At 40.3% G+C, this 144179-nt stretch overlaps 4 protein-coding genes across 4 annotated transcripts; 1 reads left to right on the top strand and 3 right to left on the bottom strand.

The window, feature by feature from the left end:
* The first annotated feature begins 1903 nt into the window (after nucleotides 1-1903).
* eno4 (enolase 4) lies at nucleotides 1904-19635 on the top strand. The gene is made up of 13 exons (XM_070841619.1): nucleotides 1904-2071; nucleotides 5561-5689; nucleotides 7464-7648; nucleotides 9098-9240; nucleotides 13088-13257; nucleotides 13358-13474; nucleotides 13729-13797; nucleotides 14375-14539; nucleotides 14701-14826; nucleotides 15710-15884; nucleotides 17611-17672; nucleotides 18884-19001; nucleotides 19526-19635. Exons 1-13 carry the CDS (start codon nucleotides 1904-1906, stop codon nucleotides 19633-19635), a joined length of 1737 nt encoding a protein of 578 aa, XP_070697720.1.
* A 4336-nt stretch (nucleotides 19636-23971) lies between these two features.
* shtn1 (shootin 1) lies at nucleotides 23972-52688 on the bottom strand. The gene is made up of 16 exons (XM_070840991.1): nucleotides 52572-52688; nucleotides 49592-49644; nucleotides 49003-49063; nucleotides 41429-41523; nucleotides 35358-35526; nucleotides 32358-32455; nucleotides 31420-31501; nucleotides 31155-31249; nucleotides 30876-31022; nucleotides 29061-29214; nucleotides 28834-28954; nucleotides 28038-28120; nucleotides 26018-26133; nucleotides 24801-24851; nucleotides 24290-24410; nucleotides 23972-24042 (listed from the first exon to the last, which is right to left on the bottom strand). The coding sequence occupies exons 1-15, from the start codon at nucleotides 52624-52626 to the stop codon at nucleotides 24306-24308; spliced, it is 1485 nt and encodes a 494-aa protein (XP_070697092.1). The 5' UTR covers nucleotides 52627-52688; the 3' UTR covers nucleotides 23972-24042; nucleotides 24290-24305.
* A 1476-nt stretch (nucleotides 52689-54164) lies between these two features.
* atp6v1ba (ATPase, H+ transporting, lysosomal, V1 subunit B, member a) lies at nucleotides 54165-88039 on the bottom strand. The gene is made up of 14 exons (XM_070841085.1): nucleotides 87831-88039; nucleotides 73413-73468; nucleotides 73053-73151; nucleotides 72106-72199; nucleotides 71393-71470; nucleotides 70507-70646; nucleotides 66388-66489; nucleotides 64502-64599; nucleotides 64119-64242; nucleotides 61138-61288; nucleotides 60403-60485; nucleotides 58080-58184; nucleotides 57816-57945; nucleotides 54165-55340 (listed from the first exon to the last, which is right to left on the bottom strand). Exons 1-14 carry the CDS (start codon nucleotides 87937-87939, stop codon nucleotides 55198-55200), a joined length of 1512 nt encoding a protein of 503 aa, XP_070697186.1. The 5' UTR covers nucleotides 87940-88039; the 3' UTR covers nucleotides 54165-55197.
* A 7914-nt stretch (nucleotides 88040-95953) lies between these two features.
* Nucleotides 95954-101696, bottom strand: vax1 (ventral anterior homeobox 1). The gene is made up of 3 exons (XM_070841507.1): nucleotides 101483-101696; nucleotides 99634-99821; nucleotides 95954-96496 (listed from the first exon to the last, which is right to left on the bottom strand). Exons 1-3 carry the CDS (start codon nucleotides 101694-101696, stop codon nucleotides 95954-95956), a joined length of 945 nt encoding a protein of 314 aa, XP_070697608.1.
* Between the last annotated feature and the right edge of the window lie 42483 nt (nucleotides 101697-144179).

Below are 144179 nucleotides of genomic sequence, written 5' to 3'. Positions count from 1 at the left end.
CAAACGTGGCACAGTTTAAAAGAAAAGCTCGTTGATATTTTTACCCGAATGAAAAGATGGAAACTGAAAGAAAAACTGTGGAAAAGATTTCAAGCGAATTTCACCTATTCAGAATGAAACGTGCAGAAGCCTGAGACAATAAAAGCCCATGTGCTCTGCCGCTGGACCGGAGGCCCCCGCTGGGTGTGGGTGTCACAGGCCGTCCGGGGGAGGAATCACCTGTGCTGCAAATAATCTAAGGATAAATCCGATGGTTTTGGTCACACTCTCACAATTCTGTTTTCAATGGCGTGAAAACCATCTACTATTATTATTATTATTATTATTATCATCATTATCACTGCTATTATTATTATTACTACTACTACTACTATTATTATTATTATCATTATCACTGCTATTATTATTACTACTACTATTATTATTTATAAAATAACAATAATAATAATAACAGCAATAATAATAATAACAAAAATGATAATAATAATAATAACAACAACAACAACAACAATAATAATAATAATAATAATAATAATAACAATAACAATAACAATAACAATAATACTACTAATAATAATACTATCCTGGTGTCAGAAGAGGGAAATGACTGTCCTCCTGTGATCGCGTGCCCCTCTCCCGCCGGCCCGCTTGGCCTTGTGGGTATCAGACAGCCTGCGCGTGCTTCTGGGCGCTCGTTCCTGGACGATCGATACATTTTGATTGCCAATACTTGTGTTGTTATTTTCTGCTAAATGTGAGCATCGCCTATAGAAGTTTTTTGGGATGAGGAGGCTGCGGTATTTGAACGCATCACCACGGAACAGTAAAGACGTTCAGTCCTGTGAGTTCCTAGAAGAGGTGAAGCCCCCCTCCCCTCAGTCTGTTCTAGTGCTGAGCAGTGATTACTAAAACAGAACTCTGTATCACACTAGGCATTGTTTTCACCGTAAATATCCCTTATTAGCTACGTGATTCAGTATTCTTAAATGGATCAATGGTTTTGATTGTATGTCTAAAGATAATCACACTTCTTGTTTATTTCAGTGAACTTTGTAAAGCACCGTGAGACAACTCTGTTGTGATATTGGGCTATACAAAATAAACTGAACTGAATTGAATAATGACATCACCCCAAAAGGAAGAAAGAGAGCAGGTTGAGAAAATCCCACATGCCATCCCATAACCAGGCATTTTCACTGACTCTCTGTTCCTAAAGTCTTGTTTCAAGGATGAGGACAGACTTTTAGAAGCACAGGTGGACACACACACACACACACACACACACACACACACACACACACGGTCTATTTTTAGAAGCAGCACACAAAGAAAAGCCCTGATTCACTCCTGGTCATGTCCACTTATTCAGCTGTGTTTCATCAGACATCTGTTGTAGCACGTGGCCTTTCAGAGCATGCCAAAAATATATCAGTTGGGATTTGGGATCTGCTCTAAATTCCAACGCTTGTGGACAAGACACATAATCCATGTGTGTGTGTCTGTGTGTGTGTGTCTGCTGTCAGCAGCTTCCATCACTCTGGACCTTCAAATAGTTCTACTGGGTGGAGGGAGGTCCGCTGAAGAAGGTGTCTCCTCATCATTTCACATACTGACGTGAGTGTGTGTGTGTGTGTGTGTGTGTGTGTGTGTGTGTTCCACTGCATACAGCCAGTGGTTTCAGTCTTCTCACACACAAACAGTTTGTTATAAACCCTGGTTATTCTTCCCTGTTTTACTGTAGCCCTTTCCTTTCAGGGCCAATAGATGAATACAGTTCACTTTATTGATGATGTCCGGGACACAGACAGAAGCCGAACGTCACTCTGATTTCCCGGGCACCCGCTGTCACTTGAACGGGCCGTTTCCAGGTAACCGACAACACAAAGACCGACAGCAGGACAACATGTCGGACCGAGGGTTTATCAGCCGGCTGTCTAAAGAGGAGCGGGACCTCCACGACGAGAAACTTGCAGCTGCAGAGTTCTGCCGAGTGAGAGGAGTAGCGGAGGAGCTGGAGAGAGCTGTGGGGGGGCTGCTGCTGCGGCAGCCGGAGGACGTCTACGGCCACCTGGTAGGACGGAGGCTGCTGCTGGAGCACCCTGCTGCTGTAGCACCCTCCTATAGCACCCTCCTACTGTAGCACCCTGCTGCTGTAGCACCCTCCTATAGCACCCTCCTACTGTAGCACCCTGCTGCTGTAGCACCCTCCTTTAGCACCCTCCTACTGTAGCACCCTGCTGCTGTAGCACCCTCCTATAGCACCCTGCTGCTGTAGCAGCCTCATATAGCACCCTGCTACTATAGCACCCTCCTACTGTAGCACCCTGCTATAGCACCCTCCTACTGTAGAAACGTCCGACTGTAGCACCCTCCTACTGTAGCACCCTGCTACTGTAGCAGCCTCCTACTGTAGCACCCTCCTATAGCACCCTCCTACTGTAGCACCCTCCTACTGTAGCATCCTCCTACTGTAGCACCCTCCTCCTATAGCACCCTGCTATAGCACCCTCCTACTGTAGCAACCTCCGACTGTAGCACCCTGCTACTGTAGCAGCCTCCTACTGTAGCACCCTCCTATAGCACCTTCCTACTGTAGCAGCCTCCTACTGTAACACCCTCCTAATGTAGCACCCTGCTACTGTAGCACCCTCCTACTGTTGCACCCTCCTATAGCACCCTCCTACTGTAGCACCCTCCTAATGTAGCACCCTGCTACTGTAGCACCCTCCGACTATAGCAGCCTCCTATACCACCTTGCTACTGTAGCACCCTTCTATAGCACCCTCCTACTGTAGCACCCTCCTATACCACCTTGCTACTGTAGCAGCCTCCTACTGTAGCACCCTCCTATACCACCCTCCTACTGTAGCACCCTCCTATAGCACCCTGCTACTGTAGCACCCTGCTACTGTAGCACCCTCCTATAGCACCCTGCTACTGTAGCACCCTCCTACTGTAGCACCCTCCTATAGCACCCTGCTACTGTAGCACCCTCCTACTGTAGCAGCCTCCTACTGTAGCACCCTCCTATAGCACCCTGCTACTGTAGCACCCTGCTACTGTAGCACCCTCCGACTATAGCAGCCTCCTATACCACCTTGCTACTGTAGCACCCTTCTATACCACCCTCCTACTGTAGCACCCTCCTATAGCACCCTGCTACTGTAGCACCCTGCTACTGTAGCACCCTCCTACTGTAACACCCTCCCTCTGTAGCACCCTCCTACTGTAGCACCCTGCTATAGCACCCTCCTACTGTAGCACCTTCCTACTGTAGCACCCTGCTATAGCACCCTCCTACTGTAGCACCCTGCTATAGCACCCTCCTACTGTAGCAGCCTGCTATAGCACCCTCCTACTGTAGCAGCCTGCTATAGCACCCTCCTACTGTAGCACCCTGCTATAGCACCCTCCTACTGTAGCACCCTGCTATAGCACCCTTACTTAGTGATTGCAGATTCAGATTAATAATACAAAATAAAACCAGTCAAATATGATGTCACAAGGCTTTAATTGGTCCAAAGGGGGAAATCACAAGCTACAGCAGGGTGTAAAGTAATAAATGATATTAAATAAATTCACATTAGCTTCACATTGACCAGCACTGGGAGCAGTTTGCCAGGAAGTGGTAAACCTAAATATCCTCTGCTCATGTTATTTCTTCCACATGTAGCTGTAGAGAAGGAGCCTGCTATAGCACCCTCCTACTGTAGCACCCTCCTATAGCACCTTCCTACTGTAGCAGCCTCCTACTGTAACACCCTCCTAATGTAGCACCCTGCTACTGTAGCACCCTCCTACTGTTGCACCCTCCTATAGCACCCTCCTACTGTAGCACCCTCCTAATGTAGCACCCTGCTACTGTAGCACCCTCCGACTATAGCAGCCTCCTATACCACCTTGCTACTGTAGCACCCTTCTATAGCACCCTCCTACTGTAGCACCCTCCTATACCACCTTGCTACTGTAGCAGCCTCCTACTGTAGCACCCTCCTATACCACCCTCCTACTGTAGCACCCTCCTATAGCACCCTGCTACTGTAGCACCCTGCTACTGTAGCACCCTCCTATAGCACCCTGCTACTGTAGCACCCTCCTACTGTAGCACCCTCCTATAGCACCCTGCTACTGTAGCACCCTCCTACTGTAGCAGCCTCCTACTGTAGCACCCTCCTATAGCACCCTGCTACTGTAGCACCCTGCTACTGTAGCACCCTCCGACTATAGCAGCCTCCTATACCACCTTGCTACTGTAGCACCCTTCTATACCACCCTCCTACTGTAGCACCCTCCTATAGCACCCTGCTACTGTAGCACCCTGCTACTGTAGCACCCTCCTACTGTAACACCCTCCCTCTGTAGCACCCTCCTACTGTAGCACCCTGCTATAGCACCCTCCTACTGTAGCACCTTCCTACTGTAGCACCCTGCTATAGCACCCTCCTACTGTAGCACCCTGCTATAGCACCCTCCTACTGTAGCAGCCTGCTATAGCACCCTCCTACTGTAGCACCCTGCTATAGCACCCTCCTACTGTAGCACCCTGCTATAGCACCCTTACTTAGTGATTGCAGATTCAGATTAATAATACAAAATAAAACCAGTCAAATATGATGTCACAAGGCTTTAATTGGTCCAAAGGGGGAAATCACAAGCTACAGCAGGGTGTAAAGTAATAAATGATATTAAATAAATTCACATTAGCTTCACATTGACCAGCACTGGGAGCAGTTTGCCAGGAAGTGGTAAACCTAAATATCCTCTGCTCATGTTATTTCTTCCACATGTAGCTGTAGAGAAGGAGCTGGCCTCACACAAACTTCAGTCATGACTCTTAATGCAGTAAAGTTCTGACAAACACCTCGAAGTTTGCTTGAATGTTTTTCAAGGGACATTGTGACTGTTGTCTAGGCTTCTGTTTTCACCCTGTAACACTGAATGAAGTGGCAGCCAGGCATTACAAAACATATACAAACATAACAAACATTTGGTTAATCACCATGTACATAATCCAACATACATTTCAATTTCAATCATGTGGCCCATTTTGTGTGAAAGAGTTTTAAAAAAGCTTTTATGGCTAAGGACAAGAGGAAATGAGAGGCAACATTTGGGTGTGTGTGGGTGTGGTTACTTACAGAGGACCAAGATGTCTTATCCTTCAAAATGAATGAATCATATTAGTTTCAGATTAAGGTTTTAGTTGTGGCTTGTGTGTGTGTGTGTGTGTGTGTGTGTGTGTGTGTGTGTGTATTAACATTTTTGGTGAATGAAGAGTTGAAGAGGGAAGTTTTGGTATGTTGTCCCTGAATGTAACAGTGTAAAATATTTGAGTTAAATATGCTTATATTTATAACATAAATGTTTTTATGTGTAGCAATTTCAAAAACACCTCCATGCCTTAGAGACACATTACTTTGCAAATGGCTAGTGTTTACTAATCAAGGGCATGAGTTCTGAAAGCAGCCTGAAAAGATGTCCCTTTCCAGGCTGTCACAACTGACAGTTTCACACAGCTCCCACTGACATCATTTTGTTCAACTATTAACTATCCCTTTAGGCAAATCACTTTACAAACCTTTCTGCACCGCCGAGGATCAGCAGACTGAAGGGAAGAGAGGTTTATGATGCAAGAGGACAACTATCCATTGAGACAGAGGTCTTGTGCATCGTCTGCAACAAGGAAAAGGTCAAACTCACCATTCACATCAACACTAGTCCAATAGACTGTTAAAGAGTTCTATATTGTTTATACTGTCCTGTATTCTTTTCCTACTGTTGTAGTTTATTTCTACTTTACTTCCTCACTGTACAGAGAGTCGAGCTTCACCGAGTCAAATTCCTTGTTTGTCTGTTCAAACTTGGCCAATAAAAGTTGATTTGATTTGATTTGGATTTGAAGTGATGAACTGTTGAGGTTATAGCTTTGGATAAATTGCTTGGACTGTGGCTAGCAATTGCTCTTGTGTCACATTCTAGATATTCAGTTCAGAGTTTGCATTGAACAAATAAAGGTTGAACAAAGGAGATGTGATTCATTAGTGATGTGCTAATGGTTTTAAATGACAGCTGGAGGCAAGAAGCAGGCAAAGAAGGTGGCGATCAGAAAACAGACCGTGACCATTAACACTTGCCATTTCAATTTTTACAGTATCACAAAAGCCAGAACAATGAGCTGTGACACCACGAACCGTGGTCATAGTGAGGGTGCTGATGGCACTCAGGTCGGGCCAAGCTAATAGGCATGCATCATTGCTTTTAATTAACAGTATTACTAAGTGGTATAACGACGTCGGGAAAAGGCCACTTCCTCAGTGCCAAAGAGAGATAATAAGAATTAGGATTACCTCATCTGTATTTCACATGCAGTGTATAGTGTATTAGAATAGAAATAAATAATGCTTAACAAATACAGTTCAAATAACAAAATAGATATGGCATAGATATGATGTAGGAGAAAGCTAAAATAATATATTTTTAGGTGACGTGTATCTAAACAAAGATAAAGAGTACGTTTGCCTGATATTCTCCAGCAGGTTGTCCCAGAGTCTTTCACTGCACAGACCTGGTCCCCTCTCATCTTCAGCCCCAAACTGGGGACCACTAACAAAGACCCGCCAGAGAATCCCTAATGTACCTTAAAACTTAACTTAGAACTTGAAACTTAAACCTTAAAACTTTCTTCTTTTGGGTTTTGTGAGTAGTTTTGCTGCAGCATTTTAAACCACTTGAAGCTTGGATAGATCGTAGTGACAGAATTGCAGCATGGATCAGTTTTGGTTTGTAGATGAAAGTGTTAACATTTTTGGAAACAAGAATCACAGCGGAAATCACAAGAGGAATAAAAGGAAGCTTGTTATCAAGGATGATTAAGTTTTATGTTGGAAACTAAGGAATTTTACTGTTAGGAAACTGGAGAATGTAAAGATTTGATGAGAACTTTGATGAATGTGTGTGAGTTTATTTAAAGGAAGCTTTATGTTCTGTGGTAACAGGGAGTTACACACAGAGCTCAAATGCAGTTAATCCTTGTCAACCCAAACACACAAGAGGTGCTGTAATCATTTTCAACACAGAATCAAGTGTTTGTTTTTCACCACCCCGTGCCGTAGGATCATGGAGGGGCCCGATGTCTGTCTGAAGCATTAACAGTGAAGTGTAGTGGTCTGTGAGAGGAATGGGTGGGGAGCGAAGGATGTTGTGGATGAGGAGAGAGATTGCAGATATGAACTCATGTCCTCCCCCCTCCAATCACACAGATGGAGGTGACTGTATCAGTAGTGCAGCAGCTGAAGTTATTCGGCTCATCAAAGCTCCACGTTTATTGTGCTAGAATATATGAAAAGATGTTATTTGTAATATGCTTCACTCCAAACATGCAGCTTGTATAGTATTTGTGTGGAGGTGGGGAGGATCCAGAGAACAACTGTAACTATCTGTGGTTTCCCTCTCTCGGTGTTCAGAGCATGTCCTCAGCTGCCGTCTCCAGCCACTTCGGCCCTAAAGAGACTTCACTGGACTGGAAAGCTAAGAGTCACAAGAGGGCTGACCATGTGATGACTGCTGTCCAGTGGATCAATACATCTCTGAACAACGTGCTGAAAGGCCAAAACCCCTGTGACCAATCAGAAGTTGACCATATACTCAGGTATTGTTGACACATAAGAGGGTTTTATGTCTGCAGGGGCACTGAAATGACCAAACCTTTGAGACCCTTGAGAGTCCACATACTCAACAGATCAAATGGAAATGTTTGTGCTGTTTTTCATCATCAATGATTATTGTACATTTCATATTCTTCCACACTTTAATGTAACATCATTTATTATCTAGGGCAGTATGTAAGTTTCCCTACATTCTGTTGTGTTGGTCAACTTGCTTTCAAAAGCCATTAGCCCTTAATATAGTATGGTGTCTTTTGTTGTAAATGCTGCTAGAGAAATGTTTTATCCTTAAAAGAATACATTCTGGAAGTAACCTTTATTTAGCTGTTTGCAGGGCTGCCTACTAATGACACACTGCACTGAAATCCACTGAACTGTGCAATAGATTCATGAAGCACTCACTGTAGCAACTCATATTAATCATATTAATCTAGAATCTAACATTTTAGATTAGAAACTATAAGGTCCATAAGCAGACATGGAAAAATAGTGCCATGTTTTTTGCATTTGATCTCCAATGAGGTCACATGTAGTTTGCTGTGTGTTTACTTCCTGGAATGAGGCCACGCAGGGGTTAATGCTTTGAGCTTGGTTACCTATAGTCACAGCCTATCATATCATCATGATGCATTTGGCATTACGTCTCATCCACTAGAAAAGCTTAGTGAGTCACTATGCATGATTTGGCTTGGCTTGTTGTGGGCAATGCTGTATTTATATTGCTCTGCCTGTCTTGTCATGGATTCAAATTTGGAACTATAAGCTGTGGAAATATTTCAGGAATCAGTATATCACCACTTACAGTAGTTGTAGTCCATTAGTTTAGAGTGCTTTATTAATCTCAATGGAAAACTGCAGTTTTAGTCCAGCAGACAGTATACTGTGTATGCCTATACAGGTTGCCTCCTTAAGTAGAAGTGAGGGGTACTAAACTGACACCTACATTAAGTCGACAGCAATCTCCTCTAGGTTACAAAAGTGCAGATATGCATATTAATGCCTCTAGTTATAAATAGGACTCTGTCTCTGTTGCCTTTACATGAAAGAGTTTAGACTTTCCTTAAGACTCCATACATTTTATATGTAAATATGTATATCTACACTGTTTATTGACTGCAAGTCTGAATAGAATGAAGTGAGACTCCACAGGAAAAAGGAATGGGACAGGGAAAAAGGTGCAGGCAGACAGGTTACAGGATGTGGGGTGCAGGTGCAGATGAGAGCAAAGCACGAAGTAACGCTGGCAGTCTGGCACTGAGTAGGAAAAAGGGGCTGGTATATGTACTGGCAGGGCTGAATATTTTGGAGCTCAGTTCCTTCTCACACACATTCTTTTGGTGTCTTCTTTCATTATTTCTTATTTGTTAAACATCAGTCTCTTGTAGACCTTGTTGTGTTTGTGACCCAAAACGCTCGGTTCTGTAACTGTGCAGCAATTTCTTCATGGCCCGCTACCTGGAGGGGAAAGACATCTGGGACAAGGAGAAAGAAGAGAGGAGTTCACCAGGAGAACCTGAGGTGGTGCTTCCTTCTCCACCACTTGCACACACTAAAGACAAGAAGAGTGCTGATAAAGGTACTGTCAAAGTAGTATCACAATCTCTCCAGTTATAACATCTTGCACCAGCATACAATGAACCTAAAAAAGCTTGTGTGTTTTTCCGAAAAAGGGATCCTAGAGCTCTCTAGTGGAGAAAATGAATTATGTGTTACATAATTATTACATAAAGTTGGATTTTGTTTTCTACCCATGCTAAATACATACTACATGTTCATAGCCTTAAACTCATGAGAACTAAGTTAAGTTTGAGCATGAATAGTGACAGAGATTTAAGAGTATTTTGCCTCAATACTGATGGCTTGAGTTGAAATGATGAATAGATAGATTGAATCCTAACAGATAGATTCAAGACAAGTCATTTTCAATAAATTCCGCTGAAAACATGAAAATAGCTCTCAGTACATCAGTTCACACCTCACTAGATCTCATTTTCCCACTCAATGTGCACATAAACATGTTGGCTCCATCACTTGTATGAACATTTTATTAAAAAAATGTTAAATTAATCTATTTAGCAGCAATGTCTCCTTTAAATCTCTCCTTGTTTTTTACATTATTATCTTGTCTTTAATATCACAATCTACTGTAAATGATATCCATAGCGTTAACTACTCTGATGGAGCGCAGAGCAAAGTTTTGGCGATCAGGCATATGGAGAATGGAGGTGCTGGGTCTCAGATCCATGGAAAAGACACATTTAGGATTTAAAATGAATTTGTCACGCTTGCTGATTGACATGACTGATTGATGGCGGACATCTCACTCCACCAGAAGCATCTCTAAATGCACAGTAGGTGGCATATTCTAGAGATTATTTATACAACATCTCAGTTCTAATAGTAAGTTAGTTTAGATTGTCTTAACATTGGCTTGCACAGAGGATGTCAGTTGCGTAGGCAGTCCTTAATTGTGATCCAGGACACACACGCATTCACACTGCAAAGAGAATGTGGCGTTAAGGGGCCCAGACTACCTGTGAATGTGGTCTGAGCAATCAGATCTCAATGTGTCTTGGGTTCACACCCGTACTTAGAGCTGTCCCCTTGTGATTGAATCAGAAAGGGTGCATGTAACGCAGGTCTGAACAGGGCCTTATTCCTCTGGGCCATAGCACTGGTGTAGTTCCTCTCAGTGATCTTGAGAATGTGCAGTGATGCTGACATGAAGCTACTCTCCAGAGACTGAAAATGCTTCAGAACAGCCACATTCTTCAATTTTGTTACGGCCTCCCCACAAACAAATCGAACAAGGCTATCTAGGGGCAGGAGGCAGCAACATATAAGAAATAGGACACCAATACAGGTAGTTGTCTATTTACCCACAAGCTTTATTTTAGAACAAATCCCAAACAAACCAAAAGTGAAACAAAAGGGACTGGAGACCCCGGCCAAAAGAAACAAAAGAAGGGAAACGCTGGGCCAACCCTACAGCGGATCGTCGCTCCTGACGTCTCCCCCTAAACTATTAAAGACAAAAACTAGAATAAACAAAAGACGGATAACGTGGCTACCGGCGGTCTCCAACCCAAACTAACAAAACAAACTAAAATAACAAAACCCCAGCCCCTAAACGGGCATGGAAATGAACAGGCTTGGGGGAAAGAAAAAACCAGAACGGAGGAAGGAAAAACCTCCTCTCTACCTGCACCAAGTGTTGTCAGCCGTGTGCCATGTGTTCTGCCTCTCCTCCTCCTCTCCCTCCCTCTTATCCCCTCCTCCTCTCTACCTGAGTGGTGATTTACCTCAGGTGCGCAGCAGGCAGAGGAAGGAGGGAGACAGAGCTGACAAAGAGAGGGAGAGAGAGAGAGAGAGAGAGAGAGAGAGAGAGAGAGCCAGCAGCAAACTGCTGCACATAACAAATTTGAAGACACATATCATCCAATACTGCAGAGTGGCTCTGTTATGTGTTTTTACTAACATTTGGACACCTGTGTAGTTCTATGGCATAGAAGAATAAACTCCATTAGGAAGACAATACTTAACTTACTTTTGGTTTTGGTCCCTTCATGGGATCTGTTAATGATAACATTAGATAGCAAATAGCATTAGATTTATCCTTTAAGATGTAAAATCAAAGAAACTGCTGCTGTTACAAAGTATGTTTTGCATGACCCTGCCAACAAAGTAATGATATGTCTTCAAAACATTGAGAGTGAGATATGATTTACATACATATGCATGACCGCGACAGGTGCAAAGAGCCGCTATTTTTAAATCACTGTTCATTAGGCAGTTTTCCCTTCATTATTAGACAACTTTCCTCTCATTATTTGGCAGAATTCCTCTCATTATGCACTGTAAGTGAAAAGTATGGCTTTCTGATTCAGTGTCTTATGTTCAGTTTTATGCACTGCCTTTAGAGAATCAAGGCCCTTCTATAAAAGGAGACCCTTGAAATTATATCAACACATGTTGATTTCTTTTCAGGTTGTTTTTTTACATCAGTCTCTCTCTCTCTCTCTCTGTAGTCGTTTTTAAGGTTACCTATCTTTACCAAACTGTATTAATACTACGGGTGGTGCAGTGGTGAGCACTGTTACCTCCAGTCCCCCACGGCCCTTAAAGGATAAGCAGGTATAGTTAGGGGATGGACAGATCTTCACTAGTGATTCTTCAAGTGCAGTTCACAGGCCATTAGCAGCTGTCACAAACATTTTGTGCTGCCCCTGAACATAACTTGAAATACATGCATTATGTTTTAATCATTCGTGGTCCACTTCAATATTTTCGACTGCGTTATAATATGCCTCTCTGCTACTTAGTCAAACTGTGCCCCCCTAAGTGTCAGGTTTGGAATAAGAAATAGAAAGTTACTGGTTGCATGGCAACTTGTGGCACCTTGTGAGTTTTGTGGGAATTACGTTCTGTCATCAGTGCTAGTGCTGTTAGCTAGAGCTCCAATAACTGCCAAAAGTGAAAATCTCTCTCTGTATCTCACTTTATCTCTTCTGCTGGGTAAACATTCTGGCTTCTTAATGTTTAATAAAGGAATGATTGCTTTTGGATTTCATTTTAAGTGTGCATTTTTCTTGTGTGGCCCTCAATTATATGCTGGCTCCTTTAATTGGCACTCAGTCATCAAAACTTTGAGAACTCGTATAAGATACAATTCACTCCCACATTTTGATTAATTTGTGCACACCATATAATTTAGAGGGAGCCAGCATAACAGACCAGTTCCTCCTGAAATACAGTCTGTTCTCAGTGGCAGCTGTCACGCAGATTTCCCACACACCAGACCGGCAGGGTGCAGCTTCAAGCTTGTGTGTAATAAGCTTTGCAGAAGCTTCTGTTCAGGTCTTTTGAGCTGAGCCCTGCCCAAATAAATCAATGTATTAAAACATGGCATCCATTTATATTTTTCTCTCTATGGTCACTCTGGGGCTCCATACCTGAAAGCCTAAAATGTGCACCCAGACTCCTTTAGTTATATCAACTGAAGGCTAAATTCTTATTCCTCTTCTTTTTTCCATTTGTGTTGATGACCTCCCCTTAGATGACCTTAGTTTTGAATGTTGTGTTCAGCTTTATGCGGATGACATGATATTATACATATCTAAAACTAATTTATTAGAAATCTGATTTTTATACACTATAACAGTAGCTCACAGGTAATATATGACTTTTTGGTACTTCTACTACTTAAATCATTAAAGCGGCATTCTATAGCACTGAAAGAGAGAGGGCTTAGCCTTAAGAGAACAGGTATACAATGATGTACTGAACAGTGCATTGCAGTAACACTGCAGATGATGAGCCAGCCTGCTTCAGAAGCACCGGGGAGTGGGCAGTAAACAAAATGTTGCTGTACATCTTAAAGTGTTATCCCTAGTAAAGAATTTCCACTTAAAATTACATCACAGGCAAAAAGAGCAACGTGACAGAGAAGCCATTTCCTCGAGCAGAGCCACCAGAACCAGTTCTGCCTGGGAGCTTGGCCATTGGCTCTGTGTCTCTGGCTGTGGCCAAAACTGGGGCACAAGTCCAGGATATGCCTCTCTACAAATACATAGCAGCTCTGAAGAACAGAGAGGTTAGTCTACACAAGCACAAATACATATTATTCATACAAAACTACACTGGCAGCAGCATCTAATGAAGTCTTAACCAATTTTGTTCAGGCTTCAACACAGTTTCACACTCCTGTCTCCTTGGTAACTTTGCTGAGCTGTGGGAAGAATTCTCCTGGAAAACTTAGTTTACTGGAGGAGGTCATCCTGATCCCCAAAGCGGGACAACGAGTCAAACAAGTACTTACTGCTATTCAATGACATCTCTGTGGAGTTGTTACATGTTCTGTCTGTCTTAAGCCCACTTCTTCTCACAACTGGCTGTTGGTATAGAACTGTTCACTGTATAAAGTTAGTGTTCTTTGTGGAAGTTCCTTTGCTTCCTTTGTCGTTGTTATGATGTGATATTTTATTGGTAAGGCACCTCAGTTCTTCTATATTCATTTTCACTATAGCATTTATTAAATGCACTGAACTGTGAACTTCTTCAACAGATCATCACAATGACCCTTGAGTTACAGAAGGAGATGATGAGAATAATAAACACTTCAACAAAAGCCGGGGTGAGGGACATCGCTATTTATTCACTGTAAGAATAGGAACTGAGTTCACACAGGCTTTATGGGAACACAGAATGTAAATGGTGGAGGCAGGATTCGAGGCATTTTCTGTTACTCAGCTTTCCTAAAAGATACATACAAAATAGTGAGATCTATTCGTTTTTCATGGCTAATCTTCAAATGAATTCAGGCATGTATGCCTGGAGGTATGTCAAATGATTATTAAAGCATTCAGCACTTCTCCTATTTACCTTTTCCTTCGTGCAGCATTTGTACTGCATGCACACAATTATCTCCTACATTGTTCAATGACCCCTAGCACTTACATTCATAACACGAACAGTAGAGAGGGTGAGTGGAACACACTCGTCTTCTAATAATCTTGCAATGACAGTTGTCTCATTCAAACCTATGAATAAATGCTTATTGTCATTCACATGCAGCTTCAGCTAAGCTACTTAGACACATCCAAAGATAAGAAATGTGAAGAACATTCTAGGTGAATGTATTTATTACAGTTGGATATAAAAGCACAAATCATAGATGTTGGTGACAAGATCAACTGTGTCTTTGCCCCAAGGCCACCCAGGCAATTCTGTGTGACAGTGGAGCGCCAGCTGTGAGCTACGAGCGACCTGAGCAGCCTCTGGATCTGATCACTGAAGCCTGCACTAACTTTGGAATGACACTAGGAACAGAGATCCATTTAGCAGTAAACTTTGCTGCCCCTGAGCTAATGGACTATGTAAGTTGTAATCACTGGATTTCTGTGAGTCAGGGTGTTGGGAGTCCTTGCATAGAAGTCCTTGGCTAAATGAATACTACATGCATACAGCTGAAGAGGTCAGTTCACATATAAATACAGTGTAGTGAATTGAATTTGTTTTCTTCTTCTCTTCCTCCAAGTCTAAAGGGAAGTATGAAATTGCAACAGGGATTTTTAAGTCTCCAGATGAATTGGTGGATATTTACCAAACCCTCATCAGCAAATACCCAGCAGTGGTGGCCTTAATCGATCCATTTAGAAGAGAGGTAAGTTCAAAACATTAGCATTCTTTCATTAATATGTCTTAGAAGTTATTAATCCTAACAGTGGTAGGATCACTGTAGAATATCTGACTGTAGTGAAAGTGTGTTAAGATATTCTAAACTTGTGCTGGTCATAGACCAGGATCTGCTAATGGTCTACAGCAGGGGGGCCCACACTGTTTCGGCTCACGAGCTACTTTTAAAATGACCTACCTACATTAAAAATGCTAAACATATATTTATTTCTATTTATACTGAGTATACTTTTTATATACAATAGATGTTGGCGGACACTGCATAACTGAGACTAATGTAACCCTTGGTGTTACACATACAAACTGACAGCAGGAATGCACATAGGTGACAAACAGTGATGGAACCATCAATATTGCACACAAGTGACGCGATCTACCCACACTACCTCCGCGACCAACCGGTAGATGGCGATCAACGTATTGGGCCCCCCTGGTCTACAGGGACAGAACCTTGAAGACAATGATGTCTGTCTGGCTACAGGGTTGTAGTACCCCATAATTAAAACTTAAAACTTCCAATGCTGTAGTTACAGATGTTGGCTTTCCAATCCTCCTTGATATAACATATACCCCTGGATTCCTGTAAACTCCTTGTATTTAACACTCCATCTGACCGCCTCATTTGTGTCGCCAACAGCTCGGCCTCTACTAGAAATGTGCAGCTTGCATCAAACTTGAATACATTATCAATTCATTAGAAGCAGGGCTCCAGTGGTTACTTGGTTTCGCTGATAGCTCCTTTGTGTGCACTCTCATTACTGTGTGTTTGTGAGTCTGACAGTTTGTATGTCTGTTCATTTGTTCTTCACTCAAGCGTGTATCTCTGTTCTTGTCTATGTGTGCGCTGCAAGGACATAGACCAGTGGGAGAAGTTGAGCTCTATGATTGGAGACTCGTGCTCGCTACTCTCTGACATCACCTACAAGCCGAATGCCCCACCCCTTCCAGGAGTCAGAGGTCACATCTTAAAACACATGAATGAGACAACAGTTAGTGATCTGATCCGCATTACATCAGAGCAACAAGGTAACAGATCCACTGAGGTGAGGTGGAGAAAATGAAATGGAATTATTGATGTTTGGATGCACACTAATATTCCATTATTATTTCAAATATGGGTCATATAAACAGCATCAGAATTAGGTCTTATTCTGAATGTAGCATTTTCTGATGTAGATGTGTGAATATGCCAATATCGTTCTGGTTTTAAGAGCATATTTTGCATTTAGACTTCACTTCAATCTCCATGTTACAGCTGAAACTTTCCCACCGGTGGAAAACTTTCAAAATTGTGTTTTGATGCAAAGAAGCAAAATGACATTAGCCGTTTCACTGTTCCATATTTTGATGTGCTAAAGGACATGTTAGGAGAATAGGCTCAATATTTAGTGCTTGTAAACATAATCACTGCCAAGTGGGAAAGACAACTGAACTACCGTCGAAGTCACGGCAGGAGTAAAACAGAGATACAGAATTCTTTGACTCTGTGACTCATATTTACTGTTTTAAGCTTTCAGTTTGACTTCTACTTGCAGTAGTGGCGTCCAGCATGGAAGTCCTTTTTTATTTTCCATACTGTACAATTCCATTCCTATATTCCTGTATGACCAGCTAGTTAGTCCATATAAACAAATGTAGCACTCGTTCTATCTTTGCAGAGACCACTGCCTCCTAGTAATGTAACTCCCTCCACCTCCCCAGCCTCCTCCCCAAGTCACAACAAGACTCATGTGCATTTAGCACTTATTTGAATTCAGTATGCCTGCTGTGTGGACTGCCAGTGGCAGGCCAGGTTACACTTGTTTAGAGTTGTTCTAGGAGCAGTTGCAGTACTTTCTTGTATTTTTAAGACCTTGATGACGGCATCTTGACTGAAATGCAGTTGTTGAGGCAATGGTAACCTGCTGCATTACGGTATAATCACCCTCATGTATTCTACACAATCATGCTCATGGCTTTATGAATGGATGATGTCATCCTGCACTTTGTCTGGCTGACACTTCCATTTCTTGTGAACAAGAAAATGCAGAATTCAAGTTCTTTCACAATATTGTTAAATACTTTCACTCATGACACAGCAGAGGTCACCAGCTGGAGCATGGACTGTTTCATTCACAGGTCAGAGACACACATGTCAAGGAACTGACCACAGCAAATGGTTGTACAGTTAGATTTGGCAGAAAAGCCTCCGGGCAGAAAGGAGAATAATCCCACCTTAATAAAGTCACATGAGCAGTAGATCTTCATTAGAAAAACTTCCCATGGAAATTGTTTGACTGTAAATGCAAGTGGGCTGAAGAACTCGTAGCTGGACTGTGCTGTACTCCCAGCACACTAATTAAATCACCAATACCAAAGCTGAGAAGGAGAAGGATGGGGTGGTGGATGGAGCTGCAGCTGCCAACAGACTTGGCATGAAGGTATCAGCCGAGTAACAGTGAGAGTGCATGCAGGTCTGCGTGAATATGATTGGACATTAGTTGTCAGCTAGTTGACAAACAGCCAACTGTGACACCAGAATGAAGCAGCTGATTCATGCTGACCAGTGACTACATTGCCTAAACTAACACTATTCAGGATTCAAGAGATTCCATTAAACAGGTATAACAGAGAAAAATTCTTGGGTTTCTTAGGTTATTAGTATCAACATCCCACTCCTTTTTCCTTTGCTCAGTGATGCCTCTGTGGTGGATCAATGCTACCAATGCTAATTATGTATGTGTGGGTGTGTGTGTCTTCACGGACCCCTCAGGTTCAGTGTTCATGGGAACAACGTGCAGTGAGCCCTGCAGCGATGACTCTTTGTCAGATATAGTAAGTCTCACTTTATTTTTGTGACAACTGAAAGCTCCTTTAAGTGTAGATCCTAAGAAATGTTCAGGGTCCTCTGAGCCTCTAATCGATATTTTTATGGTAACAATGCATTAAATTAAATGTGAAAACTGTGAAAATGTGAAGTTGTTTATCAAAACATGGCTATTGATTCATTCTGTAGATTCAAGGTTATAATTTTCTTCTTTAAACATCTTCAGTTAGAACTAAGTAGCTCTGACCTTTTGCAGTTCTCCCTCACCTCAGACAGGTGGCAAAAAGCTGTTTTGCTGCCCGACTTCTGCATACAACTTTTGATGAAACACTTGTCATCGGTAGATGGTTGCCATGGCGTTCAGACAAGCATCTCTCAAGCATGACTTTATAGTGTAGAAATTGTTTTTGTGCTCATTATTTTCTTTCTTTTTTTACTAGGCCAAAGGATAGAGACTGCAGCAGACTGATGTCACTGCACATGCTCAGACACACTGTTTTTCTATCTATCATCATTTCTATCTAATATATCAGCCACATTCATATATGTGGCAACAACAGCTTAAGTGCACAGAGCAATAGGCTCCAGTATATCAGACCTGTAAGACCTGTAAGATAAATGAACAGTTGTTTTTGGTGTCTTCGGGGGGATTACCTGTAATATCAAAAGATAAGATGTTTAACTTTCATCCTATGGAACAACACAACTAAATATAACATGGGGTCACTGATAGAGACACTGACATGAAATACATGAATTCTGCACAATTTTGATAAATAATAATTCATCCAAATTGCCAAAAAATCAATTCCTTAATGTGAATATTTGATGATTTTACTAAGTCTTACTTCTATGATATTAAACCCTACTATATATTGATCATCAAGAAATACCAATATGTCAAGTTGGCTTTTGGCAAAGTGTGATGGCCATTTGTCACTATTAGCTGTAATATACAACACGTATAATGAAAGTAATCATTAGGTGAAGCCCTGGTCACCAGCGATGTCAATTCCGACGTACCTATAAAACCATGGCGCCCACTGTGTGTGAGGAACTTTACCTACAGTAAATCTCCTGAGATGTGATTGAGAATAACTTCTACCGACCTGTTTCATCATACGACTAAACACAACAGCAGACCGGTCAGCTCACAAACAATGTCCCCCCCAGTGGCATCACACTCTCTGCCTCACAGTCTGCTTCTCTCCTCCTTCAGGCTGTGGGTCTGGGCCTGGACTATATCAAACTGGGAGGTCTGAGCGGCGCTGAGAGGATGACTAAATACAACCGACTGATTTCTATAGAAGAAGAACTGGCCCAACAGGGAATCCTGGGTAGGATTTTTTTATACTCCTCTTTTGGCTGTCTTTTTTTTAAATTTTGGACTGGACTGAGAAAAAGGAGGCCAGACAAAGCCAGAGAGAGGATGTAGTAACGCCTGGGCTTGAGAACACATCTTTCTCTGTCTCTCCGTGTGTTGGATGTGAAAGGAAACCGTGTGTGAGGAATCATACAAATGTGTATTTGTGTGTGTGAGAGGAAGAATGAAAACCCCTCCCTGTTAATTGGCTGCCTAATTACACACAGGGACACACACTTTCCCATCCATCACTTCCACAAAGCAGACAGGGACACCGGAGTGTTAATGAGAGAGGAGCACATGTCTGTGTGTAATCAATTCCTGTCATAAAAAGGTTATTTAACATGTTTATTGGCATTAAATGTCTGTGTTGATGCTACATGCTGAAAGGCTTAATGCTTCAGCTGCTGCAGCAGGAACATCGTTTCACTCCAGTTATCTGAGGCATCTGTGGACCAGCTTTTATCCATTCACTTCATTTCATTATTTCGTCCACAGTCTCCAAGGAGAAGCACCCCCCTCTTATGTTCATTGCAAAGCCACAGGAGCAGTCCACCACCGCAGAGAGCTCACAACTCCCAGCTCCTGTTTCCACCGAGGAAATCTGACCAGTCTGTGTCGGTGCTGCAACGTTCTATCTGACTTTCAGAATGCAGTTCTGCTGGTGGGATTTAAATAAAAGACTGTGTTGAAAAGTCAATATTCCCCAATTAAGAGAGAGGATCCATTAAGCGGGTAAACATGACCTTCAGTGAAACAGCTTGTGAAACTACGGTGGAAACAGAAGAGATCCACTGGCGGAGGTCATCATTTCATGAGACCGCTGCTATTTGAATAGTGTTTTTATGAATGTCTGTATCTTTTATTTATGCCCTTTTTTGCCCAAAAGACAAATATTTAGTTTCTTATAGTTTCAAATTTGTATTCTCGTCAAGGTAGAAACACACAGAAAACAGTAACACACTTGTATGTATTAAACACTTCATTTGCATTGTAGCAACATGCCAGCCCGCTAACTTTTGTCCTCTGAAACAGCATCTATATCCGTGATTCCTCACATTTTTGATTTGCTGCCATTCAAACAAAGCTTCATTTACTCACCACTCCTTCTCACAGTTTGCATGTGTCGACAGGCTGCTACCAGTTCAACCAAAGACTGATGCTTCCTTTTTTAAATTAGTTTATCTATTGAAGAGCAGAAGATAGGAAAAAATGCATAATGCAAAAAAATGAATGACATTATTTTAATATTCAGCTCTAAAAGGCAGCTCACCCATCACATTCACCGCTGTTTCACAGTTCACCACTGTGAAACAAATGAAGGACGAGTTAATACAAAAATGTGTCGGAGTCAAATGGATAAAAATCAAATGAAATATAAACAGGTATTTGGTGTTCAGTGCGTTGTGTTGAGTCCATTTGGCCAGTGGAAGCTCCACACTTCAACAAAACGGGATAAAAAAAAAGGCGAAGAAGCTGTAGGTGAATAAATGCCAAAACATACACACACAGAGCCAGATCATTGTTGTCCCACAAAGCCTGCCACCGGTCTGTTGGGACACGTGAGGAAAAGGCCCCTTCATAACTGGTCAGCACCCTGGCTGACCCCTCTTACGCCTCCTCAGTTCCTGCAGCAAGTGATTCTGCTAGTGTGTAAGGAGGGGAGGGGGGAGGGGAGGGGGTCCTGGAGGAGCATCCGCCTGGCCTGCAGCTCAGAAAAAGGCTGCTTGTATACAGTGGGATATGGAGGAACTTCACAAGTGCTTTGTATAACAGCCACATACAGCTGCTTCAATGGGCCTGTCAAGTGAGTTATCCCTTATTCACAGCTCCTTTCTGTTCCACAGACAGAATCAAGACATGCTTAACTCTTGCTGGAATGAAAATTCAGACTGAAGATGTTGATAGAAGGTCTAAAACTGTTAGACACACACACACATCTATGTCTTTTCTCTCTTGTATGCAAGTTCACTTTACTCATCACGGTTTACATGAAGGTCTATTTTTAGATTTTTATTTTTGGGAAATACAATTGCTTCACTTTCCATAAAAGGCAAATGACAAATAAATGACCCATTAAATTGTTCTGCTAATTGTCCCAGTTTCATTTTCTTTGGTTTCTTGGTTTGCAGGCAGCTTACACCGAGTGCTGCTGCAAATGTTGGGGAGTGAAGACAACCTCCAATCAATGAAACAAGCTGACACAAACTGGGCCGGACACAACTGAGACTCCCCTGCAAGCAATTACTGTGTTTGGGAAAATAAATGAAATGACTAACAAAATAGGTCAAATTAAGTGTTTCTCAGACACACTGAAAGGACCTCCCTAATTGCTGGTCCCTGAAGGGACAGAGATACAAAAACAACAAAACATTAGATTACACTGGCCGGTGACGCGGGGACAGACGGAGAGCTGAGAATGGGCTGCGGACGACAGGCAGAGGGAGGAAAAGGACACAGTATGGTTTGTGTAATTGCATGTTTTGCCTCGATCAGCGGTGTGTGTACTGTCCATCAATCAACATCAGCGAAATCGGCAGCTGAAGCAGACGGTGGAGGAAGCAATTGAGCTTTGTTTGCGCTGAGGGAAGGAAGACAGAGACAACAGATCCAAAGGACACTCGTGTCACTCCTCCTCTGAATCAAAGACTATATTGTGTGTTGGCAGGACGGCCTCAACTGGAAGAAGCTCATTAGAAATGGAGGATATGAGGAGGCAGAGACATAAATCAATACAAAGGCCTCTTCTTTTTTCATTTTGCTCCCACTCAGGCAGTTCAACCGCTCACTGACACTTGATCTGCCAAGATGTCTGAGATAATTCGCTAATCTTTATGCTTCTTTTGTCATGAGAAGGTGGAAGAGGAAAGCTAAACATGCTCTCTGCACAGCTGCTTAGTTTAAGGAATCTGTTTCTACAGGTTTATGCTGTGAAATAAAATTAGAGTGTGACTTCCTCTGTGACTTTTGGTTCAGTGAATTGAGGAATGAATGAGCGTGTGGAGGATGGAGTGGAGTCTTTGGAGACTTTAAGCCACAATGACATTTCCTCTACACTCTGTTAGGGGGGATTGGGAGCTGGAAATTGCACCTCAGAGCTAAATGAAGCCTAAGCTTTAATTAACAGCGGTGCACAATAGGTGTCCGACATCACCCACAGTTCACAGCTCTCGTGTTTCAATCCCTCACTCAAGGAAGTGTCTGGGAAATTTGGGCAGGTGTCGAGGGAAAATAAAACAACACGCGAGCAGCCCACCATTGTGGTGAAGTCATCAGCACGGCCATTGTGTTTTTCAAAGGCCACAGGCTGATCCTCTGCTCCATACCTGACTAACACCACCTCTGATGGAGGCTTAAAGAGAGAATCCACCCTAAGACGCTTTAACACTGTAACAAAAAAGCCAGTGGCAGAGATCTTTGCATTTCTGGACTCATTGAAATACTTGGATCTTTGGCTTTGATCATTTTATCATTTTGATTCATTTTATTACAATTAAATACAAAACGTAGAGACTTCTCAGCCAATGGTAGCCTCAGTAGACCAAAATGCAGTGTAGCTATGAGCAAAATCATTTTAACAAACTCAAATAGAGTAAATTGTAAATTCTAAGTATATTAGATATGACTGAAATCCATAATTACAGATCAACTGATGTCCTAGAAATGACATTGCTAAACAGTACTACTCATCTTTTTCTCCAAATGTCATTTAGGGGAACATAATTGCTGCCTGGATTTTGTTCCAACCGAGGTGCCGTAAAGTGCTGCGTTTGTGTAGAACACAGTCATAGGCAGTGGGTCTGGGTCAATGGTGGATCTGCAAAGTGCAGGAGTCCATAAAAGCCCTGTGGTTAAGCCAGAGAAAGATCCTGGATTCAATTAAATGTCAATAAAACTATCCTGTCTTGTACTTCAACACACTGTTGACATTGTTTATATTCAGACCACAGTCGCTTTTTAATCTTAACCAAAACCTTTGGTTAAGATTAACCAAGATTAGAGTTGCCTAAACGGAAAGATGTCATGCTTCGGTAGGTACAAGTGCATTATGTAGGAAAACAAATGAAATTCATTGACAGTGGACATTTTGGGACGTGGCAGATAAACAGATAAGTAGAACACAAACATAATTTCTAGGACACAATGTTGTGGATTCCTGATTCTCACAGAAAAATGACCAAACACAAAAAGCCTGTGTGGAAAGTGTGGAAGTTTTACCAAGACGACTTTCACCAGCCACTCAGAGTGCAACATATACTTTACACTGCAAGTGTTGCTGGATATCTTCAGGCTTTTTTCCTTCTTCGAGCATCTTGGAAATAGGAGAGGTGGTGCCAAATATGAGAGCTTCTTACTGTGCTGAACACACTGTGTCAGCCAATCAAATAAAGTGAAGACAAAGTCAGCCACAGTGGCATATGAGAGGCTACAAGGTTAACTGTGGTCTAGTCAGAACAATTCAGAGACAGAGACCCCATCCCACTGCTCTTCTCAGCAGAAATATTCACTGGAAGAGCTGTAGGAACCCTAAAAATGTGTCCAGTGGATAAAAACAATTGTTCAAAAGTTTGGAACCACCTGTTGATGTTTTCCATAATAACAAAGTTTCCCTTTGTTCCCCAACAATCCAGGCACCAAATGCATCATTTACATTTGAAATAGATTTGTTCGTCCTCTCAGACTGGACAGAATCAAGCTTTCGTAGTAACTCATCCAATCTTTTGAATGGTATTGGAGTATATTATGGTTCTGTTGTGTAAATCACGGACACACCTGTGCTCTTAGTCCACATAATAACACATCACCCACAGCCTGCACCACTTCTGATCTGCTCCCTTTTCTAATGTGCAAATCCACTGACTTACTGACTCCTCATAAGACAAATGATTATCTAAATGCATCATGTAATCACACAGTGAAATGACATGCTAGACACTGATTCTGCATCATGTCCAGTCTCCAGTGTACAGGTGGATAGTCAGCCTGGGTGGCAAAGGACAGGATGGGATGGAGACCTGCACAAAGACACAAACAGGCTTCAGTGTGAGCTGTGTTTTGCAGAGCTGCTTGTATTCACTGTCACAGAACAGCACCTTTTCTACAGATAAACAATGATAACATCAACACATCAAACCAGAAACTATTGCTAGACTGAAGGACACGACTAGTTATGGTTAGTGGATAAGCGACGTGAAGATTATGTTGAGTCTGTCTTCAGAGAGACCTTGGGGGGAAGATTGAAGTGAAGAAGATCAAACTTACCGGCACTGTGCTGGGACTACAGCACTTCTCGACGTCTCAGCAGGATCCTCTGGAGCTCCTCGTCGCAGTTTGTTGACGGAGATGCTGCCTTTGGATGGGTGGCGGTCCTGTTGAAATTTTCCTGGACAGTTTCAACAAGAATGAACACATGAAACCATTAGAGCTCGAAATGAGTAGATCTTGTTAAACCTGTGTTATCAATGCGGCTTTACTGACTTTAACTGGAGTGGATGCATGATGAACAGTGTATGTGCTCATTTCATCTGCTATGTTTGACTAGTCATTGACTTTAGCTCCTTAATTGTTGCAATAGTACTTTGTCTTTGGGAAAATATCTGACTATATTCCCAACCTTTGCTGGGTTTTATTGTTTTTTAACATGAAATTCTGGTGTGGGCACATCCGTGTACAGTGTAGAAAACAAAGTCTCTCTTCCTGTGTAAACACACTCAAAGTTCAACCAGCAAAATATGGCTTGTAAGGACATTTGATTGTTTTAAAGTCCCATTACCACGATTCCTTTAAGTTCCTGATAGGCGGAATTAGAGGGCAGCCTCTCCATCTGATAAAAGGAAAATAGGAAGGAAAAGATGGGTTTGGTAAATAAACACCAGGCTGACACATTATACTTATTTTTCCTCATTCAGCACTTAGAGGCTAAACTGCACCTCTTACCACAAAGAGGAGACACTGTGGGCAAGCACGAGGACGTATGCTTTCTACAAGAAGCAAACGTGTAAACACACAATCATTTTCCCCATCCTCATCATTTATAATTACCTCGTAGAGCAGGTCCTAATGCTATCTAATTTGGCAGCGTTGTTGAGGAGGAGCGACGCACAGACTAAAAGATGTCTTGGCCATATGTCATATTTTATCAAAACAAGCAGCTCCTAGATTATCCCACACACAGATGGATTTAAGAGCACTGAACAATACACATTCAACAATGTACAAAAAGCTCATTCAGCACCAGACCACTGGACATCTGCAGTCGCGGCTTTAGTTTGTTTTTCCCACCAAAGACGACAACACTTTTCTGTCACATTCACAGCAAAAAACGCACACATGCACTTCCTGTAATGACTTTTCATGTCCTCTCTCCGTCATCAGTGTTTATTTTGAGATGTCTCTGCAGTTAAAACTGGACTTTTCTAACTTTCTGCAGGTGGCACTCTTTTCTTTGTTTGTCTGACAAACAGATGTGTGCTCTGTCTTGTACAAACAAACAGTGAACGTACCACAAATGACTTCCTGTGTGCCAGGTGGGTTTACAACATAAACGCCTGTAGTTTCTCAGCAGACCAAGTGTGAGTTGTCCCTTTGACTGCCATCTCATCTACTGATATCAAGATCCTCATCACAGCTTAGCACAAGTTTACGTCCCAAATTTCCATTAACCGCCAAGACCCATCAGCTCAACTCCAGCTGCTGGCAGAAATCTCACTCCATTGTTGTATTAAGCATATTTAGCCAGTGGGTTTTTACAACCAATTCCAGTTCTGTGTGCATGAAATAATCATCCTGGATTTGAAATTTCCATGAAGGCAGCAGGAGATATGCCATGTCATTAGCAGAACTACACAAAAAGCAGTATGCAGGGTGGAAACAACAAGTGTTGAAGTCCTGCAGCATTTCTACAACATCCCTATAGTGACCTAGTGACACATGACAGCAAAGCTGTTTGCTGACTTGTCACTCAAGCAAGGCAGCCCGAATGAATTCTACCTGTCTCCTGGTCCTGTTGACCTGTCTTGTTGGTGACTGGCTGACAGATCGAAGTTGAACGCCCTTCTTGATCCTCTCCATCATTTCTTCCACTGCACGCTGCCTGATGTCCACCTCTGGTAGTGACAGACACAACAAGCAAGAGACACGAAGATTTCATCACCTACTGGAGGCTTTAGATGTCTGTTTCAACAGACTTGTCATATTTGGCGGCTTCACTGACACTAAGTTGGAGTCTGCCTGGAAAACAGTGCCAAGAACCAAAGTGAGTTTCAATGATTTTGAGAGGTAGGAGGGGGGGTGTAATTCACAGGCCTCATTAGCCCTGTACTTGAAATATAGCTCATTTAGATGGAAAAGCTTAAAAACGATACGGGCCCAGGACCATACCCTGAAGGATTTGTTGGAGAACCTCCAGGTTTTCCCTCTTGATAATGCCATAAATATTGACTGATCCCTTGTACTGTGATGCTGTTTCAGGCAACTTTGGTTATAAATGAGTTTGGAAACAATGAATGATTGTTGCCATGGCCACTGATTTTGTAGTACTCAAACTACACCTGTAGAGTTCAGAGCCTTTGTAGTGTGTGAGGTTACCAACATTATTCTGGAATAAATTTCGGCTCTCTGTGAAAAAACACAAACTGTATTCAGCAATTTTTTTATCCAAAAGTTCTATGAGGATAAGAGAGTTTCACAAAAGATGGGAACAAAAAAATGTAATTCTGCAATAATACAGCCCACTGGCAAAGAAATAGGAATATTTAATTTTCTAACATAGAACATTCAGTAGCACTCACAATGGAACTATTGTCAGTAAGATGTCTTTAAAATGTAACACAAAAACTATTTTGTATTAAAGTAATAGTAAAATATTTTCCTCCAAAGTGCTCAGAAAGAGACTATTATTCAGGTGTCAGAGCCGAAGATCCTTGGGTGGCACCTATTCAGCCCTGTATGTAATTCCAACAAATACCCTGTGTGTAGTGCCCAATTCAGGCCTCCTATATTCAAAAACTATCTAACAAAATGAGGACACAGTACAGCCTGTTCAGTCAACATGGCGGTCCTACCTGCTCTGACAAGTCAAGGCTTCCTTTTTGTTTGCACAAATTGAAGAATTTAACATGTTGACCTAATAGGCCAATGATGGAGATGTGAGTTTTCAATTCCTCGTGCACCACTTGCTACAACATTTGTCCCTCTACACAAAAGTAACTTTGATTTGCAAAGGAAAAAGGCAAAAAGGATAAAATCTGAAAGGCAAAAATAGGACTCAAGACCTCCTACAATGATATGCAGTGTAGGTGAGGAGAATAAAATACAAAATGAACATACATCACACAGAGAAAGAAAGCATACACTGAATGTCTGAATCCTGAGAGAGTATGAGTTACAGGCTTGGACAATAATACAGTATTTCCTTCACTGTCATCACTTGGAATACAAAAGATCATTCACTCAAACACAGTGACACTAAATATTTGCATACTAAAGCAAGTCATTTCAATTACAAAAATATTTTTTGTCATGAACACAGGAACAAGACCTCAGTTCCCCCACTCACCACCTTTGTGTTCACAGTATATGTGATACGATGGTGGAACACTAAAACTACACATTTATCATATGTTGGAAACATCTAATCAGGTTTGCAAAGCTGCACCCTCACCCAGTTGACAAATGTTCCTTCACTGCTCAGGTGTTAAATACTTAAATGCTGCTTTAGTGCTATTTCTTGCTCAATATCACCATCACAGTCAAACTGCTTATTTGCCAAAAATACACTTAATAGAAATTGAGAACTACAGTAAAGCCCTCACAGTTGGTGCTGAATCCTCAACTGTGTATGCTGTAGTAACACCAATGCATTACTTTAGAGCAACAAAGACCTGCATCGGTTTCCACTGTGTGTTGTTCACAGTAATGGATAATCCAAGCAGAAACCCTTCCTGGTATTAGCAGCTTTAATCATGCAGCAACAAATATAATGAAAGCTTTGTGCGTGTTTGGTGTGTACCTGGTGCCGTGGCAGAGTCCTGGACCACCAGTGGGATGTCGGTGCTGACGTCTCTTCTCTTTCGGATCAATGACAGCAGTGAACTGAATGGAGATCAGTTGGTTACATAGGCAGCTGCGTTCACAGTATCCAAAAGGTGCATATCGGTGTTTGATAACCTTAATCAACTGAAGGCGTTCAGGAGCAAATAAAAGTTGAAATCATAATTACACATTTTCTTTTTGTTTTTACATGCACACCAGAAAGTCATCATTTCAGACTTCTATGATCCCAGCAAAAAGATGCAATAAGAACCAGATGGATAAGCAGACTTAACAGCTACCTTCAGAAACAATTCAAATCATTCAATGAGTGGTTGTTTGGCGTACTTAATCAAGATTTTTATCTACATTTCATGTTACTGAGCATCCAAATATTGTTTCCTGCTGTGAAAAAGCAGTCAGATTAGAGATGTTTCAAAAAAGGCATGTATGTACGTTTTCATAGTCTCAATCTGCTGCTCACCACCCAGTGATATTGAGTAGTAGTACTGAGTGTTTATGATAAAGGGACTCGCGATTGAGAGAACGAGGGAGTGACTTTGGGAACAGTCGTAGCCTTTTCTTAGCTCTTCAAATATTTCAGTGTAACAATGTGTCTTACTTAGCCTTTATTTATGTTGTGCATGCAGCGTAAACTCTGTGATTTCCAAGTGAATTAGTTGGGTCTATTAGTTGGTGAGTCTCCAGTTTACACACATATACTCTGTCACAGTCATTTCATGGTTTGATGTAAAGAGCATACAGTGTGATCAAACCTGAGTGGGCTGGAGGCCACAGGGGCTAGGGCTGGAGGAGGTGGAGGTGGTGGGGGAGGTGGAGGTGCTGCAACAGGGGGTGGGTTGGTAGCTGCCTGGAGCTTCTTCTGGAGTTCCTCAACTGGCCAGTGAAGCACATTCAGTTACAGTGCAGAGACGGCAGAAGCACCAGGAGCAAACTATTATAGTCTGAAGACAACAACCCACACGTGTGTGTATGTCTTTACCTGTAAACCGCAGATCCTTGACCTCCACTTCAGCCTTGGAGTATTTGTCATTGTAATCCCTCTTCTCCTCCTCCACGAGCTCTAGTTTGCACCTCAATGCCTTCAGCTCCCTCTGAGTCTCACAGCTCTCCAGCCTGTCCTCCATCTGCTTTATCTGAGAACATACAACCACAACACACACTCAGTGTTACAGGAAGCTGTAAGTACCCGTCTGTTGTTTCATTACACAGTTGTACAATGACAATAAAACCTCTTATGTCTTATGTCTTATACTTATTCCTTAAAATGACTTTTCATTTTTAGTCACTTAAAAAGAGAAAACATGACAAACATTCCCACTTTCCCGCTGAAAAGAGAGCTGCTCTGCAGCACTGTGTTGGCTGTGGTGGCTGCAGCTTCGGCAGGGATGATGTCTGGTAAGTAGCATTGGGTAGATGCCAGTTGACATCCTGTCATCCGCTCCCCAAGCCCAGTTCCTTAACCAGCGTTTTAATTGTTTCTCAAATGAAGGGTATGGCTCGCCTCCACCCCGGCACCAGGAGAGATCAGTGATCCCACTCAGCTCTAATTGTTTTCCATCAGTGCCAGAGAAGGTGGGAGGGAGCTGCAGGCTACGCTGCTGCTGTTAATTATCAATCTGGCAGGTCACAGCCCCTAGGTTTTACTGTCATGACCTGTAATAATTCACCAGGCATTCCTCCCTATGTATTAACCACATAAATAACTCTTGTTTTGGTGCAAATGACAGGTGTTAAGCACATGGATTATATATGTACAGGGGTACTGTGTGTCTAGGAAACACTGAGTGCGTAGGGGTTACATATGTAATAATTTTATTTCCATTTGAATGATTTTAGTGTTTCTAATAAGCTGTGAATGAATAATGGTACCAATGGCTTTGGTTGACTGTTGACTGTTGTTTTTATTTTGTTTGATTTGCAAGCATGTTCTTTCCAGTTGAATGGATTAAAAAGATTCCTTCTCTCACACTGTCATCAGACATATCTGAACTGCAGAATGAATCAGAAATGTTGTGTGATGCAGAGTCTCAGGTTTTCACACTCATTCTGAGTAGTTTCCTCTAACTGCTGTGTTTTCTCTGATTCATTTAAACAGTTGAGAACAACATCAATATATCCAAACCGAGATGACTAAAACTGTGGTGGAGTGGGGGCCACTGTCATCACAGGCTGAAGCCTGCTCTTTTTTCCACTTCCTCTTTTCTTGTGCAAATCTGCACTTTTGACAAAGTTAAGTGGAGAAACAATTGCACATGCTAAAATACACTATCATTATCATCATTAGTATTTTAGTATGTTCTGAACTTCCCAGTTGCTTTACTATCTCAACTTCCTGGATTGTGTCTTTTAAACAGGGAGCTTTATAGCATATATATCTCCTCACAAGACTATTAAAGGCTTATTTTGCACAACATGCCTACCTACATTTTGGTAGCAAACATCTCTGCTCAGTGATAACTTTGCTAACAGTATCAGAGATTGTTTTATATAGACAAAAAGCCAAGTATATATGATTCTGGATGAAGCTGGGAGCTCATTTGGCAGTAACTGCTGAACCAGCCAATGACATTCTGGCCTGTAAAAATCTGTTTGGCTCCTCCAGGGCTTCAAATTTGGGTTTGGGATTTTTCTTTTACATTCTGTGAATGTTTGAGTGATGTAAAAGATATTCATCATTCCCTCATTTGCTCTTAAAGTGTCTCTCATACCCAGTAAGAATCAAAGAATCCCATCTCAATGTGTGATGATACATCCATAAATTAGTCTAGTTTGTGCATGACTTGTATACACAGACCTGGTTCTGATGCTCCAGTCTCTGAGTCTCCAGATCCTGGGTCAGCCTAGAAACCTGGTTAATGGATTCCTGGAGTGCCTGACTGGGCGAGGAGCTCTGCATCAGGATCTGACTCTGTCTCTTAAGCTGCTTTTGTTTGACCACCATCTGAAGAAAGCACCTCAAGGAAAACAGATATGAAAGAGAGACAGGACACATTTGTCAGGGACACAAGAACAGAATGAACCACCAGACACAGAATGAGAGAGGAACCCTCGACGGCTACTGTAGAAAACTCACAGCTCTGGCAACGTTCTCTGCCTCTGTCCTCAGGTCCCTCTCCAGGTTCAAGGAGTCCTGTAAGGCCTCAAATTCCTCCACAGCAAACTGAGAAACTTGACAGAGATTTCCACATTTAGTCATTCATGTCTTTTACCAGTAAAGTACAACATGTAGTCTACGCTTTATCAACAATAAGTTACATATCCTGGTGGCATTACTGGAGACATAAAATGAAGACCACATGAAGAACCCCCTTACACTTCTGTTATACACCCCCCCATACCTCTGTTATATTTCCCCAGGAGCTTCTTTTGCTGCTCTGTCTCAGCAATAAGAACAGTGATGTCGTGTTTCGTTTTCAGCAGCTGCAAAAACAAGAAGGGACTGAGTAGAGAAATAATACAGAGACAGAAATCCAGTTTGTTTTACGTGACTCCTACTTTACTACGATCATTATAATGGGCAAAATAGAGATTACGCACTTACAGTCACTTTTTACAACTAGTGAGCATGATATTTGTCATACTAAGTCCTGAGGGAATTGGACCAAAACAACAGTGATTTCCTGTATCGTAAAAAAAACAGGCTCTGCTCTCATGCAAAGTCTGAATAACACAGTAAAAACCACAGGAAAAACCCATCCAACATGCGAGCTGCTGCTCTATTTTTGTTGTCAGGGTGCGGAGTGCAAGCACAATCAACCATGTCATGTCACATAAAGAGGGCATGGTGGCGAGTCGGGCAGCTACCATGACGCTCCACAAACCAGGAAGAAGAACCCACTGTCATGCGTAAGTGGTGCTCTCCCAATTTAACATACCGACAGTTTGGCAAAATCCAGACCAGCTTCCTCTAGGAGGAAGGAGGAAGCTACATCGATATAGCAAAGAACTATTTCGATGCAACTGAGATAGACAGTGGATACTATTCCTGAAGTGTTTATCTATTTGTTAAGCTACATGAACTGAGACCAACACCATCAGTGAACAGTTGGTGGCAAAAGAGGGCGCCAGACTGGCCAACCTCGTAAGTCAGCAGTGCCACCTGTTCATTGGCTCGATGAATGATCAAGATGCTGATCAATAAAAACTTCAGTGTGGACAGCCTCTCTTCTTCCCACCCTCTATTAGTAGCCTTGCCATTGAAATAGATTTATCATAAGCAAAAAATGCATTCTATATGGTGGCTGAGACAGTACACAACTAAATGTTGTAAACTTACTTCTTCTCTGGTTTCCCTCAGTTGTTCTCTTACTGCTTCAAGATCAGTGACTGCCTGATTCTTTTCCTTCACTGTTAACTCCAACTTACTTTGTAGCTCTGAAACAAATAAAACCAAAGTCACGTGTTAAACTCTGAGTGTATTTGTATTATAGTATTATACATCACGGTGACTATCTGCTGGAACAACCAATGTTAGTGTGACGGGCCTTAATGTAATGTTGAGGAAAACAGACTAGATATATCACAGGCCAAAGTACACTGCATTTGTGTAGTTTTATTATTATGCATATGTATTATTATACAGCGACCGGCTGCTCCACCCACGGTGTGTGAAGGAAAGGTGCTGTTAGACTGTACAGTCAGAACTGTTCATTCAACTGGACTCATTCAAGTCTGTGCAGTACTGTTTTTCTGACTGGTGCAATAAATTTCCCCAATGTGGGACGAGTAAAGGTTTATCTTATCTTATTTTATCTCATCTTATCTTTATTTCTTTGTAACATGTGCAAAACTAAATTCATTGGGTATAAATATACTTTGAAACAAACAAAAAAAAAACAATAGCACCACCAGTGCATTGAGTGTATTGTTATTGTTAAAAGTAATGTCAGTCATCTGCTTCATGTGTTCATGCATAAAATGTAGGAATCTGTGTGCCCAGGAAATCTCAGAAACACTTTTGTCCTGAAATCTTTAAAGTCACACAGAGAATAAATCTGTTAATACAAAGCAGCTCACAGCAGGACCGAGACATTTAGCAGGGTACTTAAGCTGGAAAAGGTCAGTGACACCACAAATTGTTTTGGGGGAGAGATAGAATGGCCTTTGTTAAGTAGGACAAGTATTCTGATGGATAAAACTCTCACATTAAATGAAAATATTAAAAAAATGTCTGAACAGATGAAGAGTGGTGACAATAGCGGGATCTTCTTGTGATGTGCTCAGCTCAGAATTTAAACAACGTTCACAATCAGCTTCTGGATGTAGAGGGAAAGTACCTCATATGCTCCCTAACAGGAAGAGCTTTGACCAGCTGTCCAATGCAATTATGAATTCTCAACATAAACCCACAATCTTTAAGGAAGTCATCTTATTTCTGTGTTCACTCATCTTTACATCCAAGTATGCTGTATCATTTAAAAATGACATGATTATCTCTCCCTTTTAATGCCAACTGCCTTCAACGACATGATGAGAAAAGTTTTATGGAATCCATTATAATAATTACTGGTTTACTAAAGGAACTGCCCGTGACATTTCCCTGGGACAGCTAGATGAGACAGAAAGCAGCTCACTCGTACTATACCTTGGACAGTTAAAGACTCACAAAACATACTGGATCTAGTAACTAGTTACTTTATGCATATGTGTTGCACAGTTTACAAATAAGTAGTTTATGTTTTTTGGCTATCTATATTGCAGATATTCTTATAATATCTATTCTACATGTGTACATTTAGCACGTACAGCGTATACTTTGACTGAAACAATTATTAACTGAGGGCACTGTAATACAGATGATGTGGACAAAGTATTGCACTTCAATCAAAATGACCAAAGAATTAAAGAATGAACAAAAAACCCTGCACTCATAGTCACTGATTAACTTATTTAATAAATCCTTGGGCCTTCATTGGGTAAAATCCTTCAGATTTCATTTAGAAAGGAATTTCACCTGATGAAGATCTAAGGCCTGAAATCTGGATGAGTAAATGTGTACAAGTGATGAAGTTTGTTCAGTTTTTCAGGATCCCTAGTATGGATCACACTTCAAATACATTGAATCCAGCACTTTTTCTAATGTTTCAGCAGGGTGTCTACATGTGACGGCAGGTTGAATTTAAGATTTTTTACTACCACAGCAATTCAATTTAAGGCCAATTGTGCAATCAAATGTGAAAATATAGTCGTACAAAGACGTATGGTGTCAGTTCAAAAAGCAAAATGATAAGAACTGGTTGAAACAAAGAACATTTGTCCAAAAACATGTATCAGTGTAAGAAAATATACTGGTCCTTAACCCCTTACTGCCTGAATTTATTTACATTCATATAAAAAATAAATGATTTGTGTTTTTGCATTCAAGCAGATGCTAAATTAAGTGGAGATTGTTCATTTGAATATAGCATAGCATAGAATAGTACAATATAATAATAGTATAATATAATATATATGTACATACGCATAGAATATATATATATATATATATATATATATATATGTATGTATGTATGCATCTATGTATATATAATGTATACATAGAATATGCATCAACCGGCATTCATGGGATACTGAGGCCACCTCAGCTGCATCAAGACCGGAAGAGGTCTTTACCATGTGACAGAGACTTCTGAACTCAACTCTGAACCGATTTGGCTTCAGATTAAATGTTCAGGCATTTTGCACTTTGGCTGGATTTTACACCAGGCTTACAGCATTCAATAAATATCTAAGACCTTCCCAAACAGATCTTATGACCATTTTATACATTTACAGCCTTTCATCAGTAAGTGAAATGAGTAAATGAATTTAAGACATTTTGAGAACCTGCGGCCGCCCTGTTAAAGATCTTTAGTTAGACCTAACCTGATAAATGTGTCCACTTTGTGACACAGGGTTTCTGTTAGAAGTGTAAATTCAACCCAATGTAGTCACTTCATTAAATTAAAAAGTATACACAGCAGAAGACATTATGCAAACTGTTCTCATAGGCTGAGTCGCGTTCCTCAGACATGTCCTCAAAATCTGTGCAGTGTCCCTTTGGTGCTGTACACCCAAAAGGTACTACACTACCGGTTCTCACTGGTAACACATAGTGACAAAAGGTTGGAATCGAACTGTAAAAAGGCTGTTACCGTCCCAAACCATTGCCATTAAAGGTCGGCGCTTGAACACATGAGAACAATGCCACAAAGAGTTTTGCAGTCTCCGTGTGGCGAGAGCTATGATAGCTCACTAGTAAATATGTGACCTACATCACAAAGGAAACATATTGTACCTGGCATGGTGGTCTGGCAGGAAGGACAGACATGTACAGCATGTACATCTTCGCTGTTTTTCTCCTCCTCCTCTTCATTTTCAAGGTTGATCTCAGTGATGGTCTCTGGGCTGAGGTGGCACAACAACATCATGCTTTTCCTCTTCAGAGAGCGGTTCTGACGGTTCAGCTAAAGTGAGGAGGTGCAGAGGGAAATGTAAAAGGACATACACATCAATGTCAAATTCAATGGCACTCTATGGAAAACTATTTAAAGGTTCTACAAGACACTTTCTATTCCGAAAAATGAATTATCTGTAAAATCAAATGGTTAATTTTTTGCGAATTCTCATGGTATATTATGTCCAGTTAGAGTGTTCAAACTGCACGAAGCCCTTTAGAAACCTTTAACTCTATCGAAATTGTTCAAATGTAAACTTTAAACATGCTAAACTAACTAAGTGGCATTCCCTGTGCAAAGGAGGCAAAACTATGCTGCTGTGCAGATACGATATACGGTCTAGCACAGCTGCTGGGTGAGATCTGAGATTTCTACCTATTCTATATCCTCTTCTACTATTTCATGTCAAGCACTGAGCAAAACCTCATATCTTCGACATCATTAGAACCTAAGCATTGCAGCCCCAACTTCCATGCAAAAACTGTATTAGGAATATATCTTGTTCATATTACACTACTTTTACTATTACATTGCACTCACCACTACCCGGTACATACCTGCACCTGTACAGTTTAACTGTGTATATATTCTTTTTTCTTCTTCTTCTTGTATTATGCACATTGTTTTGTATATTTTTATACTTATTACCTTATTATTTTATTCTATTTAAGACTTATTGTTCTGTACCAAAACACCAAGATGAATTCCTTGTATGTGTAAACCTACTTGGCAATAAATCTGATTCTGGTTCTGAAAAAAGAGACAAAATATACAGTATCATATGGAAAATCTTATGTAGATTCCCATTTAAGTCTCGATTTTTAATAAATAGTATATTGTACAAATAGTATATTCACTGTAAATGTTTAATACACTGTTGCCCATAAAGTTGGAATAATTGTTCAATACCCCCAATTTAGTTAAAGCCTGAATACACAGTTTGCAAGGATTAATTGTGGTTTAAGTTTCACTGTGATATGTTTGGAAGAGTTTGATCAGTAAAGTTGAGAAGATATAAACTTTATCAAGAATAAATCATCACAATCATTTCATGAGAAGAGGTAAAAAACATTTTATTCCAACTTTATGGGCAACAGTGTGTATATTATTTAATTCATTGTATTTTGACTTGAACTTGAGGTTGAACTGATCACCAGGATATGACAGAAGCCTACTTATGTAATGCCTCTAAAATCTTTTGGACAGAACTAAGAAGCAAAGGTGATACAAACCAGTAGGGCTGCAACCAATGATTATTTTCATTATCGATTAATCTGCCAATTATTTTCAAAATTAGTGTCAGATTCCCAGAACTCAAGGTAACGTCTCTAAAATGTCTAAATGTTCAATCAAATGTCTGAAACCCAAAGACATTCAATTTACAATGATATAACAGAGAAAAGCAGGAAATTCTCACATTAAGTAGCTGCAATCAGACATTTCACCTTAAGAAGTAAATCAAAGAATTACTCAAATTTCAAAATTGTTGCCGCCTAGTTTTCTTTTGATCAACTAATCAATTAATTAATGAATCGTTTCAGCTCTACAAACACGTGGTAACACTAAACTTTTCAAAAAGTGGACTCCTTTAAATCTGTGAAAATCATTTCACAAAGTAGCTGCAGCACATTACAATAACACACACGTGTAAATGGTTTTACTTAAGAGGATGAATGCGCTCATATGAGATTGCATAGTGCAGCCACAGAGATGCACAATTTATGGCATGTTTAGCACATATTCCCTAAAAGATTACATGAATCCAACAAAAACTGACAGAGCCTGCATCTTACAGCACCTTCATTTTTCAAATCTGCATAGAGTGACAAGCAGGCTTTATATTAAGCTAGTGGAAAACAGAAAGAAATAAGAAATAAGGTAGCAGAGCAACAGACAGGGCACATAAGATGTTGTTTATTTCCTCTCTTCTTTGGCCCTGCAATCAGTCATAATGGCAGGACACATGCAAACGCAATGATAAGGTGTGAAAAAACAGACATCATTAGAGGGGCACAAGCAGACAAAGAAAAAGGCAGTGAGTATCTCTCCTTTTAAATATAATCACAGTTTTTTGATGTGACGTGTATTTGCATCTTGCATTTCAGTGCATCATGTTTTTCCGCGTGATTATCACTTCTAACACGTATTCTTATTTGGTGTTTTTCTTTGAAATTCTTTATTTTCTACATGAAGCATACATTCTAAACTGCCACAATGGCCAATCCATTTCTAAAAGTTCAATTATCGGGACGGCCATATGTATCAATTAAGGAGACCATCACTAAGTAAAACATGAATGAAGCCTATGGGAGGGAGAGGGATGCCAATTATGCATGTTTCTTGATGTCATCCAAAGGAAGAAAGTGCCTGGAGAGGAGAAAAAAGAAGAGAAATAGAAAAGGCGAGCCATAAAAGAACCATTTATTAATGGCATCCTGGTGGGAGCAGATTGCAGCAATTCCATCTTTTGATGATGCCCTTCAGACTGCATCTTTTCTTCTGAAATGCAATCAACAATACATAACATGGAATCACATTCTTTTGATAATAATCTACAATTCGTGAGAGATGTATGTATAAAATTACATACTAAGATAAATCAAGGCCGACACAGTGTTGGGCTAGCGCTCTCTGGAGGTCATCATTACAAAGTAGCGGCCCCTTCATCTTACCTTTGATCACACATCAACACAAAAACATTAAGCATCAAAACCACATTTTGATTTGACTGGTTGTAAATTGCTAACACCCTCCGGTTGGTTTTTTAAATGTTGAGGAGTTCTTTCTGAGTGGCCTTGGAAATATTTAGCATACAAAATTGCCATCAGTGGGTACAGAGAAATTAATACAGAGTTCAATTTGTCTGTCCTCATCTGGAAACACCTCTTCTTGTATTTTGGGTTTGATTGAAATGTAAGTGATTAAGAAACTGATGTAAAGACAATCAGAGTGTAGGAATTGTGACTTCCACTGTTGCTGAAATGCTACTGATATGTCAGCACTGCACTTATTTCAACTGTATTCTGTTGATAGTACTTATGGATTAATGATTGCTTTTAATCTAAGTGAACAGCTGATGTATGGATACATTCTCAGAAAGGTCTATCAGTCCGTCTGCCCTGTGAGTGCTCATATGCCCTGCTATATTAGCAAGACAGGCAAAGAGAATGTCAAGCTATGTACACTGTTTTATGTCAAGGAAGTAGAGGAGCAAAGCAGCAGCAAGCAGAGAAGACCAAAGACATCAAATATAGCTTGAAAGAGAGTAGTCACTTAGACTGCCACAAAGCAAGCTTTTAGCCAGTATATTATTAAGCACAAATAGATTAATTCCTACTGTCAGACCAAGAGTGGGCTAGTTTATTGCTGCCTCTTAGCGGCCCTGTTCGTTAGACATAGCCTGATACATTATCTTTTCTGTAGCCAATCCTTGCAGAGGAGTAAGTGGCAAAAGAAATGTGACACAAAATAATCTCTCTCCCACATTTCAAGGCAATGACAATTCATCAAATTTGATTGTGTCAACAGTTGCTAAATATTCACCTGCACATTTGCATTCATAGAGTACAGTGACAGTACTACATCAAACTTTTGCTGCACACTTTGTGGGTTTTTTTTAATTATAAGGTCTGTGCTCAGATTCATTCTTGGAATATCTAAACTGAAACATTGGCCACAGAAATCCAATTGGCTACAAATGCAAGGCTGCAAGACTGAGATAGATGCACATCTAATTCATGCCTAGATCACCCCGCCTTTATGTCTTCTGGATTCACTGGGTGTGTCTGAGAGTGAGGCTGGAGATGAGGGCACAAGACGAGGGACATGTAAACATAGTTTTCTGTACGGTTTGGTTGGATAAACTAGATACTGAGGCAGAAACCTTATGCAAGTTTCTTAAATGGATATGTTAAACTGTCATACCCATATTACCTGATCCTCATTCCTCCTTGACAAGAAAATGACCAGACTGGCTGTCTAAAGGCTTTACATTTTTAAGTTTGATTTATCTCCTGTAGTAAATACATGCAATTGAAAATACATATGATGATATCATGATATTGACAGTGATCTTGAGCTTGTTTCCAATACAGGAACAGCATCATGCTGCTAGGCAACATGAGCATGAGGGCTTTTGAACTGCTAAAACTTTGAGAGACAGGGCTTGACTTCTTGAGGCCACCTCCTCTCCAAAAGGGCAAGAGCTTAACAAAGACTTGTGTTGTGGACCAAGACAGGCACTTTTAAACACACTCAGTAGCACTTATATGAAACTTGTATTAAAATAGAGCTTTTGAAGAATTTGTGAAGCTCACATACAGCAGATACAGATACCAATTGCTCCACCACAATACTGCAGGTGTAGACACCCACTCTCAAGGTTATGTGGACGGCGATGTTATAAATATAGGTGCTTAACTGGTCTGGTTGTTTTAAATCACTGTTAGATCAAATTAGTTTATATAGCCTACCCTAAAATACAGTTCATGTCTGCCATGTATGAACTGTTACAATTCTAAACAAAAGCCTTCATCACTGCCATTATATTTTCTTTTCTTTTTCAGAAATGCAGTAGCAGACTCTGCTTTTCTGGCAGGGGTGGGGATGAAGTCTCAGATTGCCTGCAAACCTATGATAGTCATGTTCCAAAGGTATGAAGAAATAATATAGCATTTTCCAGGTGTTGTTTGTGTTCTATTTGGACCCTTTAAAGCTGAGGTAGGCAGTTTATTTTTGGTGTCATTGGGCAAAATTTCCATTATAACCTCTCAGCATATTGTAACTTGTGTGATGTGAGAAAAAACTAGACTTCTGCACCTGCTCTTGGCTGTTTTCAGGCTTTAGAAAATTCAGCCTGTGATGGGAGACTTTAGCCAAAAATGGAGAAAAATCCTGCAGAAAAAGTTGCTATCACAGCATTGGCAACAACATTGGTGGAACAATCAATATTGGTGGCAAGTTTGAGAGGTGAAGAGGACCTTGTGAGGGAGCTGATAACTTCATTTTATATTTTATAATATTACAGCTGCAGCAATGAGTAGTAGGCAATGTCAATAGATGAGTAGTGGATATTGGGAGTGTCTTGAGAGTCAAAACATTAAATTTTTCAAATTCAGAAATCTCAACAGCCAGCCGAATAATCTTTGAATCAGTAGTATTGGCCAACTAACTGAATACCTGACTGTCATTTGTGCCAGTAAAAAACTTACTTGTCACCCCTGTGAAATCAGAATGAAAAACAGACCAAAGGAAAATGGGGGACTGAAGGCCAAGAAACAGTAAAAAAAAGGCAGATAAGTTGACCTTCACCGTAATTCTCCCTCAGCCTTCCAGTGCCCAAAATCTGGTCTAACAAGGTGGACTGTGAGGGCTTTTGTCCAGCAATTGAATGAGAAATGATTACAGTGATAAGCTCAACACCAATGGGCTGCGAAATCACGATGTGCCAGGCTCCCCCACTCTCAATCACAACTCACATTTTAGCAAGGACTCCAAAAACATGTGCTCTGAATCAAAAGAATCCAATGCAATTTTAGACACTAAGATATGGGAACAGCAGCAAAACTGGAGGACCAGAGAGTGCTTTTGATTGCAAAATACAAATTGAATGTGTCAAAGTGAGGGTTACTGGAATACACTGACCAGAAATGAATCTTAAATAGCTGATTTGATGTCGTAGTATGTAAGTAGCTATGTTTATTTCTTTATTTTTTTATTACACTTGTTGTACATCAAGTCTGATTACATTATCACTCTCTTTAATGATTCAATTTCTATGGTTGTGGGCATGCTACTGGACTTGACTTCATCAGGAAACTCAGGCAGCAACATAAAAATAACGCAGATGGTACGACAGACTGTTGGTTAATTGTCTTATTGTTGGCAGTATTTATCTAAAGATGAAGTTTACCTTGATGGCCAGGGCTTCAGCACTTTCTCTACACGTCCTCTCAATCTCCAGGCTTTCCTGTATGGCACTGACCTCTTCAATGACCATTTGAGAGACTAAGAAAAAAGACAAGACAAGGAAAATTGTAAATCGTTTTGCCTCTATTTTATAACTTGGTAAGAAGCATGATGAAACGTTTGATCGTCAATCCAGAGCGGTGGCCCAAGATTTCACTGTGAAATCTATCCATTGATAGAGACCAGACAGAGCCAGACAAAAAAGACCAGACAAAACAATGCTTCACCAGCTGAATCTCTGTCTTGTGGTATTACCCAAGGGCCTATGCTAGGTCTGATGCTGTTTGCATTGTAGAGGCTCCCCCTTGGGCAGATGATGAGTCAGATGATTTCAAAAGTATCTCCAACCACTGTTATGCAGATGATATTCAATTATGCAGTGCGTTTCAGCCTAAAAATGTTGCAAAGCTGTCTATCCAACAAAATTGCCTCATCTCTGTAAAAAATTGGATGGCAGGTAATTTTATACAGCTAAATACTGACAAAACAGAAGTTCTTACTTCTGCTGCAACTTGCGTTGTTATGAAGGTGATAGAAAGTCTTGGTTCTCTACCCTCTTCTGCCAAACCTACCATCTGTAATCTAGACGTTTTTAATGGGCCAGACTTTGAGTCTTGTCAAGCAGTGTTTGGTTTACTCATGTTCCTACCAGCTGAGGAATTGTTAAACTTGACCCATTGTGTGACTTTCTAAGATGGAGATGATTATGTTTATTTCCTCCCATCTTCATTACTGTAACTCCCTCCTCACTTTCTTTAGTAAGTCAAGTGGTCCAAAACGCTTCTGCTGAATTTTTGACTAGTCCTACAAAACATTAATGTCCAATTTTTTTCCATGGCAACAACAGCACATATAGCTGCTGGATGCACATCCAGTAGTTCCTTAAAATGTTTGCCTTTATTTGCTGAAAACACATCTCTTAAATACACTCGTAGGCACTGGAAATGAAGCGTGGGGTTTGGATCAATTTGCCGCTGCAGTTGTTGCAACAGAAGAGAGGGAGGCAGGGGGAGACGCCTGGCTTCATCTCAGTGGCACAGATAATGCTACTGCACTCTAAAAAAGCTCAAGATCCATTTCTTTAGATTTGCTTAAAAAAGCACTTTGTGACATCTGATCTTGAAAGGTGCTATATAAATAAACTTACTTACATGCACATATATACTGTCTACAGTATGAAGAGTATTCAGGCTACATGTCTATACTGTTTCCAAGAAATGCATTTAAATGCTACAAATTTGTATTTATTCATTCATTCATTCATCTATAATAAAATTGCTCCATGGAATATTTTCAGACAACCCTTTTTTCAAGGCATGTGTGCTATGTTTTCGTACCACATAGGAGTCATGGTGAAGGCCTGTCTGTTGCTGCAAACTAAAACTATGATCGTTCCCCAACCTTAACCAAGAGCTTTGAGTTGCAACACAACACAACAATAAAACCTAAACCCTGCTTGAGTTGCCATGAATGGATATTGTGAGAAATACAAATTAAATTTGTCAGGTAACATTTGCAGAGTTCACAATGAACATTTTGCTGCACAGATGTCTGATTTTAAAAAAAAAAAAAAACTTAATCTAGTCTGATTTGAAAAAAACCTTAACCTAGGCAGTATTATATTCCTCGGTATTTTGCTGTTGTAGACTAGAAGTATAGAAACATGAAAGGAGAAGTGCAAGAGAAAGATTTTAAGAAAGACTCACCTTGCAATTTGTGATAGGAAATTGAGTTTTTACCAAAAGTATTAGCTATCTGAACTAATACTTTTGGTTGCTAATGAACAAAACTGCCTTTGTTACAAATATGTGAATTGGAGCATTGGAGTTGATTTGATAAGCTCATAAGTTTCATAAGAACTGTGACTCTTACCAACAGTGTTATTGTCTTTTATGTGTGCACTGTGTATTTTTTTAGTTTAGTTTATTTTTTAATTGAATCTGTGGATAGATCTGCATTGTTATTTGAATTTACCTTCGGTCCCACTTGCTTATTACCTGGTTTACTGTTCAATGCATGCAGTTAAAATTAAGAATGTTGTGATTGATTGCCCACTGAATTATTGGCTGATATTTGTTTGATAGGTGGTCTCTGTAAAGGCCAATCAGCTCTGGTTTGATTTACAGACTGCGCGCAATTTAGTGCCAGGGTCTGCATCGCGGTCAACAGAGGCCTGGTGAGATGATGTTTGTTTGTTGTAAAATCTGAAGATTTCACCGGATAAAACCAGAAATCTAACAAACAAGTAGACAAGAGATGGAGGTCTCACTGAGGTTATATCTGATAAAATCTTCCACTGTTACAGACCAGGACTTTAGATGCTGTCTGCACAGGACAGACGCTAGCATGATTAGTGAGGTATGTTGAGCTTAAATCCATTTTTTTAGTCTTCTTATACTTGGCTAGAACACCGTGTTAACTTATGCTGCACACCTAACCAGCTCCAGGGGAGGTTATGTTAAGAGCTTTGGCTGAAATCTGTTGTAAAAAGTACTGCCCTCTTTTCCATGACCATATTCTCAGCTGAGAGAATACATTATATAGGCAAACTTATTGAGCAATATGCTGTAGTAATGCCACTGAACAAAGTAACGCAATTACAGTAGCACAAACTGTAGCATCTGGTGGTCATGGGAACCTACAGCATTCCGTTGGTGATGCAGAAATTCTGTGATGTTGACGCACTGCTGTGCTTTAGTCATGCAAGTGGATATATTTACTGTATTTCTTGGGTTTGTGGGTACTCCAGGGATATTGCACTTTCATAGAGTCCGGAAACTTGAAACTGGATTTAAAAAGAATAATCAAAAGAGAAGCAGCAGCAGAGGCCAAGATATTCTGAGAAAACCCTAGATCAATACACCTCTAATTCAACTCAGTGACATTTTTCTTACACTGTAACTGCCAACAACAGAAAATCATGCATGTTCATCTAACAATCTGTGCCTTTTACCAAAGAAGCCCTTTAGTCAGTAGCCTTCGTTGATGTGACAATGTTACTGGAATATGAAAGGCAGCATTTCTACTGAATGACTGCATTTGTGTCAATACAAACTTAAAAAGTCAACTCATGGCCATTCAACCTGATCAAAATGCCATCAAGGAAACAATGAACGTGATTAGGATTTTCTAAATGAGTGGGTGCATCCCTGTGACTTCTCATTTCATTGCACAGTTAATTGAGATAAGAGTGCCGTAACACTTGACACTGAAGTATATTCCTCCTCACTATTGTGTCTGCCATCTGAGTAGCCTCAATGGTGAGTGACCTATGTGCATCATTATGATTTGAATTCAAAAGAAGTGAACTAAATGTTGTTACCAATGTATCTTTTATTCAGGTAATATCCCCTACCTTTTTATTCTTGTCAGCCAGGATCAATGTTTGTTGAGTATAAACTGAATACATGCAGGAAACAACTTCTAGCAAAAGGGTATGTGGGCTTTTTGTTGAATGATACACCAGGGTGAACAGTGAGGTTTGTCTTCAGACCTTTCATTCTTGGCTAAACTGGTTTGCATTAGAAAGATACACGTGAAGGACAATGAATTTTTATTTGAGAAGACACTGAAGCCTCTTAAATCCAGAAAATACAATATAGAAACTGTATAGGGGTGGCTGGGTCGTCCCTCAATCACAAGGTCAGGGGGTTCGATCCCCAGCTATGGGTCAACATGTCGAAGTGTCCTTGGGCAAGACACTGAACCCGAACTTGCTCCTGAAGCATGGCTTCAGTGTGTGTGTGAATTGTCTCCTCCTCGTTTCATGACGACTGCGATCATTCCAGAGGACCATGTGATACAGTCATAAGCACCAAAAACTGGTGTTTGTTTGCCAACTGCTGTTTCCAAGGGCAGAATTAACTGTCAAGCTTAAATGTAATGGCTGAATATCATCACCTAAAAGTCTGCTATGGTTGACGTTACTCTCAAAATATACAACAGCTGCATAGACACAAAGGTTCCATGTTCCAAAAAAAATTCTTCTTATTATTGTTGTCATTATTATGAGACCAGTCCAAAATATGAGATATAAATTTGGATAAACCTGCCGGTGCTGACACTAAATTATGTGCATGTCCTCTTTCTACCTCCAAGTTCACTGTGGAGTAAATCAGACACACCAACGTTATCATTATCATTAATCTGGCTCTCTAGCTGCTTAATCCTCCACTAAGTTCATCAGTTAGTTTCTAACTTTATCTGTCTGCTGATGCTCAACAGGTAGCGTACAGCTATCACAGCTTTTCTGCTGAAAATGGCTGCCTGCTGCTGCTGAAAATCAGGTGGATGAAAGCTTACCAGACTACAACAATGAACTAAAAGAAAGGAGGCCTAAAAAGCTAAAAAGCTTCATAAAGTTGAGGTTAATTGCAAAGTTGGTGGTAATTCTCTTTGACTTCATTATGAGTGACACCTTTCACATTACACACCATCATTTGATCCATTGTTGATGTGAAAAACATTGATTAGCGCAGCTTAAATTAAACCTGGGTAGTTGGAAAAATCTGCTAGAATTCCAAATCAAAAACAGTAATTTTGTTTAAGCTGCAATCACACCTCAGTAGAAAAAGAACGCCCCTGAAGAATGCCCCACCACTTATCTAATTAAACATTGTGGTTGAGCAAGGAAGAAATTAAGCATTAGTGCCATTGCTGTGGGCAATTCCTTCCCCCAGTGACACCTAATTAAGAACTTGATGAACACCAGCACCAGGCGATATCCATGTTCCTCCGGCGCCCTCCACATCAGTCACTCAATAGCACTTAGCTGCCTGTTTTCATCCTGGGCCTCTTCTCCGTTCCTCTCTGCCTGTCTCCATAATGCTGTGGCCACACTCAGCAACCTACGAAAGGACGCCTTGAACTAAATGACATGTTAATTATAATTACTGGTAGCCATGGTAAATAAACAGCAGTGGAAGTGTTGAAAGTATATGAGCACGAATCGACGGGGGCTCTGACACGTCAGAATTGGCAGTCTTAATTGTAAGTTTTGGCCTCCCCATCATCATCACTCCATCTTTTTTCTCCCCTCTTTTTTGTGCCTGTCTTTTTTCATCGTGCTCTCAGGAAAGACAGTGATTACCCCTGTGCCGACGTGCTGCATAATGGTATCAGCGCCGCCAACGGAGCAGTGAATTAAATTGTATCTGCAGCCGCTGTGAAGCCTTGATGAGGGGGGCAGATGCCTTTGTGGTGTTATCATTATAACACAATGGTCATGTTGTCATCAACCTTGCCATCGGCAATTGAAAAGGCATGATTGTGTGTTGGGGGCTTTTTCTCCCATCCTCCCACTACCCCCCCACCAATCCTGCCACCCCATCCCCAGCCGTTTCGTTGTGAATAGGAGCAATTTTCTAAGAGCTATGAAATCACGTAATAGGTCCTAATATGCAGCTGCTTGGCACAGTGAGGCAGCCTCTATTAACGAGGAAGTCAAATACAATATGTGTTTTGGCTGGAGAATCGCTGAATACATGAGCACAGACCAGATTTATTCAGATGAAAATCCACACAACTGTCATCGTTACAAAGACAAACTATTTGCTCTATCTTTTGACATGTGGTGCCCTATTTCAAATTCTGTCTTCACTAAAGTGGTCATAGCAAACCATTCAACCTGTAAAGAAAATCATTTTGGAAAATTGAATGGTGGGTGAAAACATTTGAAACACATTTGTAGTGTTTGGAAACAGATTTGTGATAAAAGCTGGAGCAGTGACAGTGCTGTTCCAATGCCATTATCTGTGGCCTGCTTCACATATTAGAACAGCCATTTTCAAAACAACATGAGTACATTACATAAACATAGCACAAGCTCTCTTATCAATGTATATATTGTCACAAATTAGATCATATAGGTCCCCGAAGGCTATTGTGTTGAATTTAACACACCTCCTTGAGAATGTACTGTCTGATCCTACATTTCCTACAGGCAGTCGATCAAAGGGTTATTTACTTCACATGGAAACGTCTGATTGCTTAAAAACACAGCATCTGCTAATTCTGATTGTGCTAAAGAGGGCCAGTTTACATGAAAAGCGGGCATGTGTCTCGCTGAGCTGTATTTAGATCAAATTTGATGTTTGTCATCAACGTTATCTTGACATTTGATCAGAAATTTAAATACAATTTGAAAAATAGTTTAAAAAAATACCAGTAATATAGTAGCAGTATGTGTGTGTTTTATTGCAGAGGAAAACACTACAGTCCAAACTCAGCTGAGTGGTCAGTTTGTCACATAAATGTTATATAAATAATAATATTTGGCACTCAGTGGGTTAAACCTCTGTAGGTGGAAGTAAGAGCAAACTACTGTGTAACCAAGTGATATAAATTATCATCATAAGTCATCTTTAAACCCAACTGTATCTAATGCTACATCGATTTAATGACACTAATAAGTAATAATACAAACTAAGTACTACAGCCCTGTCATAGCGTAGAACATTTAAAGCAACTGTGATGAACCTGTGGTAACTGGAATTCCCTTTACACTACACTACTAAACCAACTGTGTGAGTTTTGCTAAGTGTAAAAGTTATATAAGATGTGTTGTATAAGTGTTGTGCTGCATTATTTTGCATGCATAATTATGTTTATGTAACTTCATTTTGACACTGGTATAATTAGCCATTTATTTATGGTCTTTTCAAGCTGTAACTGGCACTGCTGTGCTGAGTCCAGTGATTTAGTATTACACTTTCATAGCTGGAACACTTGAGACAGGAGCAAAATATTCTGATAAACTTGGATCAGTACTCTCCTAATGCAACTTTGGTACTTCCAGGTATGTTTCCCTCATCTTTCAAATTCCTTGCTGAGTTCTGTAAGTAATGTCAGAGAGCTCAAAAACATGCAACTGTCTTCACAGAGTGAACAGAGCTACATGTGGCTAGTTAACTGATCAAACAGGCCTTTTAAAATGAAATGAATTGAATTCATCAAATAAACCGCTAAATTGTAGTATTTATTTATTTATCATTTCAGGTTTACGGGCACGTTCTACTGAGTTACCTTACTGTCATTTTGTAAAAGGTTTTTAATGTTACGACTGTTATACAAAGACATGCGATGGACAGATAGGGATGAGTCCGTTTGTGGATATGACACTGAAAAAGTTACTCACCATCTATTAGTCAACGCCATGGTCCTCCATGTGTGAAATCATGGCTACTGACTTTTTGATTATCACCGCTATCACTGCTCAATATAGCTACTCTGCTAAAACTACAGCTGTGTGGAACTGTGTGGTCGAGTTGATGTATTGTGAGAACTGGACCCTATTCATCCCTCTCTCTATCCTTGTTTGTCCCATAGACTTTCCACTGAGATGATGTGTCATGGTGCCAACAGAAGAATGAGTGCAGAAGCAGTCTATGTAGAGGATGATTTTTTGTTTGTCAGATGTTCTATATGTTATACACATTCCCGAGGTAAAGCTTGTTTGTAGAATGACAGCATTTCTGCCCTAATTCTAATTTCTTATTAACCCAAAAGAGATAAACTTACCTTGCTGGAACTCATTGAGCTTTGTGACAGCATTGTCTCTCTCCTCCTCCAGCCTCTTGCACTGAAATAAGACAGAACAGCTTTAACAAAGGAGCGCTGCTGTTTAAATCACTTCACTCGTGGACTGTTTTCTGACAGTGCCAGTGCTGCCTAAGCAACAAAAAATCAGAAGGTGTTTGAGCCCACATCTTTCCACAGACCTGGCTCCAGTAAAATATACTTTAAAACAAAACAATAGTCGTATAAACTATTCGACTTTTTATAATTTAACGAATATTTGAAAATTCGAAAATCATGACCTATCCCTAGTACCGAGACAAAGCATCATGGGTATCAATACCCCACTACTACTATTACAAGTTTTGTAATGTTGAGGCATTTGCTGCCTCAGCTGCTCCTTCAGTTAATGCAGCCACTACTACTGCTATTACTGCTGCTTCCACTGCTGCCACTGTCACTGCTGCTGCTGTAGCTAAAAACAATGTGTCCTGTCGAAGATGGTCAAAACAGACCCACATATAAACCTATTGCACATATTGTCAGACATACTGTCTGAATCTGTCTGACCCTGACTGACATGAACACCTACCTCCATGGCTGCTGTCTCGTGCTTCCGCTGCAGGACCTCATACTCCTGTAGGGCTGGAGCAAGCAAAGGGTGCCAGTAAGCCATCTTCACAGTAAAGCGAATGTCAGCCAAAAGCACAGAAGTCACATCATACTATTTCCGAAAAGTAGGAACTTCTCCAGCATGTGATAACTCCTCATTCGGTGACTCGGACAGCTGGTGTCCTGTGTCTCCTGACTTTTATAGCAGGAGACGTTGAACGTAACAATACTCTGATTGTGTGAATGTTTTCCTCGAGTGTAACTACAATAGTAAGGGGAACTATCAACATGATAATAATCTGGCTGGGCAAGGCCAAAGCCAAGATAGTTATATGCAGTGTGTTATGTACAGCCAGCAGCCAAACCCAGAAAAAATATTTGTTTTTGTCAAAGACTTAATTTTTACCTGACAGAGATATAATGAAGGCGTTCCCTGTCTTCTACTATAATAGATGATCTACTGTAAAGGTCCTTTGTCTGCTCTACCAAATATGACCCCTTTAGGTGCAGACATTTCTAAACAGGCATGCTATATTTCCCATGGAACAACATGTGTTAATCAGTAACCAAACTCAGCCTCCACTTGCTCCACATGACATTCAGGAATTGTGGAACAGGAACCCACCTAAGGATGTCCTTTTCTTGCAAGCTCTAAATCAAGGACGTCTTAAAGGAACAGTGTGACATTTTGGGATTACAGTATGTTTGTTAGAAAGCATACAGATGACAGATGAGAATATCGATGTGAAATAAAAATAACTGAAAGCAGGGAGAGATTGACAAACTGTCTGCTTTTGCTTTTTTTTAACCACACTCAAGAAGTGGTTGCTGATAGCAGAGTTATGACAAGAAATATCCCAGTATATATTTATAATTCCTTGTATACAACATTGTCAATATTAGCTCTACGTTGACCAGCTACAACTGTAAAATACTGCAGAGTAACTATAATCCAGGAATATAGTACATAATAATCTTCACAGTAAAAAGCTTTAAACTAATATAACACTGACATGGGTCATTCTTCCTGCATAATGAATACTTATACTTATGAATACTCTGTTCATACTTTTAAATGGTTTTCTGGTTTTATATGGGCCAGAAGATTAGTCAAAATAATTTCCTTTTTTTTTATTATACTAATTCGTGACACTAATTAGACAATTGAGTTTAAAGTTTGTGAAAGGCAAACTAAAATAGGTGCATGCTAACTCATACTAACTCATTTTTCACAGTAACTGTATAGTAGGGTGACCAGTGGGCTTCCACTGAACTTTCAATGGACATCCAGTGTGTCTCACTTGATTTATCACTTCAGTACCAGTACTGTTTACTGTACCGGTACTGTTCACTGTACTGTTCACTATACCGGTGCTGTTTACTACTGTACTGGTACAGTAGTAAACAGCACCGGTAGTAAACTGTACCGGTACAGTAAACAGTACAGTAAACAGTACCGGCACAGTGAACAGTACCGGTACAGTAAACAGCACCGGTACAGTAGTAAACAGTAGGCCTACCGGTAGTAAACAGTACCGGTACAGTAGTAAACAGCACCGGTACAGTAATAAACAGTAGCCTACCGGTAGTAAACAGTACCGGTACTGGTACAGTAAACAGTACCGGTACAGTAGTAAACAGCACCGGTACAGTAATAAACAGTAGCCTACCGGTAGTAAACAGTACCGGTACAGTAGTAAACAGCACCGGTACAGAAAACAGTACCAGTAGCCTACAGTAGTTAACAGTACCGGTAGTAAACAGTACTGGTAGTAAACAGTACAGTAGTAAACAGTACCGGTAGTAAACAGTATTGGTAGTAAACAGTACCGGTACAGTAAACAGTACAGTAAACAGTACCGGTACAGTAGTAAACAGCACCGGTACAATGAACAGTACAGTGAACAGCACCGGTACAGTAGTAAACAGTAGCCTACCGGTAGTAAACAGTACCGGTACAGTAGTAAACAGCACCGGTACAGTAAACAGTACCAGTAGCCTACAGTAGTTAACAGTACCGGTAGTAAACAGTACTGGTAGTAAACAGTACAGTAGTAAACAGTACCGGTAGTAAACAGTACCGGTAGTAAACAGTACTGGTAGTAAACAGTACAGTAGTAAACAGTACCGGTAGTAAACAGTACCGGTAGTAAACAGTACTGGTAGTAAACAGTACAGTAGTAAACAGTACCAGTAGTAAACAGTACCGGTACAGTAAACAGCACAGGTACAGTAGTAAACAGTACCGGTACAGTAAACAGTACAGTAAACAGTACCGGTACAGTAGTAAACAGTACAGTAAACAGTACCGGTACAGTAGTAAACAGCACCGGTACAATGAACAGTACAGTAAACAGTACCGGTACAGTAGTAAACAGCACCGGTACAGTAAAAAGTACCGGTACAGTAGTAAACAGCACCGGTACAGTGAACAGCACCGGTACAGTAAACAGTACAGTAAACAGTACCGGTACAGTAGTAAACAGCACCGGTACAGTGAACAGCACCGGTACAGTAAACAGTACAGTAAACAGTACCGGTACAGTAGTAAACAGCACCGGTACAGTGAACAGCACCGGTACAGTAAACAGTACAGTAAAAAGTACCGGTACAGTAGTAAACAGCACCGGTACAGTGAACAGCACCGGTACAGTAAACAGTACAGTAAACAGTACCGGTACAGTAGTAAACAGCACCGGTACAATGAACAGTACAGTGAACAGCACAGGTACAGTAGTAAACAGCACCGGTACAGTAAACAGTACAGTAAACAGTACCGGTACAGTAGTAAACAGTACCGGTACAGTAAACAGTACAGTAAACAGTACCGGTACAGTAGTAAACAGCACCGGTACAGTGAACAGCACCGGTACAGTAAAACAGCACCGGTTCCGGTATGTTCCCTCGTTCCCGTCCTTCAGTACACGCTAGAAAAGACTTGGGAGCTGAAACGAACTCACCTCGCTGTGACAGCTGTGTAACTACTCTGACTTTGTCCTGCTCCTCTGCGGCCATGGCGGGACGACCTGTAGCTCAACAGGAAGTGACACACCTGTGAGGTGCGCCTCGAGCGCCAGCCACGTGCACAGAGACGGTCAGTCTGCTTCTCTGTGAACAGTCCCCAGAGTCTGTGGTCATTACAGGGGGGGGGGGGCAGCACCAGGCTGAGCCAAGGGTTCTGTCTAGTGTCACGGGTCGGGCGCAAAAGGGAAGAAGAAGAAAGAGATGTGTCTAAAGTCCACACTGCCCCCCCCCGCCCAGAGATAAGAGACCAACAGTCACGCAGGCTGCTGGGGGTGATCTGGTTCAACAGAGGCCCATTGACATGTGAAGTTCTTTAGACTTGTCTTGTATTTGTATTTAATGTTCATAGTGAGACTTTTAACATGTGCTTTGTGTATTTGTCTCGAGGAGCTGCTACTTTGGTTACAACTAATGGGAATTCAAGTAAGGAATAAGAAAGAATAATAAAGCTATTGTAGGGCTGCGCCATAGAGCAAACTTTAGCTACACCTTTATTTTTTATTCCCATTAATATTACACATGCAAAACAATACATACTTCTGTTTGATAAAGGATAGAATGTATGAGGAATGGACATAAAATCAATTATAGCAAAAATATGGACAAAACAGACATCACCTCAGACAAATGTAAACTCAGGAATTTTTACTAAACCAACTAAATTGTTGGTAAAACCATCTTTACTCATTAATATGCACGTGTACTGGTCTGCAGCTTCCTGGAGTGGTGTTGCAGCAGATATCTGTGTGCTTTGAAAATTGTTCTGGCAGGACCTTGTTTAACAAATTGCAACCACTGCAGTGTAAAGGCTACATGTGATGCTGCCTTGAGGTTGTTGTGAATGTCTTTTTTTCTGTTTCTAGGGGTGAGTGGTTCACTTTTATTTTGGAGACAAGGAAACAAGGAAAATACTAAAATAAAGCTTCAAAGGTCTTCTTACGGTCTTTAGAGCTTTCAGCAGCACTCAGCTCCATACACTGAATGAAGACCAGAAGACGTGACTGAAAGGTCTGAAAACTAGGAAGTAGACATTTGAGCTTTTGTTCTTCAAAGTAGAGCTTTGAACACGAGCGGTAATGGTTTCTGTCGACATTTTACTGACTTTAAATGAAGAATCTCTCACCCAGTGTCTGCTGCACTAGTGTCCCGCACTACAAAGAATGAGAATACATTACATAACCATTCATATCAGAGCCTCTCAGCTATTTACTGTAGCTGGGACCACCAACCTGTACAGCAAAATATACAATGAGGTCATTAACCAGTAAGATTGCATTTCCAACATGAATCACCCAGTTATTTGGTGTACGTGGCAATACAGAAAAAAAACTTGTCCAATACGCAGTCAGTCAGATTTAAAGCTCAACTGAATATCTTCACGTGTGTGCCAACCCTAGAACCCTGTAGACATTTTCCACATGCTTAGAAGGGACTGTAAGAGCCCATGTTGTGTCAGAGAGGATCTCATTGAGAAGATGTGTGTTGCTGGTGTACAAGCATTGAATGAAAGAGGGGGCATAGACACAAAGTGACAGCATACTCATAATTTAATTTAGTTATGGACACAAACTCACATCGTTTCACAACAAAGAATTAGTTTCTGCAGAGAGATGGGAATGTTTAATATACTCTGATATACTCATTTTTCGCAGCACAAACAAATACACAAATAATGTAAACATCCACTGTATTCTTTTCAGAGGAGGAAGAGGAGGAGAGGGGGGGGGGTGAGTCAGAGTAATGGGGGCAACAGAAAGTGAACATGTGACTACTTGTGGCCCAAGTTAGTCCATTTAATTGAACTGCTAATGTTGACAGTGATGACATGAGAAAATGTGGGTAATCGCCACCTTGAAAACACTGACATGAAAAAAATACAGTAGTTGTCTGGAGTGGACAAAATAAGAGGAACTCTCAGCTGTACCAGTAGAGTCACATTTAGGATGATCCCTTTAGTGAAGCTGTACGTGTGTGTTGTTCAGCAAATGTTCATTTGCCTTTTAGTTTAGAAAATGACAATCAAGTTGAATCAACATTTGTGAAGGTCTCAATAGCAACCCAATGAAACCTCTTGGTTTCAGTGAGATTAATATTACATAGCATTTATTCTTTTTTAAAAAAGAAGAGGGGGATCCAGCAGTAATACAATAATAATAATAATAATAAGGACTCATCTATTATTTCAAGGATACGTTCCGGTTTTTGCAACCAAGAGTAGACATAACTAGCACAGACACTTTCCATACACAACTTCTGGACACAGCTACGTTACAGAACATCTACAGAAGGGGGGGATTATTGACTTGCTCTCATTCAGGGTAGGGAAGCGGGCGTGGTGTTTGGTGACTTGATTCTTGAGAAGATAAATGAATGAACTGGAGGTAATAAGAACAGCGGAAAAAGAGGAAGTGAGGTTTAGGATGAAGGTGAAGATTCGACAACCTCCGTCACCAAACCCCTTGAAGTGCGGGGCTGTAGGGTGACACAAAAGACAGGAATAAAAGGGAGAGGCGGATGGTGGGTAGATGAGTGGGGCTAGAACAGAGCATCCCTCGATGTGCCTCAGTGGCGGGCGGCGGACTCCCTGGGGTAAAACTCTGCCAGGGTGCTCTGGGGAATCCTTTTGAGCATCTCCTTGGGGAAGATTCGCAGCAGCTGCCAGCCAATATCCAGAGTTTCGTACACTGTCCTGTTGTCATACGGGCCTGGGGGAGACAAAGACGCAGAGTGAGGCTGGTTTGCATCCAAACACAACATCAACCAGCGCTGCCTGATGCACACACATTCTCTACTATAAGTCACATCATCATGAAAGAGATGCTAAGAAACTCAGTGATGAATCTGCTGTAACTGAATTGTGCCCACTTGTTGTGTACACAACATATTGACACATTAGCACATTAAATGATGATGAGAAATGTGTCGTTTTGTGCTCATTTGCACAAGCAGCAACCCCAGAGCACCTGAACTATTCCGGTGAAGTAGGAGCTAGTCACTAACGTGATGTCATCAATTTAAGATTTCATTTTCTTTCCTTTTGTCATGACACGGACATTGTACATTTTATTACATCATATTAAAAATGAAGTATTTGGAGCTTGGCATAACCACCTGATATGTTCTTCCCCATCTTGCAGAAGTGTGACTGGAGTTCCAAAAGGGTTTTCTTGTCAAATATTTATATACTTGTAACTAACACCAAGTGGTCTATGGCTTTCCAGACATGACATTAAAACACATTTCCAAAACTGCCTTATTCCATCCACGTAATATTGCTAAAATCAGGCCCATCTTGTCTATGATGATGAAGTCCTCACATTTGTCACTGGTCCAGAACGCTGCTGCTCGTGTTCTGATGAGAACTAAGAGAAGAGACCATATTTCTCCTGTACTGGCTTCTCTTCATTGGCTTCCAGTAAAATCTAGAATAGAGTTTAAAATCCTTCACCTCACCTACAAGGCTCTTAATGGTCAGGCTCCATCATATCTGAAAGACCTCATAGTACCGTACTACCCCACTAGAGCACTGTGCTCCCAGAATGCAGGCCTACTGGTGGTTCCTAAAGTCCTCTAAAGTAATGATGGAGCCAGAGCTTTCAGCTATCAGGCTCCTCTCCTGTGGAATCTCCTTCCAGTTTGGGTTCGGGGGGCAGACACCCCCTCTACATTTAAGAGTAGACTAAAAACCTTCCTTTTTGATAAAGCCTATAGTTCAGGGCTGGATCAGGCCTTGGACCAGCCCCTAGTTGTGATGCTATAGGCCTAGACTGCCGAGGGACTCCCATGATGCACTGGGCTCCTCTCTCCTCCTCTTCCTCTCCATCCTGATGCTTCATGTCTCTTTAATGTCTGTTACTAACTTGGTATCTTCCCCGGAGCCTTTCTGTGCTTTTCTCATGTCTCAGGTTCCTGTGGATCCTGGTCCTGGTTCTCCTGCTGTGGTTCTCAGGTTCCTGTGGATCCTGGTCCTGGTTCTCCTGCTGTGGTTCTCATGTTCCCATGGATCCTGGTCCTGGTTCTCCTGCTGTGGTTCTCAGGTTCCCGTGGATCCTGGTCCTGGTTCTCCTGCTGTGGTTCTCAGGTTCCCATGGATCCTGGTCCTGGTTCTCCTGCTGTGGTTCTCTGGTTCCCGTGGATCCTGGACCTGGTTCTCCTGCTGTGGTTATCAGGTTCCCGTGGATCCTGGTCCTGGTTCTCCTGCTGTGGTTCTCTGGTTCCTGTGGATCCTGGTCCTGGTTCTCCTGCTGTGGTTCTCTGGTTCCTGTGGATCCTGGTCCTGGTTCTCTGGCTTCATGAATCACTGCTGCTGATCGTCAGCAGCCGACACTTTTTACCGACATTAGTCGTGCTATTATTATTCATATATTATCTATTAACTGGAGGTTTCTGTGCTGAAATTGGATATTATCGAGAGCTGGAGGGGAAAAAATAAAATAAAAGAATATTTCTCTCTCCATTTCCTATTTCATCTTGCTATGACGACTATTCCCCGTGGAATCCATCAGTGTTCAAAAGAGGAAATATAGCTCTGTATGTACCATATCAACCAAGAAGTTTAAACCATCTCAACACTGAACTTGTCACTTTCAAGAAAAGAGATCGAAAGAAATGGTCAGGTATGCAACAAAGAAGGAACCTATACACATCAATATTTTCCAGGGACAAACTCAGATACGCAGTGCAAATGCCACTTCAGCCACCATTTTCAAAGCAATATACAGCAATAGACGAGCAAAGACACACTGAAGAACTGTTCCCACTGTTAGTTTCCTTGTTATTTCAAACCACCACCTACTGGTTTTTCTCTCTATGAGATAATAAGACCTCTGTTTTACTTTGAGGATTAACTAAAACCATGTGTCGCACAATGGCTAGTATCTACAATCAAAGTCAATTAGCCTAGGCATTAACAGTGAATAGGCCTACTTGAGAGAAGTGCAATAAAATGTAATGACTGCAATGCAAACATGTTTTTAGTAAAGTAAGGTCATTTAGACGGTGCAAGAGAACTGCATCATAAACAGGCCTAAGAGCCACTGAGCGTCACTGTAGAGAGCAGATAAAGAGAGGAGACAGCTTCTGTCCTCACTATTATGAATGCTATGGGCATACTATCTCTGTAGGTAATACATGGAAATAAAGTTGACCATGTGTGAACAGTTCCTTTAGCGACGTCTCACCCTGAGCGATGAAGTTCTTCTCAAACTTCTGCAGGAACTCAAGGTAGAGCAGATCATCAGAAGTGAGAGCCTCTTCTCCCACCACAGCCTTCATGGCTTGGACGTCCTTGCCGATGGCATAACAGGCATACTGGAGGCAAGAGGAGACGTTATTAATAAGATAGTTACAGAAGAATTGTATTCAAATATATTTAGTTAATTATCTTTTTTTATTCAGAGGGAAAAACATTGGATCCAGGTAACAAGATGAGGAAGATTGGTTACCAGCTGGTTTGAAACATCAGCATGGTCCTTCCTCGTCATCCCCTCGCCGATGGCTGACTTCATCAGACGGGACAGTGAGGGCAACACATTGATGGGTGGGTAGATCTGAAAGACAAATAGGAGACTGTCTGATGCATGTATTGTTGATGCTAAACTATTTCATTGTAAGTCTGACAGTTAAAACAAACAATGTAATGACAGGAACCATGTTTGTGTAGTGAGATAAGTCCTCCCCGAGCACTGCACTCCATTTTTCACTCTAGTCATTGGTATTTTCATAGAGAAACAACAATGAGAAAAGAACGACTTGGCTAACAAGCTTTATGTTTAATGATTTCAACATTTTCAGTAAGGAAAATATGTAAATTATTTTGTTCCTGCATCCCCAATATTTCTAACAAGACTGGCTGAGGTTAGCACAGTTTAGGCCTATCCTGAGTATAGACATTCATAGATTCAGATTGTTTTATTTTCTTTCTCCAGAGAGAAATATCACATGGAGCATAGGTTCACACAGTGACACAGGTCAAATCAAGTAGGTGGCCGATCTGAATGGGTCAATGTATGTCAGCTGACCTTACTGGTGACATCTAAGAGTAGAGTGGTTAAAATGTGTAGTATGACGAGTACGGCATTAACTGTTGGAGCTGCACCGGTGGCTGTGACACACAGCACATGGAGGAAATTAAGGTAGTTACTGTAGGCTACATCTTCTCAGGCACATCTGAACACACAGATTTTTAGACTTACATTTCCGGGGGCTAGAATTATGTCTGGAGTTAGTTGTGAATAAATGGCAATATATCCACTTAGAAATAATAAAAATGACATTCTTTGTAACCCCAGAACTTCCCCGGGAATCATCAGGTTATTGAGTTGTCTTTAGTATCAAAGTAATCCGGTGATAGTTGCACTTCCATGGTTACACTGCAAGCAGGAGCTGCTCATTGCTAATTTTACGCACTTTTAGCTGTGCTAATTTGAAAAATTGCTAATAAGGCATGAAGTAAAAGAAACAGGTAACCCACTGACTCCATAGAAGCATTATACTTCCTGTTTATATCTCCCAAAGCATTATGGGTACTATAGTTCCAAAACTTGAGCATGATTTACACCAAACTTGAAGCAAGACAAATAATTATAGGAGAAGTGACTTTTGTGCTGTACCATCAATATACTGTTGACAATGTTTGACATCAGTAACCTTGGAATGTATCAACATGGCTCTTTCTCTTTCTGGGACACTGAGAATCTCCTCTATCCATTCATATACAGATATTTACAGTGTGTTGAAAGCCTGTATAGAAACCCTGTTTACATACAGTCTGATTCTTAGTTTTTTCAGTGAACTTTATTGAACTGTGCTGCAGACTGAGGTCTCTTATGTTAAGGGGTAATTCTTGTATCTTTAAACATGCGCCCTAAATGTACATATTTTGGTGTATAAATGACTAATAGATGCAGAAGGATTTTGGAGTTGGTCCAGTGAATCACCTGCCACGAAACAGACTGCAATGGTTGCAACCTAACGTTAATGCTTGAGAGCAATTGCATCCACCAGAGTACGTCCACATGTGCTTGTTATTTCCACTGACAGGCTCATGTTATTATTCTAAGTGTCTGGAAAGGATCCCTACTGAGATAAAGCAGTAAGATCCTTTTGGTTCAGTCTCTTCAAAGCTACCAGACTCCACTGACAAAAACAGTCCTTTTACCTTGCTGAACACAGGGCTTGTTTAAAAGGGTTCAAACTAAACCTATAACCCTAACAAACAAACTAACTGATTGAGGCAGCAGCAAACTATAAATTCCTGTGTTCTGTGAGGTAAAATAATTGTTCTTTATTTAATGGAGTGTGGCGGTTTTGAAGATAGCAATATAACTGCCGTTTCTGGTTAAACAAAAGGGATCTTAATCTAAAACAAAAGGGTCCATCTCTGTAAGGGTCATTTCCATAAGTCATCAGATGCTTAGAATAACAATCTGAATCTGTCAGTGGCAAATACAGGCACTTATTAAACATAGTTGGATCGGACACAGTTCCTCTTAAGGACGACATTACAGCCATTGTATTTCGCGGCTGCTGGCAAACAACTGGACCGATTCTAAAATGCCTGATTTTGAGTACATTGTTTTCCCCTAGTTAAACTACCAAAACCAGAGCTGTAATCACGCCATGCATATATGGTATATGAATGCACACAAAATAGACCAATACAACATGTGGAATTTGGAATCAAAGTTTACACTGGGACCATCGAACCCAAGGATGAGTGCCCCAGGTTGGATGAATGTTGTTTTAAAAGTAATAGCGGATGAATACCTGTCTGTTGTGCAGCTGTCGGTCAACGTAGACCTGACCCTCTGTGATGTATCCAGTCAGATCAGGAATTGGATGGGTGATGTCTATTAGAGGCACAAAAATGGATTTAATCACAACACGTCCAACAAATAATTTCGTATTTGTTCCACACTACTGTACAAATAATGTTAAACATGACATATAATGCCTCAGTTGAGTTTACCTACAACTGAGACACTGTTCAAATGACTCACTGATTTGCAGGAATAATGTCAAACATAAGACAGAAATAGACAGAATTTCTGTTAGCTTCCCATTTTAAAGACCTTTACTCTAAATCAAGAGCCTGAGAGCCCTTGGGAACACCAGCGGTGTTAAGTAAAAGCCAACACAATCACCTCCCTGTGATGCTGTAATGGGGGACTCCTGTTTGACTAGATAAGAGTAGGCTCTTCATACGTGTTGCTATGGTAACTGCAGACATCAAACATGTCTTCTCAGTCCATTTGAGATGTCTACTCTAGTAATTCAAACAATGACTTGCTGAGAGATTTTGGCATTTAAGGACAGAAAATAGGAAAGGCATATTCTGCATACCCACAGTGGTCTCGGCGACACTAAGTAAAACATTATTAACATGCATAAAATGCATATGTTCATAATTCTGTGTCCCATAGAAGGTTGACAGTTGTGACAAGGTCATTTTGGTCCATCTTAAAGCACAGACAGCATTGGTTCCATTGCTGCTTCGCTCACCATCATTGGGCATGGTGAGAATGGGGATCTGGGTGATGGAGCCGTTTCTGCCCTCCACTCTGCCGGCACGTTCATAGATGGTAGCCAGATCAGTGTACATGTACCCAGGGAAGCCTCGACGCCCTGGCACTTCCTCTCGGGCGGCAGAGACCTGTGGTGAGCGGGAGGGTGACAGAATGACGAACGGGAATGATGCAGAACAAGCTATACATGCATTTACATTTTATTTCTCTTTATGTTTTCATCAAGTTTGAAACATTTTAAAGCAGCATTCATCAGCTGTTTGGCTTCCAGAACAAGCTGAAAATATAAGGGAGGGATTATCACATTATACAATTACGGCAAATTACTGTCAACAAAGTCCAGCAGACACAGAGCAACATTAGTATGGTGTGGTGTTCGTGTCCACTTAATGAAAAAGTCCAATTCAATCTCCTTTTATCTCTGAAAAACATGCTAAAAAGAGGCTAAGAAGCTCTGTAGAGCTTAGACAAACTGCAGCTAAACCTCTCCAAACAAAGGTCCAGTAGCTTAGAAACACGACAAAGCAGTGCACACTGAGCGACACCTAGCATACACAGATTTACTGAGATACTGTGAGCAGTAAAACAAACTAGTTTTCAGTGTTTTCAAAACCAAAAAGCATGTAAAGAATTAAACACTATGTTTGTTAGCTCTTGTTAGCCACTAATGAAAGGATAAGTGACAAACTACTGGATCAGTAGTAACTTTTTGTTACTAGCAATGAAAGCAGAAGTGAGGTTAAGAGTGAGGAGCAACTTAATTCACAAGTTGTGTGAGAAAAAGCACAAATGGCAGATGAACTGGCATATGGGCGAGACACTACAGGTGTCGAATTCTCACCAGGTGGTCGTCAAGATGCTCTTTAAAACATTTCTTACAGACAGGTTCTGTGGTGTCTGCCTTTTGGCTACGCATGTCTGCTTTGCCAACAAGCTGTGGACAGTCAGCTACAGCATTTGTATTTTTGGCCACTTCTCTGATTCTGTCACTGTGAAAGCGTGCTTAAAAGAGAAGTATCAGTACTAGGGAAATGGGGTACTGCACTGTTTTTTGCGGCAGGGTATTGCAAAACATTTCAAGTTTCGGGCAACAATACTAGGCAAGAATGGACATTTACACAGGCATATCAATATGCAACAGTTGCAGGGCTTGGTGAAGGATCAGATTGCTATTGGTTATTCATTACAAGGAACAACTTTCACCTAGACTAGTGCAGTTGTGAAGTCCTAAAGACTTTGATTGCCGAATGAACTTTGGGGTGCAGTAGTTGTTCATTTCAAACCAAAGAAATATTTTCTTTATCTCAAGTAAGAATAAATCTTACTATGCTTTTCTGCTAAAATCTTCCTCATAAACAAAAAATCTATAGCCATTTACTTGCTGGAGAGTCAAGTGATGGTAACTCCTTCAGTATCTTTCACAATAGGCAAACAGCTGGTTGAAAATGTTGCCATTCTCTTTTCACGCCCTTCACAAAAATGACCAAAAGCAAATCCTTGTTCCTGGAGTCAAGTGAATTCATAGTAATAGGGAAAGAAAATGCATCCCATTCATCCTTGGATTCAAAGGTTGATGGGCAGGCTAAACACTTGTAAACTGTAGATTCAATGCAAAACTCAACCTTCACACGTGTGAATGGGATCAGAAGTTAAATGTTAATGTCCTCCTGGCTGTTTGTGCACGATGAAACACCCATCACGCTGCCTGAGTCTTAGCTGACTATTGGTGCGACGTACATGTGCCAAGGTTATGGACAGCAAATGCAAGAAGGGAAAACACACGCACCATTTAAAAACCTGCATTGTGCTGCCAGCACATTGAGACAGCAAACTGTACAACATAAAAGGATTATTACGCTGACACAAGGGAGTGAGTTGAGAGGACCCGACTCCTCACCACAAGGAGACAGGAGGGTAGGGGGAGGGGCATTTCCTTTTAAAGCCAAGCGGACAATAATGAAGTTGAGGTATTTCCTACAAGAATGAAGGACACATTATCCTCCCTTTCAGCAAGGAGCGCAAGGCTTTAGTGAGTCTATCACCTCTGTGCTAATGCTGCAGAGAATTTATATTAGTATGTACTATACCACCTCAAAATAACATGGAATGTACTGCACATGCACTGATTGCACACTATTTTAAAATAATAGAACAGTGACAATAAGGCAGCTATACTTGTAGTTCAAATGATATAAAAAGAAAGTCCAAACTGAATTTGGATAGAAAGCTTTTTGGTTTTCTACACCTACTGCATGGAAAAGTCTACAGTCTGATCTTAAACTTTAAAACATAGTAACCCTAAATGACATCAAAGCTATGGTGAAATCTATTGAACCCAGGTTGCCCAAATGCAAATATTTCATTTGATTAGGTTAACGTAGCTCAAATCTTTGTAGTTTCTATGTGTTGCTACTATTCTTGAGCAGGTCTACCTCATAAAACAGATCATTGATCTAAATGGGATGAATCTGGTTAAATTAAAGGAGTGTCTATTCGCATCCAGCTGCAAATAGCCAGATAGCCACTATTCACACCCAGCAGAATCAAGGACGAAAAAAATCCTATCTTATCCCCGGAAGAACCCAGTTCACATGGCCTCCTGCGGGAGACCAACAGTAAATTACATTCATTTCTTTGTAGACTGAGGGAACTTAGATATTTCGGTGTTCTTTTATTATCATTAGCTTTCGCTCACAGTTTGGTAAGGTTTAGGCACCAAAATTACTTGGTTAGGTTTAGGAAAAGATCATGATTTGGATTACAAGATATGAGTGATGTGTGAATGGGTGAATGTGGACGTAATGTAAAAGTGCTTTGAAATGTCAAAAAGACTAGAAAAGTGCTACACAAATATAGACCATTTACTGCTTATGTTTAGAACAAACGTGCCAGACGGTTCATGTGGAAGTCTGAACAGTGTAGCCAGTGTGTCTGAGACACATCGACCTGATATCGTACCTCTCTCAGAGCCTCGGCGTAGGAGCTCATATCCGTCAGGATGACCAGCACGTGTTTCTCACACTGGTAGGCCAGATACTCTGCTGAGGTCAGCGCCAGGCGAGGGGTGATGATACGCTCGATGCTGATTGGTCATCGAAAAAAGTCACTTATTATAGTTATTTTACTGTACACATAAAAAGTTGCCATCTTAATTTAGCTTTTAAATCTATTCTGAACGCTGGTCCTACTTTTTACATTTGAAAATATGAAGTCAACAAATGTAACAGTTGGTTTATAGAGCATTATCCAGAATCAAAAGCTAAGCAAAACACATAAAAACTGGGATCTCCTGGTTCAGGTACTGGTTTTACTTGTTGAGTTCATTTCTGACAGAAACTTACGTGGGGTCATTAGCCAGGTTCAGGAAGAGGCAGACGTTGTCCATAGAGCCATTCTCCTCAAAATCAGATTTGAAGAAGCGAGCAGTTTCCATGTTGACCTGAGAGACAAATGTTACAAGTTCATTGACACTGAGGCACTGTAGATCATGATCAAGATCATGAACCATTTCGACTAAAGACTTGGCATAGATCGAATATGTAACACTCATACTCATGTATCTGTCAAACTGTGAGGCACGCCTCTCCTGACGCCTGTATAAAAGAAGTGAACAGAACCATCGTGTCGTCATCCAGTGGTTTGTGGACTGCCGTTTTGAAGCCTCAAGATATAGGCAATGCCATTTTGATTTCATGGATGACAATTTTAATTTAAATGGGGCCAAAATGTACTTGAAGCTGAGGTAATAAATCAAGTGAGAAATAGGCTCCTTCACTCATAGACTTCCATACAGCCAGACTTCTTTTTGGAGCCGGTGGAGTCGCCCCTGTGGGCCATTAGAAAGAATGCAGGCACTTGCGCATTGGCTTTACTTTTCAGACCCATAGGCAACACCCACTTATTTTATACAGTCTATGGCCTCCTCAGGGGGAAACGGTGGAGTTCAAGGGGAGCTGTTGAAGCCCTGCATGATAGGTTCACATTGTTTTTCTAAGACTGTCTTAAATGCGCAATGTTTTAAGATAAACTTAAAAAATTCCTCTGAGCAGTTGAAAAAATTAATATTCAAACGATCTATTTAAATCAGGCTATTATGTGGTGTTTTATAATCTTCTGGTTTTATCATCTATACTCATTTCATTTATTAGTGCCATTATTATTCATTTTATTCCATTTAACATTTTAGTATTTTGGTATAATCTACTGTGTGTGGTATTTAACAATCTTATTTTCAATTCTTATTTTTACTGCTTGTGTTATGTTTTATTATTCAACTGTCATTGTCTTAACTACTTCTCTTTTATTGTTCTTTTCTTAACCTTTTTAGTTGTTTTGGTCTGTATTAGTCTCTAAATCCATTTTTTAAATCCTACATTTTGCCAGTCACATGTATGTGTAGTGTTATTCATGACGGGATTTTTTTGTTGATAAACTAAATCAATGGTTTCAACTAAAACTTTACAATATGTTGTTGTTTTTTTTGGCAAAGATCAGCATCATGTCCAGAGTTACTGTCAAAAACTGACTAAAACTAAATATACTAAAACTCACATATACTTTTCTTTGGACAAAAGTTGTATGTGACAAGACAAAACCTAAAAATACTTTTCAAACTGAATCAGGAGTCATTCAATAGGACCTCTTGGCCCAACAGAGGTCTGAGTAAACATTTGTTTTGTATTGTGTTTTAACTTTTTTTTATCATTAAACAGATGCACTGTATGTGAGTGTGTAATATGTCCTTTGAGTGTTCATATGAATGTATATCTCTGTGTTGACTTGTACAAATCCCCACTAACACTGCTTTTCAACTCTCCTGCTGGACTGACTACAATGGGATGTGAATAGGTGGAGAAGCCGAAGAGGGAAGGATTAACATTTAGCAAGTGAAGCAAGTGTGTGTGTGTGGTAGAGGTCAGCCCGTCACAATCGGAACATTACAGCAGGCAGAGGGAGCAGCTGAGGACGAGAGAACTTGATACTGTGGGGGCTGACCGTGTTAAAGGACCTGCTGAATTAGTAACCTGTCTACATGGCTGGGGGATCTGCTCAGAGGTGCAGAAGTAACATGAGGGACTTAAAGGTTAAATCACCTGGCACCTGGTGAATAAAGGGCGAGAAAGAAAAGGGTGTCACGTTGGGGTTAAGAGGGGGATTAGAATTACAATTGGGGGTGGGGCGGGGATTTGAAGAAGCATCCGCTGAATGCTGCAGTTTGCCCGCTTACCCCCATGGCTGCAAAGACAATGGCAAAGTTCTCAGCGCTGTAATCCATCACATCCTTGGACTTCTGCACCAGGCCAGCCTGACGACAGATCTGGGCAGCAATCTGGGAGCAAGACAACATCACGATTTAGACAGTCAAAAGGCCTCAAGGTCGACATAAACGGTCTTTAAAAAGGATTACAAATGTCAACTTATAGAAGCAATACATACAGCAAGAGAGTGTTAGTGTTAGGTTTCCACTTCTGTTTGACATTGTATGACAGTTAGACAGGATTTGATTCATGTTGAAGCCATAATAATGTCCATTTACCGAATCCCTTTGAAGCCCTTATCAAATCGAAACACTTCCAAATACCTAAGGTTACGAATAACTAAAACTCAACAATTCCATTGAGATCTGTAATCATCTTTTACTGGATGAATGCAGACACACTATAGCTTTTAGTGGTAGCCTAATTAATGTTCATAACCTGCAGTTACAATCTGAAAATTAGAAAGGCACCACAAAATATGAACTACTAGGATCATTTACCTGACACACTGAAATAACAGGTGAAACCTACTTTCCACAGGCTACTTGCTTCAAATAGTGTAGGTCTACATTCAGAAATATAAGAATGGTGCTCTTGTGAGGATTTGAGGGATAAGGACTGTGAATGAAGGACTAGGTCAAAAAACTAGTGTGTTCCTGGTTAAAAAAAAAAGAACCCAGTGCAACACTGACGTGTTTTAATAGTTTTTGGGCTAGAAGGGAGCTCTGTGACACAGAAGACAAAGATATATCAGGCTTTGGATGTAGTCTGAGTAGTGCTTGCTACCCAGCTGTTTAAGGGAACTATTGAGCTTTATTTCAAAATCAAACTAAAAGACAGACAGCTTCAGTAGAAACCAGTGGGTTTGGAGTCTATTTACCATTTACACAGTTAATACTTGAGTTAATGAATTAATTGTTGGTTTTGGTCTTTTCATGGAGTTAGTTAGCAAAAAGGCCAATTTCTTTAATCAAACTAATAAATTAAGCAGAGTGAAGAGTTTGAATGATACTTCATGAATTTGTGGAATGAAAGAGGAATTTCACGCTTTTCACATTATGTCATGGCCACTGTGTTGATCCAGCCTGACCTCTCCATGCACCCTGAGTCCAGGCACCTGGTCCATAGCTGAACCCCCCACATGTGTGACCTCTGTGACACGTGCTTAATGAAACAACGAGCCAACAAGTTTTCACACCATGGCATGACAAGTGGGTCATCATGAGGCAGTTACCACACGTCCATGTTTGTTTGGCTGATTGTACAGTGCAACCTTTTGGATCATGCATTTTCAAAGTGCGGATTGACTCAATCACTGATTAAAGAAACCGATAATACCATTAAACTGTTATGATGAAATTGTTAGCAAACGCCTGCCTATTTACACCTCCAAAAGACACTGAGTAACATAAGCATACATTTAAAGTTGTGTTTGTGTCCATTAATTAATGTATTCACTCTCCTTGGCTGAAACACCTGGCTCTTTAGCATCTAAGTACTTAACCATGTTCACCAGCTGGCCTCTAACTTTGTCTGTCTGCTGCTTGGTGCCAAGCAGGTAGCATACACCGATGTAACAGCTGCCTGATGTTGCTGGAAATTAGTTTGCTGAACCATATCAGTAAAGTTGCAGGCTGTAAAAACCAAAACAATGAGTTTAAAGAGATTAAAATGCTTTGTAGAGCTGAGGGGACTGGGGGGACACAGTCATTAGTTAATAAAAAAAGCTGTGCAATCAGTTTCATTTATCTGTCTGTAAAAAAAAAAAAAAACCCTCACTTACTACCATTTACTCAACAAGTCAGGTTTTTCTCCTTCATTTCAAAATTCTCCATAAGTTACAGAATATTTTACAACTTCCCAAAATTGTGTATTTATATTTGTCCAAGAGAAGAAAATGGTAAAATCTAAAATATACTTTGTAAGAGAACAACATGAAGATAATTACATATTACTTATATTATATTAAATATTATAACTAATTTCCATAAGTTTAGTTAGTCCCCTCATGGAGGGAGAACCACTACCTGCAAAGAAAAGCTGTGAAATTGTGAAATCAACACTTGAGTTTCATCTCAAGATTCCCAACCAAAAACATTTTATTCTCATAATTATCATTACACACAGAAACTTTGACTTCTTAGGAGGAGGGAGGGAAACAACTGATTGTCACTAAAGTTTAAACATAGTCTTGTTCCCTGTGTCAAGGTGCTATTATTAAGTTTTTAGCGCCAAAAACATAAGGTTTTCATGGATATTAAAACATCTCCCAAAATACACAAAGCAATACAATGCTATTGTCCCACCATAGTTTCCCATTGTCAGACAGTAAAAGCATTAAATCTCGTCCCTGAGCGGTGATGTGTAAAGGACTGTAAGAGCGAAAAGAAGAATACAAGGGTCAGCATTGGTTTCTTTTTTTTTCAGCTGAAGAGCATCAAGAACAGCCTCCGCCTCAATTGTGCTGGAGTGCTTCAATAGACTGAATCCATCAATACTGTTTGGCCAAATACAATGGAGTTATCTTTGTTGCCATTGTTTATTTCAATCTAGTTAATTGATGAAATAAAAATGTCTTACCTTGGGACTATTTCCAAAGCTTAAACTAGAGTATTGTAACAAAAACATCCACCTAGCTGAAAATAACAGATCACTCACCTTCTTTAAGATTGACCTGATCTTGTTGGTTTAATTTCCACTAAGCCACAACAAAGCTTTATGTGCTGCACAGTGGTCTGTCTTAATGACTAAAACAAACGCTGGAGCAAAAGCCAGAGAACAGTGAATGCTATACAAAGTTTTGCTTTCTTTAACAGGTTCAAATCCCACTTTCTTGTGTGTTTTTAATATTGCTGTTATTTATAGTACATGTGGGCAAGACAACATTTTTCAGAGCACATGCGATATTCAGGCAATAAGCAAGACGCTTGTCTAATATTTATGGACAACTGAGTCATAAAATTCCATTATGATCAAAGACCCTGGAAAGAAAGCAGAACTAAAACTTGTGAGTGTCATGTGACAATAAGGAAAATGGGTAACTCGTGAATGACCTGAGTCATCGACGGACAACATTTCCTTTGTAAGACTGTCACAGACAAAGAAAACTAAATTATTCAAAAGTTTTTATCTTTAGATTTTGGCACTTCAAATATCACTTAAAATATTTTTATTTCATTGAAGATACATTGTTACTGGAGCATAGAGGTTCTTTCTTAACCTTGGCAGATCTTGGCATACACCCACTTAGTTTCAGGAATATCTAAGTAGCTGAGTTTGTTGCCAGTTTGGAGAAATGATTATCAAGAGAAAAATTAGACGGATTACATTTCATTTACATATTGGCAAAATAATGCATTGAGACAACTGAGGAATGATTTTGTAAAGAAATATTGAAATTTTCATGCAATTATGTCCGATAACAATGTGTGTGCTTGGAATACTCTCAAAGAACCATCGCTGACCGCTCTATATAATGGATTACAGCTTGTAGTTGCACAACTGTTGAGTATAACTGCATAATGACAATTAACATTTGATGTTTTCACAAGACATTTGCTGTGATCTAAATCCACAGTGGCTGTGCCATCACAGTACAAAGACATCCCTGACTACTGCCTGACTACCAAATTCACACTGTAATGCAAACCAAAGATTACATTTACAGAGTCCTTCACTCATGTTAGCATTGCACTCCTATAATACTCCTTACACACTAACGGATTTTTTTCACGTCCAAAATTGTGGTCTTCAGCTCCAGTTCCCTCTGGAGATACTAAAGATTTTATACAACTTTTTCACATATGCAGCAGTCTCGTCAACTAGTGCTGGAAACACAGTTTGATGTGTGAATTTGGCAAAGATCCCCTTTAACTAAGAATTTTGATGAATAACATTATCATTGATTTATTCGGTCACTCCAGTACTGAGTTGGAAGCCTCTCTTTTACTACAACATCAACTATTAATTTGGGATTATTAGGGAAAAGCAACTTCTGATATTAATTTCCTTGCATTTAGAAAATATTCTAGAATGCAGGTAAGGATTGTTTCAGCCCCTGATGAAACTAACTGGATTGGAGGTCTCACCTCATTGTGGGGCAGCCCAGCAGCAGAAAAAATCGGGATCTTCTGCCCTCTGGCAATGCTGTTCATGCCATCTATGGCTGAGATGCCAGTCTGAATCATCTCCTCTGGGTAGATTCGGCACTGAGGATTGATGGGCTGACCTGAAAAACACAGAAACAGCTAAACATCCCAAAAGAAACAACAGCCCTGTTTACATCATCCTGTTTGCACATTTTATGCGCATTTTGAAATATTGTATTAGAAAAAGTTTGATGGAAACGGCAAAATTCGACGTGTGGTGTGACTGTAAGCAAAATACCATAGATTCAATAGCCTGACACTAACTAACTATACTAACCTGTCATTTTGTTTCTCATTTAGCATGACATTGTGTTTATTTTAGCCAATTTCTATTGTAGGGTGGGGTATTTGTTCTTATTTGTTTTATCTGTCTTTTAGACCCGCTCATTTTAACTCATCCACCTTTGAATTTGAATGTAGCTAGGTAGCAAGTACTCTGTGTATGCAGATGATATCCACATTCTTAAATCCTGCAAAAAATGATTGGTTACATTTGTTACCTACATTAGATTCGCTGATTGTTTCTCTAAGTGGTTGAAACATCATCACAGATGAAACAACATTTCTCACAAAGCTCAAAAAAACAAAGGAAGCTTTTTTATTGAGCTGTATCTTTATGAAAGAAGTTACCTAATTCTCATATTCCATATTTTTTGTAATTTAATGACCTGCCGATTAAACATTTGATGAATGTTAATCTGTAAAATTGCAAACGTTGTTTCTTTTACATTGATGAGAGTTTGTTCTAACCCCAACCCTAACCCTAGTAAAAAGGCACCCATTTGGCTTTGAAATTGTAGAAAACAACAAGTTGTTGAGGTCATACCCATGATGTCGAGGTAGTCCTCAGCCAGAACACTTGGTCCACGGTCAATGGGTTTGCCTGAGCCATTGAACACACGCCCTGAAAGAAGATGATTTTCTCCATTGAGCCAAGTGGTCTATCACCTGATAAATAAACAACTATTTGCTTTATCTGAAAGTAAAACTGAAAGATAATTACTAAGAAACACAGATAAAATTAACTGAATTAGATGACACTTCCAACTACATCTGATCTTTTCTGTTTCGTGTGAGTCTCTAAACAGATAAAAGTGGCTCTGATGGCTCTTCTCGAATCTACAAGTAACAGGTACAAGCAATTATAAATTCATGGATGTGATTAATGACACTTCAAAAACAAAAGCAGGTTTACTTTCTACTGCTATTCAAATATATGTAACCTTGTGCTGTACTGAGATAATCATACTGATTGAGACATTCAAGAACATTCAGAAAAATGGTTTGATTCAGTGCTGTTTTGCTTTTACCATTAACTGAGTTGATTGAAAACTTAAGTAATATAAGCATATTGAAGGGAAATTCAGTATAACACTTCAACATGCTTTAGAATTTCCATTGTGTTACAAAGATAGAAGGATGAAAGGAACTGTGCAGCTGTAAACGCAACCTGAACTGTAGACTAATCAGAGATAATAGAGCAGAGTGTTACCAGTACATTTGGACTAAGCATGCAATAAGAAATCAGGTTGATTATACCCAGCATGTCCTCTGACACTGGGGTACGCAGGATGTCACCAGTGAACTCGCAAGCCGTTTTCTTGGCATCGATGCCTGATGTTCCCTCAAACACCTGAACAAACACAGACATGACAAAACATTGAGATAAACAAAGTCTCAAGACAGTTTCTCTGCCACTGTGAGTTAAAAGGTCCATATTATGAGCTAGAACTCAAAGCAAGACTAAGAGCCTACCGTGCCCCTCGCACATCTGTGAGGTTGTTCTGGAGCTTCATGCTCATATCAGCATACTAACAAGCTTACAATGACAATGCTACCATATTATTATTATTATAATATTATTACCATGTTCACTATTGACATGTTTTCATCGAAACATTTGCCAATTGGAGCTTAATACAACTTAATACGACAACAGCTGATAACTGGAGTTGTCCAAGTATTTGGCAATAAACCAAAGTAGTGGACAAACTCAATTCAGGAAACCAAAATCACTGAAATTCATTGTCTGGGGTTCATGAATGTGCGAACCAAATTTTATAGCAATCAACCAAATAGTTGTAAGAATATTTCAATGGAGAACTAAAAAAAAAAAGAAACCAACCTCTTGGAGGAACTAGAGGAAAAGTCTGGGTATCACCAAAGTGATTACAATGTGCCCTCTAAGGACCTTTAATACCAGTTGTACATTCCAGTGCAATCAAATAGTTGGTGAAACATTTCATTTTGTTAAACAAATGTCAACCTGTGGGTGGCACTGGAGGAAAAGTCAGGAGAATCCTCTGGGGAACATGAATGTCTGTACTAAATTTCATAGCAAGCCATAAAATCCATAATGTTTCTCTGATTGTGCATATACTTCCTGCATAAATATACAGAGAAGGGACTTTTCAGGATATAACGACTCTCACATGATAGGTGCAAAAGTTGCCAGCTGGTTAGCAAGTATGGATTCTGTTTCTCACCTGGACAACAGCCTTGCTTCCGATCACCTCCAGAACCTGTCCACTCCTTTTGGTGCCATCCGGCAGGGTAAGGTGAACAATCTCAGCATATCTGGGGAACTGGAAAGTCAACACAGTTTCACTACAGCTGCCTGAAAATGACATTTTATCATTAATACAAGAGTACATCTGCAAATATGAGTTTACATATGAAAACGGATCTGACAAAACTTCTACAGTTTGTTGAAGGTAGTGCTGAAGATCCCAACCTCATTAATACATCCTCAAAATGGATTTCCACTACAAATGAATGAGTTATAGTTATATGAAAATTCATTCATGGATGTGTAGAATACGAACAGAACTTCTTGGCAGCCTCACCTTCACATTATCCAGGATCACAAGGGGTCCATTTACACCTGACACAGTGGAATATGCTGAAAGGGAAGAGAGTTCCATAGTTAAGTTATTGCTTTATTTCAGCAAGCAAAAAGACAGGGAAATGACTCACAATATTCCAATTTCTTTGTGCAGCTGAAAGCCACCAATCAACATTGGTAGAAGTTGCCTTCCTTACAGCCAACACTGTTAATAATCACAAGCTGACCTTTCACACTAAGATGTAAACAGCTTTCATGCACTTGCAGGCCCAAATGTCAAAAGCAGGCAAATGTCAGGTAAAGATGCATGAAATTCACTTGTTCACATATGGCGACTACAATTACACAGGCACGGAGTTAGTACTGAAGGTTAGTGGAAATAGCCTATGGCCTTCTCAAACATTAAACCATAATAACAGCAGCAAGGCGTACTAAAAGAACACATCAAATATGTCACCACAAGTATTGCCCATTGCCATTTCCCTGAACATCAGCTGCTTTATACTTAATAATCAATGAAATTTAAGAGCAATTTGCATCTACATTTATGCTTAAAGCCCTCTCATCTCCATCACATAATGTAGAGGTCATTTTATGCTAAATGCACAGTAGATGTTGATAGAAATGTTGCCAAACAACTCAGCACTGACTGAATCACAGAACAGCATTTACAGAAATTAGACTAATTAAACAGGTTGTTCAAAATGAATGTGACACAGATTTGATGTGACAATACTTCATACAGCACCTGCCACAACAACGTTCACAGCAAACTATTACTCTGTTATTCCAGTCAGTTAAAATGCAACTTCCACTGACAGTGGTGGTGCAGGTTAAGGTGCACGAAAGTTAAAAACTAATTTCTTCCATTCCATTATTATTTATTGTATTTAAGGTTTATCTTTATAGGAATAACTACATAGAATGGACCAGTGCCACAAGAATGTATAGCCTAAGCTTGTTAGTGACCCATGGCCATGGAGGGGCCTTTGTACAAGTACACACTAGAGCTGGAAACACAGCCAAAACAACTATTTATACAGTCAAATCTGCACAGTTTACTTTTTAATTTAATTTAATTTTTTTATTTTAAATGATCACAAAAACAGATAGCATCTGAGTTTAAAGTGATCCCATTTGTGATTCATTTTGGTGGTGAGGAGTTGAAACATTAGTATTGGCTGATGTTTTTTACCTGATGTTTTAACTCTCAAACATCAGTATGGGCTTTAAAAAATCCAGTACGAGGGAGGTTCTATATTTTTCTACCTCACACCAAACTATTGCCATGAAACACATGAACCAATGGAAGCACAATTAGCACCAAACCAAGAGGGTAGATATCTTTACCAAGAAAGGCTTTTTCTTGGAATTTCAAGGTCTCTTTTGTACAGCACATAAAAAAATATACAAGTGCCACATAAAACACAATATTATGACATTATGAAAACTATAAATGTCCTGTTTACATTCCATCCTTTGAGCAAGAAACATAACAGACCTTCCTCGCCTTGACGTACGTTAGCAAACAATTAGCATTACCATCTAAGCAGTTGTTGATTAGAACAAATATGTCTCAGCAGAAGAATAGCTTAATAATCAAAATACAGGCAATGTTTCAACAGGTCCAGTCTCTCTTCTGAATAGCAATCTTACGCTCAGGCCCACTGCAAAACAAAAAGACAGCTGTAATGGATTACTGGAGTGATAACTGCCTGGTAACCATCAGAAGCTCCCCAGTGGAGACAAACAGAGGAGCAAAGGGTCTGGACCTGATATTTTCCTTTCTCTGAATGAAGCAATATCGTTCAGTCTGCTGACATGGAAGGCAATTTATGTTGAATTTGCAAGAAATCCACTGACGCCCCCCCCTCACCATCTCTCTTTTACATCTGCAGACCTGGGGGGTAAAATGCAAAGACATGGGACTGAAGGGGGTGGGGGTAGAGGACTGAAGGTGGCGGCATTGTTTCCACAGGGTTTTCTATCGTGGTCTGGTGTTCCTCTTTATGTGCAAACCGTCAATCTCAGGGCTGATATCAAAGGCGCAAGGAAATTAGAGCAGACTAGTACGAACATAAAGCACTAAAGCTTAGTGGGGTGCATCCACTATGCCACTAATTAGGCAGAGGCCAACAAAATAACCTGTCAATGCACTACAGTATTGGAGCCATTTCCCACACACCTGCATTTCACCCTCTATTAGCCAGACAGGCGGTGTGTGTCTCTGGATGTGTGTATGTGTTGAGGGTGGAGTGGATGAGGGTGGTGGGAGGGTGGGGCAGAGACTATTGAGAGAGCAGGAGAAAAGATGGCTCAAGTGTGATGATAAAAACCAAGGGCACCAGTGATACAAAAAAAAAAATACATTTTCCTCTCCAACATAAAATGAGTTTTACTCATTATTTATCTCAGTTCCTGCCTCCGGCCCAGATCGTCATTTGCACACATTTCTCCATTTGTTCAACAAGACCTTGCTCTGCAGTGGGGGTGGGTGGGTGCAGTTTAAAGATAACCTTTGCTTTCCTCATTTGCCAGTGAGACGCAGGAAGGAAGTTATTGAATCAGAATATAGTTTAATAATTATACTAATATCGTGACAAGACATACAGTTTTACTCAAATGGTCTGTTTGTCCATATGAATCAAATACTGCTTTTCAACTGCATACATTTGTATTATCAAAAACATCATCAAACATCGCTTTGATGTTTCTGTGCTGCATTTCTTGTTATTTCTCAACTTGAACATACGTTACATGCCAATACATCTGTGATGAACGACAATATCAGCCAGGGTCTATTGAAGCAGGAGCTGGGAAAATCTTACTTTCATTCTGACTTCTGAATAGCTAAATCAACACCACAGTGAGATTATTGAATTAATTGCTTTTGGTCCTCATTATTCAGACAATATGCTTTTGTCAATCATCAGATTTTGCCATATTGGTTATACCGTACTAAAGAGATCAATTTCAACTATGTAGCCACACAGCAGAATGTAAAACATAAAAAGTTACATATGGTGCTACAATTTACAGGTCTAATGAATTCACACTTCTGGGGAGCAACTTAAAGTACACTTGTCCTACATAAAATACAAGTCAACTATTGACTGCCTTTCTCTGGTGAAGATCAGACCACCGCTTCTAACCTGCTTCAAGAATTATTAAGGATTATTATAATTATTGGTATTATCATTACAATGACTGACATCTTTGTACTTAAACCTCAAACACCTCCCCTCACCCAGACATGCCCTTTGCAAAAACAAGCTTTTATAAAATTTTATCAAATGACCACAACATCTTTTTTTGTATTTTGGTGGCCAACCCCTTCCCCCCTTACAAATAGCAGCTTGTCCGTGTTGGCCATGTTTAGAAAAGGACATAACAGCTACACTTAGCCTACAAATTGCCCACGAGTCTCAAAAGAGATACATATGGCTACTTACTGAAGGGTAATGTTGATAATAATAATGATGCAGGGAAAATTGGGCTTCATAATAACAAAGGAGCCTCTCAGAAATCCATAAGTCTAGTACATCTTAATGGCAGATATTTGGTGACAGTGATGAAATTTAAAGTAATTTTGACTACCCTAATTCACCTTGAACATCAAGCTATATTTGACAAGCACAAAATCACATCAGAAACATAACATAAAGCTAAAAAAAAAAACATAAACATTTTCTTTTTTGGACAAAGACAAGTTTCAAGGAAATATCCAGCTATTTTGTGATGGACATTTTCCCTTAACCTGCCTCATTTACCTTTGTAGTTACAGACTTAGAGCAGCCCCTCGCTTTCAATTGTCAGTGAGAAAGGTGTGTTGACATCCCCTGGATTTCTCCCTTAAAAATGGTAAACGTGAGTGCAAAATGGCCGCTCAATGGCGTAGCAATTGCTGTTTGAAATCAGGTGAAACTGAAACTTAACATTAACAGTTGATGGAACAGATAATCAAAATGTCTGTACACTTTACAGGCAAAGCATGTGGACACATTAATACTGCACCCATGTGTTGTTGTCTGATTCTAAAACCCTGTTTATGTCTGAACAACTGGAGGAAAACAGCAAATTGCAATTTTTCTGAACGCTAGTCTTTGCAGCTGGTCTCTATAAATATACACTGTCCTCCAGGCCTGCATAGGTTTGTCTACATAATATTAAACACCTAAACTTTGAGTAACCTTACCTACACCTTGTTAAGACATTGATTGTGTTTTAAATACTCCTTAATACCCCTCTCAGCAGGCTACATACTGTATGTTGGTCAGAGTTCTTTAAAAAACTAAACTAACTACTAACTAAGACATCTTTATCAGAAAGGTCTTATGTAAAAACAATAAATATAATAAGATATTATACTATGTATCTATTGGATCTTTTTAACTGTCAAACTTTAACATTGGCAATATTCCTGTAACTGACAGGCTCTAAGGTAAGTGCTCCTATTATAAGCCCATTGTAACATATAAGCTCATTTGCAACTTTGCTGTGTAATGTTTCTTCAAATGAAGATGTCCATTACATAAATAACATTATAAGTGACTTTGTATTATTAAGCAATCACATTTGTCAATATTACTGTCCTTTAACCATAAATTCACTGATGTTCGTTGAAGCCCACTTCAATGTCCTGCCATGGGGATTTTCTCCCTTTTGAACTTTGAACCATTTGCCTCCCTAATTTTTACTTTACCTGTTGAATCAGCTCTACAATTCAGATAATTAATACCCACATTTATATCAGTGACATTGCATAGGCCAATTAATTCTGGAAATGTCTACATTTTACCACTCCTGTCTTAATCTTTACTTCTCAGATGAGCTTTAGTTTGAGATGACTAAAATACAAAAGAACTACAGTTCACACCCACAATGATAAAAGTATACCATCTGTACAGCAAGACACAAAATCTCTCATTTTTGAGAAAAAGTTATGGAGTAGAATTCATTATGTGTGATTAACATTTTAAAATCAAATGAAATTATTATGAAACTGTAAATCCTAAATTAACTCATTTACAATCCATATAACATTAGCACTGAACCTGCAAAATATTTCTCTTTCAGTGAGTTGGTCTTCACACCTTTCCACACTTTCAACCAGCTAGCTGGACCAGAAATGTTCACAAATTACAAATGCTAAAAGCACACCATAGGATAGTGACACATCAAAAAGACAATGCTTATTGAAATAAGAACTGAGGAGTAATTTTTTTGGCTAAATTCCAAAGAAGGCATGTTGAAGGTTTAGTAACTTTAGCAACACAAGTTTGTGTTGTCAAGATTCTTTTAATGCACAATACATTTATTAACAAATCATGAAATGGGTTTATTTGGAACACCAATGGGATTAACGGGTTTATTAAGTACCCATAAGGCCCGTGTCAAATGTACGTTTTAACATAAAAAGGGGCAGACCTGAAGAAATGAGGAAAACATGCAATGCATACAGTAGATTCTCCAGGCTGATTCTTTATTGCAAATTTACCAGCTATTTGGTGGCGCTAAGTCTGAAGTGTGCATAATATTTGAATTGGTAGTTCGAGAGGGATTAAAGACCTAACCCTGGCCCTATATAGTAGCCCATCGTTCTAAGAAAGAGGGGGAAAAAAACAGGACAGTTCATGTGTACCCTTCTTATGTGTAACTGTGATGATAAAAAAGTGGCTTGCTCTCTCATTTCACAAGATAACGATTGCTCAATGGGCTATATGTTCATGAGGTGTGAAGTAGCAACATTTCCCATTAGGTTTGGAAAACTTTCTCCACCCCTCTTTTGCTACTTCAGCTCAAGTGCAGCAGCCCCCTGGCTTGGCATGCAACGGCAGTGTGGGTCACCCTGCAGCCTGTTCAGCTGCCAGAGCCCTTTGTGTACAAAGATGTTAATTGGTCCTAATCCGCCACTAGAAGCTGTTTTGGTAGCCTGACCTCGCACCCTGAAGGACACCTTGGTGTGAAATACTAAAGAGCCCATTCAAGTGCCAGAGAAAAGAGGCACAGAGCATTCCAACACAATTCAATTCCCCAGCTGAAAGAGGGGGGAACTCGAGGAGAGGAGGAGGGTGGTGGTGGTGGGGAGGTTGGAGCTGGGATGGAGATGGGGGCGCATCATCATTCTGACAATTAATGAACGCTACAAAGCAGTGGCTGCTGTGATGTGCAGCCTCACAATCACGTCTTAGCCTCTACTTCAAGGGATTCCCACAGCCCCACTGGACATGGGAACGCTAATTGCCTCAAACCAACAACCAGCCCTCACCCCCCACCTCCCAACACACACACACACACACACACACACACACACTCCAAACGTACTAATAATCGAATTACTACTTTTCCATAACAGTAGGAGGTGCAATATACCAATATCAACACTGTACTTTCTCAAATAACATAATTAACCTTTTTGTGAGAGTCAGGCTCCTGCGGAGGAGTGTAGAGAAAAGTTTGTAGTCAGACAAGGTTGTACAACTAACACTGCTCCTCTCACTTGTGGTGGTTTCAAACAACCTTCATTTTGGTCATCTTTAAAGAGGAAGAAGCCAAAATGCTTCAACATGCATGCAATGGGCAGCTGATAGTGAATTTTCAGAGTGCCCTCTGCTGAACCACAAGGCAAGCCACTTCAATAGGAGTGTTTTCTAAAATACAAAGAGGTCATTACAGTTTGAATATTACATTTTTCTCCCAAATGCATTGCATTCTAATGTTCAGTCAACACTAATATGGACTTCAGCAGTCAGAGTTAGACAGATCAAATGGAAAAACCTCTTTGTGTTGTCAGGAACAGTGTTTCCTTGCTAAGCTGTGACGGAGGGATACATACTGGTAGTCAGACGTCATTCTATTGCCAAGACACAACACTGGCAAGAACGCTACTACCACGATGAAAATACTCACTGGATTTGAATAACTCAAGTCTTATAATAGCTTTGGCTCAACTTGTGAGTGATGAGGAGTGCAGATTTTGGCAGTGAGGCAATGACATAAAAAGCTAACTAACTGGAACAGTTACCCAAAAACATGGGTTTGAAAACTTTAACTATCTAGCTTGTCCAAGAAAATACTACTCCATTAACTGACAACAACCACCTCTATTCAGCTTTCATAGACCTTGAAAATAACAACACCTAAATCAGAAGACTGTTTGTTGATTTCAGCTCAGCATTCAACACAATCTCACTCATGACTCTGATTGGTTAACTTAGCACTGTGGGCTTGAGTACTACACTCAGCAACTGAAGTGGATATTTGACTTCATCAAAATAACTGACCCAGGCAGTAATGACTGTCGGTCACACCTCCTCCTCTCTAGCGTTGAACATCAGAGCACCCCAGGACAGTGTTCAAGCTGTACACCCACAGCTGCAATCCCCAACAGGGAGAAAGCTCCACCATCATCAGCCATATTACAAACAATGATGAGAATTCATGTCAGGAGGAAATCAACGCAGGGAATGGCGCACAGAGAACAACCTATTGCCCATTGTCAGCACAACCAAAATGAGTTGATCTTTGATTTTCGAAAAGAAGAGGCAAAGACATACACTCCTGTCTACATCAGTGGGGCTGAGGTGGAGCAGGTGAACAGGTTTTAGGTTCCTCGGAATTGGCGTCACAGGAACCCTGTCATGGAAACCTTACATCTCCACCCTGGTTAAGAAAGCTCATAAACAGCTGTGTATCTTAAGAAAACGTATGAAAGCAAAATTCCCATGCCAGGTTCATGTCAACTTTTACAGAGGAGCAATAGATATCATCCTGACTGGAAATGTTGCAAAGTGGCATGGGTTGTGCACGGCCCGGGACAGAAGGGTTCTGCAGTGGGTGATTAAAACTACCCAAATCATTAGGGAGTTCTGAATTATAACTTAGTCTTTTGGCGGGGCTTACAAGTTGAAAACCTAGGGTCATGTTGTGTTCCAGCATAACAAAAGTGAATCGTTTGCAGACTACAAGATGCAAAATGCTGTAAAATTATGTTCATTTTTTCCCAATATCTAATCTATTACAATATCTTTATTATCTCACCAATTCTGGCTTGAATGAAACTCAAGTGACCTTCAGCAAAAAAAATTAAAACATTTCCTGCATGTGCCTCTGACAACAGTGGTACAGGGTTTACACATGGAGCTGTCATCTTGTCTTTTGTGCCAGAGACTGTCTGTGAAAAACAGCAACAGTAAAATTACAACAAAAATGGCGAAATGCATTAAACAAAAAACATAAACGCAGCTCTACAGGTTGTTGTAAGTCACCTTACAAGAAAAAAAAACTCTAAAAAGTGAAACTCTTGAACTTAAATTGATTATCATGAAAAATGTTAGGGAACTTCGCCAAAGGAACAGCTCCTGCAGATTCAGTGTTGACCAGTGATTGACACTATGTTGTGACGGTAAAACATGAACAAAAACCTGCTTTCACTTTCCTAAAAGCTATGCTTCCAGTAGGCAGACAAACAAAGTTCTTCATAGCCAATTAGATGGACAACAACATGGATCTTGAAAACTAGAGAGAAGAGTGCAACTGCCGACTCTAAAATTGTGGGATGGTCACTGGGAATAGGGGTGTCATGGGTTCTTTCATTGAGTGGTGTGGTCTGAATCACCTGCAGCTCCATGCAGCAAAGATTAAAGTGTTGGTGGTGAATTTAAGAGAATGGAAAACACCCTCTATGCTATTTCTGACCAGGGGGCGGATGTGGAAACGTACCTACAACTCATCTTCCTCAGGCAGAGAAATACACAGCACAGCCATGAGGTACTGAGGAGGCTCAAGCCTCTGATTTCTGCTCTGTTCATGTACACATTCCTCTCTCTTTCGATCACTGTCTCTCAGTGCAGGGTTCAGCATAACCCAGGGCTCGAAGGCCTGCTGAAGTTATGCTGGGCAAGTCAGCTGGCCGGTCACTGGCCTGGAATGTCAATCGGTCTGCGATGTGAGCATTTTTAGAAAATGTTGTCATTTTCAAAACACACAACTGATGAAATACAATATCTGATGAGGTCGAAATGCATTATGGGATGCACTCTCAACAATATGGCCTTTTAACAATACTTTAAAAAATGTCAGTGAAAGAAACTTCCGAGGCTACGAAAAGAGACAAGGACAACACTCAACACAACAACACTCCTGGATCAATAACTTAAGGAAAGCAACCAAATCCAGAAGGAACTTCACTGCTGTATATATTATGTATAACAAAGCATCAAAATTATGGGGAAAATGGCCAGTGAAAATATACGCTTGCCAAAAATATGTTATGTTGAACCCTGCAGTGGATTACAACTCTCTGACCTACAGGACACCAGGAGTTTTAATGTCCAATAACGATACATTGTTAACACGGGCAATATCTTGAACAAAATAATTCAACATTTTGAATTAACCATTCACACTTAACTGTGATTCAGATCTCAGCTATATACCACCACTCATACATGGCAATGACCATTCACATTTCCTGGCAATGTGTACAACTGGCTTTTGCAGCTTATTGTCTTTTTACTTTTCTATATCATTTGTTTTATATTTAATAAATATTTGTACTACCACTATTTTGTACTGCAACTGCTGCACAACAATTTCTCTTTCTCAATAAAGTTTTATCTTATCTAACTACCAACCATAACTGAACATGCAAATGATGAGTTGAGATGCTTTTTAGCAATGAGACTGAACTGAGCATGCCAAAAAACAGTATGAGGTCATTATATGTGCACACTATATTTTCAACCATCAGAATCTACTAATGACTACAGCAAGGGGCAGCAAAACCTTCCTGTTTTCTCATTTGATGGATACAATGTCAAAACTAATACCAAGAAACCAAGAGTGAAGGTCTTAAGGAATAGAACAAAGGTTTTAGTGAACATTTTACTGCATTACAAAAGCAAAAAATCCATGATGAAGAACAAACAAGATGAAGATCTGCAGCGTGTTCTGGTGTCACTTTATATACCAGTACAGAAAAAACTGAACCACTTCGAGACACTGAGCAGCACAGATTTAATCATCACAACTGCTATGGAAATGATTTGGCAGATACAGTGTCATGGGGAATTTCTTGTATCAGACAATACCACTTCTCTAAATGACCCGCCAATTGGTAAGACGAAGATGTCAGGAAATTAACGATGAGCGGTGAGCCGCTCATGTGGATTGGTTTCTGTTCATGCAACAGACAGAAATGGTGTCAAATCCTTAGCCTACATTTTAATGTTCTTTCATGAAAAGAATGGCAAACGCCCACGGGAGTTTCTTTTTTTCTACTGACAAGCTAGTTGCTTAAGCCTAATTAGAATGTGGATTATAGAACTGTTACAAAAATAACATTGATTTTATAGAAATTACTTTCATAGTGACAGATGAGACATTTGTTTATCGTGACTACATTATTACCATTAATTAAATCTTCACAAAGAAGTATAGTGCCTTGCTCCATGTCTTTTCATAGAACTAAATGACAGAATGCACCACTAAAACAAAGACGAGCCATTTCGTGGGCTAATAGCTTTTGTCGCATTTGACATGAGAGAGACAAAGGCCTCTTAAAAGAAAAGACTCGGTCTGATGAGAAATCTTTTTATTTGTTTATTTTCCTGCTCTGTCTCAGAGTGGCTTTTCAATAGCTGCCTCTCTTACAGCTCTGTCAAGTCAATATGGTAGTGGAAAAACCATCTCAACATTGTGATCTTATAGACTGTTTGATGCCTGGCAACTGGCTAAACTGAACAAAGCCTCTGATTTCCGACACTCCAAACTGACGTTACAACTTGCTTAATCTAACAGGGTCATTTGTCATCTGTAGCCAACAGGTATTCATTCTGGGATCTAACACGACATTCTGTCTCTAAACACAACTAGAAATCAATTAATTTAACAATGATTGACTAGGACATACTATTACGGAAAGCCACTTGATTTGATTGGGTTATATCACCACCAAAATCCTCCATTTTCTGTTTGTTCTTTTAAGGGCCATTCCACAGACTTTACACACAGAGATCAGTTTACTTGTCACTGAAGTACTCAGCCTGTGAAAAGCTTGTGAAAAGCTGTGTACTGTCTTCTGTGGCTCTGGAGGAACTTAGCAAAGTCTGAGGAAATACCCTGACGATGTTACTGAGATGTCATCATAGTTATCTTGACATGGAGCATAGACTGTATATAAAAACGTATGACAAGACAGCTCCCCAAAAGTGAAGCCAAAACATCTGGATCGCCCCCTTGTTGGGGGGCGACAGTATAGGTCATACAGCCCGGTTCATTTTTCGTAAAGATGCCGTTTTCAGGTAGTTCTTATACTGATTTATGTTCAAGTGTTCACTGATGATTGACAGCCAACTCTAAGATGTGATTGGGTTGGCGGATGCATTTGGATCCAGTGTCTCCACAGCAGTGATCGCATCTCCTGCCCTGATCACTACTGTGTTGACTCTGGCTCCAATTGCAATCACCAGTGCACGAGTGCAAGAGTCATGCTGGCCATCTTTATATAAAGTCTAAGGCCTGGAGTAAGAGAAACTAGAAAATTCTAAAAGAACAATTACAAGAGTCGAATGAAAGATAGTGTTAAGTTGCTTTATGGGAATGAAGGATTTTTGTGGAGAATGACCCATACTAGGAACAAAGATTTATGATGAAACTATACATGAAGGCCTCTGTGAATGCATCTCCAAACTACAAGCTCTATTGGGGACATTAAAGAAGAAAAAAAAAAAACTCTCTTCTAGCCACCGGCAGAGTCTTAAAACATGCAACACATAATATAAATGCAGCTACTAGAAATTACAATTACCAATTTCTTTTGGTTCTCAGTTGCTGCCTCATTATCAGAATGGGCTGTGTTGGATGAGAGAAAAAAGGCAAGCCAATCTACCGCAGCAAGATTTGAGAATTTTAGAAGTAGGATGGTTAGATGTTTTTAGGACAAGGGTTTTATCACGTTGCATCCTCTATGCTTAGCTCTTAGACAGCCCATGCTCCATTAAGTCATTTCCTTCTAGTTTGCTAAGAGGCTTTTAGTCCATGCTTGCTTCTCTGACATTTGCACAAAGGAAAAACCATCACCTTGCTAGCTTCGTGGATCGGGCCCCGTTCAGCAACATAGTCAAAGTCACAGTAAAGGCATCAGGCTCGCACAGCACAGTGCTAACATTTGAGAAACTCCCTATTGATTCAAATAATGTAATCAGCGTGGCCAACAATGAACAATTAGTCCACCACATGAACACAACTAAACACAGTTGGCACCAAGGTAGATTGGGCTAGTTAGATGCCTTTGTTTTATTTGAGTGGGAAAACAATGGGCCATGTGAGACACAAAACCAACTATTTTAAGGCTAGCTCTTTGAGACAGGTTAGGCCACTCTAATTAATTATATATTCAAAAGAAAGTCATTTATAAGCAGTAGATGAGAAGACCAAAGACTTGTGAGTCAATACTCACACCCCTCCCAAATTAAGCAAGTAGTGATAACAATGTTTTTTTTTCCAAACCAATTTTGTCTTGAAAGAAAATTCATAAAATGAGAACCACCTATGAGTTTTAGCCTGTTGGTCAGAAGAAGGCATTTAAAGGGATGAACTTGAGCTTTGTGAAATTTTGATCAGCACTTCCACAGTTTTTCTAATTCTATGGACAAAATGAGTCATTTAGATAATAAACAGATTTACTGATGATGAAAATAATTTGCTTCATTAGTTGCATCCCAACAATTAACATAATCGCAATAACAGCAAATAAACCAACTGGATGTATCACCTTCTATTCCTTTATGTCACATGATCTAATAAATACAATGACTGAACTATAGTAGTAATAATAAAATGTTGATACAATAACTGAAAAATGTCATCACAAATGCTAATTGCATTACAGGATGTCTTAAAAACCATTGAGTTTTGATTTCAAATTTTCTAACACACAACACTAGAGCATGACGGCTTAACTATAAATTCGACACTTTCCACAAGACCTGCGGTTAAAGTCTACAGTTAAATAATGCTCAGTGTTCTAGTTATTCAGGGACACTACAGAGAAATGAATACTGCATCATGTCTTTTGGACTGAAGTGGCCGTACAAAAATAGAAATACATTTTTAAATACGCCAACTTTTATGGCAAAAAAATCTAATAACTCCTCTTAACAGCATGAGGCCTACCACTACCAGTGTGACTTTAGATTTGGATATTAATCATCATCATCAGTAAGGTTTTTCCAACAACAGTAGTTATATATCACCAAGAAATGCAGCTTTCTTTCCATCAGAGCAGAAAGCTGCAGGCCCTGGTCTGTTGGACACCTCTGCAGGCCGCACTGCTCATGTGACAGGGTCACATGAGGGATCAGCCCATCTGTCACTAGTCTGTTTCAATGTGCTGAGGCGACCGAGACTTCCAAGCAGGCACACAATAACTTTACGCCAGCGTGGAAAAGGCAGTTAATAAATGCAGTATAGCTGACATGTTAAAAATACACTTGCACGGCGGCTCATTCAGTCGTGAGGCTAGCTACCATCCGCGTCAGCTGACTGCCTGCTGTTAGCTAATCCACCGCGCTACTGACTCAGAGGAGGCGGATTTTAGAAACTCCGAGCTTGTACGCAGTCATCACGACAGTGTCAATGGTGTAGTCCCTGTGTTAAATTAGCACACGTCTTCATTTATAATACGCTTTGTAACACTAACAAATACAAACGACGAGCCACGATAAACGAAGGACGAGCCACGGTTAGCAACAGCTAGGATGCTAACTTAACGTTAGCTGGGTCGCTACACGAATACATAAGTGTAGCTATTTTTATAAATAGTATAGTAAAGCAAAGGGTAGTGGCAATTACTACTCATTTGCAACCGTGGCCAACATTTATTCGCTCATGTAAACAGCTGGCTTGTTTAAGGGCGGAAATCCCAATTTGCAGCGACATAACCTGTTTGGTAGTTAACGTTACTGCCGCTGTGTGCTGCATTCCAGGACACTGGAAATTCAAGGATTGTATGAAAATCCATGATTTCGTGTTTACCATCGTCACTCTCAGCCCAACAACCAAACAGTCCCAGTAGTGGAATTTAGGTATTTTCTGGAGATGAGATATCTTTCATATTTAAAACTCAGTAAATCACTGAAATCAAAATCGGTAATCCAACTTCCCTGATCTAGCACCATTATACCATAGATTGGTGAATATTGTTACAGTTCTAGATCCGAGGTAAACGTTTTCCACTTGATACGTAACAAAAAATAGGATTATGTCGGTATATTTGACAACTAAACCCGTAGGTTAAGTGTTTATCCTGACACAGTTTCGAATGACACACCGTTCGATACTGAATGCACCACAACAACCTTGTTAGCCACTAGCTAACAGCTGCAGCTGCCTTTAGCAGCATGCTAACGTTACATACTTAGCCTGGGTTGAGAGATGTAATTTCTGGTCACAGCCTGGGTGTGTGTCCTCGCAGCTGCAGCCAGGCCGTTGACATCCATCGCCCTGTTTGCCACCACTGTTGCCATCGTCAGATAAAGACAAGAAAACCTGAGAAAGCTATCGTTAGTCGATGTACTTGGCTAACTGGTGCTGAATAACATCAATGACAGCAGAACGCTGGTCATATGACTCTGAGGAACCGGATGTGAGCTGCAGAGGGGATGGAGCCGAGCACGAGCGCTCTTCATGTGTGCGCGCATGAGCGAAATAGTCGGAAGGTATTAGTTTTTTTTATTAACTTTACTTTATTAATTAACACGTTGACAATATAACAACGCACAAAGACACAAGCAAATAATATGAGAAGGAAATGTTGTACGTTATTATTTGGTTTCTTCCTTAGTTTATTTTTATTTGAAAGCTGCATGGCCTTTTCACAGCACACACTTTGTAGAAGTATCATTATCATTAGTATCATTGTAGAGTAACATATTAAAATGTCTGTAATGCAAAAGGCCTGTCAGCAGTTAAAACACCCTTAAATGTTCAGTGGTTATTTGCACAGCTACTTTTGATGGTACACATCAAGAAAGTGAACCCTGGCCACCACTTCACAGACGTGCAACTGAAAATGAATCCAATCCATAGAATCACACACACTTGACGAGCTAAACAGCATGCTCCACTGAACCCCTGTTTCCACCAGAAATGAAGCCACACCAACCACCTACACGATGCAAATGTATGGTTCCCTGCTCACAGGTCAAATGACCTGAATGTTTTGTTTGTTTGTTTGGAACAGCATTTCCAAAAAATCAGTTGGTGGTCGCTGACTCTCCTTGTTAGTGTCTTTCTCTCTTTTATTCCCCAAGTTGAACTTTGCCCTGTGCAACGATGCTTTGATGCAACTTACTTAACTTTTAGCTTAAGATGAGATGGTAAGGCTGAAGGTTGATGGTTGGTTAAAAGTCAAACTAACTAGTTAGAACTTAGTTATTAGTAAACATTAATTATGTTCAATTTCAAATTCAACATTTAGGTAACCACATGTCCATACATCCTACCTGCCTGTATAGCCACTGATCCTGGGCATGAGAGGGGAATTTCTGGACGGCTTTTAATGTGAAAGTGTTCAATTTCACTGACTGTTGCTTAGCACGGAGAGAAAGAAGTAGTAAAACTCACAGGAAATAATTAGTGATAAGTGATTTTTGTTCTGAAGCAAAGCCCTGAACAGAAGATCAGTGTGTACACCATGACTTGCTGCTGCTCTTTTGGAAATAATGGTGTGAAAATGTACACGTTGCTGACTTAAAAGTGACCCCGGAGCAAATGTGCATTAGCTGCATCAACAGCATATTAAGATGGGGGCATATCTGAAAACAGATATATAGATATGGGAAACTGGGAAACACGAAATAAAGATCTAGTTCTTTTTGCATTTGCGATAAACAAAGGCCCCAGTAAATGTTTGAGAATTCACTGATATGACATTGTTGGTAAGATGGGGTTTAAAATCTGGCTGAAATGTTTAATGATTTGCAGCTTGAGGAGATGGATATCTCTGCTGTGTCTAATGTATATGTGCTCTCTCTCTCTGTGTCTCCCTCTCACATACACATACACAAACATTCACCAACACAATGTCCTGGTGCGTGAACTGTTGAGTGACAGGTAAAATGACATGATTGCACGCATTTTCCCCTTAAAAACTCTTAGCTTCCTGTTTTCCCATTTTTGAAGCTCTGATCCATTCTCGTTTGACGCAGCATGCTCTGATCTGCACAATAGCTTGTAAGCGACTGTTTGAAGGTGATTTTGAACCATGCCCCCTGCACAACCAACACACTGGCAGTCACACATCGCATACAGACACGCACATCTTTCTGATGGTGGAAAAGCACTACAGATTGAAGTGGTAAGCACTGCCATGGTAGGGCTGATGGCAGCCCCTGGAGAGCTCATTCAAACGTTTCAGGCCGCATGCAAAAAATAGCAAATTAATGCAAGTGAAGGGCTTCTGCCTACAGGAGCAGTGCCCTCATTTTAGAAATACCATTTTTTTTCCCCTGATTTTTTTATGATGAGTTCAAAGGGATATGATTTCCCTCAACAGTGCTGCTGTTGTTGTTAAAGGGCTATGTATGTTAAATTCAGCCCAGTTCCCTCAGCACAATGCACATAATACAGGCAGTGTGTCGAACATGGCTACATCCAGTACAATGTAGCCAGCTATGATGCCATCTAGGCTCATTCGTAACTGGTATGTGTGATGTTACGACAAATGCCAAGGATAGTTTGAGATCCAATGGACAGGCTGAAGCATGTCTGCCAATTCCATTTGAAATCAGATTTCAAAACATTAGGGATGGTTACTCTCCACAGACTAGTTTAGAGGAACATGATTAGAATCTGCAGCTGCTTTTGTGACTTCCAGAAGAAAAGGGGTTTTTCACTTAAAGGTGGAATGAGTAGGATTTTCCTGAAAAAAAAACAATATATATATATTCATACAAAAAGAATCCCTCTCAGACATCAGGTATGACCCCCCTTAGAAGTGTGTGGCCATGTCTGTATCTGTATCATTTCTGTATTTTCTCAGTTTGCTGTGATGAGGAGGTTTCTTGTTTTCTGGTGTGTAGCTTCCAGCTAGTAACAGTGCACAGCCCAGAACACATCCGAGAGAAATCTACGAAAATGGTGGAAAGAACACCAAAAAAATGCAAACAAAGCAAGGGGAAACACCAAATGGACAAAGCTCATTCGAAAATAAAAGTGATTGTGGGGTTGGCTTTTACTTGCTGGGAAATAACCTAACCCTAACAGTGAGGCTCACCGAAAACAGGTTTTCCTCTGCTGTTTGAGGTCAAATAATGCAATGTCCGCCACAAAGCAGCTGTATATTATAACAGGATAGTATGGTGATTGTCAGAAAACCTTGAATAAGTAGGTTATGACACCACATATGATAAAGACAGACAGCATCACTCACCTTGTGTTAAATGACTCACAAATGTCTGCTTATGTCAGGTGCCAAGAATACAAAGGAAATGAATACAAAGGAAAGGAATGCAAAGGCATTCCCCCTTTCTGAAGAGTTACATTGAATGATGATTTACAGTATATTCAAAAGATAACAGGGGAGCAACAAGTGAGAGCCATGTAATGAGGTGTCAGCGTGAAGGAGACAGGCCGCCAGCTATTTAGTGTCACACATGAAGACTTTATGCAAGTGTAATATTTTAAACATTATTTATTTGGACCATTAATATAGCTTAATCTTATAATTAATTAACATAATTAATCTTATGTATTACTGAAAAGATATTTTTAGAGAGACATTCTTAGAGGGGAGCAGAGTAACAGGCATCGCTTACTTGGAAAGCACAGTCGCCCAGATGCTACACGAGAGGTTCAGTTACTAAACTAGTAGAAAATAGAGATTCTGGACACTTATGAATCATCATAATTTATGCTTCTGATATTTCACGAGCATTGCATTGTGGGATTTTCAGCAAAAACAATGTAGATGTGTTTTTAGAACATTGTTTAGGGAAGTACAGACTGCATCATTTTTAGACTTGCAATTAGGAAATTCAAATATACTGTAATGGTGTAAAGTAAATGCATGAGGTAGCAACTGGAGTAAGTTTCAAAATTCCCCATTTAGGCTTATGACCACTGCGCTATTTTACAGCTAATTTACATAAACTGAAGGGAGGAGTGAAAAAAAGACAAAAAGTCTCCAAGGGAAAGAAAAGAAAGCAGGAAAATTGTCGGCCGAGGGAGCTAATGGTCAGCAGATAATTATTAAGAGCAATGCTAGCAGAGACCGTAGTAAGCAGAGAGCAGAACTGCTCTTTGTTAACTAAGCTCGCCTGATTACTTTTTTTCAATAACTGCTATAATTCTCTAAATTGGATTTTTCTACCACACGAGTGAGGTGGGTGATTTGTTTCTGCATATTTTGTATTATGTTTATGTATATTTTCTTTCTTGCGTTGCAAAATGTTTTAGCTTAAGTGATGATGAATTGTGCTTTCCACAGGATCAGTACATTGCACTGATCTGACTGTAGATCAGCCAACACAGCTCTGAAACACGGTCATTTTGAACAAAGAATGCATAATTGCATAAAGAAATGTAAAAGGAAAGACATGATACCAGAAACAAATAATGGCACAATTCGGAGGGAAAATAATAAATAAAATGATGTATTTATATTTATGATATATTTATAATACTTGTGTAATATAATTATAAATTAATAGATTTACAAAATAATAAATTAGATTAAATGGAAAATTAAATAAGTAAATAAATAGGGCAATTAATACAAAGGTAAATAAATACATAGGTAGAGTAATTTAAAACAGAAATATATATATATATACATATATTAATACATTTTACACTGCGCATTTTGTTTTATTGTTATTTTGGATATATTGCTTTTAATAGGATGGGTTCCAAGTAAGTAGGCTTATTTCACTCCAGCTAAGATTTTAAACTCCTTCTGTGTAGCCATTGGTGAAGCTGTAAAAGCAGCATGCTAAACTACAAACACTGTTCCAACACAATACAGTAGCAAGGTTGTGCCAGAAGAGGGTCGCTTCTTCACCGGGATTTGTTGGCACATTAATCCCCAGATCCACAGTATGGCACAAAAAGGACAAGGCCAAAAAACAGATACTAAAAACTAAAAAAAGGGGGGGGCGGGTGTTGGTGGTCTGTAGCTATGACAGCCTTCTGCGTCCATACACACACAGATGAACACACAGCCCCCCCCAAAACCCCTCACTTACAAAAACCTCCCCGACCTTCCTTCTAATTGGACTTAGGGTGAGGGAAGAGAATAGGTGGGGGTGGCTATGGTGGGTGGAGAGGGGGCAGGAGGCGTAAATGTGACCTTTTTTTCCTCTGCGGAGATTCCCAAGACACAGTGGGAAGTGCTCACAAAAGACCCTCAGTGTTCACGGTTACTGGCCGGCCCCTGCACTTCTGCTGTGATTACGCTGCCAGAGGAGCACAACTAAACTTAGAGCAGAACACAGAATCATCAGAAGATTCTTACAAACAAGCTTAAACCACTGTGTGCAGCAATAATATATGTTTTCTTTCCCTTGAGTTCATTTATGGCTCTGTAGTCCATTTCCTTCTATTCACAGCACCGACGTAAAAGTTGCATTGCCACACTGTACATGTGAAAGGCAGAATGTTATAGCAACATACAAATGCTCATTATGCATTGTGCTCTCTAATGCTGCAGCTGGTCACTGTGGAGCTAATTCTAACTCCTTTAAATATTGTAGGGTAGTTTAGTCTTTAACAGTACATCGTGTTTTAAAAGTTGGTCATATGTTTTATTTGGAAAATCTTAATTAGCAAATTAATCACAGTTGTCACATAATTGTAATGGACAACAAGCACAATATTTGCCACTGAAATGTCATAGAACAGAAGTAAAGTAGCATAAATTGAATGTGAAGTATCTCAAAATTATGCTTAACGACTACTTTTCCCACTAGCAGCAGCAGATACACACATCTAACATAGCGGTGCTTCTGGTCCTCAGCTACTTATTACTACATGTTATTAAATTACACTGCATTCTGGTTTTTAGCTATTTTTTTGTGTTTGTCTTTTCATGGTCTGGGGGTGATGGTGGAACCAGTAAAGCAGCTGCACACCAAATATCTGTTATTGACTTAGGATACATTGATTTGACAAAAAAATTCTTCACTTACTAACTTTTTCCAGAGCTTTCAAACCACTTCTCACAGTCTTTGTCAGGGGATGGAGACGATTAATCGAGAATCAAGAATTGATTCTTTCCACGATGCTGACTGTCCAACGAAAAACAAAAAAAATAATTCTACGGAAAACGCTGTGTTATGAATATTAACGTGGTTCCTTTGACTGATCGGAGGCTTGAACAAACTCTACCAATCAGAGGATTTGGTAGCTATACCATCCGGGCAAATATAAAATCTAGATGTTACAAATATTTATATGAACACTCAATCAACAGAAAATTGCTAAGGAATGATTTTGATAATTGATTAATCATTAGGTTATTTTTAAAACAAAACTGCCAGTCATCCTCTAATTTCCAGCTGTTTTAGATCTTGAACGTTAACCGAATATTGTTTTTGGGGGGTTTTCAGACTGTTGGTCAGAAAAAAAGAAGACATTTGAAGACATTTGTCTACTCGGAGCGGGCATTTGTCCCTGTTATCTAACATTTCATAGACGGCGCAATAATATAATTTGAATAACAATGATTTAAAACTTCCCATCGGTCACTGGTTGTGCCTGCTAGTTATCCCATAATTGCTTTGTTAAACCATTCATTCCAATTTTGAATACTGCTATTGTTACAAGTTTGACTTTTAACTACAAATCATTCCACTTTGAGTTAAATGGTAGGGGCAATAGCATTGCAAGTCGTATTACCAAACGTAGTGAAAAGAACTTAAAAGAGCATAAACATCAGGCCATAGTGCATGAGGTATAACAGTCATGAAATTTATCACAACTTGATTCATAGCAACATGTATGAAAGAAAAATGAAAAACACACTTGTCTTTGTCTGTAGCCATATACATAATATATATGCACATTTGTACCACACGGTTCACAAATTTCAAGATATTTCACAACAACAGCACCAAAGAGCTTTTGATTGATTCCTCAACCCCGCTAATACATTCATTCATTCATTATTTTCAGATATTCTAATAATCTATTAATTACAGAAGTGAATAATTTACAATAAAATAACAATTTTAAGGTACATTTCGCATTTCCAGTACTTTTATACTACAATAATCCTGTTCAGTCCCCACATGCATCAATCTGTCTAAATCTTTTACGAAGGTTGTTGATTTTGAAAATTTTACACAGGACGGAAAGGTTATTATGCTGTCTTAATGACTGAAAACCCTGTTACCTTGTAGTGTTCAACAAAGCAAGCAGCTTACTAAGGCAGAAAAGCTTTTCTTAAGGACCCCCCCTTTCAGCAACCCATTCCTGCGCTTAGCTCCTGCATGGAATAGAAACTGTACACCAAAACTCTGAGAACTTACAGTGGTATTGAAATCACATACAAAAAAGTCAGGTACTGCATCTTGAAGACAAAAATGCCACAAAGTGAAGACTTTTGTTGTAAAATGTTATAATCCTCACCAAACCATAGAGAAAACAACACTGAACAATCAAACCATTGTACTCTATGACAACACCTTCTCTGGATTATCTTTTGATTTGGTCCAAACTTAATACAAACGGATATACAAAAGACCCTTTCTGTACGCTGATTTTTTAAAAGGCATCTGCGTAAGCAAATGGCATTCATGTGTCAAATGTATTGGGTATCGTGCTGACACTGGCCTTGCTGTGACCTTCAAACAGAGGCACTTTTTTCTTCTACCCCAGTTCTGTGATGAGAAATCAAACTTGCTTGCTCATTCTGAATGAATCTTTAATTGTATATTTATTTATTTAGATTTGCTGATTGGATCTCGAAAACTGCTGCTCAGGTGTTCGACAGCTCACTTTCTTTCTGTACATCAACCCACTGCAGTGACACGCATCTACCCAACACAATCAAATAGTGACACAGTTCAGAGAGGTACCATCACGTTACACCATCTGTCCTCCTGTACTTCCTACTCTACACTATGAACCACTTGTCTTGCAGCGATAGAGCTTTTGTGGTATGCAGCAGCAATATTGTCTGGGCCCGTTGTTATTTTGGATTAATAGATAGGACTAAACATTTGTTTGACAGAAACCTGAAAGAAACCTCAGGAATCCCCTCAGAGCATGTCTCTCTAAATCTCTGTAACAAAGTCCTGTGTCAATATGCTGTGCAAAATCATTCCACTGCCACCCTTTGTTAAATGAGCTTGTGTGTGTCTCTGTTTTGTACCCTGTACAAGGTGCCAGATGTTTAACTGGAATACGGAAAACTTCTTCAGAACGTGACACAGACAAATGAAAGAGAATGATCTAAACCAAACAAAGACTGTAAAAGCCAAGAAAACAACTGAAACGTGTCCAGAGGAAACAAGAATCAATCTGCGTAAAAACAAAACATCATTCCAGAATTTTCTTGTCCATGGATTCTTTGCCATTGGTCCGTGAGTAAGGCTCAAAAGCAGAGGAGCTCAAGTATCGGGCGGAAAGTTCCTGCAGGTTGCCGGCCAGCGAACCGGCCATGGACAGGGGGTTTGAGGAAATGCGGCTGGTGACGCCGCTGAGTAAGGAGGGCATGGGGAAGCTGAAGAGGCTGTGAGCCCCTGGTGAGCTCTGCAGGCCCGCCACTGTCCCAGAGCTGGTCACAGCAGGTAGAGGAGGGCTGCCGCCCGCTGTGCCAGTGCTGCCGGTGCTGCTGCTACTGCTGCTGCTGCCATTGCTGGCCATGGCCATGGAGGGAGAGCGCAGGGCAGAGCCCAGCGTGCCACCGCTGCAGTGGGGCAGGAGGCCCGGGAGGCCAGGAGGAGTCAGCAGCCGACCCTGCTCAAGCAGTCTGAGGACACTGCACGTCGCTGCTGTTTCAGAAACCACTGAACGCAGCTCAGAGTCCTTCCCCTGGTCCTTTTTCTGCTTTGTGCGCCGGTTCTGGAACCAGACCTTCACCTGGAGAAGAAAACAGACAAGAGAATGAGTCTATAGAGATGCATGGTGAATATAATGTGTAATACGTATATATTAATGTATTATTATATATTGACTGCATGGGATAGAAGATATGAATTTAAATACTCATAATAGCATTACTTTGAAAAAATACACAGCATTAAGAAAGCTGCCTTGCAATATTACAAATTCACTGCTACCTGGTTTAAAAATGCCAGTGATCATAGTGAAGCGATAATCTGATAATCTCAGTTGCACCATGAGCAACTGTGTGTCTTCACAGATTAAGCTGATTGCTTTACCCGACACTTTTGTTCACAAATCAAAAGTAACAAAGTGCTCATCCATCCCCCACCTATTCACTGCATGCACTTTCAGATACTCACTCATGTACAGTAGGTGTATATGCAGAGATACTTACACACACACACACACACACACACACACACACACACTTGTGGTCCACCAGGTAATGATTGTAGACAGTGATTGATCAAAAGATGCATTCATGTCATTCAGTCACGGAGGAGATGACTCACTGTTATGCACTCACTGCCAGGAGTTTAATTCAATCAAAACTTGCTCAAAGATAGCCTTTCATGTGTAAACCACAGCTTATCTTACGCTACAAAAGCTTCAGATTCCATCTAGAATTTTGTATTTGAAAACCTACATCAAACCGGCAATGAAAAAACATGTAGTAATTGGGCTGTGTGATTGCGTCGTGCTGTGATTATGTCGCAAATTTGTGCACAACATAAAATGGGATATTTTAAACTGAAATTATTAGTTGAGATTTGCAGAAAATGTATCACCATCTGGTTGCCAGTACTTTGATACCACAACAGTTCCATCAAGTCCCCACATGCATCAGTCTACATAAATCTTTGCAGCACTACGTGCACACACATTTTAACGGCATGAAAACCCTGAATCACACCTTCACCTAAAGTTTTTTTTCTACTGCTCCTGCAAATGTTTCATTCCCTAATTCAAAATGGCCCCCGTTAACTATGACTTAAATGACCTGCATCTTCTTTTAATTAACACCATGCCATTGGATGAAAATGCAGGTTTACTATCTCAGATAGAATTAAAGAAATCCTAATTCTGAACAGAAAAGAACAACATCTGATTGGTTATTCTTACAAATGTAAAGAGGAGTATCAAGAGTATCAGGAAAGTAAGAGAAAAAAACAATTCCCCATGTTCCCATGGAATGGTATAAGGATGGGAAAAAAGAATTCACTCTTAGTGATACAATTTAAAGGTAGTAACAGCACTAACCTTTTAAATTAACACATTCAATCAAGTAATTCATCTCGCTCAACGGATCTATTTAGTTATTCTGCCACATCCATTCTTCAGTTTCACATAATCTTAATTGAATTAATGTCAAACCTGAAACAAATACAGGGTTTTCTATGAATTGTAGCTGTGGGTCTCCTGTAATCACACCTGATTGCTTTCATATGGAACAAAAAGGAGACATACCAATCAGCAGCGAGCCTCTAGCTCTGTCTTACTGCTAGCCCAATCACATTTGAATATTTTTTTTCTTTCACTTCAGTAGGTGGTTTAACTCTTCACCAGCTGTTAACAACCATTTCACGGCCATAGAAGAAGGCCTGCTGCTCAATCCGATATTTTTTTTTTACTTTGCAATGTAAAGACTGTTCAGAAGGAACATCTTGTTCATTTTAGAGGTTACATTTTCAGCACAGAGAAAACAACAAGGTGAAGCTGGTAGCTCAAACAAAGATGGTTAGGTGAGCACACAGCAAATGGCCTTAATGTAACAACCTGTGAGAGCCAGGGAGACAAATGTTAATTTCACCATCTTGCCATTAAAAGGCATTTCATAAGAACAGGGGGCAGACTCTGGGAGAAAGTCTTGAAGCCTTTGTCCTACCTAAATATGAAGCAAATGTTGCTTTCCATATTACCTTTATGTGAGCAAAATAGCATCTTCAGACACTTCATTAAGTTGTTTTGAATTTATGTGAAAAAGAAAAGCAGCAGTTGGGTTGATTCGGATGAAAGAGATACATTTTAGAACATTTAAAAAGTCCAATTTAAAGCACATAAGGAAATAAAATGTACACAGCTGACCTTGTACTACATCAACAGGCAGATTATCGTTTGTGGTGTCATTTTGTGAGAAAAGCTTGACCTTGGGTGGAGGTCTGTGAGGGCTGCATTGAAAGCCCCAACACATTAGCACCGAAGACCATGGCGCTTGTTAGCCATTTTGCACATTTTCCAAAATAAATATACCTATATAATGGGTGATGAAACTCAAGCAAAAAAATGCACCGCCACTTTGAAGCAGGCAGCTGGGGTTCCCTTAATCCTTCCCAAATCATACAGGATGACCGGGTGACTTGCTTTGGAATTTGTGCCTAACACGGAGTGCAAATGCAGTTCAGCTACAGCTGACACTGTGTGACCCACTGCTGACCCCACACGTATGGCATGAGGAGGAGGAAGCCTGCGCTCTTTCTAATGGCAGCTTTCGTTTTAGCAGCTTTGTAACGTCAAACATCCCATAAGCTGGATCAACACTACATTTGATTTAACAAGGCAGGTTGATTGCATACAATTACAAATATATGTAAAGGTACAAACCATGTTCTAAATGTAAACCAAAGGGTGCTCATATTGAAAATACTGATCCTAAATCAGCAGGCCACAGAAAACTAATACCAGCCAACAACTAGTTTTAATGGTTATTGGTGCCATTAAAGTTTTCTTTACATCGGTGGTGTGTGTAAAACAGACATGTATTTTTAATAATGATCAGCTGTGAAACATAATTCTTATTTCTTTGACTCAAAAGAGTATACATCTTAAAATTATATGGATGAGAACTGGTTGCACCTTTAAAAAGAAACAAAGTGCTTTGCCTGTAACTGACTTAATTATTTATTTATGTCAGGGCTTACAAATGAAAAGAAATGAATTTGATAATATGAATAAATTCATCATATTCTGTGACAAAGCAAGTAGTCCTTTTACATCGTAACAGGATAATCTGAGGTCAAATAGATTTGGTGGAAAAAAATCTTTTGCACAGAAGATTTTCTGTTTCACATGTGATCATTTTTAGATGTAGTGTGAGTACAAAGCAAACATACCTGAGTTTCAGACAGATTGAGCTGACGGGCCAGTTCTGTCCGTTCCCTCCCGACTACGTACTGGCACCTCTGAAACTCCATCTCTAACCGGTAGAGTTGCTCTGCAGTGAAGGAGGTCCTGGTCCGCTTGGGTCGGTCCAAATCCAAACCCTTCGGCAGGATAATCTCTCGGATGGAGCCTTTGGCATCTGCAACAATCAGCTCTTTAGATTAACAACACTGAGGCAAAGACATGAAGAGAGTCACAATTAATGACAATATATTCCTAGATAGTTTTTACAGAGTTCATTATTATTATTATTATCATTATTATTATTATTATTATTATTATCATTATTATTATAGCAGGTAGCACAGTAGTGGAGCTACTGAAAATTCATAATAATGAGTCAAATTCTAATTTTTACTACAAGTATTAGTTTGTATGGACTAAATGTAACAGGATGTATTTAGAGACCCATAAATTATGTATTACATCTAGAGGCTTACTACACCCTACTTTTTTTAATTATTAGGGAGAAAAGATGAATATCATACAGGCAAAACTTTTGCTATTCTGTTATTTGATATGAATTCACTGGAGGTGTCTTTGAAAAGATAATGTATATTTATATAAAGAAAATGTTCACAAATGTGTGCTCCTAATAAGTGACATTTACATAAATTGTGGTTTCATTTCTATTCAGTAATGTAATCCCTATCTATGTTACCACAAAAGAGAAATTACAACAATGGGTGAAGTTGTCAAAATTCTATCAAATAAACTGCGGCTCTGCTTAAAAAGTATGCAGTGTTTTTTGAAAGCTACTAATAACCTGACTGTAATTTTAAATCATCAATTCAAAATAATCGTGGTGGTATTGCTGCAAGAAATTCATCGATAATTATTAACACACACACACACACATAAAAAAGAAGAGACTGATGAGAAGAACAAGTTCAATAGAAACTTTCATCTAAATTTCAGATAGCAAGCCTGCTCTGGCTGTCTTTGGTGGAGTTATATTTATAGTTTGTTTTCATACACTCTTAGTGTTGGGCCAACACTGCATGAAGGAAATGACATAAATTACTCTTTGGGCAGCTGACACTCATGCACGCAATTCCACGTATGATTTGTTGATATCAAATATCTAAAAAAAACATTTTGCTTCCCTCTGTTTAAATACTTAAATACTTTAATAATTTTAGTCTTTATCACCCTGAATGTGTAAAGCAGCACATACAGTAATAAACCCTGCTGGTGTTTCTCCTTAAATGCATGACCTTACACACATTTAAATTCATCCAGGGACAAGAAACATTTTTGAATAATTAACATTAGCAAGTATGAAATCTAAATAAAGGTTTAGCTTGTCAGAGTGTTTAAATTCTAAAAACAGTGACTGTGGCCGTTTAGTAAAATTAAAGATAGATACATAGCAATTAGGTCTTTTTCATGGCAAATGATTTAGTTTTCTTATATTTTATTTTATATGTTTTTATAATTAGACTCAAACTCATTACTCTCTTCATTTTAAATTGGCTCCGTAAATATAGATTGAACAACGTGTCACCATAATTGATTTTTTTGTTTCAGGGTATGTTTTTCTATTAACTTTAACTTTAAAGTTAAGTATAAGCCTAAGTGATGAATTTTCTTTCTCTCTATGGATCAACAACCACTGTCTGATGTTACAAAGGCTTCATTTTTTCAACTTTGTTTTTCAAGATATTCATATTCCAGATTCTCTAGTGCATTTAATCTAACAACAGTTTAGACTATGTTTCCTCAGATGAATATATACGATCTCGGGGGTAGGATGCAGCTAATTCTAAAAAACAAAAGAAGAGAGAGCACCAGTCTTACCTCGGACTAGTATTCTCCGACAGTAGTCTGGGTCCCCCGCGCTCCCCCTGTTCTTCTCGCAGTTGTCCACAGTCCCAGAGGGGGAAAATGGCTCTTGCTGCTCCTTGAGGAAGCTTTTGGACAAGCTGCCCTGGGAGTCCTTGTCATCTTTCCCCTTCTTTAGTCCATTCTTCAGCCCCATCCCTTCCGTCTCTTGGTTGTACCTGACCTCCATGCTCAGTTTATCCCTCTGGACCTGCACTTTGTCCACCTCTTTTTTTCCTTTGTCAGGTTAAAAAAGAAAAGGAGATTACGGAGAACACGGTGCACCAGTTCGTCTGGACAGTGTGGGTTTAAGTTTCAAAACAGCACCTTTCAGCAAAGCAGAGTCAGCTATCTAATGTTTGGTGAAATACCTCCGTCGCCGACCAAGGAGCCCTATTATCACTGACCAAACTCCCTTGCCCAATGATCATGGACTTCTCTGTGAAACTCAACAGTAATTCAATGCCCCCCTTTCCTCGTTACATAGACATCAGGCTGATAGATAATCTCCAAATAATCAGAGCCATGGATGCGCACTCGCTGTTTCAATTGATTACGGTAATTTTGCTGCCTCCACATTTGCGTAACCTCATGAATACACTAAATTGTTTGGGGAAATAGATCAGGTCTTGATAGAGGGGTTTGCTCGCCCCGTCCCCCTCAGTTTGCCTGCTCTCAGCCCAGAGAATCAAGCAAATGATTGGTCTTGTCTCGCAACCAAGCCTCCCCCACATGAACGTACACAATCACAGGGGTACGACTCTTCCAGACCTGAAAAAAGTTCCCGGTGCTTCATTCGTACGTCCGCAGAACACAGCCAGACTTTTTTGCCCCCGATTTTTCACAGCACATCTGATTGCAGCAGCATGTCAGCGAACTTTGATCCCATTTTTCCCTTTTGCTCTCCCACCAATCAACAGAATTCTGCAATGTGCAGATCTCACCACTACGCTATTGTAGGCAAGAGACGGTGGGAGAGAGAAAGGGAGAGAGAGAGAGATAGAGACAGGTGAAAAGGATGAAGAACAAATCCATGCCGATGAAAATGTATGAAGCAAATGACCCAGCCAGTTTGAGCACCGGAACAACGCCGTGCTCTGCTTTAACGGGAATTGTCTTAAAGTTTCCTGTGTCGTCGTCCTGTGTTCATTCAGAGAGCTACACAGAGAAACCCAGCGAGGTCCTGGCTGCTAATGCCACATCCTTCAGGATTCAAATGATTGCACCCCAGAAGCCATCTTCAGCTCTCATAATCTTAACCTGCACATTTGAAAAAGACAAAAAGGGGAACAAAACTTGTCATTAGTGCTTAGGCTGCCTACACTCCCTCTCACACATGCATACCTCTGGAATGGCCCCTACCTCTCTCCACCACTTGCTTCCAGCCCACTACCCACCCTCCCAACCACCAACTCTTAGCTATTTTCATTGTCAGTGCAACAATATCTCTGAACACAGCAGTGGCCAGTAATCCAATAAGACCATTGATTAGGCCACAATGATTCAATTCAAACCAATGGCCTTGTGCAAGATGCATTCTCTGGCCCTTCTTGTCACCTTAGCTGGCCAGAAGCCCTCTTCAAGCTGCCCCCCTCCCTGAGTGCCATTCACGCCTTTATGGGAAACAGAGAGGAAAGAGAGTGAAAGATGGCAATTATCTAATTGAACTATTAACAAACAATTCTGCGAGTGTGGCTGCCCGGCAGCAGTCTCGGGGTGGGTTTAAGGGCCGCATGTTGGACTAACTTTATTCACTGAGTGTTTGGGGGGCTGCTGCTTAGAGTGGGGCAAGATCCATTGTTTGACAAAGGTAAAAAGGAGGCTAAAAAGAGAGCGACTAAAGGGGACCTGTGCTTCTCAAGCTGTGGTGCAGAGCCACAGCCTGGGAAATAGATTGAGGACACAGCATCTTGGCCTCTCAGCTCCACACAATGGCTGAGGAGAAGAAAAGACTCGTGTTAAGTTTCTACATCTCCAAAAATATCATATCTGCAAAGAAAACTGCCTGTATCTTTATTGTACATTGTGCAATCCCTTTTACAACACACCCATGTTCCAATAGTAATGTGCGAACACTGTTTTTTTAAATGATTTGAATCAAACTACCTATGTCATACCATTTAATTTCAGTGGTAGATCAGAAAAATTGTAAAGCACACTATCATATTAACTCTGTAATGACTTACACCAAAACATAGATTGCATTGCCATGGAAAATGTGAAAAGTATATTAAACACCAGAAACAACCACCAAATCTCTAATCCTGGCTTCAGTAATATGATACGGAATTTTCACTGAGAGACTGAATAAATGCAGGGAGGCACTGGACATCGTGTGAGCACACAGGCACACAGTCAGGTAGTTACTGTAGGCCTTTATTAATTTATCTAAAACCATATCCAAGTGATGCTATGCAACAGTGATTTACACTGTTTGCTAGCATAGCTTAGCAGCTTACAGCAGACAGTCAGAACTGATATAGGGATGTTTATTGTTTTGGCTAAAACTTTTTATATTTGAAAAAGTAGAGGTTGTGTGGCCCAAAACAAATGCTGTCACATACATACAGTAGTGATGTGTTATGCCGCATTTCCTTATTTAATTCAAGTTTTTGTCCCAAGTTGTACATAAATAGTGACTCTAAAGACCACACCACGTGGACTGTCGCAGTTATATAGACGTGGAGAATACAGTTTGTGTTTAAGAGGGAGGCCCATGTTGAAGAGGGAGACCCCTACTGGTTATGGAATATCAAACTATATGCCGTGTGGGTTATGGCTAGTTTCTGCCAAATGAAAATTTAATGTGTATTTGTTTTATGTGTATTTCCTCCATACTTCAACACAGTGATAGTTAGTAATGTATGGAACTGTAAGTGAACAATGCATAATGACGTCCAAATGAATAATTTTAAACTGCTTTTTTATTTTACTGTCTTTGTGATCTCAATGGTTTATTACTGAAATATACTGAAATAAACCTTTGAGATCACAAAGACAGTTGCAGATAAGATATAAAATGACCATTATTGATCATAAAATTGTAAATTAACCATGCAGTTATCAAAAATTATTCATTTAATTTAATCTCAAACTTTGTCACAGGTGAAGATTATGAAACTCTTTTATTCTTTTAACAGTATCCTTTCCGTTTCCATTGTACCCAAATAGTGTTGCCAATTTTTACCACCGCAAAATAAATTTGGGTCTTCTCCAAATAAAGCAAAATTTAATGTTTTGGAAAATTACAAATATCAATTATGTACAAAACATACAAAAGTAGGCCTAACACAGAGCCTTGGGGAACCCCAGATGCTTCTATTTCTAACATTATGACTTTCAGTTATTTCAAATTCAAATTGTTCATTAAATATACCAGTAGCCATTCTCAAGTTATCCACTTAACCAGGAGTGTTTAACCTTTCTATTGTGTTTCTCAAGTAGTAAGCCACAGAATATTTCATACTGCTTTGTTGGATTTGTTTGTGCTTTTTTAAGATCAAGACACATCATCTCCACTGCGTATTAATTATTTTTTGTTGCAGTTGATATTTCCTCAACAATTCAATTATTGCCAGTAAAATAAACCTGTGAGTTCTGAAACTACATTACTGTTCACAACTTATTTGCTATGATAAAACATGATATACATTCTGATTAGTAAAAGAGCAGATGTAGAATATCTTCTCTAACCAAACAACTTCAGCTTTTCTCCGGTTGGGAGCTGAACTACAGTTTTGCTGATTCAGATTTTGTTCCACTCACTCAAAAAAGATAATTAAACATGCAATCACTCACACAATTACACATGAGCCAAGCATTATTTAATATTACTATAGAGCATCTGCACTACAGAAAACCCCCTACAATGTAACATTCTTTCATATATTCCTTCCATGTATTTAAATTTAAGGCATCCATCTTTGGGGGCGAGTGTCCTCACACACACGCACACAATGGTCGAATCACCACAGGCCAGGAATAAATCACCAACATTATCATCACTATTACAGTCATCACTGTAACACAAACATGGCTTTAGTGACATTCTTTAAAATGCTGAACAACACACTGTGTTGTAATGTGCCCAGTTTTCTGTATTTCAACATGAGATATTAGTCTTGTTCTCTGAACACGTTTAATGTCTGGTTAGGCATAAATGTGCCGCAGGAAATCAAATCAAACCCTAAACCATTCAAGTTGGCCGTACAGAATGAGCGGGTGAAATTTCAAAGTATTTCAAGGGAGGAAATGTGGCACACATAAATAGTCGGTTAACACAGACAACGCAAAATGGATAAATGCCTGTGTGTCTGCTATAAGTTAGCTCTTTGAAGTCCCGTTATTATTGGGACCCAGGGCTACTTGGCACTTTACTTGGCCTTTTAGGTTCTCTAATACAAGGTAGGTTGCTGTGGAGAGTGCAGGCCTTGGAGAGCCTTGATATCTGAACGACAACATGGTAACTCAAGATGAATGGTTACATTCAAAACCCTGCTTTAGGTTTACAAATGTGATGATTATGTTCTACAGTAAGAGAGCAAGCTGTTCTTGAACCCTCTAAATAAAGAGCTTGTTTCCATTTATGGGGAAGGACTACACTGGCAGCTGAGCTCAAAAATTGTTCAGCACTGATGGTTTTCACTGCGGGCATGGAATTTTTATCCTGCTTTTTTCCCCTTTAGTTCAAAATCCTTGGTGCCTAATAAACATTGAGTGCTTGTAGTTACTGATGGTGTTGTGAAAACAAACTTAACTATCAATTAACCTTCATCATTAGGCTGTTGAAGTTTGCACATTAGGTTTTAACTCAGATCAGTTTTGACAACTGAGTTAATAATTAGGATTAATTGTTGTGTGTGTTGGTTTCTGGTGCAGGAACCCTGTTTCCCTATGGGCTAGTGACAACTCTATTGTTAGCTGGCACGGAGGGTGCCAGGTTAATGGAGTGTCTGGACAATATGTAACAGTGACTCAAGCCTCTATTTTCCTAGCTGGCACCCAATGATACTGGAGGAAACTAATTATATTATTTTCACACAAGGTGCAGTGTTGCTTCGCTGCAATTCACAATTTGCCTAAACTTTTTGCTTCACTCATTCTGAACTGATCATTAGGCGTCATTTTAAGAAAAGACCAAAACTCTCAAATGGCATCTCAACAGCCACATTTTTATTAACTGTTTTTACTACTTACCAGGGGAGAGGGGGTCCCATTGTCATCATCAACATGGTCATGAAAGTGTATATAAACTGATAGATATCGTCAACAATGATCTGAGGTCATTTAACGATATTCATGTTTTTCTATATTTTTAAGATTTAAGATCATTACTGAAATCATTTGGAGGTTAAACCTCAGAAATGTCTTTTTTGGAAAGTGGTTTGCTCCTCATTGACTGATGATTTTGGATTGAAGTGTCATGCTCACACACTGTAATTCTCTTGAATGACTTCCATCCATCCATTTTCTATACTGCTTATCCGTCAGGGTCGTGGGGGAGCTGGAGCCAATCCCAGCTGACTTCAGGCGAGAGGCAGGGTACACCCTGGACTGGTCCCCATCCAACCACAGGGCGAACACACAGAGGCAGACAACCATTCAGGCTCCCGCTCACACCTACGGGGAGTCACCAATTAACCTGCATGTCTTTGGACTTTGGACTGAATGACTTGACTAAATATATCACAATATCAAAAATGTATCCTTCCAGCTGGCCAGAAAACAGCAATAATGTTGTAATATTATATTTGAGCCCTCCCAAATGATCTCTTGTTGCATTATAATGTGGAATAAAGACATTTTCTGAATGTAGATAGAAAAATGACTGTATATATTATAATGATTTGTATTTATGGCAGTACATGTAATTTTGTCATTTTAAAGACAGAAAATATCTCAGTGCTGTTGTGCTAATCTACTTTTAACAATACAATATTTTAAGTGTGACATACCAGACAGCCTAAAACCCGCAACAAAGCCTTAGCAGTAATTGATTTTTTCTGTACATTCGCCATGAGTAGTTTTAGATAACACTCTTTTGTCCTGCCGACAGCGCCTTGCTGTAGTAATTGTCACAGGTGTAATTTGAGCAGTTCCTTTGTGTGTCTGCTACAGTTACGTCCCCATTGGCAGCCGTTTGTGTGCGTCGAGACTAAAGCGTGAGGGGAACAATGGAAAGCATCATAAAAGCTCTGAAAATAATTCATGTGTTTTTCTTCCCCTCTCTCACCACTCAGCCCACCATTTGTCAGAACACAGGGCAAATCTTTTGGGAGTGTTTGGAAACACAGCAGGCTTGACTGTGAGGCTGCGCTGCTCTCTGTTTAACCTCATCTTCACTGTATTGGGTGATAAAGAATTACAGCAGATTATTCCTGCTGGGAGCTGTAGTGATTAAGTAGCATACAGCTGTTGAGTAATAACCTCTAAGAAATCAGCATTTTGGGAGTGATGAACTCTGCGTTGGCATTGGGCCCCTCACTCTCCATCTTATACTGCCTCAGCTACAAGCTTACAGAATGACAGCACAAAATGGTAAAGTTCTACAAGGATGAAATGATTTATAATTATTCCTGTTTTATAACTTGTGGAAGGCCCTGACTCCCCTACTCTGTGTGTGGCTCTCATCTAAACTGTCATCTTTAGAAATGGCTCAATAATTTCCCCAAATAGCTGGTGATTGTAGTTTTTATGAAATGTTACTCAAACAGCAGGAACTATTTTCAGCAGTGGATTAATCCACATTTGGTGCTCCAGTGAGTTCTCAGGCAGCAGAATGGTGTATGTGGGATTGAGTCCAAATAAACTACAATGAGTGCTCATGGTACTGAAGGAACATGTCACTTGAACTAAAAGAATTTCACGGTTTGATGAAGAAAAAAAATGCATTTTTAACATTGTCATAAAAGATAAGACTGCTGTTACTAACAGACAAACCAAATATTACTTGGGACAAGCAGTCATTAGTAGATGAAGGTTGAGAGCCACTGAATTAGTGAAACCAATTTTTCATACTTACTTATTGTTAACATGAGACTAGCAGCCATGACTAGCTTGTAGTCAACGTATTAGCTATTGTCCAAATGAAATGTGTTTAAAACAGAATTTAATAGCATTAGATATTTGTAATTTTATGATGTTAGTCATGGTTGTTAACACAGTGGAACTGCACTACATAACGGATTAAGTTTGATGTATTAGTGACAAAATGATCGTCTCAGTAAAAGATCCACATAGAATGAATCACATCCGTTCAAATCTTTTGAAAAGAGGTTTAGATTAGATTAGATTAGATTAGATAGATTTTCCCCATAGGGGGACATTTACATATTACAGCAACAACAGAGGCAGGGCAAGATAAGCAGTAATAGAGAGAAAAGAAATAAAATAAGCAACAGTCATGTAGCGTTGTTGCTTAAGAGCTGTGGTTACATGCAAACTATTTCAGTTTTCTTTTTCATTTAACCACAAATCATAACCTTTCCTCAAAGGGGAAAATGTACAATCTTTACAACATACAGCACCCCCTGTCCTTAGATTTTCAATACAGCTGAGGTTGTGTGTTGTGTGGACGAAGTAGACAGAAATTACATTAGCGAAATGATGCAATGAAGGAAAAGAGTGACAAATTTAGGTACGTACTGTGCAAACATATATGAAGAATATCATTGAATAACTTAAAAGTGCCATTAAGCAAGTAAGACCTGGACCCCAAAACCTCCTCTCTACCACGAAGACGGGGGAAGGGGCAGTCTGCACACACAAAAGAGGCAAAGCCCAGAGAACATCATTCAGAACAAGAGACACAAGATATTGAAAAGAAGATAAAGCATACAATGAGAAAACTGTTCCAGGCAAAGACAGGGCAAACACTGACTAGAAGGACCTGTAACAGAGACATCTGGATGAAGCCCTAACAAATTGCTGTTTTTTTGGGAGCCTTCTGCTGTTCCATGCCATCAAGGTGTCTGTCTGCAGTTGTTGGAGAGCTGATCGTCCTCCTTACTCAGTAGACACATAATATGCCTTCGGAGCATCTACTGCAAACTACAAGGTCACTTAATGAGGAGGTATTGTAAGACTTAGGCAAGCACAGCTGCACAGAATAACTAAAGGAAGAGGCAAATACAATGAGTGACAGCACTCCAGTCACGTGAGTTAAACAAATGGGTAATTCTGGGTGATGAGATTTGATGTGTTAAAATGTTTGCCTGTAGGACCTCCTCTTGAAATGCACGTCTCACAAACCGCGTGACGTTTCTCCTCATCTACGCATCAGCAGCTAGCTGCTGGCTAGTCTGACTGCAAATAACAAGCACAGCATTTAGCCAGCACAAAATAGATGTGACGCCAGAGATTAACATTGGACACTGCTATCTATATTCATTCATTCATCCATATAACCATATATTATGTTTACTAGCACACATGTTCATAGCACTAATCTGTATATAGCATCTGTAAACATCCTCACTCTGTATATTCTGTACATACTTTCCATATATCTTTGCACTTGCTACTAATTGCACTTCTGGTTAGATGCCAAACTGCATTTCATTGCCTTGTACTGTACAGGCGTAATGACAATAAAGTTGAATCTAATCTAAAAACAAAATTGGTGAACGTCATCATATTTGCAGTCAGTGAGGCGAATATCAGCCGATACTGATGTTAAATCTGTGCATCACTAACGCAAAGACATTTTGAACCTGGACTGGCTCACCCGTGTCCGCAAGGCCACATTTTGCTTTTATGTGAAAATTGTGAGCAAGATAAAGAGTTTAAGATATTTTCCAATGTCTCGAATGATTCAGTATCTTAAAAAATGAAAAGCTGCACAACCAGAGCAATTCAGTTCTGTGAAGATGGCACGGCAACATGATCATATTTTCGCCTTGGTACAAACTGTTGGTCAGTTATTATCAAAGCAGGAGCACTGATAATGTTATGCAGCAGCATGTTGTCCCGAAACGAAACATACAAGCAACAATGACTACCTAGATACATATTGAGGTATGAGGTATGTTTTTGTTTCCCCATTGCTGCAACATGTTTGATAAGTGTTTTACAAGTTGGATTTCATCAGTCGGTGGGACTTCAGGCTGCTCGGATCAAAGAGAAATAACAGTCTCACTGAGAGATGAAGAGGGGTCATACTTAAAGAATAGGTGGAAGCGGTCACAGTCAATGGTTGTAACTGACTTTGAGTGAGGAACAAAAAGGTATATCACTTTTAGAATTCTTTACACCAGCACAGCATTTACCTAACAGTAAAAGTGTTCACACATCCTCATACAACCTAAACAACAGAGAATGATTCAGTCTGGCAATGTCTCGTCTAATCAAAACATCCTTTTCATTTCATTTCTGCCATATAAAAAGTGTCCTTGGCACTTCATTAACTTTCAGTATTTTAAAAAAAACATTTTTTTTAATGTGATAAACCAAAGTTTGTATAAGGTCTAAGTACCTCCATTAGACAAAACTGGTGTAAATACATGTTTAATTCAGCAGGAATTAATGTTCACCATGTTTATGTCCATACATTATGTGCTTAGGAATGATGAAAAAAGTGAAAAGCACAACATTACAAATACAGCTGGAGGGTTTTCTCGTTTACAATTTGTTGATGGAATTATCAAGCAAAAATGTGGATCTTTTAGTTTTAGCTTCTCAAATGTGAGGACTTGCTGATTTTAGATGTTTTGTATTGCTGGTCGTACAATGCAATAAATTGGAAGATGTCACTAAGCAGACATTTTCCACTATTTATGTGATGTTTTATAGAGTGATTATCAAAAGAATCTATACATTAATCAATAGCAATGATCGTCGTAGCCCCAATTCCGAAATAATAGATCATTATTTCAAATCCACCACACGTATCTGTGTAGTTAGTAAAGCAGGACGTTGTTGTCATTAAGACAATCCTATCCTGTAGTAGCAATGGCCTCTGCTTGAATCTTAACTTTGACAATATGGCAGTACACAGGAGATGATGTGACATCCTCAGTTTGGTGATTCTCAGCGTTTAGGGAGTCTCAGTATGGAAGGATGTACAAAAGGATCACGTCAATATCATACTATCCCCCTGAAAAACCCATTGTTTCAGCATCCTTTGCTAACATGGAAGTGGTTTTCTAGCATGTCAAACATTACATTTCAAGGTAGACAGCAATAAGAAATGTATAGTGTCCCACTTCGCCCAGCTTATTATCAGCATTTCATCCTTTTTGGTCTACTACTACTGCTACACTGGGGTCATGGATACAAATGACCACAGCCCCACCCACTCCCCGAAGAAAAAGAAAAAGTGACCAAAAAAAAAACCCTAATGAATGAACTTTTTTCCACTGCATTCATTCATGTAATTAATTCTAATCATTATTCATCTAACTATACTTTCTGTATATTTTATCTCCCTAAATGTTGAGACAAAGCTTTCTCCATGGAGAAATACAAAATCATTTTATTATATATTGATTTCATTCTGTCTGCAAACAACACAGTTTTAAGATAGTTTGTCTAAAACATTAGAATTGGCCTCCTCGGGTCATTAAAACTCGCAAGCTACCAGCCCTGACCCTGATCTGTCAACAAGGTCAAAATTGATTAAGACTGCCGAGCAGACTCAGACAACTATCTTGTCTCTGTGATCATAACGTTACACAAACTAGAATATGTACTCAGCTGGCACAAAAACCTGAAACTTTCTTGCAGGACTACACCTTCGCAGCCCCGCTCCATCTCATTTGCCTTATCTCGAATGGATCAGCAAACATCTTGTTTGATTTCCCTTTAATCATATTCTGATTTGCTATTCTTCCAGCCCATAATCAAAAGGCCAATTCACAAATATAAATTATGATTCTGAAATATATGTCAGTCACAGATTTGCATATGAAGACAGGGTTACGGTGCCAGAGACCACAGCACGAAGGCTGCAGGACACAGAATCAAACGGAATCGCTGGACACTTCTGTGATGTTTCAGTGTCAGCTGAGATGTGTGACTAATAAGCCTCTGGGGCCCTCATGTGGCCTGTGAAGGTAATAATACTCCTGAGAGAGGGATGCACAGCATGATGATAGAGGAAGTGTATATATAAAGTGAATAGTATTGGTCCAAGCACAGAACATTGCTGAACTCTGTGTCTGACTTTTGTGTACATGGAGGATTCATCAAAAATGCGTACAAACAGAAATTGATCTGATAAATAGGACTTAAACCAACTTAACATGAGTCCTTTAATGCCAATTAAGTGTGAGAGTCTGTAAAATAGGATGCGATGGTTACTGGCATCAAATGCAGCAGTAAGATCTAACTAGACAAGTTCAGTCCTCTCTCAAAGAGGTCACTGTGATCAGTGATAAGTGTGAATTAAGGATAGGACTTCCTCAAGCGGCTGGATAATATGTGATGCTGCTCATGTTATGTTGAATTCCTGAATCGTTGGGTCTCTCTCTAATTAAACAGTTTGGTCTAGACCTGCTCTTTATGGAAAGAGTCTGGAGATAACGCTGTTATGAATTGGTGCTATATAAATAAAGATTGATTGATTGATTGATTGATGAATTGATCATACTTGAAGAATAGGTGGAAGCGGTCACAGTAAATGGTTTTAAGTGACTTTGAGTGAGGAACAAAAAGCTGATGGTTTGGATGAAGAAATCATTGACAGGTTACATGGAGAAAAGCAGTTGAAATATATATCAGGAATTCCAGCTGACCAATATGCTGAAAAAGAACTTCGGCTGTTTTCATGTGCCTCTACAAAACATGAGAGATTCTTCCAGTTTGGTCTATCACCATATGCTTTCAAGTTTTCAGAGCGTTTGCTTTAGTTTGCAGATTTGGGGGTTTCACCCAGTTGTTAACCTCTTTTGTTTAGATATCTTCTCTTTTAGAGGGGCAGTGGAGTCATTCTCAGGGAGCCTGCAGCACTATTAACAAGCTGATCACTTTGGGAGCGACTAAAGTTAGCGTAGGAGTCCTCTGTTGTACTGAGACATGGTATTAGATTAAATGCTGATGTAATTACTTCCTTAAATTTAGCTGCAGCACCATCAGAAAGACTTCCAGTGAAAACATTTCTTTCTAATGGCATGTAGCCATTAGGCGATTTCTTATGTTAGATTAGATTAGATAGACTTTATTGAACCCCCATAGGGGGAAATTCACATGTTACAGCAACAACAGAGGCAGGGGCAAGATAAGCAGTAATAGAAAGAAAAAGAAATAAAATAAGCAACAGTAGAAAAATAAGTAATAGTAGATAAATATATATTGTAATGATGATAAATAAATATTTACACTATGAACATAGATGTACAGTATGGAGAGGTGTATGAGATGATGAGTGATCAGCTACCATGTAGTGACTGTGGACTGTTTCTCAGTGTGTTAACATCAGCCAGTGATGCTGCTGTTAAAGAGTCTGATGGCTGATGGGAGGAATGACCTGCTCCTCCTTCCTGCAGGGCGGGTGCCTCAGCCTGCTGCTGAAGGAGCTGCTGAGGGCCCCCCCACAGTCTCATGCAGGGGGGTGAGAGGGGTTGTCCATGATGGACTTGAGTTTCGTTACCATCCTCCTCTCACCCACCTCCTGTATGGAGTCCAGGGAGCAGTCCAGGACAGAACTGCCCTCCTGACCAGTCTGTTTAGTCTCTTTCTGTCCCTTTCCCTGCTCCCTCCTCCCCAGCAAACCACTGCATAGAGGACTGCAGACGCCACCACAGAGTCATAAAATGTCCTGAGCAGAGTCCTGCACACTCCAAAGGACCTCAGTCTCCTCAGCATTTGGAGACGACTTTGGCCCTTCTTGTACAGAACATCTATGTTGTGTGACCAGTAATGTTATCTGGCAATGGTCTGATAAATAGGATTTTGTGGAAAGACTATTAAATGTTCTGTTTTGATGCCATATGGCGGAACAAGGTCGAGGGTGTGGTTAGAACAGTGAGCGGGTTCATTTACACTCTGAGAGAAGCCAGTTACGTTCAATTACGAGATGAAGGCACTGCTAAGGTCGTCATTATCAACGTCCAGGTGAATATTAAAGTCATCTCCATAATTACTTTATCTGTACTGAGATAAGTCCGAATTCAGATAGAGATGCAGAGGCCAGGAGGGCCCAGACTCTAACAAATAGAGAGGGCTGGAACATTTTCCAGGTTGGGTGCTTTGAATTCAGCTGCATTAAAAGACAGTATACTTTTCAAGTTTTTCCAACATTTGCTTTAGTTTGTGGGTTTGGGAGCTACCCTTAGGTGCTATCCTCTTTTGTTTTATTATCTTCTCTTTTAAAGGGGCAGAGGAGAGGAGAATCATTTGCAGTGAGCTTCTAGCACTATTGACAAGTTGATCACTTTGGGAGGAGCAAAAGTCAACATAAGAGTTCCCTGCTGCATTGAGAGGGAGATTGGTGCAGCATTGGTTCTAACGTTCACATTGTACAGGATCCGCATGGTGGTATCATAAGGTTATGAGCTGGGTACAGACAGAACAAAAGAGACAAGTGGATACAAGCGACCAAAATTTGTTTACTTCACTGGATGTCTGGGTTAGTTTAAGGAATGGGGTGAGGTGCTGGAACATCCAGCGGGACACAAAAAACATTAGTTTTCCCATATGTATCAAGCATTACAGATTAGGAAATCAGTCCCAATTTGCCAGAAATTCCTAGGATGACTTATAGGTATAGGAGTAAAAGCATGGCTTTTAGTACAATATCATAAAATGTAGCCATGAAATGCACATTTCAGAGCCTTTTACACAGGTCTTGTATTAAAATGAGTCAGCTGGAAACATTTAGAAGTTGCCATTTTTCAGTGTCGTGCATTGGCTAGCTACAGCCGATAAAACCTGCATCTGCATCAGACTGGGCATCAGATCAGGACACCTCCTGGACACCACACTGCATTCAAGGAACGTGCCGCTGGTGGTAGTGAGGGCTACTAGACCTGAACAACCCCAATAATCACGTTTTTACCATGATAAGTGTCAAAAATTGAATGGATTATAGAAATAAAAGACAAGGGCTTTGAACATTGGCCTGCTTTTCAACTACAGTGATCTGTGGTTGATACACAATACTAATTCAATACTACTTTGTGATTGCTGTTAGATCATTTGGAATTTCTCATGCATCCTCCTGATGGGTGTGTGCAAAGATGTGGTTAGCTGAGATATGACAGTTGAATGGCAGGCAAAGATGAATTCTGTTGAGATATTTTGCTCATTCCAGCATTATTCTGTGCGTATGTATGGGTAAAGTCCTGTCCAGTAGGAGTAACAAAGAGATGAGAGAGACTACCTTCTGCCAACCAGAATAAGACCAGCATTCATACCACCACAAGGGGCTGTACTGTGTTACCCCTGCATGAACAGGGCATAACAAATACGTTTTGCCTGCAGGTAAAACACACTTATGCAGGTTAAGGATGGAAGGCCTAGCAATCACAGCATCAATGAAAAGATACAAAGGTCTGACAGAAATATTTGGACCGGACCCACTGCCACACAGTAAACGGGTGAAGATCCGTAACCACCAAAGTGTTCTATATGAAAGACTTCTACCTGAACATTTGTATTTCACAGTTAAATAGCATTGTCAGCTGATACTGATTATGGTGTAAGGCTAGAAAATGTGACCCAGTGCAGACTTAGTTTCTGACTACTGTTCAGCTCAGAACATTGTCATTTGACTTTTGTCTGTCATTTGATTCAGCTGCTCATGGAAATTTTAGATCTATTTCTGGAATCATGTGGTTATGGTTTCCATGAAAATTGTATGGATAATAACGCCATTATTAGTTAGTATAATTACAGCCGTTTTCTTGCAACTCTTTGTGAAACTATCACAAACATTCCTAATGGCAATGGTGAGTACAATGTATAACTCTTTGTTTGATACTTAATGAAAAGTTATTGTGTTGTGTTTCATTTCAAGGCAATATAGTCATTCAGTCAAACAGAGTTGACAATCAGTTGGTCTCAACTGTGAATATTATCTTGTATATACCGTATGTGGTTATCATAATAATTGCCATTTTGTATAACTTAGCACAAAGGGACAAAGCTGATTTACATGTACCCTAGTGGGTGAAATATTAAAAACCACCATTACATTGATTACACTGTATTATGTGGCTGACCCACAAAGTACACAAACTGAAGCATTTCTGATGGTTTATGTATTATTTCATACTCATTTCTCCAAAATTCAAAGTGCAATATTTGAGATCATTGGGAACTTCTGATTTGGGGTTCAAAGAATACTTGGTTTGAACATTACATTGTGCAGATGGAGACATAAACAGCGTTCTGTTGTATTCTGTATATCATTTGGTCTGATTATTCAAAGACAGGACTGTAACATTTTATTTATTTTTTCAAACTAAAGGCTTTTCACATAAGATTACAGGTTTGAGAAATTGAACTGCGGGTTATAATCTTCAGCATGGTTCAGATCTTCTAAATACTGCTTTTGCTCTAACCTTTGTCTTCATAACACCTTGCTCAAGAGTGACATTTACAAAGAGCTGGTCATGGATGGGGACATCCCATGGTTTCACATACACACCAACTGTTTTATCAAGGATACATCAATCTATTTGCCAGAAAAGTGAGGAGAGGAAAGCCCAACAGTGCTTGGTTGAGTCTGGGGAGCTGCTTTTATGGCATTTGTCTATAGTTTGGTATGTTTAGTGAGCACCTTGAAAGGCACTGATGTGACAACAGTACAGTGATGTACTGCTGCAATTTGCACAGTTACCTCACAGCAAGGAGGCTCTGGGTTCAAACCTGCCTTTCTGTGTCTCCCTGTGTGGGTTTTCTCAGATTTTCTCCTACAGTTAAGGTAATGCAGTTGTAATGTAGCTCAAGCAACTGATCTTTGCAAGGAAATGCTGTGTGATACGATTTCCCTCTCCCTTTGCCTGCTCCCTCCCACTTCATCTGTTTTGTGCAGTGCTTACGTGGTTCCGGACCTGCTGTTTCACTGAGCTCTGTTCCTGCTAAAGTCCTCACTGTACTGCCAGCTCCCACTCAACTGTCCTCTTTGAGTGTGAGCTCATCTTCCTTGATCCGCTCCCCAGCTCGTCTATCCGGCTTCACCAGATGGAATCCTGGGGTTCTGTGTTATGTCTAGTCAAGTTTATTAACTTTAGGCCATGTGTTATATATTTCCTGTTTTACTGTGGCGTTCAACTTCTCCCTCTAGTTTCAGGCCCCTTGACTTCCTTGAGTATTACCCACTCCTGTGATTGTCTGCCCCGCCCTGATTGTTTCTGCCTGTGTTCCCTTCCCTGGTGTATATATTGTCTGTGTCTTCTCCTGTCCTGTGCCTTTGTGTTGAGTGTTCCAGCATCCTAGTCAGTGTTAGTATCTTGTTGAGAGTGTTAGAGTCTACTCAGTAAGTATTTTTTGAATTGTGTCTGTTTTTGGTGCCTTGTCTTTGTTCATCATGTTCAACAATAACAAGTTGTTATTCTGAACTGCATTCACCTGCTTGCAAAGTGTAAGAAAAATTACTTTGAAATTTCACTGATGTACTATGTGCTGCATTAACAGTCACGTTACAGTACAATCTGGCTAGAAATGGACCCAGTGCACTCCTCTTCACTGCAGACCCAGCTAGAGAGAATAGAGCAGGCACTGCACCAGCATGAGGCTTGTTTCGCCTCCACAGCGGTAACAGCGCTAACTTCTCAACTCCAGCAGCTGATAGCATCAATTACAACATTGGTAGTAATGTTTACATTGTACTATGACTATGGGGAATGCTGCAGCTGGCCGATCCACGAGGGAGCCTGAGTCCACGTAAGCCGAACCAGTCTCACCCTAGAGGAGCGGGAAGGTCGCTGCCAGGGGAACCTCTGCCTCTACTGTGGTCGATCAGGCCACTTTGTCTCCGGTGTCCAGCAAAAGGCCAGGCTCACCAGTAGAGGGGGAAGTACTGGTCAGTTGCACCAACAAACTATTCTCTTCTCAATGTCCCCTGTGCCACACCCCGTTGCCTCTAGCAGACGGCTTGAACACCCTCGCCACCTTCATGAGACTCAGACTCTGGTTCCTGAGGCGGTTCCTGCCAGCACCCTCAATGGTCACCTCCTGGGGATGGTCACTCGCCTGTACTGTACCTGTCAAAATGCTCCTGTCCAGTAACCACCTCAAGACCATCCAGTTCCACATCCTACAGTCTCCTTGGCTTCCCCTCATCCTGGTTACTCCTGGCTCCGCCACCACAACCCTCACATAGACTGGGCATTGCGGTCCATCCTGGGCTTGGGGTCATCCTGCCACCAAGTCTGACGCTGCCAGGCACGATCCCTGCTAGACTGACGCTTGTACTCACTGTCCGAGAGAGGCCATGGAGACTTAAATCAGTGAGTCTTTGGCAGCAGGTATCAGGTATCATCTATCGAGGCCTGAATGGCATCACGGTGAAGAACGGTTACCCCCTACCACTCATCTCCTCCGCCTTTGAGCTCTTGGAGGGTACCACCATCTTTACCAAGCGGGACCTGCACAGAGCCTACCACTAGGTCCGCATCTGGGAGGGAGTTGTGTGGAAAACAGCCTTCAACACCCCTGCTGTCTTCCAGGCCCTCATCAATGTGCTAAACAAGCACATCGATTACCTGATCTTCTCTAAGACGAACATGAAGAAGAGGAACATGTTCACCATGTCCAGGCGGTCCAGCAGCGGCTCCCGGAGAACTCACACTCCGTCAAAAGCAAAGAAATGTGAGTTCCACTCCGCCTCAGTTTCCTTCTTGAGCTTTATTACCGGAGGTTCATCCGGGGATACAGCACGTTTCTGCAGAAATGTCCTCCCATTGCCCCAACATAACTGCTGTCTACCTCAACGGATCTCCTGTCTGAACTCTTGCCAGCCACAACCACTGGACTCTTCCAGAACACGTCTGGCCCCACCATCCCTGCTCTGATTCCCTGTGGCCCACAGCCCAGTCCCCTGTCTGGCAACTTATGCTTCTCTGCACCACAGTCATGGTCCACCTAAAGTATTCATCTGGCAATCTGAGACCTGTCCTAAGTGTTGGCAGTGACATTCCTCCCCCTCCCTCGGCATCTTCAAACAGTATTGCTTTATTTATACTGCAAAATGCAGTAAAGCACTTCTCATCCATAACATCATCACAGACAGGAAAGTAAATTTCCTCTGCTTTACCGAAACCTGGCAGAATCAAAAAGACTTCATGTTTTTCAACCAAGGTACCCCACCCGACTATGTGTACATCCAGAAGCCCCGCTCTATGGGCTGTGGAGGGGGGCTAGCTGTAATATATAGGGAGGACTCCAGGTCAAAGAGGTTGCCCTGCCCAAGAATGTCTAGCCTTCAGTCTGACTGGGTCGGCTCCGCTTCAGATTGTTCTTGTCGACCAATCCCCTAAAGTCTCTACCACCTTCATGTCTGAGCTACTCACCTCTGTCCATGCTGGGTGTCACTCCACATGTGGACTCTACCAGATGTACCTATGCCATTGAACTTCTCTCTCTACTGGACTACTTCAACATCACACAACATACGGATGTACTATGAGAATTCAATACATCCACAGCACAACCGAACCAACCACTGTAACACATCTAGATACTAACGAATCATGAATTTAGCAGTTTTGTTGAGAATTTCTCTCCCCCTGAAATACTTCTCTGTTTGTAACATCCAATAAAAATGCAATTCTTTTTGAGAGAACCTGTGATTGGCCAAAGTCTACTGTGACAGACTAGAATTTACATTAACATTCAGATTGCATCATCCATTAATGTTTTGTACATTTTTAAATGCCAATAGTTACATAAGTTTGTGAAGAGTAGAAGTCAAAACCAGTTGTGAGCTCCTCTGTTGTATCCCCAGAACATTTTAGATATTGAGCTGTATGATGAGGACCCCATGGCACATGATGACCTGACTTCTGTTTGATGTCACCAACCTCAGAGTAGGGATGAAGGAGACTAAGGTCTTCACCATAAACCCTGGGGTAAAAGCAACAACAAAATTTTAAAATTATTCCGTTGAACCACAATTCAAAAGCAATGTCTAATTTTCATTAGTTCGTTTTCAGTACATTTTTATTTATTACTTTTGTCAGTTTCAAGTTATTTCAGTGACCATTGTGGGACTGACCTTTGACCAGCTGTACCTGGTTAGATGAAGATGTGTATGTATTTGATGTAGATGAAGATGTGTATGTATTTGATGTAGATGAAGATGTGTATGTATTTCTATGTGTATGTTATCTTCTTGCTTATTTCAGTGATGTGTGCTTTCAATATGGCCATTAGGCACATAATTACGATTAAAGCTCCTTTGTCCACTATAGACAGGGGATACACTCCTTATAGAATCTGAGCTACTTCAGAGGTAATTGAGTTTCGTATATTGCTGTTTTTACTTTGCTTTCTTACTAAATATTTACAGACATTTGCTCTACCTTAGTCATTCTGATACAGATTTGGTTCAAAATAAGGTGTGTCTTTTTGTAGTGTGAATATCTCACTAATGACATCCCGGTAAGACTTCTGACACGACACCGGCATCTACACCAAAATAGATAGTCCAGGATTCAATGCTGACTAAAAAGGTATGCAATATAAGAGGCATAATTAAATATAATTACAATTGTGGCTACTTACTAAATAAAAAAGCACCAAATATAACTTTCAACAGCACTCAGGTAGAGTACTGGTTGCAGGCACTGTATCTATCGAGCATGTTTTAAATGGATGGGACTCGAGACTGAAATTGTGACGTTCAGAAAGAGCATGGATCGAACTTTGTGCTTGTGCTTGAAATTACTTTGAAAATGAATACTCACTATGCACCTCTGCACATCTGAAACAAACAGGAGTAGAACTTGATTGCCTCAAAAAATATAATCAGAACTTGAAACTGATATCTATCATTTTATCTATCACTTTATTAATGGAATCGAAATAATATGGGACTGTGGGACGTCCACCAACACATGTTGTTTTGTAATGACAAAGCCAGACATAATTTCACATGGAAATTAAGCAGTTCATTTAAGTGGGACCTAATTACAGTGATAAAAGACCATCAATCTGCCCCACAACTCCTACAGGCAGGTCCTGTGGCTTGTGCAAACAATAATTGTGAATTATGAATGTATCTTACTTTGATTACCCATCCCGAGTAACTGATTTCTCTTTGTGTCTTCCAGGCTGCTCCATTCTCTGCACCGGATATTGATAATGACAAGCTACCCATCAAGCTACTTTATGTAGGGCACAATTCTGCCTAATTCAATAGTCATTTTGAAAACACTTGAGGCTGTCACTCTCCTGCTCACCAAATAGTTCTTTCAGTAATTGGTAAGAATAATTCAGTCTTCACAAATGTAAAGGTGGTAATTGATAGCCGGTCCTGAATTTAAGATGCTCTAATCAATAATTTTATGTTAACAATAGGTCAAATGATTGTGTAATGTGAAAGAGGTTATTTGTAGTTATAAACCCATATAGAATTATATATTCTAACTTTACACTCTCAGCATCTTTTAACTAATCATTCTGGTTTTGTGTCCCATAACTTCACTGTTTTGGTTCACTGCTCTCTTAAGCATTGTTTCCAGCAGCAACATGCAGACTTTCTCAGCAGAGGAGCTCAGAAGACCGACAAAAGAATAGCTGATATAGAGTATAGTATTCTTTGAGAGGTCATCATCAGAACTAATGAATTAAAGTATAATGATAATTAGAAACGATGACTTATCAAACAACTGCAAAATGGTATTTTTTAGTTTTCACAGATAAATATGTGACATTGTTGCAATTTTGAACTTGTTTGGCAGGTATCAGTGACAAGGTGCTGAAACTGAGGGCACTCAATGCAACGACCAACAACCAAACATCAACTGAGACTTGGAGACAGAACTCGGAGTGACAGTGTTACATTGTAGTGTGAAGTATTTGATGGATGATAGGTGCTTCTAGTCAGCTCTATTACTTACTTTTAAACATCTACAATAACTAAATATCACTAAAATAAGCCTTATTAAACTTTCTAAAAGTGTATAACATGGCATGTTATTCATCTCTCTGTCTGCCAGCCCCCTGATGACACATTTGCCTCTGTTGCTCCAATGGAAACATCTCGACCAGCCAAACATATGCAGGCAAAGTGTCTCTTGTTATAGATCAGGTAAGAACTTAGTTTGTGTGCTGGATTAACTGGTCTTTTTGTTTTTGACCAGTTGAACATAAGCGGTACGATTCAGCACAAGCCTTCATAGGATAGTGTTTATTTATTGATCGTTTTGATGAGTTGATATAGGTATCTAGGAACTGAAAATTAGGTACCAACACCATAAGTTCTCAAAATATCTTTTATCTAACAAATATTTCTGTAGTCTTTCAAGTGAATGAAAGACATCACATTCAGTGACTGTTAAATCATTACAATATGTGTAGGATTTTTCACCGTCTGGTTGTAAGATCAATAAAGACACAGTTGCATCCAGCAATGTACACCAGCCCCACCCCTGCAGACCCTGGGACACTGAGAAGGAATGAGTTGAGAGCAACTCGTGCACTTAAACAACATTCACAAGTATTTTTTTCTGCAAACATCTGGTTCATTTAAAAGATGTTACCATAGAAGCAGAGGTGGGTTTCTGGCATGACTTCAGCCACTTTCAGATCATATTGAGAAGGAAAAAGTGTCTGAAGAGATTAAAGTTCCAGCATATTTGTAGTACATAGAACAACTTTATCATTAATTGTTATTAAAGATGATACAATCGCATAAATGTTGTACACATATGTTTTTTTTTAACTGAAACAAGTACTGGAAACTGGAAATCTGCTTGATTGGAAAATGGATACCTTTTCCTAGCCAGGATGCATGCTGACTGACCTGCCACAGGTCTTGCCAAGATACCATGGTCAATGATCAATAATACATCAATATCAAGCCTGATAGATTGAAGAAGTGGCTCATGCAGAGCTGTAGTTTAAATAGTGTTCTTTTTTTCCCATTACAGGACACAGTGGATTTGGACATGGCCCTGCCTACTTCCACTGAATTCTTTTATTGTCATTGTGCACGAAGCACAACGAAATTGAAATAAAAACAGCAGCTCTCATGGACAGTGCAAGACAATGAAAAGGTGCACAGAAAGACAGAATGTGCAAAAGATGAAATAGTGCAAAAAGAAATTAAATAGACTAGGGTAGGGGTATTTACATTAGATAAGGAATAAAGAAATATATACGCAAAAATATAAATATAGGTGAAGTAAACAAACATTCCAATGTCACAGTTGGGTGTATTTTTAGTGTTGATTGTATTTGTTCAGGGTTTGGTTGTATTTTTATTATTGTTCAGGGCAATGACAGCTCTAGGGTAGAAACTGTTCTTTAGTCTGTTGGTGCTTGACTTTATTGCCCTGAAACGCCTCCCTGAGGGAAGGAGTTGGAAGAGGTAGTGTCCGGGGTGAGAGGAGTCCCTGATGATGCTGCAGGCTCTCCTGAGGCAGCGGGTGCTGTAGATCTCCTCCAGAAATGGAAGAGGGCAGCCAGTCAGTCTCTGGGCGGTGTTAATGACCCTCTGGAGCTGCTTCCTTTCTGCCGCAGTGCAGCTGGAGAACCACAGCGGGATGCCGTGGCTCAGCACCGACTCCACCGAGCAGCAGTAGAAGGACACCAAGAGCTCAGTTCTTAAGTTGTTAAGTAGAGTCTCTGCTGTGCCTTCTTCAGGATCGCTGTGGAGTTTGCAGTCCAGGTCCATATATAAAAGCATTGGATAACTAAATATTATACCTGTATGATTGTTGCGCACTTCATCCCTAAACCATAGGCAATATTCTGCTGCTATAACCACCTCCACTCTTTTGGGAGGGCTTTTGAAGTTTGAAGGGGTGCAGCAAACTATCAACCAGAAGAGGTCAGCAAAGCAATGTTTTTAGCACTGTGTACTGTTTCATTTGCTTTAATCTTGGAAATTCACAGTGAGGAGGGATGTCTTGTAGTTCAACTGGAGAAAGAGTATGTGAAGAAGAGGAAAGTTATAGTCCTAACCAAAAAATACAGATGCACAATGCTTTGGAAAAATGAAAAATCCCGGCCTCCATCTCTGGCCTCCATACCTACTCCTATGAGTAAATGTGGGTTACATTCATGATGCAGCTTATAGTGCTTGATCATGGTGTGATCTTCATTTTCTTGTATAAATGGCAAATTTGTGCTCAGCAACTCTCTCTTTCTGTCTTCTTTTTGTTCTCCACACATAAAAACAGCCATAATGGCATTGTAGGTGGTGTACTACATAAGCTGTACTGACTCTGGACTCACCTGATTTACTTTTGTGTTTGAAGTTTATTCTTATTCTTTTGGAGCTGTGTGTAACAAAAAGCTATTTCCCCCTGGGGATTATTAAAGGAATTCTGATTCTGATTCTGATATGTTTTATCGATTGCACATCCTTGAAGTTGTTAGTTAGTTGCAGTTAGTCACAGTGATTACATCTCCCACATTTGGAAAAGCCTTGTTGTCTACTATGATGGAGCAGATGGAAACACATCTTCAAGAATGCATCACTGTCTATGATTATCCAATTATATTTCATTTACTCTACTATTAAAGTACAGCTTTTGTTATTCTTCAGGTTCCTTTTGTTTCTGTTGCAGGAGATCATGTCTTCCTAATGTCTTAGGTCTATTATAGGCTGTGTCGATAATTGGTTAGTTTTGTAGCCTATGTTTAGAAACCATGTCTTGTTCTTGATCACATATCCTCTTAAGATTTTGAAATTGTCCAAATGAAATATTCCTTTTAAGTGTAACTTTTGTACAATACTTTGACCAAATACCTACAATACTAAGTAATTCCCATGAGCCTCAGCTTTTCTTTGTTGCTTGCCAACATGTTGACCACAAACATTAGCATTTGGTGTAAAGCATCACAGCCTCACAGAGCTGCTAGAAGCACAGCTGTCTCTCCTCTGTCCAGGTGCTAACTACAGCGGCGGTGGCTTGAGGTGGTGGGGCCTGCTTGGTGGTCTCAGGGGCCTGAAGGATAGAGGGGTCATGGATGCTGCTAGTTACATCACTGATGTTTCTGGATCCACATGGTGAGTGAAGCAGCTAATTGGTGGGTGTCCACAGCATCCTGATATTAATCTTATCTTACATTGTGGTTGGGGCAAAGAAAGACAGCTCCTTAAATTTGGGGCTGGAAATAATATTCAATGAAAAATATAGGGCAGTGGATTTGTGAATTAATAACATGACATGTTTCTGCCAGAAAACAGACCATACCAGAGTGCAATATCGTATTACAACATTCCATAAGATACATTAAAAATACATTATGTCTGCCTGTTTGCCATTTCATAACAGCAGTAACATCAGAAACAAGCATCTTGGACCACAACAACACAAGAGCAAATTTTGAACTGTTTTCCATTATTTTCATTATTCTACTACTACTACTACTTTACTGAAAGTCTGCCAAATAATGTTGCCCTAAACGTTGAATGTTACATGGCAGCATTCTTTATACCAGCCAGGGCGTTCTCAGAACACTCTGCTGATACACAGTTTCTAGCAGTTATCTGTGTGGCCATTATGTCTTAGCCTGCTGCTATTTCTATGTGTATAATGGCCTGTTGCATTAAGATGTATCCATTTCAGAATCTTAGATCAGGAGAAGGGCCTCAATGGCTGATACCATCATGTAGTATGAGAAGTATTATGGTTACTCCCCACTGCGGTAGTGAAGGAGGGACTTGAGTGCCCTTGTGGAATCAAGCACATAATGATTAGTATTGATTATTAATTAGTATTGATTCAATGAATTAAATTCAATTCAATTCAATTCAATTTATTTTGTATAGCCCAATTTCACAACAGAGTTGTCTCACAGTGCTTTACAAACTTCACTGAAATAAACAAGAAGTGTAAGCGAACAAACAGTCTAATATAGAGTCCAGCAGTCGATGAGGCCAATGGATCGGTCCGATGGATCAGTCCAAGGCATCACCTGCCCTTTGTGACCCTCCTTCTTTGGGAAGGAAAAACTCAAAAAACCCAGTGGGAAAAGAGAAACCTCCGGGAGCACCACAGTGAAGGAGAGATCCAGCTCCCAAGGACAGACAGGCTGTAGCCTTGGACAAACGCACATCCATTGGCTGATGGAGAACCACATCAGCCAGGACCAGGATCCACAGGAACCCGAGGACCACATCAGCAGAACCAGGACCAGGATCCACAGGAACCAGAGAACCACACCAGCAGGACTGGGACCAGGACCCACAGGAACCAGAGAACCACATCAGCAGGGCCAGGACCAGGATCCACAGGATCAACAGGAACCTGAGAGATGAGAAAGCACAGAAAGGCTCCGGGGAAGATAGCAAGTTAGAGGCAGACATTTGGCTGACATGAGACATAACGATGATTAAATAAGGGCTGATGTAGTCTAATGTCTATCCTCAGGAATATTTAGCAGTAAAATAAAGATCTCAGTAATGATTTAAAGTTCATGTCCGTTCTAGTCCTTCCATGTAATGTGTGACACAGAAAATGGCGCAGCAGTTAGGCTGGCTGGTTCCAAATGTAGGCACTGGAAAATGTACAGTACCAGTCAAAAGTTTGGACACACATCCTCATTCAACACATGTTAAAGACATCAAAACTGTGAAGCAACACAAATGTAATTACGTATTAAACAAACCAGAATATGTTATTATCTTCATGTATGACCATCAGTTGTGTTGTGCCGAGGAAGGGTTGGTACACAGTTCTATACAGTGAACTGCCCTATTCCACTACTGTTCTACTGATCATTGCTTTAAGTAATGATGGACTGTAATGTGGTAATGCAGTTGCCAAAGCCATCAAACTCTATGATGAAACTGGCTCACTCGAGGACTACCCCGGGAAAGTTACCTCTGCTGCAGAGGATGAGAAACCTCAGATTAGAGCTCATAGAAATGCTTCACAGAGTTCAAGTAGAAGATGCTCAGCTTTTCCTCACTGTCACCGCTTCCTGCTAAACATCTCTCAACATAAAAACACAACAGTGTCCTTGACAGCGCAACAACATGGTAGTAGCATCAGACCATCAGTCTGAATGAGGTCCTCCTCCATTCAAAACACAATTGAGCTTTTTATACATTTTTCATTGCAGAAGTGGTGTCTTTTTCAAAGTGCCTCATCAATTTCACAACTACTGCGGAAAGCTGATCAGAGCAAACGTACTTTTAAGAAGTGGTGAAACTACTGCTGCTAGTTTTGTGGCAGCTCAGGAGATCCGTTCACAGTGAAAGAATCCTCTATTCTTGGACTTCAAAAAGACTTATGTGAGCAGGTGTTCTTCAGCATGAGCTACATAAAAAGCAAACATCGCTCGAGCCTCAAGGATGACAGTTTGCAGTCCTGTGTGAAGATCAAAGTCACGTCTTACAGCCCTGATATAGATTAGCTGTGCAGTGATGTTCAGGAACAGAAATCACATTAGTCAGGTGAGAAAGCTACCATTCATTGTATTATATATTGTATTATGTATAAAATTAATATTATATTCATTTTAAAGTGGGCAGCTTTTTATTGAATTTATTTTCCACAAATAAGGGAAGGATAAGGGAAGGCTTCATTCCATTCAGAATTGGAGCCGGTCAGCCATAAGCTGAATGTAAACACCCTGTATCTTTTGAGAAAAGCCTTTTTATGGCCTGTGGTTGTAAAATGTGACGTTGCACTTTTAATTTTATAGGATTTATAATGATTTTTAAAATTAAATTAACTTCCTTGAAGCAAAAAAACACTCAAATATTGTGAGTGTGTGCGTGTGCATCAAATTTTGTTCAATGGCCAAATAAACAAAATGAAGTTGGGTTTATCAAACTGGATTTTACACTTGACATCCTTCAATCGATCCTTAGTCTTGTCACTTTCATAGATTTCATCAAACTGGTAAGAATTGCATCTAACCGCCATTGAAATATAATATAATAATATTTTATCCACGTCACATAAAATTTTTGCCACCTTCATATATTTCACAGACCTACATTTCAATCAATCAATCAATCAATCAATCAATCAATCTTTATTTATATAGCGCCAATTCATAACAGTGTTATCTAAAGAGTCTTTCCATAAAGAGCAGGTCTAGACCAAACTCTTTAATTAGAGAGAGACCCAACGATTCAGGAATTCAACATTAAGGATTCAAGAATCCCCACATGAGCAGCATCATCTATTGGTTTGTTTGTAGAACAGTCCATATTTCCTTTGTACTGTCAATATTTCATTTCAGGTTTTTCATTTTATTAGCCTACTATTCCCCTCTGCAAATAAATTTGAAATTTAATTCAGTTTGATTTTAATATTGGGCTACTTATTTCATTCCATAAAGTGTGCCTTCAATGTGCTTGTTGAAACTAGATGTGTGATGCCTTGTTTCCATTAAATTAAAATTAAACTTTGACATAGAGCTAAAACAAATACGTTGTTAGAAAGGTTTCGGCCTGAGTAACAAACATCACTATGAAGATTCTACATGGCTCCTGCTGTGTAATACTAATCTTTGAATCTTATAATTCAGCATCACAAGGGGTTCTATACATGAGACCAACTGTTATACAGAGCTCTTATCAAAAACTTCAGAAACTACAATTCCCTAAAGCTGCACCATATGATTTCACACAAATCAGCATCACAGTTGAAGTTCTCAGATGCAAATTGGGTCATCAAAAGATATATGTACTATGTTAAGAAACATTAAATATGTTGGTTCATGTCAGATATGTAAGCTGCTATTCTAGAAAACAAGGTTTGGATTGGCAGTTCTTACAGTTGAATAAGTAATAACACTGCATCTAGATGATCTATGTTAAGAAAAACTAGATTTGTTGGTTTATGTCAAATATTTAAGCTAGTATTCTTGAAAATGAGGATCTGGGATACAGTAGTAATGAGAAAAGTTTTGTAATGTAATGCAAAATGATCAGCTAGGGTCTGGATTATGACCCAATAACCGGTCGTATTGTTGATTTATCAAACACACCCTTGGAGCCTCCAGATCACCGTGGACTGATGTGGACTGATAAAATAAAAAGAGGAAAACACCTTGTGGTTACATGTTGAGTAATGTAGCAGTTATAGCTCAAAAACAAATCTAAAATGAGAGTACAGCTCAGCTTCTGTTCTCCCACATCCCACAGAGGTCCTACTGACACCAAAATATAATCCCATGAAAGTACATGAGTTTGAAATTTGTGCTCAAGGGACTTCCTCCTGTGTACCTCTCTTCCCTGAGCATTCTCACTTTGCGTATAAAAACTATGCTGAGAGGCACTGCCAGCAAAGTATTAACAACGAAGTTCATGGTTGAGGCTTAGTCTAAATTACAGGGTCTGGCACATGTCCCAAGGCGAACACAGGCTTTGAGTGGGAGAAGAGAGAGAACATTATCATGGGACAGTGTCTGACTAACAGAAAGGAAGGCACCGCCTTAAGAGATGGAATTAGATTGTGTTAATGGCTTTAGGGTGTGACGTTAAGCTTTGTATGCCATCAACCCTGTCCAAATGGGATTAATGGGAATCTTATCATAATTAAATTTTTCTCTGTAAACTGTGCCACTAGTCTCTCTGGGATGTACAGTGGGGCAAAAAAGTATTCAGTCAGCCACCAATTGTGCAAGTTCTCCCACTTAAAAAGATGAGAGAGGCCTGTAATTTTCATCATAGGTATACCTCAACTATGAGAGACAAAATGAGAAAAAAAAATCTAGAAAATCACATTGTGTGATTTTTAAAGAAATTATTTGCAAATTATGGTGGAAAATAAGTATTTGAAAAAAAGTTCATCTCAATACTTTGTTATATACCCTTTGTTGGCAATGACAGAGGTCAAACGTTTTCTGTAAGTCTTCACAAGGTTTTCACACACTGTTGCTGGTATTTTGGCCCATTCCTCCATGCAGATCTCCTCTAGAGCAGTGATGTTTTGGGGCGGCCGCTGGGCAACACGGACTTTCGACTCCCTCCAAAGATTTTCTATGGGGTTGAGATCAGGAGACTGGCTAGGCCACTCCAGGACCTTGAAATGCTTCTTACGAAGCCACTCCTTCGTTGCCCGGGCGGTGTGTTTGGGATCATTGTCATGCTGAAAGACCCAGCCACGTTTCATCTTCAATGCCCTTGCTGATGGAAGGAGGTTTTCACTCAAAATCTCACGATACATGGCTCCATTCATTCTTTCCTTTACACGGATCAGTCGTCCTGGTCCCTTTACAGAAAAACAGCCCCAAAGCATGATGTTTCCACCCCCATGCTTCACAGTAGGTATGGTGTTCTTTGGATGCAACTCAGCATTCTTTCTTCTCCAAACATGACAAGTTGAGTTTTTACCAAAAAGTTCTATTTTGGTTTCATCTGACCATATGACATTCTCCCAATCCCCTTCTGGATCATCCAAATGCTCTCTAGCAAACTTCAGATGGGCCTGGACATGTACTGGCTTAAGCAGGGGGACACGTCTGGCACTGCAGGATTTGAGTCCCTGGCGGCGTAGTGTGTTACTGATGGTAGCCTTTGTTACTTTGGTCCCAGCTCTCTGCAGGTCATTCACTAGGTCCCCCCGTGTGGCTCTGGGATTTTTGCTCACCGTTCTTGTGATCATTTTGACCCCACGGGGTGAGATCTTGCGTGCAGCCCCAGATCGAGGGAGATTATCAGTGGTCTTGTATGTCTTCCATTTTCTAATAATTGCTCCCACAGTTGATTTCTTCACACCAAGCTGCTTACCTATTGCAGATTCAGTCTTCCCAGCCTGGTGCAGGTCTACAATTTTGTTTCTGGTGTCCTTTGACAGCTCTTTGGTCTTGGCCATAGTGGAGTGCCATTAATACAGATAACGAGTGGAGGACAGAGGAGCCTCTTAAAGAAAAAGTTACAGGTCTATGAGAGCCAGAAATCTTGCTTGTTTGTAGGTGACCAAATACTTATTTTACCGAGGAATTTACCAATTAATTCATTAAAAATCCTACAATGTGATTTCTTGGATTCTATCCCCCCATTCTGTCTCTCATAGTTGAAGTGTACCTATGATGAAAATTACAGGCCTCTCTCATCTTTTTAAGTGGGAGAACTTGCACAATTGGTGGCTGACAAAATACTTTTTTGCCCCACTGTACATGATGGGATGGGATGTAAAGCAATAGTAACATGCTGATAATGTTAGTAATGGGGCTACAACTGCAAAACTTGTTTGGGTGGGGCACTTCATTATTCAAAATGCTACTTTAAATGAATAAAATATATTTTTAATCACATTCTGTCTTGAGGGTTGTAATTGTGGAAAGCTGATTGAGTGTAAAAAATAGAAAAGGTCCTCATATCTGAAGTCCATGTGTGAGATCTGTGAGATGGTGAAAGTTTTGTGTAATTTAAAATGTTTACTCTGTTTTTTCCGCACACTAACATCCTCACTGCCGTCCGACCCGAGAACGTCTGTAGAGGTATGGCAACATTTGTTTCATTCTAGATAAAGGTTTTAAACAAAGTTGTCTGTGCTTGTAGTAGCGCCAGGTTTTGTGCTATGGTTGTTCTAATACACAAGCAAGTCAGTGGATTCAGTGCATTCATTTCAGAGTCAGTTATAAATTTGACTGAACAACTTGCATTTGTATGGTAATATTTTACCAGGAGTATCTATACTTTAAATCAAGAATTGCAGTAGACTCTGCGGTATCCAATATGTTTAAAAAATTCAGCCATTCAAAAATGGTATTTATTTATTTATACATTTAGTGTTTCTACTTGAGTTTGATTGGAACCTGTGGTGTATGATATGCAGTGTTTGATATGTGTTTGTAGTGAGTATAACTGTGTATAAGTGTTTGGTATGTGCCCGTAGGGCATAAGACATGGTAGTGGTCAGTGTTTCTCTTCTTCGGATCTGTGATCAATTATCTGGAGACGAGAGGCTGGGAATTGCTTGACCTGGCCAGGGGAGATCTGACCTTTGCTCCCCCTTACTAGATACTGGGGGATGGTGTCCTTCTAATATATCCTTGTACCCCTAAAACAAAGACTAGACCTGTCATATGGATGAAAACCAGATGTTGGGATGTATGGTCAAGGGGGTATAAAGAAGTGACCAGAGAGGTGGCTCGAGGAAGACGAGGACAGAGAGACAGCAGATTCGGCCGGGGGTTACACTGTCTGTTCCTAAAATTGGCTGAACGTCTTCCCGGGCCTCCATGGTGCCTGTTAGACAACTGACCTTTTTGTAATAAACCTATTTTATTCACTAAGTCGTTGTCAGCGGACGTCTCCTTTCATCAGCTGCACATCATCGGCATCAGAGAAGTCACAACAAATTTGGCGTCACGAACAGGATCTGCAGATGTGGTTCTCGGTGCTGACAGACTTCGGTTGGCCAACTCCTGTCCCAAAGTGACATAAGGTGAGTGTTTTACTCAATATTGTGAGGGGCACTGGTTGGCACATCGAAGCTGTTGTGCTGCTGCTGGTTGGCTGCACTGTACACTTATCTGTGTGGGAAAAGTGATGATGTGTTGATGTTGAGAGTGATATTCCGTCTAAATTGGGGAAAAAAGGGGGACTAAGATAGACTTAGAGAAAAAGAAGTTGAAGCTACAGAAGTAAAAGGAATAAGAGTTACAGAAGTGAAGAAGTTAAAGAGTTAGAAAAGAAAAAGTTGAAGTAAAAGTGTAGAATAGCAGAACTAGTAACAAGAAAGCAAGCTAAATAACAATGCATGATTAATGAAAAGCAGGGCCCGCATTTTTTTAACTGTAAGACATGTGTAAATTAGCTGCTAGTGAAAGTTGGCTTTGAGAGATAGTCGAATTGGTAGAAGATAAGAGAAATAGAGAAGAGAATAGATGAAATGAAGAAATAGAGAAGAAAAAAGATGAAATAAAGAGAAGAGGTAAAAGAGAAGATATAGGCCTAAGAGAAGAGATAGAAAATAGAGTTGAGAAAAGTGAAATAAGAAGTGAATGGTGCTCATGGAGCATGCATTGTGAAGTCATTGTTTAAGTGATGATTTGCTTTAGAAGAAGTTTGGCCAAAGTGAGAAATTTTCAGGAAGATAGAGGGAAACTAGTCGACTTTAAAATTTAGGATTAAGCGCTGTTGGTGTTTTGTGGGGATTGATGTTTGTCTATTAGAGGAGTTTGTCTTTGTCTGTTGGATCCTATCTGTGAGTGTGTGTGTGCTTGGGTGTTGAGTGGTGCTGAAGCTGTGTGTGAAAAGTTTGGCAAAGTTTTTGGCTGTGTACTTAATGTGTGTAATGGATTGTTAGCAAATAGATATAAATATGGTGTGATTGACTATAGGAAAGATTAGCAAGGTACAAGAAAGAGACATTTTTGTTTCATTAATGATAAAAACCTATGAGCCCTCTTATAAAGGGACATTTTATACCATTGATAAATGAGTATGAGCCTCATAAAAGGACGTTTGTAAAACCTATGAGCCTCATAAGAGGACATTTGTAAAGCACATGAGCCTTATGTATAAGAGGACTTAATACATACAATAGAACACATGAGCCTAGGCTGTGTCTGAAGAGACCAGTGAGGACGTTTGGATATACAAAAATAAAAAATAAAAAAATAAAATAAAATACAAATATAGGAAGTAAAATAAAGGAAAGGATTAATTTTTGAAAGTGCGATAATGCTGAGGAAATAGATTCTGATATTATAGATAGGAGTAGTAGAAGAATTTTGTTGACAGGAAGGTTTTAAGAGAAAGAGGTTGATGGGTTAATAAGTGGATGCAGTTTTTCTTTGTCTTTTCTTTTGGTCTGCTAATGTGTGTGAATATGTTTGAGTGCAGACTGCATTTTGAGGAGAATCTATCTGCTTGAAAGAGCATGTGGGTTTACTCAAAATAGGAGAAAAGAGAGGTTTAACTGTGAGAGGACAGGTTTTGTATCTTGGTTGTTGAAGAGTAAGATTTCTCTAGTTTTTGTGAGTGTACTTTGCTTTTGACTCTGTGTCTCATTAGACTGGGTCTGACTGGCCCTCAAGCAAGTTTGAGCTAGATGTTCATTCGCTGATGGTCAGAGTAGACTGGAAGTTCTGGTGGAATTCACAGAGGCGGAGCAAGGGGTGTTACCTAATTTTTGAAGGCCATTTAGTTTGCTCTTTCTAGAAGGAGGAGTGGCAAGAGAGCCCCCCCCCTTTTTTTTTGCTTTTGCCTTTTCTCTCTGTGGGAGACAGAGAGATGGAGAAATAGGAGGAGAAATTTAAGGCCAAATTACATTGAAGATTGAGTACATATTTACTTTTAGAAATAAAAGAAGTATTCACTCTTTAAAGTGTTATGTTAATAATATATTGACAGAATTGTGTCTGTTCAATAGTTTGCTGTACAAAGAGAAACTTTCATAAGAAGACATCTGTTGTATTAGAATATAATAACCTAGAGGGTTGATAGAAGATGTGTGTAGACTCCATTGAATCGAATATTGAAGTGTTTATAAGGTTTTAGGAGTATATTAAGACACTGACCTCTTGCTTTGTTTTTCTTTCCCTTCTGTCTATTTATCTATGATGTATGAGAGTTGGGGAAGAGACAAAGAGGAAGAAGGGGTCTGATTTTGGATCCTCCAAACGACAGGCAGGAGCACTCCTGACGGTGATTCACATTCATCAAGGCTTGCGGATGATCCTGAAATCAGCTCAAGCAAGGCTAGTGCAATTTATCCACAAACTCTTTTAAAGTGATTGCGATTATCTACTTGCGTGTACACCCATCTGTAGAAAACATTTGTTGATTTATATGTCAAATGTGATATTGCATATGAGCATATAGTGTTCTTGGGAAATTTGGGATTAATTAAGTACATGTATGAAGGATATTACAAGGTGTAGTTATCCAAAAAAGGGAAGCTTGGCAACAGATTGATCAATTTGTGTGGAGCAATATCTTTGAGTTTTGATTTGATGCTGGCAAATAGTGTGGAGAGTTGTTGATGTTGGATTCATTGTCTGAACATGATCTAGTTTGATTGAAGGCATAAATAGTGAAATTAATTGACAACTTAAAAACTCGGCTTTGTATTAATAACTCTTTGGGATCTTCTGAGGTTGGCAAATTCAAAGTGATTAAAAATGGATATCAAAAGTTCTAAAGTAATAACTCCAGTTGAAGTAGTTCAAAAGAACAATCCACTCATTAAAGGTATCACACAGATGTCAGAGAAATGGAGTAAGCGTTGGCCTGATATTGATCAACCTTGGCCAGTGGAAGGGACTCTTAACCCAGATGTAATTAGAACAATGCATGTTCTTGTATCTGCATACAAGGTAGGGCAAAAGAAAGGTAAGAAGGGACAGAAACGTAAGGAGAAGAGAAAGACAGAGCTTGGTATCTTGCAATTGTTTGACAATGAGGGACAGAAATGGCTGCAAGCTACAAAAGAGAGAAGGGAAAGAGGTGTTCAAGAAATAGAAAAGAACACAAAGGAAACAGAAAAGCTAGTGGCAAAGGTTAATGCACCCTTCTCACATACAGCCCCAGTGAAGCGGCCTCCACCTTATGAGGAGAAGATGGAGTTTGCTGATGTTTATCCCCAGCTTCCAGTGATTAGCCAAGAGGGGAATTATTGCATTAAAGATGAGAATGAACAAGTCATAGAGATGGGAAAAGCTAAAACTACCATAAAAATGTACCCAAGCTCTAAAAGTAAAAGGAGGACAGCACATTCAGGAGGACTGAGTGAAGTGAGATACAGAAGGATGGAAATGGGAGAAGAAAGTCAGGATGATTCAGATGGAGCTGTTGGTGGATACGTCCCAGTAATTAAGCGGATGTTGGCTAAAGCTGAGGAAAGAGGCTGTGGATTACACAAGAGGATGACTGCAGGAAGGAATGACACTGATGAGAGTGATAATGGAGACAGTAATGAGGACCTGGATGTCGAAGGGTCCGCATATTTCCTTCCAGCAGCATCTAGTACTGGGAGAGATGATAAAAGACAGCAGGCTCTAAGAGAGGTTAAGGTTACTATAGATAGATGTCTTTTGGACCTGGAAGAATCTACCTGTATGGAAAGTCGAAAAAGCCTGGAGAATCAACTACAGGAGTTGCAGTTAGTGGAGAAAGAATTAAAGAAGAAAAGGTCCTCAAAATCAGGTGTTTTGGGGTATGCACTGCGATCAAGAAAGGGACAGGAACCCGATAAGATGTGTCCAGTAATCATCAGAGGGCAGGATTTAGAGTACAAGCCTTGGCAGAATACGGATATGTCAGACATTCTTGAGAAATTGCCTATTCTTCAGGATGGAGCACATCCTTGGATTTCGAAGTTGGAAGAAGTTTTGGTAGGAACTCAGCCTGCTATGGGAGACATCAAGAGACTTCTAGCTAATCTTCTTGGAGTTTCAGCTATGGAAGAGATTTTGCAGAGGGCAGGACTGAATCGGTATGTGAGGACTGCTGTGAACGATCCAGAGTTGTTTGCTGCAAGTAGAGGCCAGGTGTGGAGAGCACTGAAGGACACATTTCCAACAAATGTACACCCTGATAATATTCTTATTGAGTCACTGGGGTCACAGGAAAATCCGAGGGCCTATGTGTCAAGAGCTCATCAGATGTGGAGGAACATTACAGGTCGAGACCCAGATGCAAACCAAATGGAGCAGTCGATTTTGCGAGCTAAATTGCAAAAAGGGCTGCCTCTGCCAGTGAGGAGTAAGCTAGCTGAAGTGGTTGGTCTTGGGAGCATGACAAAAAGTGTCTATACAGATCACATAGCACATCAGGTAGAGTTATATCGGAAAAAGGAACATGATCAGACCGAACAGGACCAGGAGACTTTGAGGAAACTCAATCAGATACAACTAGGAGATAACAGGAAGAAAGAGAAGAAACAGGCTGTAGTTATGCAGAGTCAGTCCCAACCAAATCTACAAATATCACAACCGCAGCAGGGACAGATTCAGCTTCAACCACCCCAGCCATCATCTGTGACCCCCATTGCTTCCTTTCCACAACCAGTTCTTGGTCAGACGCAAGCATGGCGAGGAAGAGGCCGTGGAAGTTTTGGAAGTTTTGGAAGAGGAAGAGGAGGAAACTTTAATTTAAAGTTTCAACAGAATGAAGCATGTTATAATTGTGGAGAGATAGGCCACTATGCTCGTGACTGTTACAGGCCAGGAGGAGGCTACAGAGGAGGTTTCAGAGGAGGTTTCAGAGGTGGACTCAGGGGACAAACACGGATGCCCAGGGGACCGGCAAACCCTTACAGGGGTCCGGAGCCAGGATTCTAGGGATGCCCAGAAGACCCGAAAGGGAGGTGTCAGCTGGTAGTGTCAGGGCCAGAACAAGATCCAACGATAGAGGTGAAAGTAAATGAAAAATCATTGAAAATGATGGTAGACAGCGGAGCTGCTTTCACCTGTGTTCGGCCTGAAGATGCTATACATCTCCCCATGTCTGGCCAAATGGTGAGGACAATCGGGTTTGAGGGTGTGAAACAGCTGATTCCTCTCACAAGACCAATTGAGCTCTGCTGCAGAAATCAGAAGATTAAAATACCAATATTGGTGTCAGAGCACACACCCATTCCACTTTTGGGAAGAGATGCTTTGTGCAGATTAAAATGTACAATACGTTGTACACCGGACGGCTGTCTGGTGGATGTGCCAAGTGATGCCTGTCACCAATTAGTTATGACAACAGAAGCTGAGGCCTCTGAAGTATTCTGTTCCTGGAGCCAGTTAAACTGTGGGAAAACTTTATTGTGGCAAATATGTCTGAAGCTAGGTTACCGGAGTATCCACTCCACTGCACAATCAAATATTTCAAGAATGCTGTTCGATCTAATTCGGAGGAATGGTTGAGTCAACAACCAAAAGAAGTTCATCTTAGTTCAAGCTGTATAATTTTGGGACCACAGGGAGCAGCTATGAAGATAAACAGTAATGATTATCTTGAAAAAGAGTATGATATCGAGAAGAGTGTTCCACATGTGTCTTTGATGGTGGCTGAAGGATGTGAGCAAAAATATATAGGAACCATGATGATCCAAGCAGAGGAGGCAACTTTTACACCGATGAAGGAAAATGTTGCTATTTGGAGAAGTGAAGACCAGCGGTTTATAAAGATTATGATTTCCGCTCAAGGACGAGGACAACCACAGACTGTGCGGATGACACATGAGTCAATTCTCAGTGTTGAAGTAGACTCAGACAGCATGAGAGAAGAGATGTTGCGACAAGTACCAGAATGTTTGTGGTCAAAGCATAGTACGGATATTGGTTTTGTGAAATCAGCCCAGCCCGTAAGAGTTGAACTTCGGCCAGGAACTGCACCACCATGGAAGAGCCAGTACCCATTGAAGGAGGAGGCCGTCCAAGGGATTGGATCACAAATTGAAGGACTGTTACGAGCAGACGTTTTGGCAATAAGTTCAAATCCTCAGAGCAATACACCTCTGTTGCCTTTGAAGAAGCCAGATAATTCCTATCGTATGGTGCATGATTTGAGAGCAGTGAATGAAGTGGTGGCTGATTTCCCAGCTGAAGTGCCAGATCCTCACACTTTGTTAGCTCAAATTCCCCCAAATGCTGCATGCTTCACAGTGTTAGATCTGTGTGGAGCATTTTTCAGTGTTCCACTTAGTATAGAAAGTCGAGGTTTGTTTGGATTTACATACAACGGACAATTCTATGAGTACAAGAGGTTGCCACAAGGATTTAAACACAGTCCTCATATTTTCAATAAAGTATTGAAAGATGATTTGGCAGGGATAGATCAGATCTTGGAGAGCATTGTGGTTCAATATGTTGATGACATTATTATTTGTTCACCAAACAAAGAAATATGTCATAAGGATTCAATTAAGCTGTTGCAGGTTTTGGCAGAGAAAGGGCACAAGGTTTCACAGAAAAAGTTGCAGTACTGTCAGGAGAAAGTGGTTTATCTGGGTCAAACAATAACTCAAGGACACAGAGCCATCTCTGATAGACATCTAGAGGCCATTCGGAAAGCCCCAAAGCCTAGAACAGTTAGAGAAATGATGATGTTTCTTGGTATTACGGGTTATTCCTCAGCGTGGATAGAAGACTACGCTAGTCTCGTAGGATCTTTGAGGACTATGATAAAAGATACTGGGAGTGCTCAACTCTACAGTAATCTGACCTGGACACAGGATGGTTTGTTGGCTTTTGAAACAGTTAAACAAAGGTTACAAGAAGCTCCAGCGCTAGCGATGCCAGACTATTCAAAGAACTTTTTGCTGTATGTGTCTACATCCACCGGAGGTAAATATGCTTGTGCAGTTCTTTGTCAGCCAACAGGTACAGGGATAAGTCCTCAACCCATATCTTACTATTCTACTGCTTACTCAGAAGTAGAATTGGGATTACCACTGTGCTACAGAGCAATGGTGGGGGTATATCTAATGTATGATAAAGCGTCTGCAGTGACTATGGGTTATCCAGTGACAATCCTTACTCATCATAGTCTCAGGAATCTCCTGAACTATGGTAAACATACATTGACTATGTCTAGGCTCAGAGATTATCATAGGCTCTTGGAGCAGGAAGATGTAACTTTGGTAAGGTGTTCTACAATAAATCCAGCAGAGCATTTGCCAACTCCAGAGGATGGAGAGCCACATGATTGTGTTCAGGAGACAGAAAAATATTCAAGGCTTAGGTCGGATTTGCAAGCTCTTCCGTTAGAAGAGGCAGATCTGGAGTATTGGACTGATGGATCCTGCTATCGGATAGGAGACAAATTGAGTGCAGGCTATGCAGTAGTGAAAGCTCAGGGAAGTGAGTTTGTGGTAGAGAAAGCAGAAGTTATACCACAACCTGCATCAGCGCAGTTGGCTGAACTTGTGGGACTGACTGAAGCATGTTTGTTGGCAGAAGGAAAGCGAGTGACAATATATACAGATTCTGCATATGCACATAATGTATGTCATTTGTTTGGATCAGTGTGGAAAAATCGAGGATTTAAGAAAACAGATGGTTCAGCTATTCAGCATCATGTTCAGATAATGAAATTGTTGCATGCAATGATGAAGCCTAAGGAAATAGCTATAACCAAGTGTGCAGCTCATAAAAAGGACATGTCAAGGGTTACGCAGGGTAATAAAGCGGCTGATGAAGCTGCAAAAGCAGTGACAGGAGCAGATGGACCTGGTAAAGTGCTTTTGGTTACTCATGAAGTGGAGTTAGAGGATAAGATCACACTCAGGGATGTAGTGTTAATGCAGGAAGCTGCTTCTGTAGTGGATAAGCAATTATGGTCAGACCGAGGCGCTAGTCAAGATTCTACCGGTCTGTGGCGAAATCATGAAGGGCTGATGGTAGCACCACCTGATCTGTTAGGTTTGATGATCCAAGAAGCACATGGGCTAGCTCATGTTGCAAGGGGGGAGGTTAGGAGAAGGATCACAAAAGAGTATGGATTTTGGGCACCGTATTTGCTTGAACAGATTGATTATCTCATAGGAAGATGTACAATCTGTTTGAAAAATAATGTACGGAGGGGTGTGACAGTCCCGCCTGGTTACATTCCAACTCCGACAGGTCCTATGCGTGAGCTAGTGGTGGATTACGTTGACATGATAAAGCCAGTTGATGGTAAAAGATACATGTTGGTTGTAGTGGACAGATTTTCACGATGGCCTGAAGCCTGTCCTACCAAGCGGAAGGATGCTCAATCAGTTGCCAAGTTTTTGTGTCGTGAAGTCATAAGTAGATGGGGACTTCCGGATCGCATATCCTCAGATAATGGTAAAGAGTTTGTGGATAAGACGGTAAGACTCATTTTACAAAAATTGGGAATCAAACAGCGTTTGGGAGCTGTGTACCATCCACAAAGCCAGGGTATTTGTGAAAAAATGAATGGGGTATTGAAAAATCGTATTGTTAAGATCTGTCAGCACACAGGCTTAAATTGGGTAGCAGCACTTCCATTAGCATTAATGGTGTGTCGCTCAAGCGAGCTTCGTGACTTGCATATGACACCTCATGAGTTGATCACAGGCAGACAGATGCCAACACCTTGTTTGCGCACAAATGGAAAAGGTCCAAGTCTGGCCCTCTTGGAAGATGAAATGCGAGCATATGTTGCGTATATGGTTGCCTTACATAAGAGAATATCCATGTATGTTTCTGACAGGCAAAAACAGGAGGAGGTACAAGAAAGACTTGATGAGAAAAAGAGGGATACAGTGCAACCTGGAGACAAGGTATTCGTGAAGGTGTTTAGAAGGAAGTGGTATAACGAACGCCGCGAAGGACCATTTGAAGTTGTTCGCAGTACTGGAACTGCGGTACAGGTTAAAGGGTCTCCAACTTGGTACCATTTATCACATTGTGTTAAAGCTCCAACAGAAGAGGCAGTACGCGTACAGAATAAAAATGTTGAAGGCTCAATTGAGCCAAACACAGCAGAGGTACATGAGGACCACCAAGGTCAACAGCCAGAAGGAGAGAGTGACCATGCTGCAGATGTACATGATGGTAATGGGTATGTTGTTGATGACGCCAGAGATGACTTGTCAGTCAATGGACAGGAAAGGAGATTTCTGGACGTTGATTTGCAACATGTCCCAGAATCAGCAGAACCTATGCCCCTTGAATGTAGCGCACCAGAGACTCCAGAGGACTGTGAGGTCTCTACAGGAGAAACCACAGGACCAGTTAGAACAAGGAGTCCAAGGCCAGTTCGAAACAGGGTCAGACCTAAGCGTTATGAGAACTAAAGTTGAAGTGCCTTTGGGAAGATCAGTTCGGCTCCCATGCCAGTGTGTAGATGAGAAAGATGACCGTAGTAAGTATCGAGTACAGTGGGAAGATACTCACCATAGGGTTTTTGACTTAATGGAGATGTCACTAATAGGAAAGGACAATCAAAGGAGAGTAAAGATGGAAGAGGACTGTAGCTTTTACATAGTCGGATCTCAGTTGGAAGATCAAGGAGATTATAAATGCTCTCATTATAATGTGCAGTCGGGGTTAGTTTATGGAACTAACATAGTAACTTTAGTGGTGATGGAGGAAAGTAAGTCAACAGAGCCTCCAGGTGTTAGAAAAGTAGGAGAATTGATGACTGTGACATTGGCTCATCCGGTAAAGATTGAAGAAGTGAGGCAGAAATCCACTGTGTCAGCTTCAAAGGTTACTGAGGCTACAAAAGTTGTACAGATAATTACAGATACACCACAGGTGATTCCAGTAACTTCATCTCCTTTGAGAGTTGTGATAGGTGCTAAGTTAGAAGGTTCAGTTTCCCTACCATGTCAATGTGGGAAATGGAATACAGATGGAAGGTATCCCCCGATGTGGAAAGATGGACATGGTCAAGAAATAGTACTGACAGGGCCTGAAGTTGATAATCTGCCATTAAACCAGAGGAAGTATGTCTTGCATAATGAGATAAGGTGGTTTAGAATTCCCAGAGATTGTTCACTTTATGTACGTGGTATTGTTAGAGAGGATCAAGGGGAATATACGTGTACTTATTTGCAGGGCCGGCTCTAGGCATAGGCCATATAGGCGGTCGCCTAGAGCGCCGGCTGCTGGAGGGGCGCTGCTGCAAGCCGGTAATAATTTGCATCCCCGAGTGGCGCCCCCCGTCCGTCCGGCGCTCCTGAAACGCACGCACGCCCCCCCCCCCTGCTATTTCTGCTGTACTGAAGAGTCATATAAGTAAGGTAGAGAGGTTGGTACCCTCTTTCAATGAAACGGTGATGATTTCTGAAGTCTCTACGAAAGCTTCGAATGTGGTGACAACATTGGCAATGACAAGTATGACATCTGTTAGGTTAAAGTCAATAGGAAGCGTGACCAAGAAATCTGAGATGGAATTGAAGGATGTTTTGCATGAGGATAGTGAGGAAATTGGAGAGCAAGTATTAGATGTTAAGAAGAGTGATGTGGATTCAGTTGTGAAAGTTCAGAGAAATATGTTGGATATAGATCATGATTTGGTTGATTTTGATTGGACATCAGGTGATATGACTGAATCTTATCATGCATTACAGAAGAGGGAGATCAAGTGGAAGGCTTTTGGGTTTGATTCTTCAATGTTACAAATAGCAGATCCGTGGGCGAGTAGGAATTTGTGGTTTCAACAGTTAACTCATTCTGTGAGAATGGCTACCAATAGGAATTGTCCATGTATAGTGAGAGTTCCGTCACCAGGAACGTGGCCTTCAATTCTGGAAACATTACCGGATCCATTGGACCCCATTTGTCAAAGTTATGCATTATCATGGTTGCTATATAACCAACAATCATCCATAGACGTTTGGATGGCTCTGTCAGTGAATTTATTTAAACCTCGACATAATTGTTCTTGGTTGAGGGATCTACCGTATATGAATTTACTGGACCAGCATGATGATGTTATGACAGCTGTTCCTGATGCTTTGGATGTGTCACCTGTAAAGGCTTCAACGTGTTTTTGTTCAAAGGGTATAAAGAATAAGGCTGGTATGTTTATGGGAATATCAGAATGTGACAACTATACGATGCAGTTTGAAAGTAGAGATCAGCAAGTAGCTACCAAAGTGTATACAGTGACTTTTCAGGCACCCCACCACAGAGATAGTAGGATTTTAAGCGTTAGACACCAAGAGTTGCCAGGAAATGTGACCATAGGGAACTT

Source organism: Pempheris klunzingeri, chromosome 12 (genome assembly GCF_042242105.1).
Source record: "Pempheris klunzingeri isolate RE-2024b chromosome 12, fPemKlu1.hap1, whole genome shotgun sequence".
NCBI classification, from domain to species: domain Eukaryota; kingdom Metazoa; phylum Chordata; class Actinopteri; order Acropomatiformes; family Pempheridae; genus Pempheris; species Pempheris klunzingeri.
The sequence above is the reverse complement of the archived record's forward strand: the minus strand, read 5'-3'. Positions and strand labels throughout refer to the sequence as shown.

Coding starts and splice junctions, on each gene's coding strand:
- atp6v1ba (XM_070841085.1), bottom strand. CDS start 87,939: ATGGCAACAGTGGTGGCAAACAGGGCGATGGATGTCAACGGCCTGGCT. Junction 64,600..66,387: donor TTGTCTTTGCAGCCATGGGG/GTAAGCGGGCAA, acceptor TTTGTCTCTCAG/GTCAACATGGAAACTGCTCG. Junction 55,341..57,815: donor GAAGAACTTCATCGCTCAGG/GTGAGACGTCGC, acceptor TGTCTCCCCCAG/GCCCGTATGACAACAGGACA.
- vax1 (XM_070841507.1), bottom strand. CDS start 101,696: ATGGAGGTCAGGTACAACCAAGAGACGGAAGGGATGGGGCTGAAGAAT. Junction 99,822..101,482: donor TCGGAGAATACTAGTCCGAG/GTAAGACTGGTG, acceptor TGATTGTTGCAG/ATGCCAAAGGCTCCATCCGA. Junction 96,497..99,633: donor TCAATCTGTCTGAAACTCAG/GTATGTTTGCTT, acceptor TTTCTTCTCCAG/GTGAAGGTCTGGTTCCAGAA.
- eno4 (XM_070841619.1), top strand. CDS start 1,904: ATGTCGGACCGAGGGTTTATCAGCCGGCTGTCTAAAGAGGAGCGGGAC. Junction 7,649..9,097: donor GAAGTTGACCATATACTCAG/GTATTGTTGACA, acceptor GTAACTGTGCAG/CAATTTCTTCATGGCCCGCT. Junction 14,827..15,709: donor TCGATCCATTTAGAAGAGAG/GTAAGTTCAAAA, acceptor GTGCGCTGCAAG/GACATAGACCAGTGGGAGAA.
- shtn1 (XM_070840991.1), bottom strand. CDS start 52,626: ATGGCCGCAGAGGAGCAGGACAAAGTCAGAGTAGTTACACAGCTGTCA. Junction 49,064..49,591: donor ACGAGACAGCAGCCATGGAG/GTAGGTGTTCAT, acceptor GTCTTATTTCAG/TGCAAGAGGCTGGAGGAGGA. Junction 35,527..41,428: donor CTGAAGCCCTGGCCATCAAG/GTAAACTTCATC, acceptor TCCTCACTTTAG/CTGAACCGTCAGAACCGCTC.